The sequence below is a fragment of the Diadema antillarum genome, unplaced genomic scaffold, assembly GCF_040938485.1.
Source record: "Diadema antillarum isolate AM-2024a unplaced genomic scaffold, OU_Dant_1.0 scf00000115, whole genome shotgun sequence".
Taxonomy (NCBI): domain Eukaryota; kingdom Metazoa; phylum Echinodermata; class Echinoidea; order Diadematoida; family Diadematidae; genus Diadema; species Diadema antillarum.
In genome coordinates this window covers 974,229-1,118,407 of record NW_027271004.1, presented here as the reverse complement: position 1 = coordinate 1,118,407, position 144,179 = coordinate 974,229, and the positions used below count along the sequence as shown (strand labels likewise).

At 39.0% G+C, this 144,179-nt stretch overlaps 5 protein-coding genes across 5 annotated transcripts; 3 read left to right on the top strand and 2 right to left on the bottom strand.

Annotated features, from left to right (window-relative positions):
* Positions 1 to 2,449: 2,449 nt before the first annotated feature.
* LOC139719855 (transmembrane emp24 domain-containing protein 5-like) lies at positions 2,450 to 15,362 on the top strand. The gene is made up of 5 exons (XM_071631240.1): positions 2,450 to 2,654; positions 3,580 to 3,677; positions 4,222 to 4,291; positions 7,594 to 7,713; positions 13,849 to 15,362. The coding sequence occupies exons 1-5, from the start codon at positions 2,493 to 2,495 to the stop codon at positions 14,065 to 14,067; spliced, it is 669 nt and encodes a 222-aa protein (XP_071487341.1). The 5' UTR covers positions 2,450 to 2,492; the 3' UTR covers positions 14,068 to 15,362.
* A 15,963-nt stretch (positions 15,363 to 31,325) lies between these two features.
* On the bottom strand, positions 31,326 to 46,930 carry LOC139719853 (ubiquitin-conjugating enzyme E2 Q1-like). Its single transcript, XM_071631238.1, has 10 exons — positions 46,617 to 46,930; positions 42,661 to 42,765; positions 42,053 to 42,154; positions 41,396 to 41,514; positions 40,176 to 40,272; positions 38,203 to 38,351; positions 37,038 to 37,128; positions 35,366 to 35,569; positions 33,701 to 33,767; positions 31,326 to 32,364 (listed from the first exon to the last, which is right to left on the bottom strand). The coding sequence occupies exons 1-10, from the start codon at positions 46,776 to 46,778 to the stop codon at positions 32,333 to 32,335; spliced, it is 1,128 nt and encodes a 375-aa protein (XP_071487339.1). The 5' UTR covers positions 46,779 to 46,930; the 3' UTR covers positions 31,326 to 32,332.
* A 2,506-nt stretch (positions 46,931 to 49,436) lies between these two features.
* On the top strand, positions 49,437 to 57,381 carry LOC139719854 (small ribosomal subunit protein eS6-like). Its single transcript, XM_071631239.1, has 5 exons — positions 49,437 to 49,486; positions 52,845 to 52,976; positions 53,989 to 54,199; positions 54,643 to 54,792; positions 56,923 to 57,381. The coding sequence occupies exons 1-5, from the start codon at positions 49,481 to 49,483 to the stop codon at positions 57,156 to 57,158; spliced, it is 735 nt and encodes a 244-aa protein (XP_071487340.1). The 5' UTR covers positions 49,437 to 49,480; the 3' UTR covers positions 57,159 to 57,381.
* A 26,318-nt stretch (positions 57,382 to 83,699) lies between these two features.
* On the bottom strand, positions 83,700 to 105,970 carry LOC139719804 (regulator of nonsense transcripts 1-like). The gene is made up of 21 exons (XM_071631190.1): positions 105,586 to 105,970; positions 102,729 to 102,862; positions 102,290 to 102,379; positions 101,603 to 101,812; positions 100,114 to 100,326; positions 99,163 to 99,332; positions 98,639 to 98,734; positions 97,563 to 97,671; positions 94,641 to 94,848; positions 93,900 to 93,970; positions 92,734 to 92,881; positions 91,784 to 91,915; positions 90,278 to 90,421; positions 89,253 to 89,466; positions 88,367 to 88,484; positions 87,631 to 87,930; positions 87,043 to 87,217; positions 86,698 to 86,788; positions 85,760 to 86,151; positions 85,048 to 85,197; positions 83,700 to 84,206 (listed from the first exon to the last, which is right to left on the bottom strand). Exons 1-21 carry the CDS (start codon positions 105,781 to 105,783, stop codon positions 84,099 to 84,101), a joined length of 3,471 nt encoding a protein of 1,156 aa, XP_071487291.1. The 5' UTR covers positions 105,784 to 105,970; the 3' UTR covers positions 83,700 to 84,098.
* Positions 105,971 to 112,390: 6,420 nt separating this feature from the next.
* Positions 112,391 to 138,451, top strand: LOC139719803 (uncharacterized). The gene is made up of 2 exons (XM_071631189.1): positions 112,391 to 113,052; positions 138,208 to 138,451. Exons 1-2 carry the CDS (start codon positions 112,609 to 112,611, stop codon positions 138,334 to 138,336), a joined length of 573 nt encoding a protein of 190 aa, XP_071487290.1. The 5' UTR covers positions 112,391 to 112,608; the 3' UTR covers positions 138,337 to 138,451.
* Positions 138,452 to 144,179: the final 5,728 nt, after the last annotated feature.

Genomic DNA, 144,179 nt, shown 5'->3' with positions numbered 1-144,179 from the left:
TTGTCTTTACCAGTTTTACAAAAATAAAAAATCATCTCTTTAGTTTTCCTGGTGTTTAAAATCAGTGATGTTTGTTTATTTGTTTGCTTACTTGTTTGTTTGTTTGTTTGCTTGATTTTTTTATATGAAAACCCGGCTGGATAGCCCATGCAGCTACACTATTTAAATGATATATCGGTCACTACAATAAAGATACATTTTTGAAGTTATGGTCAAAAGAAGCAACATTTTTCTTATTCTCTTTAAATTTCTTGACCTTTTAATCGCAAATATCTTCATTTGGCAAATATGGACTTATCGGGTTTTTTTTTTTTGCGAGCAAACTCTTCATGATATAATGTAGGGCAGGTGGCCGCTGCAGACAGTAAGTTGCTCGAAGATAGGTTTTAATATACAATCAAACCTGTCTATGGAGGTCACTCCAAGGGAGACGAAAAACAAAAGTGGCCGTTATAAACAGGGGACTGCTATATAGTTTATTTATTATGCTTTTTTCTCTGGGAGAAAATATTGTTTTTTAGTAATTGTTATGGTCAGGTGGTCGCTATAGACAGGAGGTCGCTATGACAGGTTTGACTGTAAATCAAAAGTGTAATGTGTTTCAAGTACAGTTTTGATAGAGAGTTTATCTTCCATCTCTACTACTAGTACACAATGATAGATTAATGAAGTGAATTAATGGTTTCCACATTATACCCGGCGGCATTTGCACATTTTCCGGCAAGACTGAGCGTTTGCACTTTTCCCGTCGTCTGCACACATTATAGATCACGGAGTTCGCACATTTCCCCGGCCTCACACACCTCCATTATTATGTCTTATCCGAGGGACAGAGTGTTTTCTACCAGAGGGGACGGTATGATGACAGACAACATTGTAAATCTATGACTCAGGAATGAAATGCTGGTCATTATCATGATTATGGCTCGTGAGGGCGTAGTATTCGAACTCCATTATTCGCCCTTAAAGGTCCTGATTACCTTTGGAAGCAGTAATTAAAAAACAATGTTCAAGATATCACATTTGATTCATATGTGTAGGTCTGTTGTATCACAAAACACCCTACCATATAACATTTTCACAATAAAGCCTAAAATATAAGGAGATATCAGTACTTTTCTCATTAAACTATATAACTGTAGATGGTTAATTAGTCCGAAAACATTTTTATTACAACTATTGTTCACATTATTTTTGTCTATTTCAATATACTTAACATCGATTATATGGATTCAAGTTCTTACAGTGGTTGTTTCTATCCCTAACTCACATTTCAGAACTATTCTAAAGCACAAACGCTGGATTTTTGTTTCATCTGCAAATGGTATACTTATACCTTTAATTGCTTTGAAAGTCTACAGCCTGTCTGGACCACAGTGCTTCTAAACAAATATAGAAATCGATGCTCGGGAAAAAAAGAAACACGACCGATTGTTATCGATTTTATGCAGTTATGATAGGTCGTAGTCCCTCTGATATGTTGATTGACAAGTGCATTTCATCAGACAATACACCATATTATAGGGAGTATTCATGTAGGCCTACTTACATTATATCAATTTGATCAACAGCAACTAAATAATGCATAGAATTAACAATTTAAACGGTAAAGGGCGGGATGAATGAAATGAAATTCAATGAAAGAGTAAAAAAAGAAGAAGTGAAAATTGAATTAATCCAAGAAATAAATAAATCAAGAGAGACGTAACAGGCTCTGCAGAGTGACACATTTTCCCCTTTTAAGCCTGTCTAAGTTCTATAAATACATTATGGTGGTGCAAATTACACCCACTGAATATGACCTATACTGAATACATGATCAATTTCACATCATGTAGAACGTACAGATAGTGCGATTTGTGAAATGTATTGCTGTCCGTGAGCAGAAAAGCAAAGCAAAACGAAACAAAACAATAATACCCAGAAAAAACAAAATTTTATGTCCGCAAAATCTTTTGACAGTTGAAGAATAGATCATAAATGATATTATGCCTTATTTTATCAATTCAGAGGCTTTGGAAATTCTGAGCCAGAAACAGCGAATGTAATCATAATCATTGAATAGAAGAACAAATAGGCCTTCATATTTGTTTCTATACCTTCTAACAATCAATCAGTGATATTAGCACGGACAATTTAGCACAATAGAAGTTGTTGTTAAAGAAAATGAGAAACCATCGAAAGTTCAATTCTACTAAAGAACCAGCAATGATTTATATATCACTGTTTCGAACAGCAGTAATGTCAACAACAAAAATAACGTGAAACATTACTAGTAATCAAATCGCCATAATATCAGAACCAAACATCGTTGGCGTTTACAACAAAAATGTATGCAGTCGGCTAGTCGAACTGGGTGAAACGACTGTAAGAAGGCTACAGGAAGAGCGTGTGTGTGTTGTGTAGCTTCTTCATTGGACAACGCGTACACACATACACCGTACACACACATACCGGCGCGGTGGACTTCCTGCCACAGAAACTCTTCCAAAATGGATCATTTACGACTATTTTTCAGTTACTTTATCACCGCCATTTTAATCGAAATTTCATTAGGGATCATGCATGACATGACGGTCGTCGTGCCACCAGGCAAGAGGGAATGTTTTCATCAAGCAATGAAGCAAGATTTCAATTTGGAATTCGAGTTTCAGGTGAATGCTTTTTTATATCAGTCCGATGTATTTGATTCAATGTTGGTGAAAGGGGCGTTGCATGTGGTACAAAAAATGTATTTAAAGTTGAACTCTAACAAACTAACGTTAGACCTAGTAGCCACCTAGTAAGGATCGATCAGATCTTCGTAATCAGTGACAATTGTTTCTGGTAAAAGGGAGAATAAAAGAAGAAGAAGCTACAGTATATCATGAGTTGAAGATTATGCAAATCAACATTTATTGATTTAACAAGATTTGTAAATTGTAGCTGGTATACTGTAAACTTTACTAGCGTAACAATTGAATTACCTTAGGTCTCCTAGTCCTACCTAGTCCTAGGTAGTATAAGGTCTACAATAGTCTTTATTAATAGCTGTAAATGTACATAGATTCTCGAATAAATGTACTGTACCGTGCGGGTAACTGCGACCAGCCCATACGTGTACGCAAAGCGTTCAGGTGTCGGTGTATACACTGTACAGTACATTGTATACAATACCTCTGCACAAGGAGCGCCCTGGCCCGGGGTTACCATGCGGGTATTGAACTTCTTCTTATCAAATGGATGATAATTTCTAGTGTTTGTGTAGGGCATGGCCATGTGTGTCAAGAGATGTTGACGGCTACCTTGTCGTTTATTTTGTGGAGAATGAGACAGTAGTGAAGCCTGTGGCGCCTCTACTGCACAACCAAATCTTTAATATGCATAGTCTGTGATTCTGTCCAAATTGATTTAGATTATTAGTTTAGTTAGATCTTCTTACATGTACATCAAGTATAGATTTATTGCTCAAAGTGGCGCTATTTTCTGTGCCACTTTTAATGAATTTATGCAGTTTTCGACTAGCGGCACATCATTTTTGTGGTTGTAGTTTGTTTCTCTTAAATAGCAACGCAGCTTTCTTCTTGCTCTCTATTTCAGGTGCTCGAAGGAGGAGATTTGGATATCAATTTCATTTTGCGGTCGCCAACAAATAAAGCCCTGGCAACGGAAGCAAGAAAACCAGACGGAATATATTCGTAAGCGTTGACAGAATGATTTCAATCATTTCAGTGCTATTGAGGGGAAAGCAGGTTTCCTTTGAATAGATTCTACATTGTAAATGTAAACAGGTTTCTACCATTTTTTTTTTCAACAGGTGTTTCTTTACACATTTACAGTACGTTAACAGTTTTTGGTTTTTTTTTTTACCTTTGATAGTGGCAGAGTGAAAGCTCCATACCATGTATCTTGTGGTGCATATGAATATTGGAAGATAAACTTTTGCAATGTATAGAATTGTCAAGATTATACTGCAGCATGATAAACTTTTGAATTGAGACACTTTTGTGATGAACAGTTACAGTAGGAACCCTCTTTCAGAATGTATGACCCAGACTGAATGATGACTCTATGGGAAGCCAATCATCTTTCTCTATATTTTATCCTTTTTTTAATTATTTTTTGATGTTGTCTAGTAAACTATTCGTTCAGATGTGAGTTTCTTCACTTTGTCTCTCTCTACCAATAAAATTTGTTAAAATCGCAACTTATACGTGTTGTTTTGTTTCCTGATTTTTCCAGATTTCATCTCCAAGAAACAGGGGACTACCTCTTTTGCTTTGACAACTCTTTCAGCAGAATGTCAGATAAAGTAAGCCATGTCATTTCTTTCTCCAATAAATGCACTCAGTCCAGTCAGTCATTATGCCCTGTAAACTGTTTCACCGGGAGGGTGTTTCACTAAGAAACTTAACCTATTGAGGAATGAGTCCTGAGTATACTCTCACAAGTGTCTATATATTATGCGGAACGAGTTAACTTAAAAATGTAAGTTTATAGTATACTACAGTGTCTTCAGTGTTGTTTTGATTTCCTTACACAAAATGAAAATTTTAAAGACTCTTTTTTTTCTTTTTCATTCATGCAGCTAGATTATACAGCTGTACTTTATCATCTACATATTGTAATAAAAGGAAAAAAATGCTTCTATTTCCTTTGTAAATTTATATCAATAACAGTTTGAAGTAGATGCTGAAAGGCTGATCAAATGACACGGAAGCCAGTATCATACCATGATTTTACAATAATCTAAAATTCTAAGATTGACTTTGCTTTTTTTTTTTTTTTTGTGAAACACTCCCCATACGTGTCAATGCTGTCGGGGCTAGACACTAACTCTTTTCTTTGGTGTCCCAATCTGCCAACTAACATAGATCTTTCAATCTGAAATGTTGCTTTCCCAAAAAGAAATGAAGTGGTGCGCAACACAGGAAACATAACAATCCATTAGTTGCTCCATTGGATCTCCAAAATGGAAACGTATGTGAAAGACTGGTTGCCCAACACGGTTGTTATTTGGTGTAGGCCACTACATTTCTCTTTTTGAATACAAACATTTCATATTGGAGATTTTGATTGGCTGAACAAGCCATCAGAGAAGCGTCACCAGTATGTGTATTTTAGATTTATTTATTGAATTATCTTTCTGTTTTTTTTATTTAATGAACTAATTTATAAATTTGTCTATTTAACATTATAAAATTACCCAGGGAAGATAAATTTTGTGGTTTAGACACGATTACTCTGGGGGTCCTGCAACAAAAATACAAAACTTGTATAATGTAACAATTCAAGATACAAAAAGTAACTTTTAATCAAGGACATCCCTTTGTTCATTAACAATACAAACCATGGCAATACTGTTTGTGTGAAAGGTTGAGAAATGCAGACTAGGAAAAGTGATTTGTATCAGAAGATAGTTCATAATCAAGTACTTTTATGGACATGCATTTGGAATATGGACCAGTAGTGCATGTCAGTAAGCAGTGACTGTTGAAATCACTGTTAGCGACTGCTGAAGTAGCTTCCAGATGTTCAGCAATGATTCTGTTTACTTAATCTTTGTTTGCTGCAGTCTCTTAATCTTTGCTGAGAATAAAGAGTCAATAGTGCTCCGTGGCAGTCGGGATGTTTGCCCAGGGGGGTGGATGATGGGAAAAGGGAACAGCTGGGCCTTTCCCATGCATCATTGGCCGTTCATTTCTGCATGCATAATTTATCCCAAAGCTATGCTTAGATCTGCCAAACCAGCTGGCTACAAGTCTAATCGTACTGTATTTCAGCATGTGGTATTTATGAAAGTGTGAAATAACCTGTGTTGTAGTGTTGTAGTCTCTCTCTCTCTCTCTCTCTCTCTCTCTTTGAAACCAGTTCCCTATCATTGATTTGTAGTTAATTCATTCAGTAGGCTCGCCACAATTGTATACTTGTGCACTATCTTGAAACAAATGCCGCTGTTCAAGGAGTCTCAAGTTGGTACTGACTAAACGCCTGTCTAATTTTGTGTTGAGTAGTACATTTCCAGTCACTTGTATATTTTTGTGGGCCTAGAGCTGATCATGTACATTATGATAGAGTTTGTACACGGTATGTACATAGTTTGTGTCTCTTCCTGTAGTGTACTTGTATGCATCCCTGCTGTCGGTATCTGGAGCTCAGCTCCTGCTTCATCATGATGTAGAAATGTTTCTTCTTTTCCTTTCATTGATGTTTCAGGTAGACAACTGACTAACCGCATTCACATCCTGCTCTTTTGCAATGAATGAATGAAGTCTGATATTTATGCAGATGAGTCGTGACTCTCTCACACACAGGACCTCCGTTTCATGTCCTGTATGAGGGAACAAGAGGGGGCGACATCATTTAACACATAATGTAACATTGCTTTAGTAGCAAAATTTGCTGGGATTGAACCTTAGCCATTTGATCGCAAGGCAGATGATTATAAAATGCTACCGACTGAGCTGTGTTGCTCCCACTCATTTTGAATTAAGAGTGACAAGTCTTTTACATGTAGCAATATAAATTCACTTTTTTTATCTACACAGCTTTTTTTTTTGTTGTTGCATAAATCAATAGATGCACCTGTTGCTGAATGTTTACGTGTGAATGGAGTAGAATTGATTGCCTATGAACAAGAAACTCATCAATAATATACTGTAATTTCTCCACTCTCATGACCCCCTCTCTCTCAAAAGAAAAGGAGAAAAAAACCTTCAGTATGTTACTAAATACATCATATATGCTGTAACTCACTGGGCCAACTGTTGTGTACATGTATATTTTTGTAGTTCCCTTATTTTGTAGACCAAGGAAGCTATTGTTTGCATTTTTTTTTTCTTTGACTGATTTCTCAACTTGATTGCTCACATTATATAGTATGTGTTCGTAGAGAAGGGCTGTGTTTAATACTATACAATACAATACATGTACATCACATTATGGTACAACATGTTGCAATACAAAAGAAAACAATGAAATTGCTACATTTGTACAGCGCTATTACACACACACACACACACACACACACACACACAAAGCACACAAAGCACAAGTTGTTTCACAGCACTTTACATCTCACACCATCATCTAAAGTGTAGCTACTATACTGCCATGTCCACATTTACAGGGTATTCAGAAGTTATCCATGCACTCAACAAAATGTTATACGATGCCTATTGACCGATTCTGTGACGCGCTATGTGTATTTTTGGCATGGGCGCAGCCATAGTGGGTGTATCAGCCGACCCCCCCTCCGCACTCCCCCACCCCTCTCCCTACATTAGCACGCGCGCAGAATGAAAAACTGCTTTAGCCAATAGGCGTCTCGTACTGAGTGCGCGAATGCTTGCTTAGTGCGCGAACCTTTGTTACAAGTGCGTGATAAACATGTTGCCCCGGGGTGGGGGAGAGCAGGGGGGGTCGGCTGATACACCCACTATGGCTGCGCCCTGTGCCGTAAAATGTCTGCTGCCCTCAACGAACCCGAATCGGTCAATAGACGAGACTTAGGTTTGTATTCATCAATGGTTCTCTGAAGTCAGGTTCTGTCATTTCTTCATGTGATTGCCTCCCCCCCCCACCACCACCCCCCCCCCACACACACACACACAGGTCGTCTACTTCGATCTGGCGCTCGACTACGAGGACGACGACGGAGTGGACGTACCCAAGTGGATGGATGGAGTGGTTGCTGCCGACGAAGATATGGAAATACGTCTAGAAGAAATTCAGGTTTGTATCTAGTGGACACTTCGATACATTGTGTGTTCATTTCAATCTCTTTTCCTCTAAAAAGCTACAGTTACACCTGGGCAAAACTTCTTGAAGTTTAGCTTTGATGACTCTTCTTGATGTTTGCCTGTCCGTCCACACACGAAGCAAAACTTCATGAAGTTTCATTTCTTGAAGGCGTGGTCACTAGTCAGAGAGATTTTACACCCATCAGGCCTGTAAAATCTCCTCCATCAAAGTGTACCCTATCCCTACTGTACAGTATCACTGCCTCCCCATACATGGGATGGACTTAAAACTAATTTTGTATTCTCTGTTGAAAAAAAAAAAACAATAACAAAAAACTTAATCCCTCTTTTTTACACTTTCATTATGCACTTAGTTTGGCTGTATCTATTATTATATGCTCATGATCCCACTGTCTCAAAGGGTTTGGCTGTCACTTACAAAAGAATAAAATTTGATAATTAAAGAGCGAGGACAATGAAATACATGAGAAGAATGTGTTGCATGTAATGTACACACAAAAATGCACTTACACACATGCGCATGATATGATAAATGTAGAACTATCGCGATATTGTATTTGTTTGGCCATTTAGTTTATGTACATTGTACTGCCAGATCATTTTGATACTTAGTTTTATGTTGTGTGTATGGCACATAAAACATACTGAGAGAAAATTCATTGCCAAGGAAAGACAGGGTTTGAGGAAAGATGAAAAATAAAGATGGCAGTATATCAGATCTTGGTGAACTGTGCCCCCTACCCCCCCCTCCCCCCCCCCCCACCCCATATCCCAAACACACACACACACCAAATCCTGTGCTGCCAGCCTTTACTAAAGAAAAAAGAAAAAAACAAACAAACAAACTATGCAGGTTCATAAATGTTTCAGTATTTTCCATTATTTTCTGTACAACAAAAAAAAAAACTCTGTAGGTTCATAACTGGAAATACTGTTTTTTTTTTTCTGTAGTACATCTTTTCAGCCCTCAGACTTCTGACACATACACTGTATGCTGCTTACAAGGTTCCCTCTCTCTCCTCCCCCCCTGTCTGTAGCCCAATCTAGATTCATGTTTTCATGACTCACAATCAAAGTGCAAAGATATACCATGACACTTTCCTTCTCTCTATCTTTCACTCTCTAATACTGTATCTTCTTCTATTATTCTCTCTTCCTCGCTCTTCCTTTCCCCCACTGTCTTCTCTACTATTCTAAAGTGTTTGTCTTTATTTTTTTCTTCCTTCTTTCACTGTTCAGCAAAATACTGGGGAAGACATGAGACAAAAAGTCAGCGAAGAGTACTACCGCACCATTTTTGGACACATGCATGATATGAGGGTACTTGCACACAAATCATTAGATTGCAAAATGATGAATCCATGTATGCTCTCATTATCATACTCTACATGTAAAAAAAAAAAAAATAAATAATAAAAATGGCCAAGCCATTGCACATGTGCTACTTGCTTTTTTTTTCTATCAATCACTCTCTTTTTGTGTGTGTTTCCGTGTCCTATATACAGTGGGCTCCCATTATAACGAAGTCCTCAGGACGGGCAGTTTTCTTTTGTTGTATCGACATTTTGTTATAAACCAAATAAGTAAACGATAAAATAACAGAGGGAGAATAATGTTGGGGCCTGAATTTTGATTTTGTTGCAACTGGAATTTCATTATAATTGTGTTCGTTATAATGGGAGTGCACTGTACGACAGTCTCTTGCAATGTTGGCATTATACATGATATAATCACATTGGTTTGTTTACTTGTCTGTTTGGGTGTAATCGTCCTTGGTCCAAATCTGTATCATGCATTAGTTTTTCCCCCAGTTTTCCCTCAAACAGACAAAGAGCAAAAAACAAACAAACAAACAAAACAGAAACATATAAAAAAAGAAATGAAACAACATTCCCCTTTCTTTGAACACACACACACACTCTTCAGACACACACACACACACACATTAGTTTATGGAAATAAGGTCATGCTCTCTCTCTCTCTCTCTCTCTCTCTTTTACACATGTCAGTTTTAGAAATCAATTTGTGTTATGTTTATCTCTGGTTTACTTGTTTAACACTCATAATATCTATCGTGACTCAGGTGTAAAAATAAATGTCTAGCAATCATGTTTGATATTTAAGTTAATAAGAAAAAAAAACATGTGCAGTGGATCCAAATTAATTGTTAAGTGTATGCAAATTGATTGTTAAGTGTATGTGGTAAAATAAGGTAGAAAAAAGATTTAACCTCATACAGTAGGACCACAGTCTTGAACTCTTAACATTCCATCGTTTCAAGTGATTTGGAGCTATTGATTGGTTATCTTGTGAAATTAATTCTTCTCAGGGGCATTCAAATTGGAATGCAGTCAGAAAGGGCCCCCAAAAAACAAACAAACAAACAAACAACAACTAGATTGCAACTAGACAGCTCACTGCTGTGTGGGGGTCAAAATCCATAAAACAGTATCATCAAACATTAGATCTCAATGATGTGCATTGCCAGCTTATGCCACGTACAGCTGTACTTACATTTTGTTACCTTGTCACCCTTCCCATCATCCCCCACCAAAGGATATCATGGTATGACCTTTGACCTTTGTAGTCTGGACTGTTTCATCCTCTTTCGTGCCGTGTGTGTATACGTAGATCACTGAATATTACACAACCTCTGTCCTGGTATGGGGGCTAGGGATCACTGGGGTAGATCAATTTTGTTTGCAGTGCCATTGAGACTTTTCCTCTTTTATTGCGTGATGTGTAGGCAGATTTATGTGTACACGTACATGGGTCCATTATTTCACATGGTAGGGGTCACTCAATGAAAAGGGACTTTTTTAAAACCCTTTTTATTTTTTTCATTTTTCTTAACTGAGGATTACAATGGATGATTTTATTTATCTATTATTTTTCTTTTTTTGTTTTATTTATTTATTTTACTCGGCTGCAGAGGTGTGGAAGGAAATGAAAATGCAAAAGTGACCACTTAATGTGGAGCACAAATCATATGACATTTTCTTTTTGAGCTGTTTTTTGAAGTGCAGTACAATTACGTTTAATTCATGTTTGCTTAGGTAAAATAAGTACTTCGTTGAAACAGACCAAACGGAATCCCAGATCTTAAAAAAAGGTCAAAATATGGTAAAAATGGGATACAAATCAACATTTTGCATGTTTTTGCCAAGTTGTAAATAATAAATCTCTACATCTGAAGAATCTCTCCTCATCCAAACGAGATAAAGAGCAAAAACCAAACATTTTTGTGTCTTCTTGAAGAATAATAGCAATATAGAATCCACCCCCACCTCTGATCAGAAATATATATTTTGCCTGGTGAGATGCATTTAACACACGTAAAAGTATCCCCCACCACCACTCCCTGTAAGTTTTCTGAAATACAAGTATTCCCGGCTGTATAATTGTGAATGATGGTGGGCTTGCTATTCTAAAAACGTGCAGCAGCCTTCTTACCATCATCTCTGTCTTCCCCGAGAGGGCGGGCTACTCCTGAATTTGAAAACTGCACAGCAGCAGCCGTGCCTGTGTATAAAGCTGTCCTTGTGGGAATGGATGTAACAGTGCAGGTCCGTTACTATAGCGAGCTTTTTATTTGCAACATGAACATTCGAGCCGACGCAGCCTTCTGGGTTGAACAATAGACACAGCTGTCTTCCACTTGTGCACAACACCAGTTTTGTCCTGAGTCTTATTTTCATGCAACCTTCGTCATTAATTTCGTATGATTTTTCACTCTATACGTGAAAACCACTTCAAGATGAGTGTGAAACCCCAGTTCTGTGCGCTTTCCAATTTGTTGCTTTGAAGTCAGTTAAAGTCCCCGCAAGACTCTCCTGACTTCTTCCTTTCTATAAGTTTCCAAGATTTCAAGCTTTCAGCTTAAGCTTTGAATAACTAGTCTTCCCCCAAACCCCTCCCCAGAGAGAGAGAGAGAGAGAGAGAGAGAAATGGGGGGGGGGGGGGGAAGAAACAAAACAAAAGTGGAGAAAACCATTGCGTAGGCACAATAGGCTAGTGGTAAGTGATTTGGGAATAATGACAGATGAATATGAGAAAAGAAATATTTATCATATGAACTTTGCACATGATTGTGGATAAAGTATACAATGTTTGACCTCTGTATCTCGCATATAATTCTCAGCTAGATAACCTGGGAGTGCAGTGTTATGAGCCTTGGTATCAGTGGCATTATTTTGGTAATGGATTACCTAACGTGACTGACTGCTATAACCAAAATATGTGTGCCCACTTCACAACTCATACTTCAGTTACGTTCAGACAGCGATCCTTAATGAGGCCAAGTGTCACATGGCCTCATTTGTCAGGAAATTGGCAATTTCGGTGATGAAACAAATGTTGTCATTGATTTGTCAATTTAAAAAGAAAAAGTCATTTAATTACGAAAAAAAAAATCATGTGACACTTGGCGTTCCATACTTAACTACAAGCTTATCCTTGAAGTTGACTTGGCCTGAACTTAAGAATCACTGTCTGAACGTAACTTTTGTTGTCATCGCTGCAGTCATAACATAATTTGTGTCTTTCCAGCCTTCCATTTATACAAATAACTTCATTTAGTTCTTCTTTTTTCTCTTTTTTTGGTCATTAAACCCTGAGGTATCATACAATTATTGTATCGTGATCGCAGAGCAGATCTAGAATAGAGAAGAACGACAGCTTCTGAAGTTTTCATCAATAATATCACAATGGAATAAAAGGAAATAAAAGATCTGTTCAGGTGATGCCATGTTTTCTTGTTTGCTGGCTTACCTCTGCTCAAATACAGGAATGCATAAAAAAGCAAGCGCATTGATGAGGTAATACGATTTTACCATGTGATTTGCGATTTGACGACATGAGCTTATTTTGTAGTTCGTACGTGTCTAGTGTCTAGTTTCTTTTGTTTCTTTTTTTAATGAGAGCTCAGGTTTTGCAACATTTTTATTGAAGAAACTGAGAATTTTACACATCGTATCTGCTGCATCAATCCTGGTAAGAGTAGAGCAATCCCTAAACAATCCAGGAGCACACCATAATTGCAACACAATTCTCAGAAAATGTAACGAAGAACTGCCATCCAGTCTTGCTTTCCTTGGTTCTGTTTTTGTTTTATTCGCTCTTGTTTATATGTTGTTCTTTTCACTTTTGTAAGACTTTGTGATATTGATTTTGTGATATCATGCTTCGCAAGGGATAGACAGAAATAAATAAAGTTCAACTTCAAAGTTCAAATTCACAGTTCCTGTGGGGGTGGGGGGGGGGCTTAAATGTGACCCTGCACCTTCAAAACAAACAAAAAGTCGCCAGACATAGATTTTTAGTTAAGACCATATTCTGAAAGAGCAGACTTTAAGCTTTAAAATGATGTATACCTCAAATCAAATGGACTCTTCTAACCTATCTAAATATTGGAAAGAAAGCACAAACTCAGGAAAAGTGTGAACTGAGAAAAGAGGCTCTGAAGTACAATGTCTATTCAAGCGCTTAATCTTTACCAAACCGTGCTGGCTGTGCGATGAATGGGACAAAAAACAGGAAGTAAACCACCAGAGTAACAACAATGAAGGGATTATCAGATTAAACTGCAATTAAGCGTGCCTCATTAACACATTCTGTCCATAATTAATGCCAACTTTCAAAGCAGTAGCACTATCTTTTCAAAAGTTATTAGAGTTGAAAGTGAAGAGTGTGGACGAGGTTTTTCAGAAATGAAAAAGGGATTCTAAAGACACACCTAATCACACTATTCTACAAAAAATGTTCGAGATAAACTGCTAAAATAACACACTTACCTGCCCGTTTTATGATACCAAATTTTAGCATAATGTAAAAGAAGACCCGCTCTTTCAGAAAATATGAAAAAGTCAAGTTCGGCTCGGTTGACCCACTTCACTTATTTTCAGTCCTCACGCAAAATCAGTGTGTGCGACTTTATGTTCGTTTTGAGGTGCACGGTCACATATAGTACCTGTAACTGATTTCTGTTTGCATCGTCTCAATTCTCATCTTGTCTCATCATGCAGCCCATAAAATAAAAAGTTTAAAAAGTAAAAAGTTTAAAAAGTTCAAAGTTCAAGTTCACGTCTTGTCTTGTCTCTTTCCCCAGACATCTCTGGACATCGTCAGCGACAACCTCCGGAAGTCTCAGCAGCACCAGCGTCAGTGGCGCAACATTGAGTTCCGGGACCGCTATCTGGCCGAGCGCAACTTCGAGCGGGTCAGCTTCTGGTCAGTGGTCAACACGGTGGTCATGCTGCTGACCGCTCTTATCCAGGTTGTCATGATTCGAAGTCTGTTCGGCGGTACGGGCAAAGTGAGGACATGATAGAACACTGCAAGCCACCCGATGGACGCGGCGCCCTGGGAGCCAACGCGCTGCTATACAGCCAAATCGACAGACTGCCCTGAAACAAACAAACCACGAGGCACGTCCAAATTGTGTCTCCGATAAAAAATATAATGAAAACAAGAAACAACAGCAATCATACTTTTCTTCTCTTTTCGCTTTTTTTGTTTGAATCTCATTTTTTGTTTGTTTGATAGTGATCTTTTTTTTTCACTCATCACGTTGATGATTAAAAGAAGCTGACGAAAGAGAGAAAATATGGATACCAGCATTGAGCCGAAAAAAGAAGAAAAGAAATGAAAAAGAAAAAGAAAAAGAAAATGACAATGTCCAAAATTTTCGTAGAATAGAAAGGATTGTGCGGAACTGTGGTGATGCACATAGGAGATTAGCACACACTTGCCTGGAGTTTAAAAGTATGTAGTAGTTCGTTCCATGCAGCAGCGATCACCTTGTCTGATTTTAGCTGAGATTCTGAAAGAACTTCTTGTATTATTCGCCCTCATACGGGAAGCTGCGGGTGACGTCCATTCGTGCACCAGGACTTTTCTTTCAGCGAACAACTTCAAAGGTTTAAACAGCATCTTCGTGTGATGCCGGACATGGTTGAACATGAGGGGACTGTTTTGTGAACAAAACAGAGTTATTACAGGTTAGCGATCAAGGTCCAGCACCATAGATTGACTTATGTGTGAAGTGCAAATATTTGCCGACTACTGTAAAAATGTGAAGAGTTTAATTGCAAAACGAATTAACTCTATTCTCGTCAAGTTAACAAAATTTAGGACGAATGTTGCAGGAAAAAGGAAGTAACTAGCAAAGTAACAACATTTTAGACGTGTTAAACATGACGTCATTCGAGAATGTATCTTGTTATGTACAAGTTTGTTATCACTAGAAGGAATTTACAATATATTGCTCTGTCTGATGATGGACTTTCCCACTTCAAAATGTCTAAAGAGGGCGCTTAGCCCGTTGTGCGATTTTACTCTTCATTATGTATGTAACTGCACTGGATCATGAAAGGGAAGCTGTAACAGTTCGGGCTCGATATCAGGCTACGGAACGTCTCGGCAATGTCTCGGGAAAGTCCCGGCAGCGGTTGTTCCCACGGGCAGTGCACTCTATCCCCACTGCTTTGTCGTTAGGAGGGGGCTTGCAGCCGAGGTTTCCCTTACTGCCTTCTGTACAAGCAACCGATGCTTCTGTAGTAGCTACATTGAAAAAAAAAAAAACCATTTCTACTTCCATTGAAATCACTTGTGTAATCAGTCCATTTGATATCACGGTCAAGGGTGGGTCATAGTCGAGTATAACTGAAATGACAAGCATCGTATTGTATGCATTTTTCCCCCTAATTACAACTTGACATGGCAATTAGACGTCTTACTGATATACTGTTTCACTTTCTCTCCAAAGCATATGAGCGAGGTTTATATTTGCGAGACAACACGCTGTTCAAGACGACGCAGCCTCCCGGGTTGAAAAATAGGAACAACTGTCTTCGCGCAATGCGCAGAACACCAATTTTTTTTTTTTTTTTTTTTTGTATTTGTTTTGCTTTTTTGCCTAATTCGTCTTAGCGTTCGCGTCGCAGATCTACCGCTCGCTATTGTCTGATACCAAAAGTGCCTTAAACCATGCATAGTACTTATGCTCTTCGTATTCTGTATAGTGTCTTTTGTTCATTTCCGTCTGTCAGATACGGGACCGGCAGTTTCCTTTTGGTATATCGAAATTTCGTTATAAGCGAACACATAAACAATAAAAATACATCGAGCGGATTATATTGCGGCTCGGATTTTTACATCGTTTAACCGGAATTTCTTTATAACCGTGTTCGTTATAACGGAAGTGCACTGTAATATAATGATGTGATCTTTGGGAGTTTGACAGTCAGCCCAGCCTCTGTCCTGTTTGTTTGTTTCTTTGTCCGACGATCTGTCGTAGTTTTGTCCTTTCTATTGTGCTTCTTTGACGTCAGACAGAGTGAATTTATCTAGATGTGTTAATGCGTTTGTGTGTGATCCATGATCATGAAATAGAGAACTTGTTGCATTTGAGGCAATATCATTCAAAACAAAAGTGGTTGAATGGTAAACTATGGTATGATGTAACTTGTGCGGCAGCAGATGGAATTAACACAAAGTAGTCGTCTTGTTGCTGGTTGCTGCACCATTTTTATTTGAAGTTGAAAGATGTAGAGAAAGTTTAAGGTCACAGGTCAAAGTTTAATTTGAGATTTCATTGCATTTGACCTGTAAGAATATTCGGAGGAGTGCTGTAAGGGCTCCGAGATGCATGTGGTTGATGATTCGGACTACAAATGTATTGACGAGTGATATGCTTAGAGGTGTGTTTGAAAAGTGACCTGCGTAGACCAACCATTTTGTAGAAGTATGCATAAACTTTGAATATATTAGCACGTCTGTCTGTACAGTGTAACATCCGTAAATATCATGACGTAATTTAACAGGACACCGTGATGCAGGCTGTAACAATTGTATTTTGATCCAAGTTACGCGAATTCTTTCTGTTAATTGATATTGTTCAATTATATAAACTACTTTGAAACTGATTTGAAGAAACTTTAAATCCAATGTAGGTCCCTACGTGTTACCGTACATGCTTCTGCGTGCCATTAACGGGACATTCCGGACGATTTTCATAATTTCACATCGTACGTTCATTTTTGTCTTCGAAGGCACAAAAGTAAAATTGCAGAAATTGACATTTGGTCATTCATTTGCAAATGCCTTTCACTATAGCATTGATAATAAAAGATTAGTTTAAGACAATGAGAGACATGAATGAATGGCAAAAAAAGTTTTTGTTCCCTTGTATCTCTTCATATTCTCAAACAAAAACAAAGTGGGAAACTAAAGGGGAAAATAAGAGCTTTTCGCCAACTCATATTCAAATGACGTGGGGAGTAAGCCGCAGAGGTGATGAAATAAAAAGAATTTCTGTATTTCATTCTTTTAATCTAGGAATTTAAGAATTCATGAAACAAATTCTCAAGAACCAAATATCATTTTCAATTTTCTCAATTTGATATAACATTTCAAATTTTTACCATTTTTGTTAATACTGCCTCTTCTCCAATGTCATTTGAATATGGATTTGACAAAAGATTCTTCATTTTCTCCATTTCTTTTCTTTTTTTGCCTATCTTTATCTTTGGAGGCTACAAAGACATTCTAGAGATCAGTGGGTGATTCTGTAAATCAATTTGTGGATCTGATTGTGTTAAATTTGTCTTTTGCTCTCATTGTTATATGGAAGAGCACATACGCATGAATGAGAACTTGTCCACTTTTGCAATTTTTACAAAACAATAAACAAAACAATAAATCCCAACACATCCATACCGATTTAGATTTCTCAAAGATTATGATTTATGAGCATTAAAAAAATCAAAATCTTACGACGAAGTCATACATAACAGATACGAATACGAGGGATATTGTAAATCTGAATGGTGCAGTGTCATGGTACCATGTCTTGTATGGTACAGGACGCAGGTGCATATGGTACCGGGGTGGTGTTTCACCAAGTCGTTCTTAAAGTTTCGAACAACTTTAAGAACGACTGGAACACGTTCTGATGTGCTATACTTATCAGAATTTCAATAATTCAGCACAAGAACTGATCACCAGTTGTTCCTAAAGTCGTTCTTAGCCTAAGAACAACTTGGTGAAACACCACCCGGTCCTATACCGATACTGAAAGCGTTGGGGAACTGATTGTGTATAGGGACATCTACTTATCGACCTATTGGTTTACAAGCATTATCCCACATAATGAGCAGAGGAAAATGCCCCCCAAAATATCAATGCGTATAGCCCTTTATACGAAGCAGCATAAAATCATCATAATCCAAAAAATGCTCGAAGAACAACTAACATACTGACTTTACCTCCAGGAAACTCTTTTTCAGTAGTATATGTATATCTTTCGTTACATCGTATCACCCTCCCACTGTTTAATTGTTTTTTTTTTCTTCTTGGTCATGTCATTATGGTCATGACACGAAATTTGGTCAGAATTTCATTAGTGAATGAGTATTCCCCTACCCCGAACCCCCCCAAAAAACAAACAAACAAACAAACAAACAAACAAACAAACAAACAAACAAACAAACAAACAAACAAACCCAACAACAACCAAAAACCAAAAAACAAAAATATGCATACCAGATTTGGGAGATTTCGGAATAAGGAAGTTCTAACCTTTTCCCTTTTTTCTGTTCCTTTTTGGTTCAAGCGGATGAATACATCTCTTTCGATCCCCCCCCCCCCCCCCCCCCCGCCGGACTACGTCCCTACTCCTACTTTTTCTTCTCCTGCTGCTGCTATTCGTGACTCGAAGCAGGACCCCAAAACTAATTAAGAGACTATCAGCCTACATCCACTGACCCACACTGAGTTCTTATAAACTGCGACATGCTTATATCGTTGTATTCATGTAGTAGTAACAGACATAGGCTAATAGGTAAAAGAAAGGAAAAAAATATCAATCATTGCTTCCAATGTTATGAGGCCATACACTTCCCCTTAACACCCCAACAGTAACATCCTTTTCAACTGCGGCTCTCGTTATTTTACTACCCGACTCCTGGCCCCAAATATCATTATGACTGGTCCTCACAGCGTGACCAATGTGCTATACACCCTGCCTTTGCACGCCATAATAAGAAAACAGTCTGAAGATCTATATAGTAGGCCCGTCAGGCCCGATGCCACTATTGTCAGTTATTGTCAGATATGATTCAGGCTAAGTTCGAGGTCATCAGATACAAGGTATATTGTAAACCTGTATGGTGCAGTGTCACGGTATATAGTACTGGTACAGGTGTACAAGAGTTTGTATGTAAAACTGATTTACTATGAAAGCGGAAGTTTGGGAACTGACGTATATAGGGACATCTACTAATCGATCTACACTCAGCAAAAAAAAAAAAAGAAAGAAAGAAAGTAAACACTTTTTCCATTACATATTTTTCATACAAGATTTTGGTAAACATCTTTGTGTCATATACCATATTAAAGGTTATTTAATTGGCTATCAACCCAGTAGGTTAGTTTTAAGGGAAATTTTACGCATGACAGAACACATTCATTTTAGTCTTCGAAGGCACAAAAGTAAAAATTGCAGAAATTGACATTTGGTCATTCATTTGCAAATGCCTTTCACTATAGCATTGATAATAAAAGATTAGTTTAAGACAATGAGAGACATGAATGAATGGCAAAAAAGTTTTTGTTCCCTTGTATCTCTTCATATTCTCAAACAAAAACAAAGTGGGAAACTAAAGGGGAAAATAAGAGCTTTTCGCCAACTCATATTCAAATGACGTGGGGAGTAAGCCGCAGAGGTGATGAAATAAAAAGAATTTCTGTATTTCATTCTTTTAATCTAGGAATTTAAGAATTCATGAAACAAATTCTCAAGAACCAAATATCATTTTCAATTTTCTCAATTTGATATAACATTTCAAATTTTTACCATTTTTGTTAATACTGCCTCTTCTCTAATGTCATTTGAATATGGATTTGACAAAAGATTCTTCATTTTCTCCATTTCTTTTCTTTTTTTGCCTATCTTTATCTTTGGAGGCTACAAAGACATTCTATAGAGATCAGTGGGTGATTCTGTAAATCAATTTGTGGATCTGATTGTGTTAAATTTGTCTTTTGTTCTCATTGTTATATGGAAGAGCACATACGCATGAATGAGAACTTGTCCACTTTTGCAATTTTTACAAAACAATAAACAAAACAATAAATCCCAACACATCCATACCGATTTAGATTTCTCAAAGATTATGATTTATGAGCATTAAAAAAATCAAAATCTTACGACGAAGTCATACATAACAGATACGAATACGAGGGATATTGTAAATCTGAATGGTGCAGTGTCATGGTACCATGTCTTGTATGGTACAGGACGCAGGTGCATATGGTACCGGGGTGGTGTTTCACCAAGTCGTTCTTAAAGTTTCGAACAACTTTAAGAACGACTGGAACACGTTCTGATGTGCCATACTTATCAGAATTTCAATAATTCAGCACAAGAACTGATCACCAGTTGTTCCAAAAGTCGTTCTTAGCCTAAGAACAACTTGGTGAAACACCACCCGGTCCTATACCGATACTGAAAGCGTTGGGGAACTGATTGTGTATAGGGACATCTACTTATCGACCTATTGGTTTACAAGCATTATCCCACATAATGAGCAGAGGAAAATACCCCCCAAAATATCAATGCGTATAGCCCTTTATACGAAGCAGCATAAAATCATCATAATCCAAAAAATGCTCGAAGAACAACTAACATACTGACTTTACCTCCAGGAAACTCTTTTTCAGTAGTATATGTATATCTTTCGTTACATCGTATCACCCTCCCACGGTTTAATTGTTTTTTTTTTTTTTCTTGGTCATGTCATTATGGTCATGACACGAAATTTGGTCAGAATTTCATTAGTGAATGAGTATTCCCCTACCCCGAACCCCCCAAAAAACAACAACAAACAAACAAACAAACAAACAAACAAACAAACAAACAAACAAACAAACCCAACAACAACCAAAAACCAAAAAACAAAAATATGCATACCAGATTTGGGAGATTTCGGAATAAGGAAGTTCTAACCTTTTCCCTTTTTTCTGTTCCTTTTTGGTTCAAGCGGATGAATACATCTCTTTCGATCCCCCCCCCCCCCCCCCCCCCCCGGACTACGTCCCTACTCCTACTTTTTCTTCTCCTGCTGCTGCTATTCGTGACTCGAAGCAGGACCCCAAAACTAATTAAGAGACTATCAACCTACATCCACTGACCCACACTGAGTTCTTATAAACTGCGACATGCTTATATCGTTGTATTCATGTAGTAGTAACAGACATAGGCTAATAGGTAAAAGAAAGGAAAAAAATATCAATCATTGCTTCCAATGTTATGAGGCCATACACTTCCCCTTAACACCCCAACAGTAACATCCTTTTCAACTGCGGCTCTCGTTATTTTACTACCCGACTCCTGGCCCCAAATATCATTATGACTGGTCCTCACAGCGTGACCAATGTGCTATACACCCTGCCTTTGCACGCCATAATAAGAAAACAGTCTGAAGATCTATATAGTAGGCCCGTCAGGCCCGATGCCACTATTGTCAGTTATTGTCAGATATGATTCAGGCTAAGTTCGAGGTCATCAGATACAAGGTATATTGTAAACCTGTATGGTGCAGTGTCACGGTATATAGTACTGGTACAGGTGTACAAGAGTTTGTATGTAAAACTGATTTACTATGAAAGCGGAAGTTTGGGAACTGACGTATATAGGGACATCTACTAATCGATCTACACTCAGCAAAAAAAAAAAAGAAAGAAAGAAAGTAAACACTTTTTCCATTACATATTTTTCATACAAGATTTTGGTAAACATCTTTGTGTCATATATCATATTAAAGGTTATTTAATTGGCTATCAACCCAGTAGGTTAGTTTTAAGGGAAATTTTACGCATGACAGAACACATTCATTTTAGTCTTCGAAGGCACAAAAGTAAAAATTACAGAAATTGACATTTGGTCATTCATTTGCAAATGCCTTTCACTATAGCATTGATAATAAAAGATTAGTTTAAGACAATGAGAGACATGAATGAATGGCAAAAAAGTTTTTGTTCCCTTGTATCTCTTCATATTCTCAAACAAAAACAAAGTGGGAAACTAAAGGGGAAAATAAGAGCTTTTCGCCAACTCATATTCAAATGACGTGGGGAGTAAGCCGCAGAGGTGATGAAATAAAAAGAATTTCTGTATTTCATTCTTTTAATCTAGGAATTTAAGAATTCATGAAACAAATTCTCAAGAACCAAATATCATTTTCAATTTTCTCAATTTGATATAACATTTCAAATTTTTACCATTTTTGTTAATACTGCCTCTTCTCTAATGTCATTTGAATATGGATTTGACAAAAGATTCTTCATTTTCTCCATTTCTTTTCTTTTTTTGCCTATCTTTATCTTTGGAGGCTACAAAGACATTCTAGAGATCAGTGGGTGATTCTGTAAATCAATTTGTGGATCTGATTGTGTTAAATTTGTCTTTTGCTCTCTTTGTTATATGGAAGAGCACATACGCATGAATGAGAACTTGTCCACTTTTGCAATTTTTACTTTTGTGCCTTGGAAGAGAAAAACGCATGTGTTCACTCGTGCGTAAAGTTTCCCTTTGTACTATCCTACCAGGGTAATAGCCAATGAAACTACCTCATGGTAGGCCCTATATAAAACATAAATATTTAGCCAAATATTCTATGAGAAATATGAGCTTGAAAAAGTGATTACTTTTTCTTTTTTTGCTGAGTGTATTAATTTACAAACATTTATCCCACGTAATTATAAACAGAGGAAAGTGCAATAAAAACAACAACAACAATGGGTATATAGCCCTTTACGAATCAGCATAAAATTGTCATAACCCCGAAAATGATTGAAGAAACTAATGTGCTGATTTCACCTTCAGGAAACTCCTCTATTTAGTTGTCTATCTTTCGTTACAACGTATCACACACCCCCCTCCACACACACACACACACACACACACACACACACACACGCACACACTTTTTTTTCCATTTTATTTTTTTAGGTCGTGTCATTATGGTTATGACACAAAATTTTTGAAATGATTTTATTTGTGATGGAATACTCTCCTACCCCGAAATAAAACTATGATTACCAGAAAAAAAAATTAGGCCTATACATGATATATGTATATAGCCCTCGCGACGTCTTGGACTTTAAGACTAAGTATTTTAAGACTGAACAGCAACATAAAACTTGTATAACTACACCCTCTTCGCAAAACAAATTCCCTTCATTCATATTACTCGCCTTAAGGGAGGCTAAAGAATCATGAATATGGCCAAGAAAGAATGAAAGAGGTGAGGCACTGAGTATTTTGTTCAAACATCATCGCGTCACTGTCATGAACTGGCTTCAGCTCATCAGTGGTAGTGCTGCTGTCCCGGGTAAGTAGTATAACGCGACGCAGGTTCAAATCTCAGGCTAGTTCCTTCTTTTTCACTAAATGTTGTTTTTCATAACAAATACAGATCGACCACACGATCTTATTCACGGAGAGTAACAGCAAAAAAAGAAAATCTCTGGAAGATTGAATCGTATTCTCAGTCCGAGCAACTCAGTACAGTCTCTTCCGTCTGATCAGCCGATTTTCGTGAGAATCATGCACGCATAAGTAATTTCTATGTAAACCAGCTCTGCTGATCAGGGTGTTCCACCCCATGGAGTGGCAATAAATTCGGGGTCATCCCACTAGACCGACACCCACGAGTCATACAGCCAACGAGTTCGACATTGAAAATAGGTCCATGAGTCATACAGTAATACAGCTCACAAAGTCATATACAGCCCATGAGTTATACAGCTCACGAGTCATGCAGCCCATTAGTTCGACACTAATGGGCCAGTCACAAATCAGTTGCGATGCGTCGGCGATGGGTAAAACCTGGGAAATTTTAACAAAATCTTGAGACAGATCTCACGATTTTGCACCCGTCGGAAGCGCTCTCCGGACGCCTGCGGCTTGTCGCAGATTTTTTAGGCATCGCCACACCCGTCGCGGTCCCTAACTTTGAACTTAAAATTGCAAGATTGCTCGCAAGATTTTTCACCCATTTTTGGCATCCCAGACACAATATCCGATGACCTACGATGCCCTCCGATTAATCGGAGGCGTCCTCCGAATAATCTGAGACTAGATTCTGTGTGGGATTGGAAATTCAGGTTGAGATTCAATGTCTGCGAGTAGTCTCCGGCGCCCTCCGACTGAATCGGAGGCGCCCTGCGACGATTTGTACGCTTTCTGTGATCGTCTCCGACGATTCGTACGGTGGAATCGTAGTAAATCGCCGTGTACAGTATATAAGGGCGCCTCCGACCGGATCGCTAAAAGTTTGAGACGCTCTTGCTGCAGGAGGCTGTGACAGAAGATTTTGAAGATTTTGAAGATGCCAAGGGGAGCACCAAAAGACGATCGCAGGCTGATCCCACGATTTTTCGACAACACCAGGTCAAAATCCTTGAAAAAATCTCAGACAATGTGACTGCTCCACTTTTATTAGGATTATTGCTAGGATTGTTCAAGGATTCTTTATTTTCTACGACGACCCCAGGCCAAAACTAATCCCCGACAGATCGCCGACATTGTGACTGGGCCATTAGCTAACAAGGCCCTCGAGACCGACACATTAACCGTGTTGTATCTGTCGAATTCGTGGGCTGTTTTTACCTAGTGTCGAACTCATGGGCTGTATGACTTGTGAGATGTATGACTCGTGGGTGTCGGTCTCGTGACGTGCACTCATGAATTCAATACAATTCGCAAAGTGTCCTCGTGCTTCATGACAATAAAATAAAATCAATCAGTTTCGTAAAGATTTGATATGAAATGATAAAGTTACGGAGGTAGGCCTATTACGTTTTACATGTTTTTGCAGCTGCACAGGTCATACAGTGTCGCAATCACATAAATGTACGTCATCATGAATTATTCATTCATTGGTCAGGTGACCGTCACGGTATTATTACGTCACAACGACGTGATAACTATGTGAAAACTACGCCGAAATTCCTGCAACCCATCACTTTCTGATTTTATGTCCGATTTTGATGACAGTCAAATTTAACTGCTCTGTTCGTCTTAATCTATATCATTGGAGCGCACTTGGACATCAAGAGGGTTAAACTTTTACTCATACACAAAACAGTGCAATACGCTTTGATTTTTAAGAATTCAACAAAGCGGATACATTAAAGAGGAAATCCACCCAAAACTAAACTTTAAAAGAAAGAGAAAAATATTACCTACAGAACGATATAAAAATGGCCAAAATCCGATATGAAATAAGGAAGATATGACACTGAAATTTCACTTTTTTTCGGAAAACATTTCTTGACTAGTCCTTATGAACAAGTTGACGATGTGATGCTCTCACGATTTCTAATTCATTTCTAATTCAGAAATGACAAGTCTCATATTCCAGCTGTATAAATAGAACACTCTCCTTAAAACCATCCAAAAAAAAACAACATAAACAAATGTTAACTCTGATATATCTTGGTATGAGAACATGCTTTTACTTGTATTAGCTAAGAATGAAACGATTTCTCAACATACATGAAAAATTGAGAGCGTATGACATCATTGAATATTCTTAATACTGGTCAAGAAATATTTTCCAAAGAAAATGTGAAATTTCAAAATGTCATATCATCCTTAATTTTTTTATCCGATTTTTGTCATTTGTGTATCGTTCTGTGTTGAATGTTTTTCTCTTTCTATTGAAGTTTAATTTTATTTGTGGGGGTGGATTTCCTCTTTAATGCTTAATACACTGTATTTCAATGTTTTTGGTAACACACCGCAAGACCATCTATGCTAAACAGTAAGGTCGCGGCGCGAATAATAAGGAATCTCCTCTTGTTATCAACGTTTTTAGATGCAATGTTTATAATGACGCGTCTCCGTCCACTTTGAATCATTTTTTTTTTCTGCTGTCAACCCGAGGGTAAAAATATGTGTATTTCCATAACAGATATACGAGTCATTCGCGAACTCTAATGGGGATTGGATCTTCATGTGTGACACGACATATCTTTGCTATATGTACATTGCTAAAATAGGGATTGTCGTATTATTTGCGATTTTAATCATAATCTAATTGCAAAAGAATTTATTCGTGAATTCAGTACTCATTTTCTTATGCGCTGTTTTTTTTCTGACTTTAATCATAATCTAATTGCAAATGAATTCATTATTCGTGAAGACAGTACTCATTTTTTTTTAATGCGCTGTTTTTTGGGGTTTTTTTGCACCATTCCTTTCGAATATCCGTTTTCTCTTAATACCAAAACCATTATTCTTTGAGAGGGTTATTACCATCTTCAACAAAAGCATATCGCCCAAGCAATGCTTTGATAAATGGCGTACGCTCGTTACGGCAAGTAATGGATATGGACGCTGTTTTCGATGTGTCTTCTTCACCATACAACATTTTGGGGCTAATTCGCCCCCCCCCCCCCCAAAAAAAAAAAAAAAAGCCGCATGGCGCCGCGTCGCGACCCGACTGTTTAGCAAAAGCCTCTCATTGTTCTTTTATCAAGAATGTATGAATTACTATCATCACTACGATACACACAACCAATGACAGAACAAAATGGCAATGTTGTTTCGATTTTTATTCCCTTCTTATGGATTTTTTTTTTTCATACATGATCATGGATAATCTCATTCATGACATAAACATTTTCATATAATAACCCGGAAAAAAAAAAATAAGTTGGCACGGGTTCAACGTCAAACACTGACATAATGATAAGGTCAAGGGTGGTCTCTGGTGAAATTCCTCCCACCCCCCCCCCCCACCCCTTCTTCTTCCTTTTCTGCTCTGAGAAATATGTAAATAAATAACTTGAATCACTTTCTCCTACTGTACATGTTACATGAATTCTGCATAACACTTGCTCGTACATTGTACTGATGGAAAGCGTATGCACTTTCTTGTATTGAATATAAGACATGGGGGAAAAAAAACTGTCCAGCAACTACAGCAACGCTTCAAAATCCAAGTGTAACTGGCATGTTTTTGATAACTGCAAAGAGCATTACTGATCCGATGTACGTTGTATTAGAATGCGAATAAATCACGTGCCATGATAGCAATACATGTATTTGAGATGTTATGGCATATCATTCCCTCCATCCATTCCATTAATATTCCATCAACACAGCGGTATGTTTGCCATGGTGTATTACATATACACAGAACAGATTAGGATCAAAAAGGAGAGAGAAAACAAACAACAACACAAACATATACACTGTCGACAAAAGAAAAGTATTAATCACTGTAACTTTCTTGATGATACAACATTTGCATTAGTTAGGTGCCAATCTCCTCACCACTGTGAACAGTTAATCCATTTCAGGGGGACTTCCTGTGAGTGAAAATGCAGCACAATATGTGAAGCTATTCCACTAATTGAGCGGATTATGTTTGTTTGTTTGTTTGTTGTTGTTTTCCAAACGAAGCAGAGAGATATCTAATTCTTTCAGGGTACTAGTACCTCATGCTAGAACATGGCCACTGACAGCTCCGAGTTATGTGGCATCAGATACTAATCAAACATGGCTTAATTCATGCGATAGAGCAGTAAAGTATTCCCCTTCCCATATCATGTATCCTTGATACAAGACAAAACAAAAACATTCACAAAAACAAGCATTACCGGTACGTCCACAAGGTCTCAAGTTAAAAACACAAAATAAAATGAAATACATGCACGCCATCAGTGTTCTTGATTTTTACGTGCAGCCTACCATCTGAAAAGTACATGATGGTTTGTAAGCATTTCATCAGATCCAAATACTTGTAGAGTATTTCAAACTCTCCATATACCATTATAGTTAATAAAAAGTTCATGTCATTCCATATACTTTCCCGCATTTTGTCCTCATACAATGTGGTTGTTACGTTGTACTGTTGCTGTACTTTGTAAAAGCCGTAGTTTGCTTTATATCGACAATGATACAAGAATAAGCAAACAGGGGGAAAAAATGGAGTTTATCAGAAAAAAGTACAAAGTTACTAACCTTAGCTGTGTTGTTTATAAGCATCATCATCGTTACTTTCACGAATGTTCTAACTTCATGTACATCACAGCTGTTGAGCAACCCTTTGAACGAGCAGCAGTCTTGTATGGTATACTTCTATTTATGATTTCTTTAATGTAGCTACCAAGGAAGTAATGAACGACTGTTACCAAGCAACTACTGGAGCGACAGCTCTAACTCCCCTCTGACGGACCGAGTGACAAGGATAAGATGTCTTGTCCAGGGGCACAACCGCCGCATTCAGAGGATTTGTCATACAATGTGTATCTGTATTTGTTTAATTGTTGTGTATATGACCGTGATTCATTACAATGGCAAGTAACAGATGAAAACGGCGCTTCCAGTTCATCGTATGTAGTAATATGGTATGAAGCTCTCTGGAATGTTCTTGTCACGCCAACAAGGTGGCCGTGGTATCAATGGTTAAGAGCATGAACACAGTTTACCTATATCCTACACAACCTAAAGGGGGTTTCACATCGGGCTTTGCGTAGAGTTGCGTAGCGTTGGTGCAGTGACTAGCAACACTACGCAACTATACGCTGTGAGTATGTAACTCTACGTAACAGTGCTCTGAGGGATGGAAAATAGGTATGTGAGATGTATGCAAAAAGATAAAAAAATAAACATGTTTAATTCAGCATAGAAGAAAAAGCCCAGCCTGTTTAGGGTTAATGGCAAATTCACCGGACAGTGCTGTGCAGTCCTGTAAGTGCAACTTCTTTAGCCCAATTTCCTTTGTTCACATATATGCGTAACATCCCCCTAGTTGTAACTGTGGTGCTTACTTGCTTCAAATGTGAAAAAACAATGACGTTTTCAAACTGACCACCCCATTCTGGATTTATTTTTCTTTTTGTCTCCAGACATTCAAACAAAGGCAAGATATCAGTAAGAAGATGCAAGGATTTGAATCTAATAAGCAGGATGCAAATAAAAAAAAAAAACTAACAAAGACTGGAAAATCACAGATACAGTGTATACTAACTTACTACATGTTATTTTCCAGCCAGTAAAATTTTTCTGCAGTTACAATCTATTCAGTGCAAAGTAGTTTTGTTACCTATCAGAGATGGAAATAATTATGTTTTTCTCTTCCTTTTTTTTTGGGGGGGGGGGGGGGCAAATTGGGACATTCAGATGAAAGCAAGACATCGTAGGACTTGTATACATGTAATACTTTGACAGGAAATTGTTTGAGGCCTATAATTTAACAATAGAATTTTTTCACATAAACTAGCAGCAATAGCGTAATCACTAATGGTCCCGAATTTTCATATAAAGGGATGATAGTTCATTAAGTAGTACTCCATTATCACTAGTCATGACAACTTGGGGGCAAATCCTCAAGCAAACTTAACCTGCAAAATTTCTGCTGAAAATTCAAAAGGACCATGATACTACATGTAAAACAAAGTGATGTGTATCTGAATGCATCCAAAACACCCTTTCCCTCCCCCCTCCCCCCCCCCCCCCCCCCCCCCCACCCACCACCAAGGCATAACTGTATTTACACTTCTCTGCACCAAGTTGGGACACTTTCACAATCTTGCCACAAGAGGGCTCTCTAGTGTGAAATGGCAGATCAGAGTGGTCTGGTCTAGAGTGGGGGGGGGGGGGGGGGTGCCTCCTAAAACTTGATGAAGTGACAAAATGACCATCAAACCCATCAAGACTACCCTCCTTCATGTCTAAATTGCCATCTACATCGTATGGCAAATGACAACTCAATATGGATTTTCAAGTGCACTACTGCATTCTCAATGACTCAAATTTGTTTCATTCCATATCAAAATTTACTAATGCATGACAGAGCAGTAAGTGAAGAGAGCACATAGCAAGGAGGTAATTACTAGCAGGTAATGGTCACATATTGTCCCACATACGTGTATATTCAGCATTGCTTTGGATCAATCTTTGCAGCCGATTTGGACGCCACATTCATATTTTCATTTTTTGTTTTTTGTTTTGTTTTGTATTGAATACGTTTCATGTGCACTGCAGAGGCCATGGAACGTGTTACAGATCACTGAAAAAAAGGAACATACTGCTGTTTTGCACTTCAGATACCACTGGTTTCACCCTTCTAAAATGATCTTTTACACAACACGTAACAATAATGATAAGAAATGATGACTGGCAATGCCTTGCATCTTTTTTTTTTTTACCTTCAAAACTTCTACTTTTTTTCACCTCCAGTATGGATCTTCATTAAGCTTGTCTTATTTATCAGACTGAAAATTGCATATGCTACCCCCCTCCCCCCACATTCGACACACAATTCCACATACAGTTTATACCAGTGTGGTTGTTTGTTTGTTTTTTATGTCTGTTACAGAGATTGAATCTAGCTATAAATGCACTTTATGCCGTGAAGCAGATGGATTCCGTCGAGCTGGGTGACGTACTCGCGTGTCAGGAAAAGATTTTGTGACGGTGAAACATCGCAGAATGCATGGTCTACCATGAGCATACATGTGCATACATGCTCATGGCTATAACAATTTCAAACATTACAAAGCGAAACACAGTAATAATGTCTAAACACATGAAACAGAACACCAACCGATGACAGGTGACACCAATTACACACAATGAGATGGTATCCTACTGGTTTTGAGGTGCTGAAGCTGTAAGAAAAGATAAAACCCGAACGGCCCCCACTGGAATCAGTTGTCTGGCGTTCCCTATGGTAACCCTCATAGATACATATGCCGCAGAACACATTTGGTTCATGTACAATGTGAAAACATGAAAGTTAACAGAGCAAAAAAATAGAATAGAATAGTGGTGTATGTGGACATGTGAGTTAACAGTGCTACAGAAATGCCAGTCAGTATTCTGAACATAATGCAATATCCACAGCTATGCTCAACATTTATGGTCCCCTACCACCCCCCCCCCCAAAAAAAAAAAAAAATTAAAGGCAAGGTCCAATAAAATTATACTGTGGTGATTACATCAAGAGTATCATTAGCATCATATTCTTTCTTATACAAGTACATCTGGATATATGTATAGCCAGACCGCAGCAGCTCATAAAACGAAATTCAACCACCGTCAGTAAAAAGTCAGGTCTTAATTACAGCACTGAACTTTCAGAGACCTGACAGAACTGTTCTCCAAGCGTTCAACCACACAAATCATGCAGTTTTGGCTTTCTTGCAGTTCAGATTTTGATATTTCTACCTTCTAATTGTCCAATCAGAATGCTAGCCTTGCGAGTGCTACACTTGAGTTCGGTGAGAATGGCACGGGAAGATACTAGCTGTGTGTTAAAAGGCTTAGATTTAATGGCAAATGTGCCTGCTCCAAAAAACAAACAAACAGGCAAACCAAGTATAAGCACATAGCAAACTCGTGAGATTTATGCCCTTAATATCGCTCCTACGGCGCACATCACCACGCTCATGAAAACACAGGATTATGTCGACACTAATTACTGCTGAGGGAATACAGCAAGAACTGACAGACAGACAAAACGCACAAACAAACATACAACCTAACCGAACAACAGAGGGCAAAGGCTTTGATTTCTATACGCTGTCATTGCTGTTGCTTTACGGAACTAAACCTCAGTTAACAATTGCTCAGCGGATCAGTCTCTCGAATCTGCCTCGATAGCCTACGTACTTTGGCAGCGACTAAGTACAGGAACATGATGAGCTGCCGTACACAACAGCACAAAGGCAGGCTGCCATTGGCTTTTTCCATATGTGGTAGCAACCTCTGCCAATGCACATCCGCACATCCAAACTGAAGTGGGAAGACGGCACTCTTTCTCCTGTGCGTGTGTTTTTTTCTTTCTTGTCAAATTCATTAACGGGAGACAAAGCAAGCACTTTTGTCTTCTTCTCTACTCACTAATCATCCCACCATTGCAAATATCCCAGGGCACTACGATGATATATAGTATGTTGTCATATGACCGTATGAGAGATTCTTTCTGGATATGTATCTGTCTGTCACGTATGTTCCAAATCTCCACCCGCTTGCTCCATGCACGCAACCCACACGAAGAGCTGCAGCTTGACGTCACAAAGTATATCAATCATGGTTGCAGCTTCCGTCCTTGCTACATGCCGTCTCGATGGCAAAACACGCTTGTCCGTCCAAGAACCAAGCTGTCAAGGTCACATCTCCACTCTTGGTGCACCGTTCGGGGCCGTTTCTAACGAGACTGACCAGCTGCGGCTTTCGAGGATGAGAGCACTTCCACGCAAACCCCTCACCGGTACAATTCTCGACGCTAAGTAAAAGGATTCCCAGTGATTATGCTTTCATGACGATTACCATACGCGAGATGAGAAAAGGAAAAAAAAAGTACACGGAACAAAATAAAGAAACGATGAAACATGAGCAAAACAAGGCTGATGTGATTGGTTTCTCCTTACTCTTCCTATTACTCAGTTAGCTCATAAAACAGTCCGCCAGCGAGGCGGCCGAAACGTGTCGGTGAGAGTCTTGAGCATGACAAAGTTCACTCTGTACACAAAGAAAAACAGAAGAGGCTCCTTGAAGAGAGTCCCCTGCTCTAGCCGTCCTCCTTCGGCGGGGTAAACCAACCTGGAACGACAGAAAATAGCAGCGATGGTAAATTCAAGTGATATGCCACAAAACCTTTGAAGTACAATGTGCATTCATGTGAAATTCCACTCGACATTTATGGTGACTTAGAAAAAAAAGAAAACGAGATTTCACACAGAGAGCTGTTGGAGGTTTATTTCAAAATCAGATGCTGAACAAGAGAGATAAACACTTTGGCCCGAATTCACGAAGGTGGTACAAATGAAACCATGGTTTAAACCATGGACAAAAACCATGGAGCACCAAGTGTTGCACGGAATACTTCGTCGTGAAATTGGTCATTTCGTTGACAAAATGACCGTTTCGTTGACGAAATTATCATTTCGTGGATGAAATGCTCAATTAGTTACAAAATGTTGTCATTTTGTTACAAAATAATCATTTCATCGACGAAATGACCGATTTCGTAACGAAATATTTCATGCGACACTTGGCGCTCCATGGTTTTTGTCCATGGTTTAAACCATGGTTTCATTTGTACCACCTTCATTAATTCGGGCCTTTGACTTGTTCTAATTAAACAGCGAAAGCAGACTCAACCACATGCAAATTAGAGTGGAGCGATGATGCCCTTGCCTCACTTATCTCCAATTGACCGCCAAACAATTAATCACTAAATTCTCTTTCTCAAATCATATTATACAGAATGGATTAGTCAACCTTGCTCAAGTCGACCTCGCATAAGTCAAATAATCGCCTAGGTCAAAGGTCATTTCCAGTCCTCTTCCCTTTATATTCTATCGATTTTAATCCCTCATGAGTTGAATTTTCTCGAATTCAAAGCTATTTCTTCAGTCCAAATAGATTCAACTTAGATGAGGTTGACTGTATGTCATTCCAACCAGATTTTTGTAGAGTAATAATGACTGAGCAATAATCTTTTTTTTTTTTTTTTTTCAATGGGAATTGAGGCTTACTACAGGCAAAATCATATCAATAACAAATGATTTCAATACTTCTGGGATACCACTTGAAGCAGCACTGTGAGGCAATGGTATCATTTCCTTGTCTATTTTTTGTAGGGGATGTGACCCATGTCACTGTTTTTTTGAAAACATCCTAAATCAAAAATTGAATTACTTTGTCCTTCATGTCCAACTTTAAAGAAACTTACTTAAATCTTTCAGTCAGTGTGGTTTTTACGACATCCTTAAAGTTGATTTAAACACAGAGTGGACATTCCCTTTAAGCTAACACCAAATATGATTGTCCACAATGGGTTGTATGTCTAGAGCCAATTGTAAAAAAAAAAAATGGCAGAAATGAATATCTAGTTAATTGAGAGAGAGAATTCGGCAGGAGACACTCGTCTTACCGTTCTTTTCGTGGATTTGTACAAGGGACCTGAAAGACTGCTGCGCCCTCACAAGGCTGTATTGACTCTGTTGGAAATAAGTTGTAAAAAAGACACGTTCAACCCAAAGAATAGTCAGCAGTCAACATGCGAATGATGACACAGGTACTCATCGGGAGTAAGGGGAGTAACTCCCCCCCCCCCCCACATACAAAAAAAAAAAAAAATCTGTGCAGTTTTTTGAAATGCTGTAATATGATTTCTTTCACATGGCTACAATGGAAGGAATGAATGCTCGCAAGCAAGCGAACACAAGACCGATGGTTGTCAGTCTCCTCCAAAGGACCAAATAATGAGGATAACATATCTTGCCTAGGGAGCAAAACCCCAGCAGCCTGGGGACCTGAACCACAAACCTCTGGATTGATAGTCTGTTGTCTTATCCACTGAGCTGCAATCCCTCCTCATATCTTTCACTCGTGGCCATGCTAACCCAATACATTTGCAGATGGGTCACTGCAAAATACTGTGATTTGGCTAAAAAGAACTAATTCACATTTGTTACAAAATCCCAATAGTTTAATCTCTTGAAATACATACATGTACATCCTGTGCAAATATCACATTCAAAATGTGTTAAAATTTGAATTGTTTTTATTATGAAGAGGGTTATCTCCCACATTTGCATTCCTAACTCTAGAGCAGATTTCCTTAAAACTGTTTTCATACGACTGCTAAATTTCTTTGATCATTTTCTGTAACTGGCTTTTCCAAATGATCATGTGAAACAATGAATCCTTCTGGCTACTGTGTATTCTCGATATCATTGGCAATGCATTGGTTACAAACAGACTATAGGTGGCAGTGTTCGGGAATAACATTTCAGACAATGCCAAATATCAAATACTGGTATAGAATTCTCAATCAATATGTCAGTCACATCACTCTCTTGAAACTTGCACCTCAGATGTGCTTGTTGTTAAATCAAACAGAATCCAACGGCAATGAAATATCCAAAAACGGGCAAAACAATACCCTTCACTGGAAAAGTGTATGAATGCCAGTTGCTCTGTTCAGCATAGTGCATCTTTTGGTGTGGCAGATAATCCCAAACTTTTCTCCTCTACCTGGAATAGCTCCAGCGGGTGAGCTGGTTACAACTTCCTTTCCAAGGAAGAGATTTGTTTCCTTTGGGCAATGATTTATCTATCAACTTGCAAAACAAGCGAAAACAGAGCCAAAAATAGGGCACCCTTTTGTTCTGGCTTTGAACAAAAAAAAAAAACATGCTTTAATGAAATCAAAGAGTATGATCATTATTATCAGAATCATTATGACTACCATCATAACACACCCATTATTACCAAATGCAGCATATACGCTTCCTCTTCTTTTGATGACAGCAGTGCTTGCACAGATGGCATAATTTCAGCTACTGGAAAAACTAGAAATTTTCATGAGAAGAAAACTTTCACGAATTTCGCGAGCACCCATGATTCACAAAAGTAAAATACATGTAAAAGTGCTTGGCTATACAATGCACTGAATGCCAGTGGCAATTTGTGCGAATTTCATGCTGTGAAAAAGCAGTCGGCTCAAATTTGCGAAAGTTTCATGCCGCTAGTGTTTCTTGCTTTACAGTAACTGGCCATCCGTCGGTGACAGGGTCCGGCAACGTCCACTCACCTTGCCCGCGCCAAACTGTATCCTGGCCTTGCCCTTGACCAGTGTGGCTGCGATCTGCAGTATGACGGCCTCGATGGTGTAGGCACTGCTCCAGCCCTGCTTGGTGAGCAGCTCCATGCAGATTGCACCGCCCCCTAGGACGTAGCCCCCTGTCAGGATGGGCCACACCACCCGCACGAAGGGAGGGTCGTACGGGTAGTGCTCCTGCAAAGAGTTACAGGTGATGTCAAACAGTAAGGGCAATCAGCCGAGAAAACAAGCATACAGAGAGTCAAAGTGGGAGCAAGGGGGGGGGGGGAGGGATGAGGCATTTCTCAGAAACATAAACACCAAAGAATCACCACTTTATCGACAAATGGAAGATATGAAAAGCTTAAATGCAAAGACCAATATCACCATTCTTATCAATTTTAGATATGAGATTAAATCTACTGAAAAACAAAAAGATTAGAATACTTGTGATGATTTTGATATCTTCAAAAAAATCTTTTGTTATGTAACCAGTTCAGTACCATAGAGAAGATTTTAGTTTTTGATGACCTTTAGCTCAAAAAATTGAAAGTGGCATATATCATTTTTGCATGCAAACTCTTCATATTCATCCATATCATTGCCTTTACTACCTGGTAATGAACTCTTCACCATGTTACTGTGTTTATTTGGATGGTTTCACAGACAGTGAAGGGATATAACCAATCACAGAGACAATCCTTTGGTGCTGTCTTGAAGTCTTACTTTTCATAAGCAGCATCAGTCTAAAATGTGCATGACAAGTTTCACAAGTCTTCTCGGTATTTCACATCTTTGTTCCCTTGTATGTAAGCAAACGGATCCGTAGCCAGTTCAGAAAATTTTTTTAGAACGGCAAATAAAAATACCAGATATGCAAGTGAATAGGTTTGTGTGTATGCTAATTTGCATCTATTATGTGCCCCAAGAGATATACTCATACTCCCTTTGACAGAAAGATCCCTGAGATTCAGTGACATTACGATATTGATATGGGTGCTCGTTCTGAATTTTGCTCTACAAAACATAAAACACACACAAAAGAACAGAAAGAGAGACAAATAAACAGACGGATAAAAACAATGAACCAAAATGCCTCCAGCATAATTGTTTAAGAGGCATAAAGTGCACAGGTACCTCACACCATTCGTGCAAATTAGAATCTGGCTGAGTACTGTGATGCTAGCAACCTAGCAATAGTCAATGCTGCTTGCTTCAGCTGGATCTTTCTGGAGTTGAGTCATGCTTGAGTGATAAGCACCTACTGCCATTCTTTGGGTGACTGAAACCAGTTGACAGGATCTGGCTTGGCCAACAATTCCACCCAAAGAATGAATAAATAAATAAATAAACAGCATTTTGAACAAATAGAAATAAAAAAATACCCCACAAAAAAAATAAATAATAATAATTGTCAGAACAAATATAAAAGAATAAACCAATTCATTGGTAATAAAATTAATTATAATAAGATATAGCACTTATAACACTGATCTAGTTATTAGTGCCCAGCCTTGATGTGCAACTTAAAGCAATGGAAACCACTGTGGGCTGGCTGGCTGGCTGGCACAGGTTCATGCAAGTCATGCACCATAGCTGACCCCTGGCCGACGGTTTAAATCAATTCAGAACGTCTGGTCCCGTGTTAAACTCATCAACCTACCTTAAAGGTCATATTGAGGAGTATATGATCCTTGCCTTCCTTCTCTTTCAGTTGAATTAGATCTGCATGGAGTGGGCTGTCAGAGTCAACTCTGTTGAAAAAAAAAAAGAAGAAAAATAATTGAGTTACATGAACACCTCACTTATCTTCAATGATATCATGCATAGGACAGGATACGGGAATTTCTTTGGATGCAAAACACAGGTCAAAAAATGTCATTGCTCGTCATATTAACAAAACATATTAACAAAACAATCTAATCTAGCAGGAATGTTAAAGTGAAAGTTACAAAAAAAAATGGCAACACAAAAGGAAACAAATCAAGAGTCATATTTTTCTTGAGTGAGTAAATAAAAGTGCTGTGTCCACATCCAGCGCGAACCTCACTTTACACTCACAGTCTATATAAAGTCTAAATTCTGCCTTATTATCACAATATGGTTAAATGAAAGATTGCAGGAATAGTGAAATGAAATGGATGAATACATCAAACTTTAAATGTAGTGAAGAGAATGAAAAGTTATCAGTGGGTTATTGTACATCCTCTGATATGCATAACCTATGACTTCTGACCCTAGTATGACATTTTGGACAGGATGATATTATGATACCCCACATGTAATTTTATGACTTTTAAGTTTAGTTCACTTAGAGCAACTCTTCACCCGTTAAGGATGAGTCCCGAGTACACTCAGGCAAGCGTCTATGGGAAATGCGTGTAGTAGCAAAATCAAACCGTCCTCAACAGGTTAATTCACAAAGAGAGTCTTGCAGGTAAACTGGATATGTACTGTATAAGTGGTTATTTTCGCGAGGGTTTAATTTTCGCGAATTTCGCAAATCACAGTTGGATTGCGAATTTAACAACATGCGAAAATGTCGTCATACACTAGAGTAACAATACATGCAAGATAGCGTTGGCGTCAAATCGCGAAATCAACACCTCGCAAAAATGTCTTTCACCTTCTAATTCGCGAAAATATCTGTACGCGAAAATAACAGCATATACAGTATGTGATGGACGACAGAGAGAGGACAGGCAATGGACACTGGGATCCCTTATTCCCATCTCCATCTTTTGTGGGCCAAACAGTCGAAATTGATACGGCATTCAAATCTTGGCCTGCTCACACCAGCGGCTAACAGCCATTCTGTATATACTCACGTAAAAATCTTGACATTCCAGTCGTATAGACTGTCATTCACAAGCTCCACAGCATACATCTTTTTCTTCTTGAAGCTGTCCGATCGGTAGATGTCTCTTAGCTCCTTCATTAGTCTGTCAGTTGCCCCTACCGACCCCGAGACGGAACCCTGTGGAAAGCCATCACAAGAAACATGATTGATAGTGAATGACATACTGTACATTCTACAAAACTGGACGGTATACTTAAAAACAGAATGATGATGTGAACACAATACCTTCCTTTAAAATCTATATTTTCTGTCATATTTCAACCTATTAACACATAAGAGAAAAAATGTTTCATGGCTATGTGAAAGTCAGAAGATCATCAATACACTATGCCATGTATTAAATGTAAATGAAATGCCACTATTTCCGATACAGAAACACATTCGTCTACAATGCACCAGGTACACTTTGTTGTCCTACTCACATCAATGAAGAAAGAGGAGGAGCCTACCTCCACCACAAAAAATGTGAGAGAATGCATTTTTGGTCTTCTACTTTTTCTTCCCCTGTAAAACAATGCATCTGAAAACTACACTGCATGAGGCAATATAGTCACCTGCTAACCACGGACACATAAGATTCCATTGTAGATGATTCGATGACATTTCTTAACATTTGTCTGACATTATGCAAGTATGACATCTATCCTAAAAGTAAGGCGCATTATAACTTTCAAATGGAACCAGACCCTGGCTTGCTTGCTAGTGCACAGGTCTATCTCAACACTGTTGTGGATCACACAGTATGTACCGAGCAGGTGTGTATGGATTCGATAAGGACACCAGTATTAGTATACATCATTGATCACTCTATGTCATCTTTACTTCAAGTAAGCCCTCATTCAAATGCCTCTTCCTTTTTGCGCAAAGACCTCCTGTACTGCTGCAACTTTTCATCTGAGTACCGTGCTGTCGTGCACATTTGTAGGGCTTCACAACAATTAGTGCACAGATACGACTGACAGAGAATCTCTTGCCAAGGTAAGACAGATGCAAATGCTACAGGCCTTCAGCAAGTGCATGAAGACCTGCACCACAGATATGTGGACTGCAGTGTGTCTTCTTGCTGAACATGAAAGGAACAATTAACCCTTCATGTGCTCTGAGTGCTGACAGGGACAGAAAAAAAAACCCATAACATTGTACACACTGTCCAAAGTCCCTGGCACAGATTGTTAAGCGATGGTCCCTCTTGCTTTCTGGTCTGAGAAGCAGCATCCACTGCAACATAATGGCTGTGGCTAGGGGCACATCACAATGTCTTCTACTGTACGGTCACATCATTCATGTGAAAGAATGTAGCCATGTTGCAGCAAGATTGACTTTGCCACTTGCTTCTGCACCATTACCATTTCTCATATGTTATGACATCTTTAAAAAGAAAGAGAGATAATCATAACTGAAAATCAAATAGTAGCTGAACCACGTCATCAGATCAGCACCCTGCTCTTTGCGATGAATGAATGAAGTGGGTTCTTGTATGTGCCGGAGTTGTGAATATCTCACGCACGGGACCTCCATTTCGTGTCCTATCAGAGGGACAGTGTGTTTTTGCCTCCTACCAGGGAGGACAGGATGATTACACACAACATTGCTCAGCTGTACTCGGGAATTGAACCCGGGTCCTCTGGATCTGGAGGCAGACGCACTACCGACTACGCCAAATCACTGCCCTTGTAGGATGGAAGCCGGACATAGGAAGGCCTTGACAAACAAAACAAGGTCAGATTACATGTCCTGACATAAGTTAATCAAGCCCATTCAGGCTAGATGAGGTAAACAGGGCCATTGCATGATGGTTACACAAAATCTTCCACTCACCTGTTCATGACTAAAAAAGGACATGGGCAAATTGAAGGTGACACTGTGTCCTGGAGTAGTGTAGGTGAGTAAGTAAATGATACAAGGCTCTTAAATCCTGAAAACGATGAAGAATGAACTCACCTTGAGATAGTCTTTCCTTTGATTTGACTTGAGTCTTGCTAAGACAGCGTAATTCTCAGCATCAATCTCCTTCTCGTCATTGTCTTTTTCCATTTTGCTAGTGGTGGGGGGGGGGGGGGGGCAGAGTGAAAAATGAGAAGACCGACTATTAGAGGAACTCACAAACTCCAACTAAAGTGTGCAGACACACAAGGTGACAATTTGTCTAAACTGTGCATGAAAAGAGCAAACTTGTTCACAGATGATAAAGACACACAAGATATGAAGCTCTCATTTTCTTACCTTTGTTTACACCAAGGACTGACTATTCTGCCTCTACTATAACGATTGTTGATGTTAAATATTATTGTTGATATCGGCGCATTAATTTCACTGATGTCATTTGTAGTATATGTTCTTAACATTGTGATTTTCAATTTTTGATGTATGCCTGCAATTATCTAAATGAATAATTGACCTGGTTTATATGTTATACATTTTCTTGCATAAAGAAATGATTCAATCAACAACAACAACAAAAAAAAATGAGGGTTACATAAGAATTAAAACCTGTACGTTCACCTCGTGGAAACTTCCACTGTGGGAAATGACTAAGTAAAGGACAATTTCAAACTAGAATGTTGGAGGTTTCCAGGTTTTTGGAGGCATTGTCCATTTATGCCTCAAAAATACTGCTTGCAATGATTTTATTCTATTATTAGTTTCCAAGCAATTTGGAGAGGAAAAGTATTATTTGGAATACTTTATAACAATGACTTTAATAGTCTCATTTCATAGCGTTTCACAGATTCCACTGAAGACATGCTAACACAAACAAAATGTAAGTATACGTATTTGACAATATTACAATGGAAAATGATGGAATGCATATAATTGCAAACATGGATCATTACACATCTATAATCTTAACTTCTAATGTTTTCTCACATTATATTAACCTAGTTTGACTTTTAATAGTTATTGACTTTTGATAAGATTCATCTTTAAGTACATCTCAATTATCATAATTTATTGTTACCGTCATTCAATTAGGTGAATCGGGTAGTACAGACTTAATCTCATTTGAAAGTCAGATAATACAAATCGCCATGCTGCATGGACCTGATGACATATTTCTGTGGGTCAGTTTCTGATTTATATGTGAGGTTATTACTATGGAAGATATAAAAAAGAGAGAGAGAGAGAAAGAGATAGAAGAGAGATGTATGATATATCCTCACCTGGGCTCTTCCTCCATCTCATAATGATCTAGGCAGTCATCTACCTCGTGGTTCTCGTCATCGTCCTCATCCTCCACTGCGTCGTCCTCGTCTGCACTGAGCATTTCTTCATCATGGCTCTGTCAGAGTTGAAGCAGTTAGCAGGAGATATGAAGGTGTATAAAGTGATGTACAAATATAACTGGGCAGTGTAAATGAAACACGCAATCTCGCATGTGTCTGCCTCTACATTTGATCACTACATGTATATAGCAATGAATAACAAGATCTTGGGCCTACAGACAGACAATTACAAGACATTAACTGGCACCTATTAGGTTAAGAAGTATTAAAAACTGAGCGGTAATGTTGATCACTACCACACGGGGGGCATTTCATGAGCATTTTGGTCGGATATTTTTCTGACAAACTGTTACAAGCAACTGAAATCCTTGCATCTGGTTAGCTTAGAGCAAATTGGTCCGACAACTTTGTCAGACAAAATGCTTCATGAAATGCCCCCTGCAGGTGTACAAGAGAGAGAACACGAAAGTGCTGTCAAAATTTGTGAATGGCTACAATGCTCCCACAGAGAGATTCCGCAGAAATCATTACTCACAATTGTACATGTATGATGCGTATGCAAGGAACATGCAGCAAAGTTGCATTTCTACCTACCTCTGGCGGTAAATGCTGTTCCAGCTTGGGCAGAGTTGACGGTAGATTTACATCATGGAGTTTGCAGAGTTCACACACTAAGTGCTTCACATGTCTCAAAAGCTATAAAATAAGACGCAGGGAAAAAAAAAATACCATAGTAAGTGACATCATACATTGTATATCCAGCACGGAAAGGGAAGTTGATAGAATCAGTTTAATTTTCGTCTAAAGTTTCACATTACAGTCACATTTGATAATGGACATTTCAAATACTTTTTCTTCCCCCCCCCCAAATCAAATCAATAATCATGCCAGTTCAGTTATGCTCCTTACAGAAGCATTTACAGAATCATGAAACATATACGTATGTATGCTGTATGGTTGACCAACAATATAAACGAGGAAATTGCCAAGTTCAATAGTTTCAAGATGATGACCAAACGCCCCTGAAGACTCTGCACATTATCCTTACATACTGTGCATTCCAATTGAAACAAACAATGATACACATGTATGCACCCAACTACTCTAGTACATGCCACATAAACATTATAAATCCCAATGACTTCAGCTGCTCTGAATGAAACACCTACTGGAGGTTAAAGTGACATCATAAGTGAATTTACCAATGAGTCTGATCCCGTTACATCCGCAAGCTGCTCAATGACTGTGGAGATGACTGCATCGTCAGCTTCGGAGAACCAGACGGGTGGAGACGAAGGGTAGGAATCCTGGTATGGGGAAATGAAGAAAGTGGATTCTCAGTTTTCAAGCATAAATGAAACTTTAATCTTTATTTCTCATTTATAAATAAATGAATCCATACATAACTTTTAACATTTTGGTTAAATTGTGTTTTTATCCAGCAACATCATTCATTTAGACTGAGATTGAACAAACACCTGAGCAATACTACACATGTACATCTGTGCCTGAAATATGGCACATTTCGAAAAATCCCTGTTTAAGCATACACTATGAAGGCCCTCTTACATGACATGCTGGCATTAAAGCTTCCCATATCCCTTCACAGTAATTTCAATTTATCTACTTTGGAGCTTGACAGTTTTAATCACTGTGACAAGATTTACTAACAAACAGGTATTGGTTTGCAATCTTTTTCTTTTTTACATCATCAACACAAACCTGTTAAGTCTAAATGTGGAAGTACTGATCTGATTTGTAAGAGAGAGGGTCATTTGCCCATCTGAGTCAAATTTGAACATTAATTTTAGTTGAAAAATTAAAAGTCTCTGAAAATTTAGTTCACTTTCATCAATATATGTAGGTATTGGATCATCAAAAACAAAACTGAAACAAAGTTCATGCTGTATTCACCAACAGTTTATTTCAGCACACAAATTTTTGAGCGATTTGCTCTTTCTCAAGTGTTGATACTGAGAAAACAATTACAAATTTGATGAACTTTGTTTCAGTTTTGTTTTTTTACGATATTATTATGCCAACATGTGGACAACTTACTCAATATACAACTTAACCCACTAACAATAAAGAACTGTGTAATTCAATGGTTTCAGATCACTCCAATAAAATGAAAATAGCAAAGCTTTTCAAATACTAGAACATCATGGCAGCAATACTACATACAGCAAATACTGCAGTCAAGAAACCTGCATTTACTTAGTAATTCTGAACTAATAAAAGTACTACAGAACTAATGCCACAGGACTTGAGATTAACCACAGGATTTCAAGTTAGAATCACTATTTGAGGTATTGGCAGATTTCTAAAATAAGGCAAATATTTGATGGCACTATACACATGTACACTATTTTAGTGTTGCTCTATTTGATAATACAGTTGATGCCATGCTAACCAAAGATGGGCATCAATGTCTCTTTAGATTTCATTACACATTTCTTTAAATAGCACATAAAAAAATAATCCATTTATAAACATTTAAAGGGATGGTATAGTAATGGTGGAGATGAGGATTAGGCTTTTAACTTTTTGTGAGATACCGTACCAAGAAACCATTTATGAAATAGCATGGAACATGCCATACTAAGAGGACTTCAAAGTTTACTTGATGGAAATCAGTTTTGATATGGCTGAAACATCCAAAAACAAAGTAAAACAAAGCAACCGTAATAAAAGGTGGGTCCACCTTTTTGAGGATTGCTCTTTTTGGATATCTCAGCCATTTCAAAACAGATTTTCATCAAATAAATGCCGAGTTCCTCTTGAAATTACATGCTCTTTCATATCTTAAAGGAGGTTACCTATCATCTCACTGAAAAAATGACAGAAACCTGAAGTTTAGGTCTCAACCAAAACTATATGACCCCTTCAAGATCATGAGTTATGATCTGATTCTAGTGCATGCAACCTATATCTGAATTTCATGCCCATACCTTGATATGAAATTGTTGTGTCAGAAAAAATATTCAAGACATTCTCAGAAAAGGACATAAAAATCACAAAGACTGTATTTATTCGTTCTAGCCTTCAAATGATACAATGTACATGTTACAATGAATAAGATTCTTGCAACATGATAGGATGAGGGGCTGACACCTGAAAAATAATTTTGTATTCACCAAAATCATTTTAAATTAAGACTCTTTAAAATCAAAAAACAACCATAAAATAGTCTATACCATATGATACTCTTAGCAGATACATTGTATGATATTAATACCTTTTTGACGACCAAGACAAACAGCAAAAATTCTCATGCATGGGGTAGATATGGTGTCACTTACACAAGCAGTGATGCAGGAGTAGACCAATGCAGTGCATCCTATGAGTTTATTAAATTTGCCTTGGACCCATAACAACTTGATTTTCTACCATGCATCCAAATTATGTATTGTTTGATGCACAACATTATGATATCACGTATAATAACTAGGTAATGCCACATGCAATGTGCAAAATATTTGAAACAAATGCCAACAGTGTTCCCAGCTAGTTTTTAGATCTAAATCTACATGTAGATAGACACATCCAGCCCAGACTTTTGTTCAAATGTACATATGCCGGATCTAGAACTCTCACTGCTGGGCCAGTAACTTTTCAGGAATTGTCAAATTTACTGTTCCAACATGACAGGTAAAAAAAAAAATAATAACAAATGAAAAAAAAATATTAATAAACATTGTCGAGGCCAATAAAAAGAAAAAGAAAAAGAAAAAAGAAATGGACCAGTAAATCTTATGCCATGGGGCCAAACCAGTAAAAAGTAGTTTTAGTTTCATCTTGACACATGAAGTATTAGGTACTTGGTAGAATACTGTAAAACATGATATATTCGCGGCATGAATTTTTTCGCGAATTGGAGCCGACGGCATTTTTAGCGGCATGAAATTTTCGCGAACTGGACCTGGTATTCAATACATATACAAAATGTAGTGTAGAAAAGAACTTTCGCGTGCATTTTAATTTCGCGAATCTTCGCGCTCGCGAAATTCGCGAAATTAAAATGCATGCGAACATTTCTCGTTTTACAGTAATCCTCCAAAAATATTCTTTGAAGGGGTTTACAATGGAGACCTACTGTGTCGAGAATGAACACTGGGCTTATCAAACTTCATCAATTCTAAATTCTACAACAAAGTTCTAAACCCTTGTTCTACTGATGACTGTACATGTAGTTACAATAAAGCACAGAGGTTGGTCATGGATTCAGCTTTTGATTGTCCATGGAAAGAAGGACATAGCATCTCCATCAGTCCTGGCACGATCTTGTATCTGAAACCATTTATTTAATGCCCACAATGAGCAGTCCACAACGAGGTTGGTCTACACTCTAGTTAGGGGATGGTGTTGGGCTGTAAAACAAATTAATCATTTGACATTTGTTAATAGGGGCCTACTCTTTGTAGCTGATGTCTATTTAGCTTTGCCCTTCTTCTTCTTCTCCTTCCGTTCAGTACAGTCTACTATTCTACCTTAATTGGAGTTTGGTTAACCCCGGCCCGGGGCGCTCCTTGTACACAGTGACGCTTCGCATTCGGGCTGGTCGCAGTTAGAGTTTGGTGTACCATCATTGGGACCCATCCTAGCGATCCCTTGACAGTATGCAACTTGTACCTGGTAAAATCTAAATTTTCAGTATCCATCACTGGCCTCTACCTTGTCCATAGTCAATCATGAATCATCATTGCGTAGGGCCTATCTATAATGTTTTCAAGACTTTTCCTGTCTAGCAGTTAATGCTAGATCCCGCTCACTCAGGCCCCTCCGTTATGGACAGTATTAGTCAGTAGACAGTAGAGTTCTATATAGCACTGTAGCAGTACAGTAGGGACTAGGAAGTGGGATCAGTGTCTGGGTTAAAGTTATATTGTAAATTTACTAAACGAAAGAAAGTGGCTAGCTAGATTTCTCAGTGCATGTATCTTGCAATTTGCATGGAACTGGTCTGGTCAAGCAACTCTCCCTGATTTTCAACATGTGCTCTACTTGCTTGGAGGAGGCTTTGTTCACAATGGATCGCCTTTATTTTTCCTAAGAAGACAAAAGCTAATGAGCACAATAGACCACATTGTCACTGGAACACTCACACACACAAACGAATAAGACTATAAGAGCCTACACAGCACTACGTTTAACTCACTGTAAAGTTACAATGAATGATGAAGACTTCGTTGTTGGAACCGATAAACTTGCACGTCAGCTCGTCCATGTTCGCAGTACAAAGTTGAAACCTTTCATTTTCTTTGGGGAACACTGCCTCTAATAGTTTAATTTCACGTTTTAGAGATGCTCCGCACGACATTTTGAAAAATACTCTTGCTGCTGCGCTAAATCACAGTCACAGTCATTTGTTCCACCAGCTTTTCTTTCCACTCTTCGTTGCCAGTGATGCCTACGAACACTGCGAAGCTGGGATATCGGGGATGTGCGAATATCACAGAAATGTCGGCGATTCTAAACAAAAGTTCGTGCATAACACCGTATGTACTGTATTGCTCATCCTACACACACAGAACTGTGTACTGATAGCGTGAAGATGGCGGAAGGGACTTCATCATCCTAACGCAAGAGGTCGCTAAACCACAAATTTCCACAAGTTTCCTGCCTGTTGGGCTATTACACATCTCCGCACTGACTCTGCATTCTAAAAAACATGAAATTTCATTGTTGAAATTACTACACATTATAACAGAATATGAAATTAAATACATCGTATTAATATTGTCAATAGATTTTATAAAACAATCCAGGATATCGACACGGGCACTTGAACAAAAATCCTTCAGAAAAAGCAAAGAGCGCATCTTCCCATGCAGTAACAATGGGATCGAGTAGAAAGTTTAGACAATTTTGTAAAAGAAGTGAACATTTTGTGAAATTCTTTTTGTATCTACTTTATTGTTGACCACACCAAATATTAGATCTTCTTCTTCTTTTTCTTCTTCGGGTTAATTTCCTTCAATTATTTGCGATTCTTGCAGACGGTGAATTGCCATCTAGAGCGGGCAGCATACGGTAGGCCTACTATTGATGTGTTTTGAAGATGCAGATGGTCCGATTTTCTTAAATATTTTGTCACCGAAGATTTTTGCAATCACCAAATTCTTTGATCACTTATGTTTTATGATTAAAAAAAATTAACGCAAGGAAAATTGAATGAAACCGCAAAGATACTAGAAAGATAATATTTATAATACTATTACTTAAAAAATACCCCCATAATGTCAAAATTCCAAAACTCATTGCTCTCTCTCTCTCTCTGTTGTTGTTGTCGTTGTTGTTGTTGTTGTAGCTTAAATGATTCTATAGTCCAGGTAATGTGAATCGACATGAGAAACAGTTTAGAAATCATATTACAAATATATATATATATAATATATATATATATACATATATATATATATATATATATATATATATACATACAACGAAGAATCAAGAAATAAGCTAGTAATGCATTATTTTGCCAATAAAGAATGAGTTTATGGGTGAAATAATGCATTACTAGTTTATTTCTTGATTCTTCGTTATATTGGAGCCAATACGTGAATTTGCAACATATATATATATATATATATATATATATATATATCATTGATTCACAACGTTTGTCAATGTTTGACAAAGCCCTAGGATGGGCAAAAATTCGTGAAAACTACGTCTCTCACGGAGTTTTCATATTGAACTATTGTTGTGAATCAATACTTTTGGCTTGGACCCCGAGCAGAAACCTATTGCTGTTATATTCATTTATATATATATATATATATATATATATATATATATATATATTATATACATAAAATATACATAAATTGATTATATATTGATATATATATATATATATATATATATATACATAAAATATACATATATTGATTATATATATATATATATATATATATATATATATATATATATATATATTATATGGGTGGCAAGAACATCTTTTTTTGTTTTTTTTTTGGGGGGGGGGAACATGCAGGCAAAAGAGCGCGGGAACCACAATTCAATGATCAGCGATTGCACACACTCTGAGTGGAATATTTTGACAATTTTAAACAAAAAGTCAAGAAAAATGAATAGGCCTTTGCAAACATAAATTACAATGGCTAGGTCATATAGGCTATTCTAATAGGTTAGGCCTATAGGCCTACGTTTGTTTTGTTATTTTTTCAATTTGTCCAAAAAAAAAAGAAAAAAAAAAAGAAGAAGAACACCTTCAACACCCAAAACTAGATTCTTTGATTGTTGAGTGATTTCTCTCATCTACTGATCAAATTCTTTGAAAATCTATTACAGTATATCCTGGTCACGACGTATCCGGGTTAGTTCGGGGGTTTACTTGCCCCTGACCGCCTCCCCAGGCCTCCCCCCCCCCCCCCCACCCCTCCCCCGCGAGTTCGCCAATGGCATAATATCTTTTATACAGCCAACCTTTTAAATCATACAGTTTTAGCCATTTATAGCCTACTTTCCGTTGTGTATCTTCTTTATACGTATGAATAAATGAAAATAGATATTCATTTTGTCCATCTCATTTTTTCAATAACTGGATACCAACTCTGTTATCTAACTCACAAACACACACACACACATTTATGCAAAACAGACGAAGAAAATCGTGTCGTGAAACCTGACATAAAACAGGAAAGTTCTAGAATCGCTTTTGTATACTTGAGTACCTTCTCAAGTTCTTGGGGTTTTTTTTTTCCAAATAGCGATTGAGATAACACGTCCTTCGTTTAAAAATTTTATTATAACTCCATTTATAATTATAAAGCCGCATAGAACAAGGAGCTCGAACGTAACGATTTAATATACGTACAAAGTGCATGTAATCAAGGAAAATGTTCTTTGTTGTTGTTTACATTGTACCAGTAGTGATTGCACGTCCTTTTGAATGAAACTCCTGGATTGGAGGTTACGTACGTCTTTCCCCGTTTCACCTTTGAACTCCCTTTTCTGAATATGTCTACATGGTCGTAGGCGACGAGAGTCAGGATGAAGGTATTTTGTCCACTTTTTCTCCTCTTCAAACCCCCTAAAGTAAAGAAATGATAAGTACACCATAGTTCTGGAAGTTATTACTACATATCGAATTCACAAATTTTCTAAGATTGATGATTGATATGAACAGATGAGGTGGATTTGTAATACTTGCCACCCGTGCCTCTTCACAAGTTTCAACAACCACCGATATACAACCTAACACTACAGTATTCCTTCACGCAGCGCACGCACATTTACCAAACGTTATCTCCAGCATTCACCTTTTCGTTCATGAAATAATTATTTCGTGGACGAAATGTTCATTTAATTTAGTTACAAAATGTTGTCATTTCGTTACGCTACAGGAGATACAAAATAATCATTTCATCGACGAAATGACTGATTTCGTAACGAAATATTCCTTGCTACACTTGGCTCTCCACGGTTTTTGTCCATTAAAAATGTCCATGGTTTCATCTGTATGGAGGTGTATCATATTACCGAACGATTTTTATTTTTAATATTTCTCCAGACGCGCAACATTATGCTTCAATTTAGCGAAAGATCTCCTAGCAAACTAACGTTAGAAGATAGTTAAAATTCTGATAAATTTAGCTGTAACAGTATTATTTGAAAACTAAGCCACGCACTTGACAAAATCAGTATTTCAAATAACCCTTCCACAAAAACCGTGTCTTTTTACCGACGCAAATCGTATATGTAATACCGAACATGCCCCCTCTGTATGGGGAAATTTAGGCATTGCATTTTCGGTCAATGTTATTAACGCAGAATAACAAACATCAACATTTCAGCGATTATTACTAAAATTTGTACTGTATAGAGTAACTGCGTCAGTAAGCGGCCGTGCAGCCGTTCGCGGCAGGTACAACATACACGGTAATATACCGCTAAACACTGCATTGCACTGTTACATGCACACTACACATAGAGTAACTGCGTCAGTAAGCGGCCGTGCAGCCGTTCGCGGCAGGTACAACATACACGGTAATATACCGCTAAACACTGCATTGCACTGTTACATGCACACTACACATATACTAACACACTAGCAATCAACAAAAACCAACCGATGAAATATACACGATCTCTGACGAAAGTGAAATTTTCTCACCTAAATGACAACATATCGCATCCAAAATGAAATTTTCGGTACTTCTTAACATAACAGTTAAGAAACAATGGTCCAAGAAACTTGATTTTTTGTCGTTTTGTCGATGTTCATGGATTTTGAAAACATATCCTCACGTAAAATAGAACTTTCGCGAGCCGATGTGGGCCGCCATTTTTTTGGAAAGTGGATGTTACCATCGAAAAAAAATGAGAAAAACACGAGAAAGACATCAAGAACACCGCCAGAATTGCGATCTTGTTTGCGGCCAATGCATGTGCGCCCGCTATTTTCACGTGCTTTCGCAATGGGAATTGGCGCTTACGCAATGTTCGCGAGACATGTGAAGGCGTTCAACTAGAGATCGCGGAGCACGCGCGTATTGCATAGGGATTGTACAGCATGCCGCAAGCAGAAATACTATGTCGCATATCGCCCTTATCGGCGAAAATTGTGCCGGGTTTTGCCCTGGTAAATCATGAAAACTGCGTTGGTCAATGGTAAATTTCTTTTATGAAAACAATTGCATTAATGAATAATCTTGTCTATGATATATGAAATGGTTGAAAATAATTTGCCTGATTTGTTTACAAGTTGGAAAAACCCTTAACAATGCTTAAACTGCCGCAAACGGGATATTTTACTCTACTTAACTTTTTTTTGCTGCAGTTTAGCAATTTTCTGCACCGGCCTCCCTTGTGAGCAACAGCGCGTGCGTAGTAAAATGGATGCGCGCGTATACGAGTTGTTTAACGGGCTTCCATTGAAAATGTACGCTTTCAGTAATAGGATACTGTTTGGTAATAGGATACCTGCCTATACCATACCACCTTCGTGAATTCGGGCCATTATATCAGTCCGGGAAACCCGCTCATGAGGACTGCTCCCGCGTACGAGGACTGCCCCCCGCCTCATGAGGACCGCCCCCACGCCTTTTCATCATGGATAGTGGACATGTGTGTGTAACTAAAAATCACCGTGCAAAGTTGCGACAATTTATAAGTCAGATGTGAGATGAATAGAAGGGAATAGGGGGCCTCATGAGGCGTGGGGGCAGTCCTCATGAGGCGGGGCAGTCCTTGTACGCGGGAGCGGTCCTCATGAGCGGGTTTCCCGGACTGGGCCTAACTGTTAGACTTAGAGGTCTAGATCTATATTGTTTTTGGAGGCCAAAGTGTCCTGAATAGAAGATTATGGAGTCACAAAATCATAACAGCGAGCTTCACCTCCCTGCTAACTAGACGTGTCTAATCCCTACGCGCACTGGTGGTTCTATGCACATACAACGCTGCTGAAAAATGCGCTTCGTTGCCTTCGCTAGACTCTAACAATGGTTAGAGTTAAATATCCCATTTGCGGCAGTTTAAGCATTGGTAAGGGTTTTTCCAACTTGTAAACAAATCAGGCAAATCATTTTCAACCGTTTCATATATCATAGACAAGATTATTCATTAACGCAATTGTGTACCCGCAGTTTTCATGATTTTCCAGGGCAATACCCGGCACAATTTTCGCCGATAAGGGCAATATGCGACGTAGTATTTCTGCTTGCTGCACGATGTACAATCCCTAAGCAATACGCGCATGTGTAGCTGAAAAGAAAAAGAACAATAGCTACCAGCTCGTCGACGCGCTGTGTCCATACGCTAACACACAGAGATAAGCAAAAAGGTATTTTTAAGTGCAGTGGCCAGTGCTTGCACTTCTATTAAAGTTCTATACTACAATACTTTGGTGATAATTGAGTGTGGGCAAATTGGTTTCCATGCTAGAGCATCCTTTCTACTAGATAGAAAGATTGTCTGTCTGGAGGAGTCTTTTATCTGTTTTTTTTTTTTTTTTTACTTTTACGGCTCTCTGTAGTAGATCGTAGACAGACAGAAGTGAGTCCTATAGAGCTCTTAAGACTAGGCTATACGATGCTGTAGGGGGATGATCCCACTGTGGTGTAAGCATGGATAACCCCATGTCTAATTTCTTAGGGCAGGTTCAAGGCATTGTTATCATAACCTGCTTTCAGAAGATTCTTTTAATCCTTTGGGCTTTTGTTTATGGTGCATTGCGTGAAAAGATCCATTTTAGTACATATATCTCATGGCTTGACTTTACAGGATGGTAGGAAATATCTTTCTTTGAACCCTGTTTTTCTTCTACTTTGGGCTTTGCTGAGTTAACTGTTTCTCATTATTAGATGAAAATAACCTGTGATCTCATTGCTGTGTTGCAATTTCCACATACTTCCAGCTGAACGTAAGTTATCCGGCCGTGGGCACCCAAAAGCTCATCGAGGTGGACGATGAGCACAAGCTGAGAGCCTTCTATGACAAGCGTATGGCTACAGAGATGAGTGCTGAATCCCTCGGCGATGAGTGGAAGGTAAGATTTGATGCAGGCATCCATCCAACTGTTTTATTTTAAAGCTCTTTGCCACTTCAGGCAAACACATTTTTACAGTTTTTTTTGCAGAAAACCAGCCTGCTGGAAAAGTTTATTGGTTATTAATATTGGTTGGAGTGATATGTCAAACAGGATCCAGGTACCAAGGTACTTTTTTTTTGTGGGGGGGGGGGGGGGAGTTTAATGTGCATTATGGTTCAAGTCTGTCTGTTTTCCACAAATGTATTTATTTTAATTTTGTTTTCAATTCTATTTATTTATTTTTTTTGGGGGGGGGGGGGGGGTAGGGAGGCAAATGGTGAGGTTATCATGATTTCACAACAACATAGCTTTATTTGTAATTTTGCTTGTCACCTGGCATGCTCTGTTGTTAGTGTTTTGATGGGATGTTTATTTCTGGATGGTTAACCACTATTTAGTGATTTGGTAGATTATTTGCAGTAATGTAATCAATTGCATGCTCTGGTCGTCGTATACTCTGTCAGCCAAACATACATGCATGTGCATCAAAGATATCGTTTTTCAGGAAAAATGCCTAAATTCAGACCCTGGTAGTATCAAAGTCCAGGCCCTTTGTGTACAAAGTACTTTCATGTATAGAGGCACTTCAGACCCTCTCTTTCATTCCTATTGGCATACCCAGTACATGTATTTGCCAACCAATGTTATGTTGTGAATATGGATTTGCTATGATCATTGCACCATGTCACAGTGGAAGACATGAATTTGATATGATGTTGGCATAGTGGAAGCTGGATGTGTAGTTGTAATTGTGCTGTGTTTTGCATATTAAACAGAAATTGCTATTAAATCATGGTGAGAATCTTCTTTTTTAAAAATCTTTTAATAGTTTTTCACCACCCTATTCTGGTGTGATAAACTGTATGTACGCTGTTGATCAAGTCATTGAAATTAGTGATTAAAAAGTACCTTAAGCACATTCTTTTTATCAGAAAGTCAATTTTTGCCATTTCTTTTGCCATTACTGTAGGGCTACATCGTTCGCATCAGTGGTGGGAACGACAAGCAGGGGTTCCCCATGAAGCAGGGCATTCTGACCAATGGACGTGTGCGACTCCTCCTCAGCAAGGGCCACTCCTGCTACCGTCCCAGGAGAAAGGGAGAGCGCAAGCGCAAATCTGTCAGGGGATGCATCGTCGATGCCAACCTGTCTGTGCTGAACTTGGTCATCGTCAAGAAAGGTGTGTACCTTTTCTTCTGCGATCAGTGGGAGGGAATAAGATTGTGTTGGAATGAAATTTTGTTTTAACTGTTAGCATTTTAATGAGAGCCCCCTGTATAACAGCATTTGTGTTTAACAAAGTGATTTCACTGGGCCAGAGTTTATAATGGTGAGAGGGAACTTTATGATGTTGGACAATGCACTCCCGTTATAACGAACACAGTTATAATGAAATTCTGGTTACGACGAAGTAAAAATTTAGGCTCCAACATTATCGGCTGTATGTTGTTTATTGTTTATTTGTTCAGTTATATAACAATATTTCGATATACACTGTATAACAAAAGAAAACTGCTGGTTCTGAGCACTTCATCATTACGAGAGTCCACTGTATCCTTCTCTTCTCTTTTGTTTGGATATCACTCGCAATGTTCTTTGTCCCTTGATGATTCCCTGTGCCAGGTGAGGGTGAAATTCCAGGTCTGACTGACAAGACAATTCCCCAGAGGCTGGGGCCCAAGCGTGCTGGCAAGATCCGCAAGCTTTTCAACCTTTCAAAGGAGGATGATGTGAGGCAGTACTTGGTTCGCCGCCCCCTACCACTGAAGGAAGGTAAGTCTTGTGCAGTGCTAGCATCTTCGAGAAGTGTGTCACTTTATTGCTCATGCTTGATGTATCAAACTCCAATCAGCTTTCCTGTTGATTGAGTGCAGTCATTATATATCAGAAGTCTCAGGGTGGTTTCCTGAAATCCTTCCTAGGAAGAAATTTCTTCCTAAGTCAGGATTTTGTCTCAAGTGGTATTCTGAAAATCTTCATAAGTTTCTTTTTAAGTTTCTTCCTAAGTGTCCTCCTAACTTCTCTTTTCCGAAACTTAGGAATATACATGTATGCAGATGACGATGAGATATGCAAATTTCTGACTTGGGAAGAAGTTGGTTTTCTAGAATGCACTAAGGAAAGAATTTAAGGAAGATATTTAGGAAAGCCCCACCCCTGTCCCAAGTACGTTGAAGATATAGCAAGCTGCAAAACATCATGATACAGAAGTGGAAATTTTTGCGCAGTTTGTGCTACTAGAAACTAGTGCAAGAATGAAAGTACCCGAATATTTTTTGCTTGCCATATGTTCCAGTAGTTGATGTCTTGATTCCGCCGAATTAAAAACACACAAAAATCTTCTTACGCGGCCAAGCGCAAAAAATTAGTTGTGCAAAAATATCCGTTTTTACAGTAGGTACTTGCGTGCAACTTGTACTTTGATGCGTGAAATGGACATGAGAAAAGGGACCTGCCGCGCACACATACACGTATATTAAATCCTACGTCTAATAGTAACTGCTTGTCATTGGTTGGTTCCTTATGATACTGCATTTCGTATTGGCATAAGAAAGGACGTGGGCGGGGATAAAGATGGCCTAATTTGCATTAAGAAGTTCAAAGGAAAAAATGTCAAAATACCAATTCTGTCTTTCCTAGGCACTTCCTAACTTTCTGACTTAAAAAGAAACTTCACCACCCTTAGTTCTCATGAATTATCAAAACCTGAATGAAATCTAGATTACAAGAGAGAAGTCATTGTCACATGCGATATTTTGAGACATACACGTATCTGGCTGTAGCCATGCTGCATTCCTTTGTGTGGAGATATCAATTTATCAATTTTCTGTTTTCTAAAGTCTCCTAGATTCCTCCTTTATAATGTAAAATGTCCAAGGTAAAATTGAATGAAGAGAAATCAAGGTTATATTTTGTGAGGAAATACAGTGCACTCCCGTTATAACGAAATGCTCGGGACCGGCAGTTTTCTTTCGTTATAACGAAATTTCGTTATAACCGCGAACAAATACAATATATAACGAAAACAAGGAACCACGTATATATATCATATTATGTTTGCTGAATACTCATCATACACTGGAAAGCTATGTGAAATGTGATGGGATATCTGTATTACAATAATAAACGCAAGTTCCCCTCAGAAACTGTGCGTTACGCAAGGAGCGAACACACAGTGGTGTGAAGTGTTCACCCATGCAGAGACGCTGTAAATGCTTGTTCCGCTACGTATTTTCGAAAGCAATTCGCATTTTGTTATAACGGAGCACATTTCTTTTGTTTTTCTTTGTCTGTGGCGCTCGGAAAAGACTTCGTTATAACGGAAATTTCGCTATAACCGTGTTCGTTATAAGCGAATTTTGTACCATGGACTTTAATGGTGATAATTTTGGGACCAGATGATTTACTTCGTTATAACGAAATTTCGTTATAACCGTGTTCGTTGTAACGGGAGTGCACTGTATATGAATGAAGCTTTTTTATCTCCTATGGAAATGTCAACACCCTCTTTCTGATAATTTTTTTTCTTTGAGATCTTTTATGAAAATGTGAAACTTATTAAAGGTAAATCTGAAATCATGATCCAGTTGCTTTTTCAGAAATATATGGCTGAAGCTTCACCATCACCCTTCTGTTGACATTTTTTCCTGTCTCAGATTTCTTCATAATGTGAAATGTCAAAGGTGAAACTGAATTAAGAGCAGTTATTGTCAAGTTGCTTTTAAAAAAAATACATGGATAAAGCTTTTTCCTGTTTCAGTGGAAGTCTTCTTGCTTTCAGATAGTGATTCCAAAATATTCTGTAGATTTTTTGTTTAGTATATGTGATATTCAAGGAGTTGATTTGAATCATGAGAACAAGTAGGCCAAGTGTGTCATGTATTCTGTCCATTCTTTCCACAGGAAAGAAGCAGAAATACAAGGCCCCCAAGATCCAGCGTCTCATCACCCCACAGCGGCTGCAGCGCAAGCGACACAATGTGGCCATCAAGCGCCGCCGTGCCACCCGCAACAAGGAGGAAGCCGCCGAATATGCCAAGCTCCTGGCCCAGAGGCAGAAGGAGAAGAGGGACGCCGTCCTCAAGCGCAAGAGGTCTGCCTCCCTGCGCGAGAGTGCCCGCCAATCACAGAGCAAATAGATGCAACACCACTTCCGGCAGATCTATGTAACAACCAATGTCTGCACATACAACTACCCAACAGCCTCAATCCATCAATTCAACCAAATCGACTACACCGTTGCAGCAGCCATCCTGACTGAACTACTTTGTAGAGTTTATGGTCTAAAGCCAAAAGTCTAGAAAGTGTACAAAGCAGGGAAAATAAAGAACTCTTGTCAGCCTAATAATGGCAACAAAAAGATTTCTTCATGCTTTTTTTTTCTTTGATTTTTTGAAGTGCCAACATCTGTGCACAAATTATGTGTGTGTGTAAGTATGTGTGTATACATGGATTTGTCTGATTGCTCTTGGACCTGAATATTCTACAAGTCACAAATAAGATTCAAAAGCAGGCAACTTTCTCAGAGTAATGAGAAATGAAAATTTTACCATTTTAGTCATATTTTACTGATAATTCCTCAACTTTATTCTCCCTGTTTCACCTTTCATTAGTGAAGAATTCAACTTCAAGGTTGACTAAATCAGCACAAAGACTAGTTGACTTTTGAAAAAGTTTGATCATAAGTAGCAAATTAATATGCATCATGTATGTAAAGGCCTTCTTAAACATTTTGTCATTGATTAGTTAAAAAAGGCAACATGAGTAATGAATGACGTGACCTGTGATGTGCGAAAAGTAAGTGCAGGGAGAGCGATTGATTGTTGCTCTTGTCTGATTGACTTGTGGTGGTTTTATTTTGTTCATTTTGTCTTCAATTACTTAAACTTGTTCTTGAGATAACTCTTGAAGACTAAGGGTGCTGTCAAGCACACTCCCTTAAAGTGTACCATGCTGTAACCACGCCAGAGGAGCACTACAAGCTCCTAAAACAGATATGTTTTGTTTGATAGTGGTTCACGTTTGAACGCTCAAACACAGCTAAGTGAAATCATGACAGTGGGTTCATTTGAACTTTTGGCAAATTTTATTCAGAAAACAAACAAAAACACATGCCAAAATATTGTTGGCTCAATTCAAGTCAAAACAGTTCTCATATGTGTCTAAATCTGCCATCCACTCATATGATACTTGGAAAAAGACTGTCAAGTGACAAAAGAAAAAAAAAATGCACCAGAATAGAGAATGTTCTCTCATTTTGTCAATCAAGTATACATAACAGTACTACATGTATTACCAGTAACACTTATCAGTGAAAGTGCAGAGGATAACTCTTTGAAACATGAATACTGTACCTATGCTGGTAATTAGGCACAAGCACTCTAGGGAGAAATACATTTTTCACAATTGTCTTTTTTTTTTCTGTAATAGCTTATGTTGCAGGAACTGGCTGTCATCTTTGAATACCGACTATGACAGTGATGAAGAATGGCCGCCCGCAAGGTAGCCATCACCACTATCACTGAGCAGCATGCCTACGGTGTAAAGACAAACTACTGCAAACACATATCCTGTACAAGTAATAACAGTCTCAGATTTCCAGTATGTGTAGGAACACATTAATAGTACACCCAAACTTTTGGTCTTAAACTGTACAAATGCCCTGAACCTACATATGACCAAAGAGACAAATACATTGGACATTTTATAACATTTGAATGCATGAAACAAGTATTGGTACCTTGGTATACACATCCATTCCATTTACTTTACATACTGTACTAAACCTTGCCACCATGATAGTGAATTTTTTTTTTTTTTTTGGATATATTTTTTTAATCAAAGCAAAGATGCATCCCTGGTGTTGAAATTGAAGAGTATGGAAATAAGAAAGAGATATTAAAGTACAAGTGTACTTCTACATGTGGTTGAACAAGTGAGTGCATTTTTTTTAAAACAACAGTAAATAAACAAAAGGTACACTGACATAAGTCACTTACACTGTATCTTGTACCTGGCTCAAAGTATCATGACCTGCAACAGTGACAGACATTAGAAATTCCTGGAACACAATGTACCATACAAGAAAAACAAACAAACTGGTGATTTAATTGCATAATCATGCTGAACCTAGATAAATCTACAAAAGAGGACTCCCTCTGTAAACAGAAGTACAAGCAAAACATAAAACACCCAAACGGTCCCATCCTTTACATCTGTAACTTTACTAGACGAGCACGATACAGACGTAATATTGGCAATTTTGGCCAAAACGAACAAGTGGTGGTATGACAGTTAATCCATACAAGATAAATTGTCATATCATGCCCAAACCGCTCCTCAACCACCCTTTAAGAACAAAACAACAAACAACCCCCAATATCAAAGTTTGACCATTCCATCTCTCTTGGACAACAATCCTGAAGTCACATTGGAATATACTTTTGATCAGGTTCACGGCCCATGACGGAAGTGGAAACCGTATGTGATGACCAAAGTATTCCTAGTACCATCGAGCCCGCTGTTCGTATGTCATGTGTCTTGATTTTCTGCAGGAAAAAAGGTAAACGTGACAGAAGATTGAAGACATGTACATGTATGAATATTCATTTTGTGTGTGGTGTGTATGTGTATTGTTGGGTTGTTGCTTTGTTTTTTGGCGGGGGGGGGGGGGGGGGGGGGGGGGGGTGGGGGGGTGTACATATAAATACATACATGGTAACACAGCAACAAAATTATAATTATGACCCGCATGCACAGACTACCGGTATACATTAGTCACAATTGGGCCTTGTTGCACAAAAAGATGAGAAATCAAACACAGGTCGGCATCAGACAATGAACTTTAACATTAAAGGGACTGTACAGTACTGGTTGAGGTAGGGATTCATGTTTCGAACATTCCTAAGTGAGAAAATGAAAAGCCTCTTGTGAAATATGAAAGAGCTTGTAATTTTAAGAAGGATTCAACGTTTATTTGATGAAAATTGGTTTTCAAATGGCTGAGATATCCCAAAAAGTGCTAATAATAAAAGGCGACATGCCCCAACTTTATTAGGATCTCTTTGTTTCACCTTGTTTTTGGATATCTCAGCCATTTCAAAACCGATTTTCATCGGAAAAACTTTTGATACCCCTTAGAACTGCATGCTCTTTGACATATCATAGAGTGGTTTCTGAATATCTCGCAAAATGTTAAAAGCTAGATCTACACCTCGACCAGAACTGTACACACCCTTTAAGCTTTATGTTCAATTTTCTAATGTACATATTCAATCTTTTATGAAATGGGGCCCAGGTTCTCTTACAACATAGAACAGATCTATACAGTGGCACTGAGATGAACCGTGAGTCATTGTGTAATTGCTTGTTGGTAGCCACCATGGCGATAGGGAAATGTTACCACTAGTCTTTACCCAAAACAAAGACAAAGAGAACAAGAGTTTGCTTGCAATACTCTTGAAATGGGAACATTTTAATTTTGACAAAAAAATGTGATGTACAGTCCTTATAATGACAAAGGGAAAATTATCTATGTACTAGTAGCTTACTCATATTCTGCTGCATGTTGCCAAGCTTCCTCCCTGTACTGTTGGGTGAAGGAGTATTGTTTGTAGGATGTCTCCCTGACCCATCGCTGCGAACACACTGCCTGAAATCCTGGATGCCCTGTGATGCGGCCCTTTTCTTCCAGATATCCGTCCCTTGTTGGCATGAATTTCTGCGATGGCTTACGGTAGTTCCAGCTGGATTCTTTGACTCTGGGCATTGGTGTATAGCCACCAGTGCACAAATACCTGCAGCATGACATAACAAAATACACGTACATGTATAACCAATATCGATATTTATTTCAGGACTGGGGGCACCGAAGTAAACTATGGGGTATAGTACCACAGGTGTAGTACCACAGGTGTAGTTTTGAGTTGAAATTGTGTGCTACATTTATTATAGGCTCTAGATCTAGAGGTCATATCGATGTAAAACCTGTACACAGCCTATCTGATTTGGTGAATAAAATATGTACAATGCCATTTATCTGTCCTTATCCAATTAATAACATTTGACAAACACTGCCTATGGTCATATCTAAGATCTCTGAACTACTATCAGCCACGTTCATAGTAAGGCCTTGTATTAGCATTATGATTTAGTAACAAATGTCAACATTTCAACCTTTTTTTTTTCCTTTAACGGTACAAATGAAATCAGAGTAAAATGAGTCATAAAATATGTTGAACTCTTATCCTCTCAGGCAGAAAGGCCCAGTTTTTACCATTAACTAGTGATCCATGAGGATCATTCAGGCAAGTTCCGTTTAATACACCAAACTATGATATTAATAGCTAGCACACCTGAATAAAAGTCTGCCACTTGTGACTTACCGGTCATTATTTCTGGCCCTGCCTTCAGCTGATGCGGCAACTCCTGGTCCCGGCGCTCCTGAGAGCGGTTCGAACATATTTGGCTCCCACTCAACGATTCCATCATCGTCTCCATACCTGTCCTTGTAGTTGTAATGCGTGTACTTGTAATCCCCCAAATCAGATTTTCCCGGTCCCGGTGCTCTGTCCTTGTAACGAGTGTACCTGCTGTAATCCTCAAAATCAGATTCTCCCGGTCCTGCAACCCCGGCGCGGGGCGCGGTACGGGTTGTGGTCGTTACCGGTCCCGGTGCTCCTGCAAGCGGCTCGAACATATTCGGCTTCCAATCAACGATTTCATCGTCATCGTCATCGTCATCGCCATCGTCGTAACGAGAGTACCTGCTGTAATCCTCAAAATCAGATTGTCCCGATGCTCCGTCAAGCGGCTCGAACATATTCGGCTCCCACTCAACGATTTCATCGTCATACCCACGGTCTTCCTTGGGCGAACCGCACCTCTCCTCGTAATAATCCTCAAAATCAAGTTTGTCATCCATCTTACTCAGTAGTCAGAGGCCCACTAGCCTTGAATTATATTACAGTATAGTACTACAAGTGTAGTACCTAGTACCAGGTACAGTGCCTTTGCACAGCTCAGAACTGATGTGTGTGATGACAGCCTACCCGTAACCAGCCTTCCAATTGACTGAACTGACCCTGCACCGGTCTGATACCGCAAGTGTATTCACTACGTGCCGACACCTGCTGCACAGTTATAGTTACATAGTAATTATTGCGGAAAATTTTGGCCATGTGGGCGTGTCCTTGCGAAAAAAAAACATCAACAACAACAACAACAAAACAAAAACAAAACGAAACGAAACAAAACAACACCAAAAAAGAAACGAACAAGCAAACAGACAAAAAAAAAAAAACCAAAACAAAACAAAAAACAAAACAAGAAATATTGCCATGGCGACTGGTATGCCTCCCCCATTATGCATACCAACATACACGTGTATTATTGCCAGTGAGAAAAAAAAAGATGATAATAAAAAATAAATAATAACAATAAGTAATTAAGAAAATGTTTGTCACAAATTTGTTGAATGTTTAATTTCCTAAGGCGAACTAGGTTTAATTTGGATGGATGGCTAGATTTTGTATAGATGAGCAAATTTATTGGAAATTTGAGCATTTCCATCCACTTGGCCATTGACCCCGATGATCGGCAACAACTTCAGTAATCACTGACTGGTAACATCCATTTTCATTACAATACTTTCAGATATTTTCAAAATGGGGAAATTGTGACATTTGAACATTTTCTCTTGACCTCACACTTGACCCCATGGCCAAACTCTTTCCCTGGGAATCATTGTGCAGTATATGCATGTATGACCCATCATACATGCATATACTGCACAATGATTCCCAGGGGTCTAGGGCAATTACCCCCTGGGCAATTACCCCGCACCCTTCCCCTGGCCCTAATCCTAATCCTAATCCTGAACCTAATCCTATCCCTAACTCAAACTCCTAACCCTAACCCTAACCCTAACCCTAATCGTTACTCTTAAGCTTACCACTAACCAGTATTTAGCCGGGGGGTAATTGCCCTCTCGGGGTTATTGCCCGGATACGCTGTAGGATAGATGATGGTGATGATGCTAGGCCTAATCATGATAATGATGATAATAGGGCCTACTGCTGCTACTACTACTGCCACTTCTTCTAGTCACTTCTTCTTTCTTTTACTACTTCTTTCTTCTTCTATATGTGTCGGAGCATGGACCTAAATCTCTACACATATCATGGACTATGAACGGAGGTCTATCTTTGATCCAATATTCACCACCGCTACTAATAATATGTGCATCTTAATGAGTACATTCAGACGTTTGGACAATAACGATTGTGTAATCGTGCATCGATCGTCACTGACAAAATAACCGCCTCCCCCATTTCGGTCTTATTTGGCTGAGGTGCCTTTTCAGACTCAACTGCCTTTGAATTTAAACACCGATGATGGGGAGCAACAAACCTCGATCAAACAAGGACAAATTCTGCGTCACAAAATTGATAAACACATTATGTACTGAAGCGGACACTTGCGGCCACGCATGTAGTTCACGTCCCTGCATGAATGGTACACTCTTGAAATATTGGGTAAATTTAGTTGGGTAGGCTATACCTTGGTTGGTAGAAAAAAAAATCATCATTCTGGGCAGTTATCGCCCAATTGAGCTTTTAGGTGATTAGACCAACATATGGGCAATTATTTTTACTTAAATATTGGGCGAATATTTACCAACAGAATTGGTAATGGAGAGTTGGGCACTCTTTGCCCCGCTGTTGTGTAGGTGACGCATTCCCTTTGCGTGTTGGGTAATTTTTGTTGGGCAACTGATACTTGGGTTGAAATTCGCCTAATATAATTTACCAACATTATTTTGCACATTAAGCCTGGGTAGGCCTATTTCTTACCAGTACTTAGGTAATTTTATAACGTTCCTTAAGTTGGTAAATTTTCATGGACAGTAAAAAGTCTGTGCGTGTACGCGTGTATGTGTGTATGTATGTGACGGTGTGTGTGTGTGTGTGTGTGTGTGTGTGTGTGTGTGTGTGTGTGTGATATAGGCCTACGTATGGAAGGATGACCGAACCTTACGATTTTGTAGGGGGTAGGCCTACCAAGAATTACTAGGGCGTTCTCCGTTTTAGGAATGGGAGGGGGGGGGGGGGGGGGGCAACACACACACACGGTATGTATATGTATATATATTCTGATTATTTAAGCAAGAGCTACATTGTGGAATTCAATTTTTTGACATAATTTTCTTACGTTTCCCTTTCCGTCAACACCGGAGGGGTTAAAAAATTAACATTGTGGGAGTATTTGTCTGCGGGAGCAAACTAATATGCTCCTACAATATTGCTAGTTTGTGTTTTGTGTGTGTTTGTGTGTGTGTATATATATATATATATATATATATATATATATATATATACGTGCGTGTGTGTGTCAGTTTGGGTGCAAATAGTTAGATGACACAATTTGAAACTCACATACCTGACTGGACTTGGTTACCACATCATTCCAGATTAAAACCCAGTAACTAAAACATTGAAATTTTGATACCAGTTGATACCAACTGGCTTCTATTGGTTCCTGCTATTTTTGTTTGCTCATGAATATTCATAAGCTATTTAAATTCTCTTCGTGAAGATAAAATATTGTTAAATTTAATGTTTTTGAATGATTTCAATAAACTCTGAGATGTCTGAAATGTATTAGAAATTTATTGAATATTATTGCCGTGATATTCACAATTTCAACTTGTACCTTTGATGAGGTATTTTCATATTCTTATAATAAAAGTGTAATTTACATGGTAACCACTAAATGGCCCTATGTGAATGAAAAATCCCTGGTACTAACTAGGTCTAGGATGTATAGGCTAGCCTATAGACGTACTTGTATAGGTATAGGCTTTACGATCGCGACCTGCTAGCTGTAGGATTATGATAGGTTAGATATAAACAATGTCTTGACATAATGTTCTGGTAAACACCCATACATCAAATAATTCAACACAAAATTTGTGATTAACCAAAATTCAACTTACTAAACAGTTGGACAAAAGAATGGAAGTTGGGCAATATCTAATTGGGTAAAATTGGGTGGGCAAATGATTACCCAACTCAAAATATAACCAACGGTTGGGAAATTGCAAAGTTGGGTAAGGTCTGATTGGTCAACAGCTGATGGGCAATTTAATTTGCCCAAGCACATAGCAAACTCATTACCCAACATTAATTGGGCAGATTTTAACCAATAGTTGTGTGGACAGATGTTGCCCAGTGTTGGTTAAAAGTTGGGCATTTTTTTTTTGCCCAACTATTTTAAGAGTGTAAGACAAGCATGTCGTCTACTGTTACTGTCCATGTATACTCCAAAACAATGTGCGACAAATGGGGAAAAGATAGATTACAAAGCACAGTGAACCTGCCTAATAATTTGTTTTTTCTTGTAAAGTACATGTACTTGTATTTCGTAAATGAAAGTGCTATAGGATGATTTCGCAATATATACTACAACTGCACATGCGTTATTCTTAATTGATTTAAGAGTTACACAGTATTATCTTCTGCGCATGTAGTTTTTAGATTTCTCAAAGCGCCGTCTTGATTTTATCCGGGCTGGCTGTCAGTGGACAAGACTGAATCAAAGCAGGAAAGCATGTTGAAAATGTTTTTGTGACGCTTTTGATAGAAACAGGTGCACGGATTGATTATTGAGCGATGAATGCTCATGTGTATAGTAGGTCCATGGTCGGAGGCATAAAAACAACCAAGAGTTGCCTTTTCCCCAGTTACTGCTACACGTAATTAATTTCAAGGGATTACAAATTCTACCCTGGCTCAATGTTGTATAGTACACATAAGGATTTACGAACAAGGCAAACTCCCCCCCCCCCCCCCCGCAAAGTAACACAAGTGCGTGTAGATGAAGAACATCGTTTACGAAAATTTGTAAACAACAACAAAATTTAACAAAGGAAACATCAGACCTACAAGCCCAACGCCTATATTACGAGGCGAGTCTCATTCCCGGCAGCAGCCCACCCCCTTCTCCCGCCCGCGCCCAGCTATCTTTTTTCCCCCTTCTCTCTCTCTCTCTCACGCATCCCAGAAAAACAAAACAAACAAAAACAAAACAAGCGGCAGGTCGATCAATAATGTACATTGGATATGAATCCTGCCAATAATCTGCTCCCAAGTTTTTTGAAACGTCCGTGAATATATTATTTAAAAAAAATAATCTTTCCAGATTTGTGATAAACAGAATAGGTCACAGCTGTTTATTTTCCCTAATTCATAATCATCCATCAAAAGTGCCAACTCAGTTTGAGTGCTCAAAGGGCATGCACGTATGGTATTTCTGATAGTCAATGTTCAAGGGATTGTATAGGCCAAATAATAGTTTGGGTTGAGATGGGGACATCAGGTTTTAACTTTAAGCAAGATAATCAGAACCACTTGATGTAAAATATGAAATAGAATGCATTTGACAGGAATAATTTTTGCCTGTACCCCCTCCCCCGATGGGCATTGTGTCCCAGGGACCCCCCCCCCCCCCACGTGGGGAATAGGTGCCCAAATTGTATAAATATTATCATCATCCCTGCGATAACACATGTATACTTGCCAAATTTGGTGAAAATTTGACCATGCGTTTTAAAGAAGAAAATGTACAATAGAAGAACTAATTTGGACCCCACATGCAGGGCATAAAGGAGGCACTTCTGGATTCGCCATGAACAAAATGTACAATCATCAATATATACTTAACCTATATATTATAGCCATCACTTCTGGTTCTAGAAAATATTTTTCTTTTTAAACATTCCTTAATGGGGGGGGGGGGGGGGACAGATTGAGATCTTATCCCCCTAGGGTAGCCATTATATACTGTACCTGCAAAATTTGGTGAAAATCCACTATGTGCACGTTTTCAAGAAGATGAAAATATCATAACATATACATTCATATTCTAGATTTATCTTATCAATATTTTATGGCGTCTCTCGAGCAAACAATGCATAAATGATACATATATTTTTCGTTGTATTTAAACGTTCATATTGTGCACAATATACCCTTAACGCTAATAATTTGGGTACCAGACTATTTACCTTGGTTGTACATAATTATATGTGATAACGTATAATCAATTTTCGTTTGAACGGATCAAGCATCCATACAACAGAATGTCTGTAGGATTCTATAACACGTGTGATTTCACTGCATGGACCCAACAAGAGTTAGTCATATACGACGAGAGTCAGCTATAGCTACTGTATATTGTGTTGTATCTTTCTCTTCTCTTGTGTGGATACTGAGTATCACTCGCAATGGTCTTTGTCCCTTGGTAATTTCCTGGAATTTCGGGTCTGGATATGACTGACAAGACAATTCCCCAGAGGCTGCATGGGGCCCAAGCGTGCTGGTAAGATCCGCAAGCTTTACATCAACCTGTCGAAGGAAGGTGATGCGAGGCAGTACCTGGTTCACCACTCCCTTCCACTAAAGGAAGGCTAGTCGAGTGAATGCATCTTCAAGAACTATAGGCCTATTGGTCACTCTATCTCTGTTTGATATTTTTTTTAACCTCAAATCAACTTTTATGCTTATTTAGTGCAGTCATTATAATGCAATTAGTTCTCATGAATGATCGAAACCTGAAGGAAATCTCGATTTGAGAGAAAGGTCATGGCCATGCATTTTGAGAAATATCTAGATGTATAGCCTTCCTTTCTGTGAAAATACATTGTATGATAATTATTTGAGTCTCTAAGATTTCTAGTTTAAAAAGGTAAAATTGATTAAAGACAAATCAAGGTTATATTTTGTTAGGAAATGCAATATGAATGAAGTTTTTCTATATACCCTTCTGAGGAAATGTCAGTACATGTACAGTATTCTCTTTCTGATATTTTTCCCTTCAGATCTTTCATGAAAATGTAAAACTTATAAGTGGTAAAACTGTCAAAGTTGAGGTCAAGTTGCTTTAAATATGGATTTGGCCTACAACTGTTTCCTGTTTCAATTTCAGTGGGCATTTTGACTTCAGAATATAGTGATTTTAAATTACATATGTAGTCTGTATGATTAGTATCTGACATCTTTTGTTATGATATCAAAGATCCTACACTTTCTGAAAAAAAAAAAACCCAACAGAACTACATTAACTATGTACAAGGCACATCGTAATTTTAGTATTAAAAAAAAGAAAAAAAATGGTGAGGACCGGATTTTTCCTCTTGCTTGTCAGCTGAATAGGCGCCACAATTGGTTGACAAGATGTGACATGATTTCATGGCAATTTACCATAATTTTAGGCCGCTTCAATCCCATTTCTTTCGCTGGTCACACTGCACCTCAGTCCATCGTTTCAGCCATAAATCAAGTACATTTGTACATTGTACACTGTTGCAACAGCTAGCCATCCTGTCTAAACTGCTTTGTATAGTTCATGGTCAAAGCAAAAGTATAGTAAGTATACAAAGCACGGAATATAAAGAATTTTTGTCAGACTAATAATGGCAACAAAATACATGTATTTCTTCGGTTTTTTTTTTCTTTGATTTTATGAAGTGCCAACATCTGTGCACGAATTATGTGTGTGTGCAGGGAGGTGGGAACCACCTCCCTGGTGTGTAAGTATGTGTGCATGCATGGATTTGTCTGTTTGCTCTTAGTCTTGAGGATTCTACGAGTCACAAATAAAATTCAAAGGTAGGCAACATTTTTGCGAGTAATGATACATGTATGAATAAGCGGAGAAATGTTATCTCTTGTCTTTAATGAAACAAGTGAAACTTACCCATTTTATTCATCAGATTCTACTCATATTCATCAGCTTTATTTTCTATGTACATATCACCTTTGATACCATGTAGAATTAATGGGTGACATACTAACACAAAAAAGACTAGCCATCTTTCAAAAATGTGGATCATTATTATCTAGTCAATTAATGAGCATTACATATTTGTAAAGACCGTCTGACACACGTCATCAGCTAAAAATTGTGAGTAATGATGTAATGAATGTGACCCGTGCAAAGCCAGTGATCATGCACCAATGATATATGGTTGACCTGTCTTGGCTGTGATGGATTTATTTTGTTGTAATATGGTTGATTTTTGTCTTTTATAACTTAAACTTGTTCTCTCTTAACAATTTGTGTAAACAAAGTGAAATCATGACAATCTTAGGCAATATAACAGCGATGGGTTCATTTACTTGGTACAGCAAATTTTATTTTGAAAACCTTCAAACAAAGTCAAAGATCGTAGGCTAAATTCAATCAGAACAGTCCTGTTGTGTGCCTAAAATCTGCTATCCACTCATGGTATTTGCAATAGATTGTCGAACCACAAAAATGTCCAAGAACAATAGAGAAATGTTCTTTCATTTTGCCAATCAAGTACACTATACATTACCAGTACCAGTACCGATTACCAGTGAAAGTACAGAGGATAACTCTTTGATACATGAATACCAATGCTAATTAGACACAAGCACTATAAGGAGAAATACATGTACATTTCTTACAGTTGTCTTCTTTTTTTTTTCTCTATAATACATGTAGCTTATGCTGCCGAACTCCTGGCTGACATCTAGATCTGGGATACTATGTATGACAGTGATGAATTGTCGTCATCACTAAGCAGCGGGCATGTGTAAAGACAAACATAACTGCAGACACATAAAATACAGGTGTATGTACAAGTAATTAGTCTCAAATTCTCAGTACATCTACATTGTACATCTACGCAAACTATGGGATTGTACACATGCCATGCAACTACACATTGTACAACCACAACAACAAATATTATAACACATGTACTTAAATACAATGTACTTGAAACACATCATATAAACATCTACAATGTATTTCATCTACTACAAGTTGTATACCACCATGGTAGTGATATTTTTTTTTCTTTTTTGTAAATGGCAAGAGATAAATACAGCATACATTGTACTTGTAAGCTGAACAAATGAAATGAATGTGAGTTTATTTATTTTTTCTTACAAAAAAATGAAGTCCTGAAGTAAACAAAATATACAATGTGCATTAACATCAGTCATAGATCTTGTATATAGCTGGCAAGGGTATAAGTAAGGGTAAGTAATAATTTTGTTTTGTAAATGACAAGCGATAAAAACTTGTAGCTGATCAAACGAAATAACTGCAAGCTTATTTCTTTACAACAAAATGAAGTCCTGAAGTACACGCTGTGAACAAAATATACAAGGTGCATTGACATCAGGTACAGTCGTGTATAAATTTTGCATTTTATTAATGAGGGTACATGTACCATAACCTGCAACAGTGACACAAGACAAAACTGGTGATTTGATAATTATTCTGAACCCAAATAAATCTACAAAGTAGACTCTATCTGTAAACAGAAGTACAATTGTATAAACAAAACATTAAAAATGACAGCCCAAAGGCCCTACCCTTTACATAACTCTAAAGAAATACAGAAGTAATACATGTTCTAGTAATGCCAAAGTTACAAGTCATCCACACAAGATAAATAATGTCACAGTATGCCCAAAGTGGCAAACCAACCCCTCATCAACCTTCCAAAAACAACTACAGAGAGAGAGATGCAATTAAGATCATGTTGAAGTTTGACCATTCCATCACAACAATCCTGATGTCACACTGGGCATCCTTAAGTCTCTTGCTGCCATTTTACTGGAATGTACTTCTGATGAGGTTCACTGCACACGAAGGAAGTGGAACCCGTACTTGACGACCCAAGTATTCCCAGCACCACCAAGCCAGCTGTCGGTATGCCATGTGCCTTGATTTTCTGAAAAAAAAAAAACCAGTTCAAGTGACAGAAGATTGGAAGATGTATTACTGCATTCTCATTTCTTTTACATTTTCTCTTTTTTTTTTTTTTTTTTTGGGGGGGGGGTACATAAATACAGAATTGAAACAAAAATTATCATCTGTTGCATGCACAATGGAACTACAGTGGACTTCCCTTATAATGAAGTCCTCAGGACCTACAATTTCTTTCATTATATCGAAATTTCATTACATAACCAAAAAAAAGAGAAAAGAATAAAAGTACATAGAGCGTGTAATGTTGCAGCCTGAATTTTTACTTCATTGTTACTGGAATTTTGTTATAACCGTGTTCATTATAATGGGAGTGCACTGTATCATATATCTTCACTTTTAAAATCACTGGGGGGGGGGGGGAGGAGCAATCAGATTAAATTGAACTCTGTTGTAATTCATATTGACTTATCACCATGAACAGACTATAGTTACAATAAGTAGGACCTACTTGTACATCATAGAACAGATACGTTACTATGGCACTGAGTTGAATGACAAGATCATTTACATACCCTTTAACCATAAGGCTAAAATACCAAGTTATAAAATAGGCTTGCAATACTGCTACAGTTCAGCTTGCCATGGAAACATTTCAATTTCTACCAAAAAAAAAAAAAAATGTAATGTATGGTCCAAATTTACAAATGATAAAGGGGGAAATGTGTATCTTACTCATTTTCTGAAGCATCTTGTAGAATTTCCTCCCCATACTGTTGGATGTATTGGTTGTAGGCTGTCTCCAGGACCCATCGATTCAAACAAACTGTCTGAAATCCTGGATGAGCTGTGATGCAGCCAAGTTCTGCTGAATATTCATCCATTCTTGTTACGATTTGCTGCAATTCCTTACAGCATTTAGATTCTTCAACTGTAGGCATTGGTGTACAGCCACCAGTGCACAAACACCTGGAGATCAGATAAGAAGTAACCATTATTGGTCATAGCATACTATTACTTTGGAATTTGTAGAAGGATAAAATTATGCAAGTATAGTGAGAGAGTTTATATTACACAAAATTATGCCGACACATCATTTTGGGTCAAGGGGTATACTTAGTAGTACACAGCTGTAGAGAGTAGGCCTAGATCTACAATAATTTCCAGCCTTGCTTATACAAAGTTGTAATAACTTGCAAGGTTGGTGCCACATTTTACTGCCTTCAATGCAACTTTCTGCTGCCACTTCTGAGTTTCTTCGGCTGACAAGCCAAAAAAAAAAAAAAAAAAAAGGTGTTCAGCACAAGTTGCTGCCACTTCCACGTTTCTCCAGCTGACAAGAAAGCAAAAAAACAAAACAAAAAACAAAACAAACCCCAAAACTAAAACAAAAACAAAAAATCCAAAAAACTAACAACTCATAAAAACATAACAAAAAGCACTCACCTGCACTTTTAAGCCCTCTAGTTGAAAAACAAAGCTTAACCACATTGTTTTTCTTTTTCTGTAGCCACTTATGGGGTAAAAAAGTGAGGGGGGGGGCATTCACAGCCCAAGTATTCCTAAATTATATTAAAAAAAAGTAGGGGGGGGGGGGAACCTTATGAGCATGAAATTTCATCCTCTGAGTAGGTAACCTACGCAATTGAGGAGCGATGAAAATAAGTGTCCAGTAATACAATCTACTCTCCTAAATGTGTGCTGCATCAACAGAGCACACCGTGTAAACCCCAACACAATAGGCCTATCTCTGATTTAAACATACATGTAGATGCCAAGTCCAAAAAGTTTTTATGAGTGAGATTTTCATGACTCAGCGTTTCGGCGCACGCGCATGTGCGTGAGCAAGGGAGCGAAGTGACTGAGCAAGGGGAGGGTGTTAGAGGGGGCGTCCACCCTCCCACGGTAGGGAGCTTTGTCAATTTTTAGCTCTGAATGGTGCAAGCTGGTGCATACTTAAGTATTTTTTACTTATTTTGAAAGACAAAAGGGAAATATGCCTTCAATTGCAACTCTCATGTTAATCCTTTAAGCTATGCTCCCGATACGTGAGAAAAATGGGTGCCATGCGTGAGATCGCGAGACGGACCCTAAATGCTTGAGTCTCACGCAGAATGCATGAGACTTGGTAGAGCTCTCTGTTTAAATACATGTACTAGTACACATAACTATCCCTATAGCAACAGACGTCTAGAAACTATGTCATTTAGACCCAGTCCTAAAACCTGATTGATAAACACTTCTGATCTAACGTTAGTTCAGTTACTGAGTTAGACCTCTATAGACATATGATAGTCTATATTTACATAAAGTAATAAGGAATGCCCCCATTTCAATTCAGTGTCAAACTTGGTTTTTCTCAAATCATAGTTTTAGAGAGAGAATATTACATCTAGGATCTGCATTAACTAGTAGATAGATGGTCTAACGTTAGGCCTTCTACCTGGTTATAGAGCCCTACTTCAAATTTAAATGAACAAGAGACCCGTGGGTCGAGCGCTCACCTGAGTATCACAAGTTCACTTTTCACGCAGTCACTAAACTAAATTATTCACAGCTCTACCAAAATTTGAACAGGCATTCTCAAGTAGAAGATAAAAATGTACAATAAGGGCCCAAATTTTTTACAATTCCTTAATTTGGGAGGATTGGGGCCCCCTGGGGCCCTCAGGGTGGGGCATGGTGCCCATTTTGATAAATTGAGATCCTGACCCCCTAGGGATGCTACCTGCCAAGTTTGACAAAAACCAATCATGAGGTTTTCAGGAAGAAGATGAAAATGTACAATTCAGGCCCCCATTTGGACCTTTCCAACCACCCCCCCCCCCCTCCCTGCTCCCAAGAGGGGCACCCCTGGATCTGCTATGAACAAACTTGAAACTACAGTCATTAATGTACTCACTCATAGTATTATCTCAGCTCTATAACTTCTGATTCTAGAGAAGATTTTTAAAGATTCCTTCATTTGGGGGGTTTGGGCCCCCTGGGGGCCCCCTGGGTGGGGCATGGTGCCCATTTTAACAAATTGACATCCTAACCCCCTAGGGATGCTACCTGCCAAGTTTGGTGAAAATGGGTCATGGGGTTCTCAAGAAGAAGATAAAAATGTACAATTTAGGCCCCATTAGGACCCCTCACCACCCCCCTCCCCTACCCCCTCCCCTGGGTCCCAAGGGGGGCACCCCTGATTCTGCCATGAACACACTTGAAACTGCAGTCATCAATGTACTAACTCATAGTATTAACTTAGCTCTATCACTTCTGGTTCTAGAGAAGAAGATTTTTACAGATTCCTTAATTTTTGGGGGTTTGGGCCCCCCCCCCCCCTGGGGGCCCCCTGGATGGGGCATGGTGCCCATTTTAACAAATTGAGTTCCTAACCCCCTATAGGGATGCTACCTGCCAAGTTCAGTGAAAATGGGTCATGGGGTTCTCAAGAAGATGATGAAAATGTACAATTTAGGCCACATTAGAACCCCTCCCCTGGGTCCCAAGGGGGGGGGGGGCACCCCTGATTCTGCCATTAACTTGAAACTACAATCATCAATGTACTTACTCATAGTATTAACTTTGGGCCCCCTGGGTGGGGCATGGTGCCCATTTTAAGAAATTGAGTTCCTAACCCCCTAGGGATGCTACCTGCCAAGTTTGATGAAAATCGGTCTTGGGGTTTTCAAGAAGAAGATGAAAATGTAAAAAGTTTACGCACGACGCACGACGCACGACGGGCGATCGCAATAGCTCACTTGAGCCTTTGGCTCACGACAGGTGAGCCAAAAATTGAGTACCAGGTAAGCCCTACAAATTAATGAGTTAAACAAGATGTGTTTTTTATGCTCTCAGGAATAGATTCTAATATAAACCTGTTTACCATACTACTATTAAACTCTAGTAGAAAAAGTCTGGTACTTGCCAGTCATTATTTCCCAATCTTGCTCCTGAATCAACGCCGTCTTCAGCTGATTCGGGATTTTCTCCTGCAGCTTTGTCAGCTTCCGGTCCCGGCTCTTCTGCGAGCGGCTCGAACATGTATGGCTTTTCACCCAATGTATATCCAGCGATTTCACAGTCATCTCCATCGTCTTCTTCAGACGTATCGCTGATGTCCTCGGAATAATCCCCAAAATCAGATTCGGCAAGGTCGCTGTCATCCATTTTACGCTACTCAGACTCAGAGGTCCTACTGTGTATTAGTACAGAGAGCAGAACCAAACTCGTAACTAACTGACGACTGGATAACGCATGCAGTGATTATTAGTACGTACGTACTTGCACTGGACTCGTACACGCACACTTATCATCGGCGCGGTCCACTCTCGATCTCTCTAACGTTACACGCGCAGTTTTCGCACAGCCCGCCCGGCGCACACGACACGTGCTGTGTAAAAAACAAACAAACAAACAAAAACCGCCGCGGCCGCCGAGAAAACGAAAGAGAAACGAGAGAAAAACTCTAGATTGCTCTATTCGCGGAGTCTAGACTCTTTATACACACTTACTGGTTGATAAAGAAATGTCTATTAATGTTTCTAAAACTAAAATTGTTATTTTCTCAAAGGGTAAAATTAGAAAGATTCTCATCTTTCATATAGGAAGTTCGAACCTGGAAGTATTATGAATATATTTGGGTATATACTACAAGAAAAAATTATATGATCAGGCTAGCACAGCAATGTATTCTCTAATTTCAAAATGTAGAAGACTTAAGTTACCCACTGGTATCCAACTTAAGTTATTTGACAGCCTGGTCCTCCCCATTGAGACTTCCGGTTTTGAAATATGGGGCTACTCTCAGTGTGCTTTGGATGAAAAATTACACATAAAATTTTGCAGAATAATCCTTAATTGTAAACAATCAACTCCAACTTGTATGATCCTTAGTGAACTTGGACGATATCCAATCATGAATTATGTCAAATGTAGGATGGCTAGTTTCTGGTCCAAACTAATTCAGAAAGATAACTCTTCTATTGCTTATACGTTATGTACTGTCTTACTTTTAATATGCAAAAAGCTCAAAACCTCCAATCACAATGGTTAACTGCTGTTCAAAATATGTTGAACAATTGTGGGTTTAGTGATGTTTGGTTAGCTCAAACATGTAGCCACTTATGGTTAAAAAAAGTAAAATAGAGATTGATTAATCAATTAAAATTCAAACTTGGTCTAGTACTGTTAATGACAGTGATTCCTGTATCAATTATCACATTTTTAAATGTAAATTCATGCTTGAACTGTATCTTTTGACCCTCCCTCGCAAATATGCTAGTATTTTGACTAAATTTCGTTTAGCTAACTCTAAACTCCCAGTAGTAGTAGGGAAGTACAGCAATTCATGATATCAATTATGATGATAGGATATGTCCACTGTGTAACTCGAACAAAATCAGTGTTGAATTCCATGTGTTATTTGAATGTAGTTCATTTGATACTCTGAGACAAGCTTTGTTGCCTAGATACTATTATAGAAATCCAAATATCCATAAAATGGAAAAACTATTTAACTGTAAAAATAAGGTGAAATTGCTAAATCTTTGTAAAATGATTGAGGCTATTGCAGCAAAGTTCAGATCCTCAACGCCGCCCTAGACACCCCCCCCCCTTGACCACCAGAATATAGTGCCCTCCCCATAACTACATTATTTTGCATACACTGACTCATTCCACTACTTTTTGTAATAGCAGATACCTCTCCACTCATCTCCCCCACCACCAACCCCTCCCCTGCCAGCTTGGTAGTGGTCCTCTTGTTACTAGTATTAAGATAACTATTCTTTTCTATTGTATTTGTTAAAATTACTGTATAATCAAAAAATGGTTTAATGATGATTAAGTTACATGAAAATGCTTAATCTATTGTTCAAGTGTATGTAAACTTTATCTTTAAGCCAATAGGAAATCAAATAGTCTTAATTACAGTGTAATTTTTTGTAAAATAATGTTGGTATTCAGTTATTTGAGTTTGAAAGTTTGAGCTCGAGTTGTAGCTATTACTTTGAATCATTTTAAAAATATTAATTGTAGTAATTGACCACAAGTAGTGAACTACAACTAGTTGCTAGTATCTCAACAGAGAATGAGAAGCAAACACGTGTCACATTTATCATACATTGGATACTAGTATCATATAGCTACAATTTTAGTATTTTCTCCTCAAACATTATTTTTATACAATTTACTGATCCGTTGCATAATTCACATGTCTGTTTATCACAAGTACTGTACCGTACCAATTTCATTATTTACAAATGTTGTCATTCTGTAAATATGTATATATGTTATATCTATTGATTAATTGTTACTCATGTTTTGTATCTCATACAATGTTAAGCCTTTATATGCCCAGTTGGGGCCAAAAGGTGTGTTTTACAATAAAGTTCAAAGTTCAAAGTTCAAAGTCAAGAGTTGCCTTGTTTCCCAGTCACAAATAGTTCGAAGGATAACAAGTCTGCACTCATGTATAGTGTATTATAAATCAGAAAAAGACTGTACGCGTTCACAGACAAGGCGAACTTTTCTCCGTAGTAGAGTAGGGCCTATACTACTAAAAGTAGTAGACGTAGAAGGTATGTACATCGTTCACGAAAATCTAAAAAAATAATAACAATAAAAACAAATTAAAATGCATACATACTGAGTACGGTAGTCAACACACATAAATATATCTGGGCCTAAATCATTTCATGGCCTATGAAGGCAATTCATTGATGATGCATACTTGTCCCAATTACAGTTACGTATTTTGTTAATTTTCGATACATTTTCAATCCCTACTTCAAGTCAAGTAATTAGCAATCTTTCCTCACATGGCCTTGTCGTCATAATGCATAATTTTAAGTGGCATTAAATCTAGCAGCCATTAGTTTTCTGAATCAAAATGTCTTGGAAACGTGTTTTTTGTTTTTTGTTTGTTTGTTTGTTTTGATTTGTTTGTTTGTTTGTTTTTGTTTTGTTTTGTTTTGTTTTGCTGTTTGTTTGTGTGTGTGTTTTTTTTTTTTTGGGGGGGGGGGGGTTATAGCCAAAATAGAATTTAAACAAATTCACACTTGCCAGAATTGTGATTAACAGGCAAAAATACAAGGTCACAGCTGTTTATTTTCCCTAATCGCTTAATAGTCATCCATCTAAAAATGGTCCTACCAGCTGAATTGGTTGATAATTCATCTCATGCAATAAACCCCTTTTTCTTAATCCCTAAAAGTCATTGAAAAGTTCTTTCACAAAACTACAAAAAGAAGATATACAGGATAAATCCTTTGAACTAATTGATGTCAACTAAGAGAGAGAGAGAGAAAAAAGAAAAAGAGAATATAAAGATTTGTGTACAAGCCATGGGAGAAGTGCATAGCGATGATATCACCTCTGTGAATGCATGTTTGATTGTTCCTCATGGGAATAGGCCTATACTGTCTTATGAAACTTTTATGAATACGTATTTTAGGTTCGATTCTGTTGAAACTGCTGCCATTCTGTATACGTCTGATTTTACTCTAGGCCTACATGACATAATAATGATGATAACAATGACAATATAATAATAATAATAATAATAATAATAATAATAATAATAATAATAATAATAATAATAATAATAATTATATAATAATAATAATGATAATAATAATAATAATAATAATAATAATAATTATATAATAATAATAATGATAATAATAATAATAATAATAATGGTGGGCCTATCAATAACAACAATGGTATTTATAATGCCACTTACCACTCAGTCTGAGTGCTCAAAGGGCATGAATGTATTTCTGGTAGTCACTTTAAAATGATATGGAATAGCACTCATAAACTCATCTGAGCATGGTAGACTGCACACATAGGGCCTACTGCCATTTTGTTCATTCAGGGAGGTTTTCCTCTTTTTGCTGTGAAAGCCTGAAATGGCACTTCACCATTTTTGCCTCGTGCAAGTTGACAGATAACGTGTATTTTTGCTTTGATACAAGCCAGCAGGACAAGAATAGTGTGTTCACTCTGATGTCAACTTACACCGGCAAAGCAACATGTTGCATGTATAGGTATACTGTGTCTCTCTGTTTTTGTGAATATGTGTTTCTTGTGAGTGCATCCACTCACCGCGGATACAATATATGTAGGGACCAGTGCATTAACACACCAACAAATCCGGGACACTTATAAAAAACAGTGGGGACCAAATTTCCGGTCCCCACTGGGAGTGATTAATACATGTCCCTCTTCAGGATAATCATTTTTTGCAGTGGTCCTTGAATTTATGCCTGGATACATATTCTGTGTGTGTGTGTGTGTGTGTCTGTGTGTGTGTGTGTGTGTGTGTGTGTGTGTGTGTGAATAACATATACTATATTTGAATCACATTTTTATCTATCTTATTTATCTTATCAATTCTGAGCCCCACTTCATAAAAAGTTGCTATGATAGTACTCTTGCTAGAATGGCGAGTGTCAGGGTAGCGACAAGAACCCAGCTTCCTGATTGGCTGTTTCCACAAGAAGTTGCTATTGTAGCAAGAATTTTATGAAATGGGACCCTGGTGTCTCTCGAGCAGACAATGCATCCAATATGATATCAATGCTGTCTTGATTGAGGTCTTGTTAGATGGAATTTCCTTAGAGTTATCCTTATTTTATTTCATTGTCACTTTGATACCGTCTTCAGCAGTATCTGCATCAAGTTAGCAGTAAAGATTTCAAAGATGAGTTCAAAACATAAACAGCCAACTTCAAATCATCCTTATACTTAACATGTCGTTAACAGGAAGAGGAAACTCAAGAGACTCTAACTCCTTTTAAGCAAGTTGACTTTTTGGTGACTCGTCAATTTTGTGTGAGTCAACATCTGTGTAAAGCGATGCGTTTTCTGAAGTATCTGAATACAATGTGCTTGTTTTACTGCATTTGTATCAAAGGCAGTAGAGAAATGCTAGCATTCCGAGATTTAGAACTAGGGTCAATGACCTCACTAGCTATTGCGCTGTTTTCACTGTAATACAACCATATTTATGCTTTTTGTACAGTATTACATAACACATCCCACATCTGCTCCATGCAACAAGACCCACACACAATCTCCCTCATGCATACTCTACTTTACATATGATACAAGTCAAATCAAGGCGACTAGGTGATTAAAGACAGATGTTTAATATTTGTCATGCTAACCAATACAGTTTGAATGAGAGCTAAAGAAAAAATAGTAATATAGTGAGGGGGAAAAAATATTGACCAACACCAATTGACTACCCAACATTCACTTGGTCCAAAATGATCACAGCTGTTACTTTTCCTTAATTTTATCACAAGATGCTATCACTACATCCGATGCTTGTCCAAATCTTTATGTTGGACGGTAGTTTAAGTTTTTCTTTTTTTATCAGCAGTTCACTCATTACACAGCATTCTTGTAGCCCAGATCAACTGCTCTATGAATAAAGACAATTAACAAATTTTCACATACATCTGTAGTTGGACACACAACATTTATATCCAGTGAGATTGTGTTGTGACATGGACTGACAACCAGTGTTAAAACACTAAATTTTCACTGGGGCTTTTTAGCCATTCTCATCAATGCAGAAATGACATGCCAGTTTTCCCCTACAGAAAGATGTAACTCACACTATACAAGATATCTGGGAAAATACAACGAAACATATAACATCAACTCCAAAGAAGTGCATACTGAATGTGTGGCTTTTTGCAATGGAACTGATAAAGATACAAGAACATACCCTAAATTTGATACACAGTTGCATACCATCTCCAAGTGTGAACACTGTGAGAGTGATATACTGGATATTTCACTGTTTCCTCATACAGTAATGTCAGGCATGTTCAGTTCTGAAGAGAAGCTACACAAATTGAGATGTGACACAGATGCTACAAAAACAAACTGCAGTGACACTACAATTAGAGATAGGTTAATATTGAAGTCCTGGAGCATGGAGTCTAAACCTGGCAACTCTCAGTTCACAGTCTGAAGAAATCACCCATATGAATAATCATTCTGCCTGACTGGGGTCCCTTGCATCTCACATAGCCGTTCTGTCATGGATGTTAATTTACTGCGATTTACTGTGATTCGTAACCAAAGTAATAAGTGCACTAGGTCTGTAAGTGAACAACTGCAGTTGGGGATATTTTCTACGGCTGCAAATGGTCAAACAGCCCCTGCTTTATGTCTTCAGTAGTGTTTCATTGTGGCAAATCACACATTCAAAAGAAGGAGCACAATGCACTTGCAGGCAATTTGTCTAAACAGTACCATGTTTGGTGTAAAGCTGTGTGTCATATGTTGTGGTTCTTCTGACCTGTTTAATTAAAGCGTCGTGTAGGATCTGACATAACGGTGCAACAGGTAGTTGCTGAGCTGAATCTCAGAGCAAGAACATATCAAATGTATGATATGTCCAAGAAGCCGAATTCCATGAACATGGAAATGGTACTACATATATTTTGATTTGCATGACCATACACCAGAATATATATACATGTATATACCACATGTATTAAAAAAAAAAGTCTTGTACCATTCCTAGTGATACCTTGTCCTCATTTTGAAACAGTTTCATATCATTAAGCTGCCCTTTTTATAAAGAAACAACAACAACAACAAAGTATTATGCCATAGACAAGTAACTTTGATTAAAACAAAATATGTCCACATGAATCATCACACATAGTAGACATGACGCTCAGTATGACACCGCACACATTCAGCCTGCCTCTTTGCTTTGGCCAAACAGGTGATGGTAAGTGCCTTGAAAAAAAAAACACCAAAAAACAAACTTATCAATAATTTGAAGCAAGCAGCTCTGTTGTCAGTTCTTGTAATTCACTCTCCATGGTTCTTTTACCAAGAACTAAATCAACTGACTTGAAAAGTATCATCAGTTCATCAAATATATACCTTCACCACAGACTTGTTCTTCATGCAAACTTGCCAATATGGCAGAAACTGACTTGAGTGGATTTAGCATGGATAGTAGAACTCAAAGTGCACTACTTATTCTCCACTACATTTGTCAAGTGTGCCATTCCTGGTTCCCAAACTTTGTTAACTGCATAAAAATAGACCAGACCAATACACACGACACAGTCAAGTTGACATTTCTGGGTTACCTTTACTGGACTGAAACAGAACTTGACAATGCCGCACAGTCACACAACACAGCGCTACACACGTGCGGGAAAGTCTGTGCAAAATCATTTGTATGGTTCTGAAAATTTTGCCATTGCCAAGTCCACCGGGCACATGCTAAATTTTGTCTCAACATCAGCATTGAAATAAGTTCATGGCACACACAGAGCTCTGCCATCTGTGCCTTTTATTTTTTCTTTTGTCCTCACTGCTATCAGAAAATAATTAAAATCTCCAATCAAAATATCCCTCTAAAAACCACATCAGCAGTCAAGTGTTTTGTCCACTCTGATGTACACAAAAGCAAAGAACAGCTCTTTCAGACTACCAGAAAGCAAATTCCGTCAGACTTGTCCCCCATCCATGTCTAAAAAACATGTATCCTACTAAATACCAGCATGAGTTCTTCTTGAACCATGAAGCAAGCTCATTGAGCATGATCCTTGTTCCTACCTATACTGGAAGAACAAAAATTAAAAAATCCAAAAAAATGAATAAAACAACTTGACCCTCTAATACACATATTGTAGTCTCACATCACTGAAGACTGGTTCTCAAGGAACCCAGTTTGAATGCAAAGAACATCTTCCACTCAAGCAAAACAAGCACTTTTCATCCCTTGTTTAAGATTCTTCCTAGGTTCTCCTTACTTATGTACAGCAGGCTCTGCTCACGATGCATCTTTAATTGGCCAAAACCAACAGCTTACAAGAGCGATGGACACCCACAAGAGCTCACAGACAGAGACAATGACTCGGCAGAATTGTAAGGTGTAGCAGCCTGAGTTTAACATTCTTCTTCCTGCAAGAAGAAGTGCAACTTGCGCTTCCATTACTTTCTTTCTTTCGCCAGAACAGAAACCTGTGGTCTTCTCGACCAGCACTGAGCGTTCTGTTACATGATCACACGTCGCCTCCCTGAAACATGACGTTCCAGTGCAGTACAACTTCAAGTTGGGGCAGGTGGAATTACTTTTGATTCCCGCATCACTGCTTTCTGACTCCAACCTGAATGAAACAACGATTGAGGAGGTACTAGTTTCTCATGAACCAAAAGGTAACATCCTCTGGGTCACACTCAGTTTATTTTTTTCTATTTTGGTGTCAGATGTCTTAATCTCGATTTTGGAGGGCTTGAGTGTTTAAAGTCATACACGCCAACTTGGAGGTTGTCCAGTACAGAAGGGGCATTAACAAGGTGCAATGACTGAGGTACCCCAGCAATGAACCTGTGGTTGGTGTGGAAGGAAGATTTGAATATCATGGAGGGTTACACGTCTACTGCACTTTGACATGCTCTGGAACTGAGGTCCCTGAAACAGAAACCTCCCCCAAGACAACAACAGTTTGGGGTATCCTTGCAGAGGGACCATTCAGTATTGTTTGTCAATTCTTATCAACCAGATTTGTTTGATGGATAACCAGTAGAAGTACAGTCTAGCTGTTCCTGGTTGGTTGGTTGATTGAGATAATTAAAGGGACTTTAAGCAACCTTGTGTTGAATGCAAGTATATCTGTACGCACCAGACATAATTTTTATACAAATAACTCATGTTGCTTTCTGCCATTAACGGTTTTCAACCTCTATCCATTTAGCAAGACAAGGCAAGCATACAAAACAGGGACCACGTGTCAATCATGGAACATCTCTGCAAGACTGCTTTACACTTTCTTGAATTGCAATGCCCTTCTTGGCTAATGCTGAGGCCTACCACTGGCATGCATACCGATTCTATTTGTTACATAATGTGATTTGTACTAGCACAGTCTTGTTGATGCTGCTTTCTGTCCTTCCTTCCCTCTTCACTCCATTCCTTCTCTCCTTCCTTCCTTCCCTCCTTCCTCCTCATGAGCTGCTGCTTTCAGCTGCCGCATCTTTTTTGTTTTTGTTTTCATCTTGATAACTTTTGTTGCTCTCACTGCCGCCATTTTCTGTTAATCATCAGCGCTGCTGCGATGTGCCGAGAGTTGGGTGCGTCCCTACTCCCAACGACGTCTGGGTGCTTCCGTGCCTCCTTCGTCTGTCTCTGCTTCTCTCTTCTCTCTCTCCTCTCTTGTTTTTCTCTCTGTCGCCTCCCGATCTTCCGGTGGTAAGATGAGCGTTGATTCTGGTTTCTAACTCAGCTTGGTTGGTGATACGCGCCTCTGTCCGCCACGGGGTGGAGGGAGTGCCCACTCCCCCATCCAGCCTGGGAACTAATAGCCGAAGCCCTGCGTGTAGTTGCGGTCTCCCTGGTAGGTGGAGTCCTGGGAGAGGGCCGCGTCAAGCTGCGACTTGAACTCCGACTCGCCCATGTAGCTATCCTGTTTGTGGAACATGCCAAACACACAACACCATACAAATGTCAGTCAATGCTTGGGATTGAGAGGCAGAGATGGATTCTCTGTCCATGAATGCTGGTGTACATGTCTTGCATTCTTTAACCCTAACGTTCCGTGCGATGTATCGCCATCGCAAAAAGGTATTGCGGCATGTTTCATGACTTTTTTCTTTTGAGTCTCCCAAATCTTTTTGACACCAAATTTGCGACGCCCGGGCATGCGGTTCTGAAGTTATGCATAAATATGTGCATGCATGTCAGACAAAAAATTGCTCAAAAATGTGAATTTATGTACAATTTCAATGCAAACTGTGCTTACAGTCAAATTTCATAAAAACATGATTGTTTTACTGATTAAAATCAATCAATAACATACTTTCATGTTCGGAACAATGTCACGGACAAATTTCATAGAAAAAACAATGAAAAACAAAAGGTAAAAAAAAAGAAGTACATAAAAATTTAAAAAACAGTAAAATACAAAGAAATTTTTCTGATGGCACAATTTTTTTTCTCTTACATTTGCTAAGGACACTAGAAAGAATATTTACACAAAAAATGTGCCAAAAAATGTGATTTATAGCAAATAGTCTGATTTCATGCATCATTATACATAAATTTAGCATAAATGACAATTTTTTTGAAAAAAAAATCAACATTACAGTATTTTACATTACTTCACAGGCAGTGTGTATGCCGATTTCCGTCGCAATTGACGGCCGAGATCTGGAGGGGGGCCTGGGAGGCTCTGACTGTTTGGACATGGAGAAAAATTTCAGTATTCAGCAGAGCGTCCTACAGAATCGGGGACGAAGCAACCTTACCTGGGACAGCTCTGGCTGGGATAGCCCCGGCTGGGAGAGGCCCATCTGGGAGAAGCCGGGCTGGGACAGCCCAGGCTGGCTCATCGGCTGGCTCATGGACAGGTTGCCTTGGGTCAGAGCACTCTGGGAGAAGGACTGCGAGACATCCGGCTGAATAGAGGCCAGAACGAACCAAAAAATAAAGACAAAAGACATAAAGACAAAAAGAGTGAGAATGTGACATGATGCTTGGTGAATCACTTTGATGAAGGGACGGAGTGAACGTTCTCAAAGTAGGATGCCATTAGAAACCACTCATTTCACTCCTATCCCCACTTCCCCATTTAAAGGCACTGTTTCACAATGTCTCCAACTTGAAAAATCTGAGCTGCTACATGCTACCAGAGTCTCCCATACTGTGAGTATGAAGCTATGAAATATTCACAGTTGGAAATGAATGCTACATGAGTAAAAAGAAGAGTGAAAATCAATCAGTGACCAGATCTACCATTCTTTTAAATGGCTTATCAGAATGGCAATATTTATTCATAGAGCTCTAGATAGTGGCAGCATAATCAGCAAAACTTAAATATGCTGGAGTGTCTTTACATACATATGAAAATCTTCACACAGATAAGTACCACTTGTGGCAGCAAATAATCACCACATCCTTAGGTGATACAGCTATGGCTACAACTCCTACAACTACTGCTACAATGATGCACCAGCTGACCTGACTATTCTGAGTGCTGTTGAGAGAGAGGTTGTACTGCGACACATTCTGGCTACCACTCCCACCGGCCTTGCCCAGGCCATTGGCTGCCGCATTCTGCTGTTGCTGGCGGGGATGTTGGGACCCCTGATAGCCTCGCCCTTTCTTGCGTCCCGCTCCAGGGCCCTGGCCGGGTCCGCCCCTCAGGTTGCTGTTGTTCGGTCCGTTGCCTGGACCCCGGGCATTCGGCGGGGGCTGGTTGAAGAATCCAGCGCCCCCTGGGGGCATGGGCGGGGGCATGAACACGTTGACGGGGATGGGGAAGTTGGCAGCCGCGATGCGGGATTGGTTGGGCTGGATGTAACCCATCTGGTCATGCACTCGTCCTTGATTGGTCGGGAAGTGGGATGGACCTGAAACACGGTGGAGTCAAAGACGGAAGATCTTCCAAAAATTTGCCTTTGACGAATGCAATTTACTTTTGTGCAAACTGCACCTGCAATGAAGTGCCACTTTCCACAGCGCCATCTAACTACTATCCTCATAGCTTAATTTCACCTTCACCTTCTGTTTTCACCATTCTGGCATATACCAAATCTTAAACATTTTACAAAACAGAATACACATTTCTCTAAAAAATAAAAACATTACATTGATGAGCGGCACCTGCCTTGCCAAAACCACTAAACTTTTGATTCCCAAAATACATGCATAATCATATTTCACTGTAGAAGTAATGTGTGTCAACAGAGCCTGCTAGAGCTTTCCTTATCACCGAGTGAACAAACAACGACCTTCTTTTTGCCAGAGCATTAACTGCATACAATATTTTTCTCTTTTTTGTCTCATGAATAAATGTACAACCATTTCTTCACACAAAGCATAAAGCAACGCTGGCAATCAACAAGAAGTGATAAAATCAGAACTCTCTTACATTCTCAACGAGATTGATTGCATACCTCCATTAGACATCCTGGAGCGATCAAAGACTCCACCCGGAGCCAAAGCTTCCCTGGCATCAAACATGGCCATGCTCATGTAGCGGCCACCCTGTGGGTGTGACGAAAGACACTGCATTATCAGAGATGGTACTGGTGAAAATGTGAGATCATAATTAAATCTCTCTACAATTATTAAAGTTTACAAATTTCTATGAAATAAAAGTATATCTTGGCATTCCATGACTGACCTATGTGGACAAAGCTAAAAGCAGGTGAGAGCGCTTGATTGTCACACTAGTTTGTTCTATGATAGTTCCACGAGTGCAAAGTGATGGGGCAGAGCCTCCTTGAGATGGGACTCACCGGATTGGATGGGTTGATGAGCTTGCGGGGCTTGCTGAACTGGATGAGGCTCTCCTTGAGGTTGTTGAGTGGCCCTTCTACCAGCACCTTCTGCTCCTTGTAGTAAGTCAGCAGGTGATTCCACAGTGGGTGGCGGGACAGTACCTTGGGGTTGCCCACAATGATCACGCCATACCTAGTGGTAAAATCCCGGCCAGAGAATACATTTGAGGCATGCAAACGTGTCTGACAGATATGAAGTGTTTCTTCAGATGAATTATCAGCTGCTTTAGCTCTTTGCTTTAGTTCTTCCATGATGAAATGATGTATTTGTTTCATGTTTACCTTACACTGAATACTCAATCGGTTCTCTACGTTCACAGCTTCTCCACAAATTAGGTGTTAAGTTTTTTCAGTTGTAGAAATGATCCAGAAAATACTACCAAGAAAAGATACTTTAAACAATGCAAAATGCATCTTGATTCTTCGCAATCACAAGAGATGTCACTCTTCACAAAAGCAGCAATGTGCCAGGTTACTGTTTTTATACTACAAGAGGGGACTTAGGACAAAAAGTATATAAAGTCTGAATAGCTGTGTGATCACTACCTTCCTCTGGTAAGGGCAACGTTCAGACGACGGGGATCGTTGAGGAAACCGATGCCCTGGTGGTCGTTGGCCCTGACGCACGACAGGATGATGTAGTCCTTCTCGCGGCCCTGGAAGGCGTCCACGCTGGCGATCTCCACCTCCTGGTAGAGCTTGACGTTGAGGGGCCCGCTGTACTGCATGTACTGCACGATGAAGGCCCGCTGGCCCTCGTACGGCGTGATGATACCAATCTGCTCTGGCTTGACACCAGCCCGTAGGAACCGGGTCGTCAGCTTCTCCACATTGGCTGCCTCGGTTCTACGCATCAAAGATAAACAACATATTCTCAACTTTTGCACAAAGTGGTCATAAAAATACATTTCGGTATTTCGAATTGATTTTGTACGCATTCAAAATGTGTCTTTCGGTATTCATTCATACCTTATCTAACTTTATATCTTCATGTGACAGAAACAGGTCTCCTTTTATAATGACACTGTAAATATCAATTCAAATCTTAGAAGGAACAAAGTTCTGTAAGAAGCCTCATACAGCTTTGTTATATGCACATAAGTGTTTAAATGCTCCATTTTTCTCCCTTAACATTTAACAATATCCCTCAAAAAGAGAAGAAAAAAAGAAAAACAAAGAAAAGGAAGGTAACTAACATAAGTCAATGAATAAAGTTAAGGTAATAAAGTCCATTCTTTGTAATTCTTAGAACACAACTCCAAGGAAGAGAAGAAGAAATTACCTATTGAGATAAGAAGTTCCCGAGCTGGCAATTTCCTCTTGTCCAGTGGTGGCATAGAAGAACATTGGCTTGTCCATCTGAGGCCAGGGGAAGTCCACTGCACGATTGATCCTCTCAGCTGAATGGGATAAGATAATCCATTTCAAAGGGTTTCAGCAGTCATAGACCCACTGCTTCAGGAATATCAACATAAGATCCCACAGATACATTCCCCCCCCCAAAAAAAAAAAAAAAAAAAATCAAAAAAAAAAATCAATTTTTAAGAGACCTACGGGTTTAGCACTCATGTGAGTATTGCACTTCGCCTTTTAAATGGCACTCCACGTGATGCAAACTATTAAAAAAAAAAGAGAGATTCAGGGATTTCCTCAGGCCCCTAGTGGAACACCCTCCAAATTTGGGTTATTTGGAATCTGCCTGGGGGTCCCCCTGAGGGAACCACCACCATTTGTAAAAACTATGATTATCTGCCCCCCACTAATGATTCCTGCTACATGTGGTCAACACCCACCCACCACTTTTCAATTAAAGATGAAAGTAACTGCTCTTATACTATATAAAGGCTGCTCATAAAGACAGGTGAGAGCTATTAGTATTATCAGTATTAACAGGTTGATCATGAAATGTATCTAATAATCAACGTAATACAGAAAGCAGCAGTCTGCACAGCACCAGAGGTATTACTGATAAACTTTTCTGCGCTCACTTGTGCAGCACAACACAGATGATATCAAATCAATAACAAGATGAAACGAAACCCCCTCAAAACACAAGTCTGATCACACAAGCACTAAATGGGACAGCATCTCACAATCCCAAACTACAGTGACACAAATGTAACAAAATGACACTTCACTGTCAGAGCAGACAAAACCACCATACGTACCAGCAGTGACCCCGTTCTGCAGGGATCCCTCGTAGAAGATGTTGGAGGGGAACGCGCTGAGGGAGGGGTGCATGCGGTACTGCACCTGCAGACGGATGGGCCGGATGCCCAGCACCACCAGCCGCTCAAAGAGGGACTGGCACAGGCCTGCATTGGCCGCCTTCTTGCACATGACCACTGGGCCCAGCTGGCAGTGGTCACCTACCAGCACAAGCTGCACAGAATTATGGGGAAAAAAGCAACATGTGTGAGGAGCAGTCCATCAGCATGACCACTACATCACAAAAGGGCACCTTTTGTCAAAATTGGTCTATCAGTTATTGGTCAGAACCCCATTTAGATCAGAAGTCTAGATTCTTGAAACTACTCATGGCCTCTATTAAGATGCATGTTAAAACATGATACTCTGCAATATACTCAGAAATATTCACCCCTGTTTTTGCTTTTCTAGACAGGTACCAGCATGTTGAGACTTCATAAGCACCATGACAGGTGTTGATAGCGAGAAACTACTATATGAAATACATATAATAACCTTAAACCCACACCTCCCAACTTTCTATCTGAAAAATAGGGATGATTTTGGCACAAAAGTAGGAAAGAAAGAGCAGTTCCGATAGGAATGTGTAGTAAAATTATCAAGGAAAATGAGAAACTCCTCTTGAAACAAGAGCTGGGAATGGTCAATTTTAAGAGTCTTTCCTCCGAATTCAGAATGGTTGGGAGGTCTGTTAAACCATCCATATATTCTGAGCAGAGCAGAATGTTGAGGAGACAGGTATGAAAGTAAAGAGGAAGAAGGGGGGGGGGAAGGAGGTGAAAGGGGGGGGGGGGGGTGGCTGAAGGGGGGGGGGTGAAGAGAAAGAGGGTTGGGGAACACAGACACACCATAGTGAACCACTCAAACAATACTAGTACACATTGATTGTGTGATATGAAGACACAGGAAAAATAGGAGAAGGGAAGGGAAAAGAGAAGAGTACAGACAGGGAAGGGAAAGAGGGATGGAGGGGGGAGGAACCAACCTGTCTGCATCCAAGGACAGCCGGGATGAGACACTCGGGCTCCGTCGACTGGGTGCTCTCATCGATGAGGACGGCGCGGAACCTGAACCTGGCAAAGCGGGGGTCTCCTGCTCCCACACAGGTACAGCAGATTACGTCCGCATTCTACCAGTGGCAAAAAAAAGCAAAGTAGCAATAGTTTGAATTATCTTATACATATTTTCTAATTTTCTATCAAAACAAACTATGTAATATTTCGATCATGCAAGAAAATAAAAAGAAGAATGTGTTTGATGACGTGGCAAATCTCAGGACACAGTTGAGCCATATTTGGTAGAAACATGTTCTGGATCTGTGAGGTTACATAAATGAAGTTTACTGCTTGATCAATGCACAGACAGCAACATTAGAGCGAGTCTTATAGTCCATGGGCCAAGACCCGAAAAATGGGTTGTTGGTACCATCTGAGGTGGCACAACCTTTTTGGTGTCAGTTTGTTTGTCGGGCATAGATATGCTTATCAAGCTATGATAGCATTTCCAAATGAGTAGCTTAGTCATAATAAATGAATTTTAAACCAATTTGGTCTCGTTTTTATATCCCTATTCTTCTGGATCGAAACTAAACCGCTATACAAAGAAGAGCACTGCCTTCTGTATGTCCACAGGTGTTCTGTTGTAAACGCGGTGCGCTTAGTCTTTATTCAAGGCAGCGAAGGGAATATCCAAAGGGTTATGATGTCCACAGCTGTCACGCGGTGCGCTTAGTCTTTATCTAGACCAATGTACCGTTATCATATTTAAAGTTCCTCATAAAAGGGATTATCTATACTGTTTTTATACTACCCTAACAGCAAATACATCAGTTTTAAACAAAAATCACTCTGTTCATTTACAATATCATTCATTATAATGTATCGTAGTGTACCGGTACATTGTTTTTGCATTATCTTATATTGTTGGAGGGAAATAAAGCGACATTGGCGTGGTATCAGCGTTTTCACCGTAGCGTTTTTGCTGGAAAATGATAAATAATTGAAAGATATGGTAAAATTCACGAGGAATTGCTTTTGTTGTTGTTGTTGTTTTTAGATAAAAGGATATACACTGTATCATACGCTTTGGATATTCCCTTCGCCGTCTAGAATAAAGACTAAGCGCTGTGGACATCATTACCTTTGGATATTCTCTTCGCTGCCTTGAATAAAGACTAAGCGCACCGCGTTTACAACAGAACACCTGTTAACATACCATAGAGCTGCATTTTACAGCTCTATGGAACATACAGAAGACAGTGCTCTTCTTTGTATAGCGGTTAGTTTCGATTCAGAAGTATAGGGATATAACAACGAGACCACATTGGTTAAAAATTCATTTACTATGACTAAGCTACTCATTTGGAAATGCTATCATGGCTTGATAAGCATATCTATGCCCGACAAACAAAATGACACCAAAAAGGTTTTGCCACCTCAGATGGTACCAATATCTGGCCTGGCCCATGGACTATTAGGGCTAGGACACCCACCTGCAGAAGCTCTCGCTCGCAGTTGCGCTTGAGGGTGCGGTAGCGCTTTTCGTCGTTGCTGGAGAGCTCTCCCATCTCGTCCTTCAGGGCCTGCAGCTTCTGCATCTCCTCGGCGCCCTCCATGTTCCGCACCTAGATAGCAGGGTCAGGGGTCAAAACACAGAATCACAGCTTGGTCAGAAATTTCAGCTACTTTAAAGCCAGAAATTTTTGCGAGGAACCAACATTTGTGAAAGTGGTATGTACAGGATTTTTTTTTTTCCTACACAAAGCATCTACTGCCAGCTACTGTGAAACCCAAAATTTTCATGAGGAGCCAAGATTTGTGAAACTAATAGGCACAGGAATTATCTTTTCTCTATGGACACAATGAATTGAATGGCAGTGGTTATTTGCAAAAGATTTATACTACAAATGTTTCTGGTTTTACAGTAATCAAACGGTACAAAATTTGTTCATTTAAAGCAGGAGGAGGAAGAAATAAAGGACAAATCCTAGCAACCAAACACCCTCTATAAGGTTTGAAGACTTTCTGCTAAACTGTAATGTGTCTGTGGATATTTGATTTCCATCTCTCTGAAAACACATTCAAACACATTTGTGTCTGTAGACAACCAGCAGTCGTGGATAAGCCTGTTTCAAATTTTGAAATGCTCTTCCCTCAATATTCAGCATTGAAATGTGATCATGGTCACCCTACTGTTACATTTTCTTTAAAACATTTCCAGTGTATGATACTTGAGGCAAAACTTACTCTTCTGGAGTACATGTCTACGTCTAAACTACACACCACCTCGCAGGCCTGGAAGAAGTAGCAGCTTTCGGTCTGCCACATTACTTTTCACAAAGATGCCATTTCTTTGCAAAGATACAGGCTGAAAACTGACAAATCAGTGTTGATACATACAAATCAGTGTTGATACATGGAGGAATTTTGTCTGATTTCACACCTGTTTGTGGAGCGACAGGAATGAGACTGGGGAGTCGATGGCTTCTCTGCTCTTGGCACACAGCCGCACGACCTTTAACCCCGTCTTGTGGATCTTCTCCGTCAGTTGGTCCACGGCGATGTTGCTCGGGGCACACACCAGCACTTGACTGAGACGGGAAACATCACAAGAATTTTTATATCAACTGCATATTACAGTAAATTTGGAAAAATAATAAAGAGAAGACATTTTCTTCAATCTCCCCTACTTCACAATCACCAGACTGTTTTATAAAACCTAACTTATGATTTAGTCTTTTTGTCCATAAAAATGGAATATTCCTATATAGAAAGGAATAATTGGCAGGTATGAATATATCTAGCATCAAACTCATACATGTCTTGGAGCATTTTTGGTGCAGTAGAAAGTGTTATGTTCTCTCACCAAAGTGTAACATCAGGGACTCCAATGCAAATCTAACCAAAGCTTCCTTAGGCTAAAACCATTGGAGACATGGTACTACTTCCTCATGTGGATATCTGTTTTGATACTTCATACAAGAAAAGTAGGTGACTATTGGACGTACATGGCATTTATAATCATCTGTACTTTGTTTCTCTTATTTTTTTCTTCAGTTATCAAGGCTCTGAAAATGCACTTCATCAATCTTAATTGAATATGAAAATACATGAAGATAAGGAGCAGTATCCACAAACACAAACAATGAAACATAAATGCTTATGAAAAACCTCTTTCAAGCTGTTAACATAGCCTGGTCATATTTTCTAGCACCTTACAGAAGATTCATGCATCTTTCCCTTTCCTTTATGCTCAAAGAAAAATACATGCATTGTCCTCCGTTTTCTTCATTACGCCTTCTGCAAAACACTGTATTTTGAGGAATAGATTAAAGTAAACATGCGTCAAAGTTTTGCAAAATACATTTTATATCCCCTTATAGTCCCTTGTGAGATATACACATACATCTGGCTTTGGTCCTGATTTCTACTGCTGAAAGCTATGTCATTGTCAATTCTCCTCTCAGGTTATCTGATATCTTTTATGCTGAAACTATCATCAGCAAGTCAAAAGTCTTCTTGCAGCACACTTATCTGCTGTATGGCAACATATAAGGTGAAGATGTTACACAGAACAGGTCAAAGGTCAATAGTTCAACAGGAACTCACCCTGTTCCCTGCTTGGCCAGGTGATAAACAATGGAGGCCGAGGTAACTGTCTTTCCTGTACCAGGAGGGCCCTGTTTAGGATTGAAAGATATAAAGGTTGTAGTGTTTGCAAGAAATCTATTTCCTGGATATTGTGCCCACTTATCACTACTAAATGCTGGGTCTTTTCAGCCAAAGTCAATGCTAAAACTGATAAAATGCAAATGCAATGCAGTATTTGGGTCCAATAATCTCATTATAACTTCACAAGTTACAGAAATATGACTGAAAAATTAGGCTGGCTCAGAAACGGCATATTCATTAAGAAGTGTTTGGTGACACATTTTGACTTTGCCATAGGGGCTCAAGGAATCATATATTTACTCTGATTCTTAGCATATTCATCTCAATGAAAAATCACAAAGAAAACAACTGCTACTCTTGCATCTATTAGCCAGACGCATTGGCAGAACACTTAAGGCAGTCGGAAAGGGTACAAAAGACAAGTTGCAATTGCGACAAGTACTTGTATACAAATTAGCCTCATTAGCATAAAAAGTGATAGAATTGTTTTTAACAAGCTGATTTTGCTATAACACCCATTTCTCAATGACATCTGCCTGAGTATACTTGGGACTAGTCTTCAATGAGTTAAGAATACTGGAGACGGCAAACAAAACAGTCCAAGAGCTACACATGCAAACCTACTGTCAATGATATTCCGCATCTCAAAGAGGGTTTTAAGAATGACCTGTCACTGACCTGGATGAGACTGAGGGGGCGTGTCAACACCGTGCGGACAGCCGACACCTGGGAGTGGTTCAGCTCGGGGAGTCCCGGGGCGGAGAAGCGCTTGGGGAGGTTGCACTTGAGCACCACATTCTCCAGGCTGTGACCAAGCAGCCGATGGTAAAGGTAGCTGGACACGGCCGTGTCATCCACCGCAAGGGTCTTCAGCGCACTCTGCATCCTGTGAGATGCAACCATTCAAAATGTTTTACAGAGCACTTCCATTATTACGAACACAGTTATAACAAAACTGTCATTACAACAAAGTAAAATTTCAGGTCCCAAAATTATCATCTACATATCCTTTTATAGCTTACTGTTCGCCTATACAAAAATTTGACATTACCAAAGAATGTTGCCGGTCCCCAGGACTTTGTATAACAGGAGTCGCCTGAATTTGTTTGTTGTTTTTTCCCTAACCCATAGGGCAAACAGTTTCCCCAGCCCTCAATGGGAAAATTCTTTAAAATGCCTTCAACAATGTATACCATGACGCTGCCAATATACAGGGCTGCACACTAACCCATTTTTCTGCCGGTCCAACCTGTCTCTGTCGGACCGGTAAATGCCCCGTTTTACCATTTTTTGCCGGTCCGAACAGAAAATTTACCGGTCAACAACAACAACCTCAAAAAACATTAAATGACTTGTAAACTTATTTTCTTGTTTTTTATGGACGTACCCGCCCCCCCCACCCATGTACATTTTACAGATTAATATTTTTTTTTTAAACTTGCATTATTTATTGCACAAAAAAATAAAAAAAAGATAGGAAAAAATAGAATGTTTGTTTGTGAATTACAGTGTAAAATGATAATGAACAAAATCAGATTGTATCAAATGCGTTTGTGACTTTTTCTAAACATCGGAACACGAACCTGCTGCGTAACCTGCTCTTGGTGGTCAGTTGGATTGCGACGATTCAATGAATTATTTTAGCTGTGATATTTTCTGATGCACGCGCTACAAGGGGTTCTTTATTTTTCTCCCGATAATCTATTCGCATTTGTGCATGCGTTCTTGAAAGGTACACAACATGCAGGGCCGAATTCGCGATCCTTTTTGTGCCCATTTCCACCTCAAATATTAGCGGGATTGTGACGATTTCATAAATTACTTCGGCTGTAATATTTTCTGATGCTATGGGCCAAAAGAGGTTGAAAATGTGTCCTTTATTTTTTCCCGACAAACTCTTCGAATTTCGTAAGCGCGTTCTTAAAAAGATGCACCACATGGCCGAATTCATGATACTTTTTTCGCCTATTTCTACCTCAAATATCAGCGGGATTGTGACGATTTCATAAATTACTTTGGCTGTAATCTTTTATGATGCACGCGCCAAAAGGGGTTGAAAATGTGTCCTTTATTTTTTCCCAATAAACTCTTCGAATTTCGTAAGTGCGTTCTTACAGATGTTCCACACAGCCGAATTCACGATCCTTTTTGCGCCTATTTCTACCTCAAATATCAGCGAGATTGTGGCGATTTCATGAATTACTTCGGATGTAATCTTTTGTAATACACGCACCAGAAGGGTAAAAATGTCTTTTTTATTTTTCTCCCGATAATCTCGTCACATTTGTGTATGCGTTTTTGATAACCAAGACGGCATGCAGGACTGAATTCAGGATCCTTTTTTTTGCGCCTATTATTTCCTCAAATTTCAACGGGATTGCGTTGATTTCATGAATCGTTATTCGGCTGTAATCGTTTGTGATGCAATCACCAAAATGTGTCCTTTATTTTTTTTCTTTTTCTCCTCTATAATCTCTTCGCATTTCGTACATTATCTTTTGGAAGATACGACGCGGCCGGTCGAATTCATGATCCTTTTTGGGACGATTTCTACCTGAAATATGTAAGCGGGACTGCCATGATTTCATGACTTTTTTCTCCCTAGCATTATCTCTTCACATTTTGTGCATGCGTTCTTAAAAAGTACACGGAAGGGCCAATTTCGTGATCCTTTTTGCGCCTATCTTCGTTATGAGAACATTCTGAGTGAATGAAAATATCAATTTGTGAAATGACTGTGCAAAGTGAAAATAAACGCAACCAGATCCATTTACTGTATTGCTGAATATCGAATGTGTTTTTACTTTTTCTAAAAATCGACACAAGTAAATTAGTTCTAACATAACTGCCACGCTGCTGCGAAGCTGGGATCGGATCGATCTTGCGTTAAAAAAATCATGAGTAAAATGACCCAGAAATGCGTGCGCTTCTTTCAATGCTTCTTGTCTGGCATGACCGCCGATCGCAAGCAAATGAGAAGCAGTTACACTGTACATGCTTTGCATCGTTTGCTTTGCATGTATTGCATTGCATGGCAGTGCGTGAGCAGCGCCAAATGCACAAGCGAGCGCGAATGTAACTGGTCGACTGCTAGTGCTCAAAACTATGTTTACTGTACAAATTGCACCGGTAGACATAAACGAAAACTTGCATAAAACTTGTTGAATAGTGCGATATCTTGCATTCTGTTTCTCCCTGATCGGGGCTGCTCTTTTCCTTTCTACTGACCCCACCAATGCTTTTTTTTTTTACTGGTCATGTCGGTCCGGTAACTTGTAGATTTCCTGAAAAGTTACCGGTCCGACAGTGACTTTTACCGGTCTTTGACCGTCGGACCGGCGCCAAACAAATTGAATGCTAAATATTATCAAGATCAGTGCTCATTTTTGCACCAGGGCAAGTCTGGTCTTGTCTTTGTAAACTGCAAACATTTGATTGATCCTTTACATTCTTATCTTATTCTTTTCTCTCTTTCTTGTTGGGGGGGGGGGGGGGGGGGGGGTAGGGGGTTTGAGTGAATTAGATTTACCTGCAAATTCATCAAGACAAAACTAAGTTGGGGAAAACAAATAACAATCTATGGTGGATCCTCAATTTTACCTGTCAAAAGATGTAGACTTCCAGACAAAATCCACAGCAAAGTTGGATGTATACTTGACGGGGACATTCATCGCACTCTTCAGCTCCACACAGATCTCATCGCTGTAGTCTGGAGTTCATTTGGTGTTAAGGTATGCAACTGTTTCATCTTCTATGTTGACATACACTGGACAAATTTTTTTCCTCTTCCAGCACAATGTAGTCACTGCGTACAATGAATGAGGTAAACGCACCTCAAAGTCAGCGACATGGGCTATTCAGTTGCGCAAACATACTTGGGAAGGAGTTGGTGACATGATTTCTAAAACTAAAGTTCGGTCAATTGTTGTTGTTTTTTCTGTCCACTAGTATATTCGTTAAATTTGTCCTTTGTAAAGACAACAAAATCGAATGGTGACTCCAAGTACCACTGACACATGACATGCCATGAAATGAGGAAATTTCTGTAAAAGAGAGTGTGCATGTATTTCCCTCTCTCCTGATTTGCAACCTTGGATAAGGCACTATGAATCGGCGATGCGAGTCTTTACTTACTGCTGATACAATCAAATATTTCATATTGGTAAGAGATGCAATGTGTTTCCTAGAATGCAAATACTGGGACCAAGCAAAACACCAACTTAACGATGACAGCACTTTTTAAGCACCTATGGTAGCAAAAGAAATTCCACATGCACACTGAATGTTGCCATGGTAACTACTGTAACTGTATGTGACTATCACAAACTTTCATGCTTTAGGGCCTCAGTACTCTTGATAGTGGGCTGGATTGGTTAAAAAAAAGTACTCCAGCTTAATTCATGGATTTTTGTTTTTAAGTTTATCATCTCAGAAAGTCTCAGTAAATCCCGTACCCAGAAAAACTGACATGCAACCATATAGGATTTTAGCAGGAATACTGTTGATGATAACTGACAGAGTGTGTGCTTTTGCTTCAATAGTATAGTTTCATATTTGGTATCACTATAACGAAAACAACAAATAAAATCATAAATCCATCAAATTTACACAAGGTCTATCAGTGTTGCCTTCCAACAAGACAAGCCAGTGAGATACATGCACCGACAAAAGGATACTGTCTGGTGTTTTGACCACATGAGCCAGCCCAGACCAGGGCTCGCGGGGATCGGTGTAGCGCAGTCGCAGCTCATCTCCATGCATCAGCTTCAGATCTGTTACAACAACAGATTTCACAAACATTTCATTCATCGCAGATTATCATGATGGGGAGAAGGAATCTCTTACTACACAACAGCAATATGAATGATAATTGAGGATTCAAAATAAGTCCCTAGCTAAATGAGTCCATCACATTAAAAAATCAACCACATAATGTTCAATGTCTTGCCCCAAGACGAGAGCCTAATGATTTCTAGCATCTGTAGTTGTAAAAGGACAAAATAATGTTGGTAGAAATGAAAGCTTTAAATCAATTGATCCATACCACAATTTATGACACAACCACATACAACAGTGCATGCACTGTAATACAGTAGCATGTTAAAAAATCAAAATCATTACATGTGGGTACACTGCAGATTGCTCGGTTTATACAGCACACCGACAATGCGCTTACTATGGCATCTGTTAAAATACAAACCTTCTTTCTTGGGAAAGTTGAAAGTGGCCCTGGTCTTGCGGTTGAGGCCGATGTCCCAGCGGACCGTCACGCCTTCCTGGGTCTGGGTCTCCTTCAGCTTGCGGTCATAGTCTGCCTCCATCTTGACCAGGGGGCCAAAGATGTTCTGATACATGTACGCATCCTCATACCTGAACACCAGCGGGTGACAAAGACGTATATATTCACTACATGATGCACATGGACCTGCTGGTCATATATACACAGATAGTGAATAGTTTCGGGTGACATGTATCTAGATCTCTCCAGAAAAGATAGTGTTGTTCATTTGCATAAATAAAGACCATTCACTCTTTAATAGTACACTTCTGACATTGACAGGCGTCTGGTCCAAGCAATGGTACGAGTATAACAACAGTCATTGGCAAATGGGGAACTCTTAGATTGATGAAGAGTCTATGGACTAATCCACATGGTTGGTGACATCATAATATACTAACCAAAAATTTCCTAGTGGCATCTGAAAGCTTGCGCAATGGTACTGCTAGCGAATGTCATGTGATGAGCAGTCAGCCAATTGAACAGCAAATATCTTTCAAGATATTTGTATAAGTCCACAAGAATTCAAATTCATAAAAACTGTCTGAAGGCAATGCACCTTCACAGCATCTCACACTTCTTTTGTTGCTAAGTGGTTTCTGTACATAAGCTTTTGATCACACAAGATAAAAACAATACTTTGATGTCACAAACACGATGATGATTCATGGTATCAACTTGCTACTTTTCAAGTAAACCCAAATTTGATTTGGCAAAAATTTTAAGCTAACAGCACTGAGACTGCATCCACTGGACTAGATTCTCACAGCAAGAAAAGAGCAGGGTAATGAGCTGGCTCCACTCCTTGGGCCAACATGCACAAATGCCAAGGCCTCCACATCAACATCCTACACCCGGACCATCTCAGCCCACCTGAGCATGACGGATGCGGGCTCCTCGTCCACGCCCGGTTTTTCCAGGTCCTCCAGGGTGGCCTCAGGGTTCTCCTTCCACAGCTCCTCCAGCCGGTTGATCTGGGAGGCGGAGATCTGGCGCGCCCGCAGCTGCTCCTGCTCCGTGGGGATCTTCACCAGCCACTTGAGGAAGCAGCGGTCCTGGATCAGCGGCTGCCACTGGCTGGGATCCCTGGGGGGTAAGAAGAAGTGTCCAATAAAAACATTACCTGTTGCTCCTCTAGATATTGTAGGGAGAAAGGCTTGTAATTGAGGTATGCATGGTCATAAGAAAATTGCATCCAAATCAGTCCATAACTATGTGAGTTATTTTGCAAACAAATAGATAGACAGACAAAGAAACTCTAACAAAATCATAACCTCCTTGGCAGAAGAAATGAATTTAAACAAAACTAACAAATCAGTCAAGATTTTGAGTTAAGTAGCACTAAAATTCAGAAGGTTTGTGACCAATTACATGTCAACTTATCATCTTACATGGTATTCAGAAGCACCATTCAGAGAACATACAACAGTAAAAACAAATCACTGTGTATATATGACTTCAATGTCACATCAATTCTTCCCTCTTGGCCAATACAAGACTTGTGACTAATTTCATGTTATGGTTTCAACAGATGTCTTGCCCTTGTGTTTCTGCTCCACAGAGATATTGAAGCCATATAAAGCATTAAACCCTTACGAGACTTGAGATGTTGGTCCCTGCCCTCAATTTCCTGAAGAATAATATGTTGGTCTTTTGGATGTGACAAGACATGAGAAAATGTGTGCTACATCACATGCAGGGATTCTGAGCTCATTTGCTTTGATTTCTTCTGTCCGACGTAGTGCAACTCTCTCTTTAAATTGCTTTGAGCAAAGAAGCAGGGTTGCTGTCCAACAGAGTTACAGTATATGCCACTGGCAACTTAGCAGCATGGTCATCATCTTTTGGGGGGCCAAATCTGCATACTGTTACTCACTGTGCAATTTCATGTATATGAAGGACTGAATCATTCACAGCACACCAGTATAGAATTCTTTTACGTCAAATGCCTTCTTGATGTGACAATGTCATCTCTTGCATATTATCTTTCATTCGCTTCATGCCCCAAAATGACTCCCCAACATAATTTTTCTCAATATAGTTTTCTTTGCCCTGTAATCAAAAAATTATGATGATGTACACGAACACTACTATGTCCTTGGTTATGAGAGAACTTAGGAACTTCTTTCCTGAACACACTGAAGCCACATTCAATGACTCCCTTAGCATGCCGATGGCCAAAACTTTATTCAAATGATTGAATAGGTGCACTACAATCCCAAAGTGTTTTTGGTTTCACTACATGTATATACTTCACAATAACCTTTGTTAGGGATGGAATTATCATTCATGTCAGCATAGAAAATATACACCAGCAGATTGCCTTGTGTGTTGGTGATTTTTAACCCTTTTCAATGCTAACCAGTTCATGTCCTTGAGATTACTCTGGGTGGCACAGGGCTGGCGGCATAGCAGCACCACCACGGAGTCCGCCTTGGCTGGGATGAAGCCCAGCAAGAAAACATTGCGGCAGCCGCAGTTGTAGCACTCCAGGACCGTCTCCCCCAGGGGGCTGTCCTTGTGCAGCGTCACCTCCTTGCACTTGGCCCGAACCAGGTGGTTGATGATGTGGCTGATTGGTGGGAGGGAGGTAGACATGAAGTTAAGAACAGATTGGAAGAAAGGACAAAAAATGATGAGAAAAGATTACTTCTTTGCGCACAAATAGTATCTGTATGAAACCACCTCACCACATGAATACATGCTTCAAGATCACTGATTACCAGTTTCATCTGAAACCATGCTTTCTTATTGTTGTCATGCCACATTAAGAACATATTTATGATATAAATAATCTGTGTGTAAGAATATTTATGGTACTACATACTGGTATAGTAGTAAGCATCCTCCAACAATATAGTCCTGGAAAATGAGCATAAAACAAAATATAATGCTGCAGGATTAAGATAATAATAATACACTTGAACATGGCTTTGTGTGCAACATGGAGGGAAGCACAGCAATTACTTTGGCAATTATATATTATAGCAATACATCATGTGAGGATGTAATCACCAGTCACTCTTTCATTTCAACAGTTTCAACTTACCTCCCAGACGTATTTCCTCTACCATTGCAGAACCACTTCTTTGTGCCATTACACAGCACAACAGCAGCTGGGTCATGGATACCACAGTACCTGAGGGAAAGAGATCACATATTAATGTCTCGCCAAATACAAAAGGGTCTACTGGTTCTTCCCCTTTCATATGATACATTACAAGTGAACTCCATACAACTATTACAAGTCACGACACATAAACTTGATATAAGTGCTCTAAACAGGAGAAACATACAATGATCAGGTCAGCCCTGGTGATACCTACAGTTGTAATACTACAAGTACAGTCAACACAAATGCACTTACATATAGACACAGTTACTGCCGAGTACAGACAACTGCCATATCTGTGACACATTAAGTCAATGCTGAGATACCACTGTACTCGGCAGATGCAACAATTCACCACACTTGTTCTCGTCCTTACTTGCACGCGTGATTTGGCAAATCCTTTGATAGGACGGTGGCGTCTTCTTCATCTTCCTCGAACGTAAGCTCCTTGACTTGCTGCCCCACTGCTGCCACGCTGTCATCGAGTCCATTGGGTTGGCTTGCATCCACCTGTTATTTTTGAAGCAAAATGATTTAAATACAGGTGTAAATCATGCTACATGTGTCATTTCTGCATAGATGTCTTTGCATAAAAAAGCAGAAATTACGCGGTGCGTAACATATGTCCCCGCCGGAAGTAGCATTTTGTAACAAAATGTGCAATATAGGTAAAAAATCAAGGTCAAAGGTCAAAGAAGTCAAAGGTCAAAATTCTGTGTAGAAGTTTTGAAGCCCTCACCTAGTGCCATCACATAAAGCAAATGGAATCGAAATTGGGTTAGAAATGGCGAAGGAGTAGCATTTTGTAGCCAATGTACAATATAGGTCAAAAATCAAGGTCAAAGGTCAAAGAAGACAAAGGTCAAAATTCTGTGCAGAAGTTTTGAAGCCCTCACCTAGTGCTATCACATAAAGCAAACGGAATCGAAATCGGGTCAGAAATGGCGAAGGAGTAGCATTCTGTAGCAAAATGCACAATATAGGTCGAAAATCAAGGTCAAAGGTCAAAGAGGTCAAAGGTCAAAATTCTGTGTAGAAGTTTTGAAGCCCTCAACTAGTGCCATCATATAAAGCAAACGGAATCGAAATCGGGTTAAAAATGGCGAAGGAGTAGCATTTCGTAGCAAAATGTACAATATGGGTCAAAAATCAAGGTCAAAGGTCAAAGAAGTCAAAGGTTAAAATTCTGTGTAGAAGTTTTGAAGCCCTCACATAGTGCCATCACATAAAGCAAACGGAATCGAAATCGGGTTAGAAATGGCGAAGGAGTAGCATTTTGTAGCAAAATGTACAATAAAGGTCAAAAATCAAGGTCAAAGGTCAAAGAAGTCAAAGGTCAAAATTCTGTGTAGAAGTTTTGAAGCCCTCACCTAGTGCTATCACATAAAGCAAACGGAATCGAAATCGGGTCAGAAATGGCGAAGGAGTAGCATTCTGTAGCAAAATGCACAATATAGGTCGAAAATCAAGGTCAAAGGTCAAAGAGGTCAAAGGTCAAAATTCTGTGTAGAAGTTTTGAAGCCCTCAACTAGTGCCATCATATAAAGCAAACGGAATCGAAATCGGGTTAAAAATGGCGAAGGAGTAGCATTTCGTAGCAAAATGTACAATATGGGTCAAAAATCAAGGTCAAAGGTCAAAGAAGTCAAAGGTTAAAATTCTGTGTTGAAGTTTTGAAGCCCTCACATAGTGCCATCACATAAAGCAAACGGAATCGAAATCGGGTTAGAAATGGCGAAGGAGTAGCATTTTGTAGCAAAATGTACAATAAAGGTCAAAAATCAAGGTCAAAGGTCAAAGAAGTCAAAGGTCAAAATTCTGTGTAGAAGTTTTGAAGCCCTCACCTAGTGCCATCACATAAAGCAAACGGAATCGAAATCGGGTTAGAAATGGCGAAGGAGTAGCATTTTGTAGCAAAATGTACAATATAGGTCAAAGGTCAAGGTCAAAGGTCACGACTGAAATTCTGTGTAGAAGTTTCAAAGCTCCCATGTAGTGCTATCATATAAAGCAAACAGAATCAAAATTGGCTCATAAATGACAGAGAAGTAGCAAATTGAAGATTTTGATCACACACGGACGCACACACGGACACACGGACGGACGGACGGACGGACGGACGGACACACGGACGGACGGACGGACACACGGACACACACACGTACGGAGCCCGTTTCATAGTCCCCTGCTCGAACTCGTTCGGCGGGGACAAAAACCTAATATCCATGGACCATAAACATAGGAATCGGTCACAGAGAACATAACCTTAAGACATTACCAGTTCCAGTAATTCAACTTCACGAGGACATGTTCAAAAATGAAAGAGTTTGAGCCATACACATACAGCCGATCAAGGCATTCATAGAAGAAGAAATGCTGCTACCATAGAACTAATGATCATGGCAATTCTGTCTTCAATATTCAAGCATTAGCATGACACAACTTCTGTAACATAACAAATGGATCATTTCAAGAAATAGAAACTTGAAATTGTATTGCTAAATTTGTGATAATTCTGATACCTTGTGAGTTGTGAATTTTTAGTCATAATTTAACATACTTTTATCTCCAGACTGAAAGAAGATTAATATTTTGCCTATGCGTTCACTGCCAGATATTGCTTCCTCTTCTTCAACAACAACAAAATGGTTGGATAGCATCCTGGATCCTGACTGGGTAGTATGGTGCTCGTATCAAGACAGCATCTGTGCTGCTGCTAATATTCTACGTTCAGGTCTCCAGTTGGTCAGCATTCACTTCAGTGTATTTCATATGTATTAAATTGGCCCTACCTGCCTGCAAGTATCACGAAAATGTAGTTTCTGTATCATAAAATATTATTAAAAGTCCATAAAACATTATGACTCTGGATGAGAGATGGAGATCCATTCCAAGAATCCATGTTGGGTTGCCCTATCTTCTTTTTTTTTAGCTTTATAAATGCCTTGCTTAGAACTTTACCAACCAAGTAGGTCTACATACAGTTGTATGAGTACAATTATGACTGAACAAGTTGCAACATCATGCATCAATCTACCAAGTTCACGGGTTGACTGTAAAATTTGGTCATGGTCAATCAATGACAATGTGTGATTCTCTTGTGAGGTTCAGTGAATTTGGAAGCATGCTATCACAAATCGACGCCCCTACAATACATTCACATGTAATTTCTTCCCTTATTATCCCGTTGACTAAGGGCGTTGTCATCAATCTATCCACTTCTTCATACATACCTGACTCTGAGATTGTGATGCTAAGTCGAGTTGAGAGGCTTGGCTCTGAGAAGCTTGTGTTTGGGAGGGCAAAGTGAAATCTGCCACATTGTATTCAAACTCGGTGCCTTGCGTGTCGGCGCCCAGTAAGTCATGCTCTTCCGTATCGAGAAACGTGAGTAGGCTCTGGGAGCTAGGTCCGTATGCATCCACACTCATTTTCGATTGTTCCAGCTGGTCTCCGCTGTCGATTTGGCCGGCTACACCTTCTCTGAACTCAGCTTCATATGTCACTTGCTTGATTAAGTTTAAAACTGAATAACAATATCCGAATTTTACCAAAATAAATCCGTAACCTAATTTCAGTAATTTATTTCGCAATAGGCAATGTGCCCGGGATGGAGTCGTACACAGGTACCCGTATATAGTGTACGTACGCCAGCGCTATCGCGCTATATGCTGCGTGGAAAGCAGGTAGGTGAGGAATTCCTTTAACCTACGTGTCCCGTTTACATGCGTGTAAACCAACTGCGCGCGCTGTTTGTTTCTATAAGATGCTGTGCGCTCGTACATGTAGTCTCCACACAGTCGTTTTGGTTACATAGGTACAGCGGTATTGTGTATTGATGAAATATCATAATTCAAGTGCTAAAAATACTTAAAATAGCACTAAACTAACGACATGGAACATGTAGGAAATGCCGCAATACCGCAATCAAAGAGTGTTCAATTTCTGTCTCTCGATGATGAGAATAACCTAAAAATCTTAATACAAGGATGTGTACACATTTTCACGTAAATTATAGGTCTATGGGATCCATCTAATATTTTATCTCGTTTGGCGTAAAAAAAAAAAGAGGGGGGGGGGATGAGAAACATAAGTGACTATAAGATAACTGTTACTAGTATGAATTCAAATCTCTTGCTCCGCTCTCCCCATTTTCTTCTCTCTCCCCTCTGTGACCTGACATTACTTTTTCATTTGGAAAAGCATCACTCACTTCTGGGGGGGGGGGGGGGCATTTCATGAAGCATTTTGTCAGATATTTCTTCTGAAAAACTGTGATAAGCTACTGAAATCCTTGTATCTGATTGGCTGAGAGAGAATTTGTCCGACAAATTTGTCGAACAAAGCGCTTCATGAAATGCCCCCTGAACTTAATGTTGTTTGGTTAACGTTTTGGTTTTATGTCTGCATTTATTTTTCCCTTTTAATCATGTAGTAATAAACAGATCCATAATATGCAAAGAAAGTAGAAAATACCCAGTTATATACAGGAATTGTCAACTAGTGACCAGTGACTGCGGTAATATAACGTAACATAATAGTAGACGAAAAGCACGAAAAACTTGTCTTCTACATCTTCATTACAAACAATAGACGTTTCGTGAAAGTATAAATATTGCAGGTATATGTGTTATTGGGGGTAGGCCTGACGCAATATGTACAGTTTCGTAGTTTTAATTAATATTTCACAGACTGAGGGTACGAAGCAGTGCGCGGTGTCAGGGTTGCTTTATGATGTCACCATTGTTTAGTTAGAATATTGTTACTAGTAGGGCACGCCTACAAGGGTGAAAGTACGACGCAGTGCGCGATGTCAGAATTGCTTTGTGATGTCATAATTGTTTTCTTAGAAATTGTTACATTTCACAGACTGACGGGGACGGTACGAAGCAGCGCGCGGTGTCAGGTTTGCTCTGTGATGTCACAATTGTTTTATTAGGGTATTGTTACATTCACGGAGTGAAAGTACGAAGCAGTGCGCGATGTCAGAAGTGCTTTGTGATGTCACAATTGTTTTCTTCGAAATTGATACATTTCACAGGTAAACTGTACGAAGTAGCGCGCGATGTCGGAATTGCTTTGTGACATCATTTCACAAAATATACTATTTGGAAATTGCCGTCATGAAAGTGACGTCAATTTTCAAATAGTACTCCATGGAGTGTCAAATATGCCAACAATATGACATAGCTGAAAAAAACGTATAATCACCTGAAGCTCATTCAACCATTCGATATAGAGGATAAAGTTTTGATTCAAAATATGATAGCACATAGTAGTATAACGTAGTAGTAGAAATAGTAGTAACAGTCATGATTGCAATAGCAGTAGCAGTAGTAGTAGTAGTAGGCCTTCTATTAATTTCATTTTAAAACAATGAAAACGGATGAATTGTTCGATGCTGATCTGCCATGATGTGGGTCTATATACGGATACAACACAATAATTGGATAAAAAAGAAAAACAAAACATTTACAATCGAGCTATTAGAATGCGGATAAAAACAGTCGTATTTTATTTAGAGTCTGAGCGTGTCTCATTGATTGTGAGCAAGACGCTTTGTAGCAGTATTCTCTACAGTTGAATAGGGGCCTATTATTTTGCGTGCAAGTGTGGTATGTTCCAATACAAATTTCTACTGTTGCCATATTATGACCCCCCTTCATTTGTATAACAATTGTATTTGTTCTTCAAAAACATTAATTTCCTATAATAGTGAAGCAATAAGATAATAGCAAAAGTATAAAAAATGATAATCACAAAGCATGATTATCATGATAAGGGGCATTAATTCATCATTCATGTACAGTGATTTATTGTCTTTTCAGATCGAAAATAATTTAAAGGCGTGCTCAAAGACAAGATAAGTAATAATCAGTATATGAATGTGCGTTGGTGTGCGTGCATGTTTGTGTTTGTGTGTGCGTTTTTTATTGTGTTTATTTGTTATGTTTTTCTATGTATGTGTGTGTGAATGTGTGCATGTACGTATGTATGTATGTATGTATGTATGTGTGCGTGTGTGTGTGTGTGTGTGTGCGTGTTTCGGTCACGAGATGTTTGTGTTCAATTTTCCTGAACCGCGGGATGCCGACGGCCAAAATGACGCGTCGCGACGCGTCGTCTCGGCATCCCTTGGTTCAGCAACGAATTGTTGGTGTATGAACCTTAAAGAGCTCCCTCTCTAGACAATAATATACCAACGCCATGCTCACGTCAAGATTCGGGTTGTACCAAAGAAATAATATTATTACCATAATTACGTAGGTCTAATGTTCTACTCCTTCACGTAACATGAAATTCTCTTTGTCTGTGGATGCGTCAGTGCATGAATTGAGGAGTTAGCCCTTTACGAATCGACTTTTGCCTTTTGAAAGATTAGTTCTTACTTGGAAATCACATTTTCTCTGAGTTCATATCTGTAATAAGCCAGTTGTTAAACATCTACACATAAATTCAAAATTATGACCAAACCATTCACCCAGTTACATGAAGTTACCCCTATTCTGACGACCTGTGCATTGCCTCTGGGAAGTTTTCTATTGAAGAAGTAGAGGAGTCTATCAGCAGTGCCCCAGAGAACCTCATCCCCTACTTTACCTACCTTACCTCTGCCTAGTGTCGAACTCATAGGCGGTATGACTCGTGGGTTTTGTATGACTCATGGACCTTTATTCAATGTCAAAACTCATGGGCCGTATGACTCGAGGGTGTCGGTCTCGATCCCGGCTTGACGAATATGACACTAGCTGCGTAGTGACTAGAAAGAAGAAGAAGAAGCCAGTTTTGGACTGGTGCGTGCCAAAACGGTCTAACGGGTCGTTAGTTTTATGGTTCTCAAATAGTTCTTTCTTTGTTGTTGCTGATTCGTGGAATCCACTAAATTGGCAACACTTCAGCTGAAATGATCGCTTTAATACCCCGAATACATAAACTACAAAATGACAGAAACAGTCAGTGTAAGGCTATATATAGAAATAGCGACACTCATATAGGATATATGAATATATTATTGTTGACAGAAAAGAAGGAAGCAGTAATATGGGTCATAAAAAAAAACCTTCAGCATTTTAATTACGTGCAGAGACAATGCTGACGTATGTAAAGAGAGAAAGATAGTTAAGAAAGGGGGATACTTAGACTCTGGAATAGTAATGTATTTTACATTGTACGCCTATATAGATGGTTCAGAAATAATACTGATAGGACGCAACAAATCCTTTTGGATAATCGTGTGAGTTCAAACTTACAATAGAATGCATTATTATCGTTTCTACTTCCGAAAATGTATCAAAATGACATATCAAACTGCTTGGCAACTTGTCAAATTTTGGTTTGCCTTTCTTTCTGATTCAGTTTATTTTGGCCGCTCGTATGACCAGCATAACTATCAAGGAATGGGATGTCTTCATATATTTTAAAAAGATGTGTCTGTACTTGCACACTACAGGCTCCTACATAATGAGAATATACAATGTGCAATAATTCTCCTGGTGTACAGAGAGGTGTTGGAGAGGCCAAAGGGTCATAGTGATTTTAATTGCTTTTTTTACCAACCTGGCAACTTTATAGGAAATCGCACCAGGGAAAGCCTGACATCTTATATCATAGTTTTTTGCTTGTTTTGTCTGTTTATCTGTTACAAATGCCGAACAAGTAATAGTAATGATAGTGGTAGTAATAATAATAATAATGATAATAATGATGATAATAATAATAATAATAATAATAATAATAATAATAATGATAACAATGATAACAACAATAATGATAGTAGTAGTAGTAGTAAAAATAAGAACGATCATCATCATCATCATCATCATTATCATCATCATCATCAAGAAAAAAAATCTGTAAAATCAGAAACCTCTTTAATGATCTTCGATGCAACCTGTTGTTGTTTTTTTTTCCCCGACATTTAATATCCTGCAGGGACATCGCAGCTGCGGAGAAGTCATCTTGGTCGAGGGACTGTGGCGTCACTTTGTTTTTTGTTAGCTGTATCATTGATTCGCTCACTTAAAGGTACTGTTTACCTTTGGGAGCAGTGATTTTAAAAATGTTCGAGATATCACATTTGACGCATATAATATGTGTAGGTCAGTTATATCACAACACATCCTACCAAATAAAAACTTCGCAATAACGCCTGAAACATAAGAAGATATCATTGCTTTTCCTCAAGAAACCATAACTGTAGACGGATTAGTCTCGAAACATTTTGTTATATTTATTGTTCACATTTTGTACATTTTACAATACTTAACATAGATTATACTGACTCTAATTTTTACATTGGCTTTTTCTATTCCTGGCTCACATTTACGAAGTATTTTGAAGCACTAAAGCTGGGTTCTTGGTTCATCTTCAAAATAATGGTAAATAATGCCTTAGAGACAACATTATACACCTTTAAGATATGTCATTTTTTTTTGTGAGATCAGCTTCCATTTAAGGAGTAAGTGCTATCATGGAGGAAAAGGCACGATCGCCCTTCAAACTTAATAATTTTACAAATCATATTTCATAATGTCGAACTCCACCCCCTGAACGATGTGAAATGGAATAGTCGGCATTCCAGTGACGACGTGAGACTGATATCCCCCTCAACATATCTTGACCACTTTGTCGTTCATCCAATCCCGATTTGCGACGGTCTAAAACGCAGCTAGCGACAACCATTATAATGAACCTCTACATCTGAGCTGAAAACTCAACATGACCGGTATATTTTGAACGTGGAGACTATTGTGGACCGCCGTACTTTTTGAAGTCTACTTCCAACGCGTTTTTGTTTTTTGTTTTTTTTTTTAATGTCGACTGTGCTGCCCATCAGAACAGTGACACTACAGTTATGGCACATTAAAGTTCTTTATGTATTACTACCACTACTCCTACTACTACTACTATTAATAATAATAATAGTAATAATGATAATAGTGATAATACTAATAGTAATAATGATAATGATAATAACAATATTAATCCTTATCTTTATCATCAGCACGGGAACTCCTTGAAAATCAGATACGTGCATGTAATCTGCATAATGCAAATTAAGCGTTTTATATGGTCTATGGAATACTGTCGTGTGAGTTATAAGGTATATTGTGTACTGCATATGGTATGCATGATGTTCTATTATGATAAATCTGTATGATTATCCGTATGTTGTGTTGCATGATTCAGTCGCACTCGAAATTAGTATGGTATCTAATAATGGTTTGAATCGCTCGAAAAAACACGTACAGGTCCGTGTTGCCAAGTTTGTAGCTGTCTTTTTATAAATTCCTCTCTCCACTTAATACTTACGCCCCATATCGTCTGAGATTGTGATACCTCCATTTCCCTAAAATAAAAAAGAAACACACACACACACACACACAAACACACACACGCACTGTACAACTGTACATGCCTACATGTCGAATTTGGTTTACATTACTATTACTACATGATATCCTGTCTTCATCATTTTATTGTAACTTTTTGTTGCGTTAGATTAAAGAAAAACAAATACTATGTCAAAATGTCACAAGTTTGATGTGTTCATAGCCTTATCCGTGATGACGGTCACAGGAACATAGTAATTCATATTTTCATTGCATAGTATTCATTTGAACATCGGTCTGTAGGCCTACCCGACCCCTCACGCACGGGAAGGACTGTACCCCCGGCGAATGGGTGTGGTTTCGGGGTGCACCCTCTGGTATTGCGGATAGTCTAACGTTTCAAGACGCAGATATATACAAATCTGCCAATCTTTGGAAATCAATTTATCTACAAATAGCTACAACTCTAGATCGCAGTAAATGCTTTTATGAATTAGTTAACTGTTGACTTTGGTAAAATGTAATCTTGTGATTAAGGAGTTTTCAGGGAAAAGTTTGCTTGCAACCTCTGCATACCGTGTGAAGTAAAGACTAAACTATAATGACAGTTGTCTGCTTGCGGAGTGCGACCTTTGATACCACTTGCCAAACTGTACGAGAATAAATAAGTGTGCGGAAATCATCAGGCACGGAGATCACACTCGGCGAGTCAGAGATAAAGCGGGGCGGGCGACCAAAGTAGATGGCTATTACTTCATGTATAATTAATTGTGCAGAGATATTGCCTGCATAATAATCATCGGCAGCGAATGCGAAGGCTAAGCAAGCATCAGCTTTCGCACTGCTTGTGGCTCGGGTCAGGTCGTATGTTGATGAACATTGCACTCACGACGGTGATCGCAACGGCCGATCTGCAGCGTCGAAATGTTCTATCTCAGCGGCAGTCGTTCCTTGTCGTCCGAAGGGGAAACACCATCCGAAAACGGTAGCTCCTCACACGCACCTCCGAGACCTAGCGGCGCAATGTCTCAGTACGGAAATACAGCTCCTGCCTTGGAGGACCTGGAAAATACCCTGGAACAATCCGGTTTGTTGCTCACCAAGAAAAATGTCGCCAGAGATGAGAATTTTATCATCGAAGTGCAAGAAGTGTGCAACGTGGGTTATCTACCCCTGCACTCGTTGCTAGCGTTACCCGTTTGCTGGGCGGCGGCCAGGATTTTACCGGCACCCAATCGCCCGCGAAATATGGAATTATTCAGTGAGGATGATAGCTTGGATATCGCTCTCGTTCTCGCTTTTCCCAAGGCTGCTCAGAATATGCGAACTCCCGCAATCATCGACGTCCATCGATGCAGCAGAATGACGGTAAGTAAACAATAATGTGTATTTACACTTATGTTGTCTGTATTTGCCGGTTCTGCCATGTTTGTGTTGATTAGCATAATGGATGCTGCTGAGCTGTGCATGCAGCGCGAGCCAGTTTGCGATGATGATGGTAATACAACTTGAGGATTAAATTGCAGCCATCAAATCTCCACACGGTCGTCACGCCTGTAGACCCAGCTACAGAGTAACAGCATACTTACCCAGGGCAGCTATCAACCTAACTGTAAACTGTTACCCACGACACTTTGGTGTGTAAACTGTGGAGCAGGGTGTTGTTGAATGAATCTGTAAACAATACTTAATCGCTTGAGAGATTTGCCCTGCAACAGTCGGCTTCCTTATTTCCATAATAAAACAATTTGTGGTCAGCTGTGATGTAACACTATCCTATACTACACAACCGAAGTGGACAAGCTAATTCAATTCACGTTCAAGGCCCATAAAGCAATACAATATCAAGGAGTTGAATGTAGATGTTCACTTCAAAGCCATCCAATAATACTTCCGTGAGAGTCTGCTGTGAAATATTCTCCTTCTAATGTGTTTCCTCATGCCTCAAGCTCACACATTCTCTCCAAAGACGAATAGTGATATAACTTTCAACAAGCTTCATGAGAGCTTGAATGCAAAAAATTGATACATCCAGTTTCATCAGCTTGACATTGATATTGAAGCTGCTGAGTGCTGACAAACAAAGAAAATAGTTACAAACATATATTCAATTTAATGTCTTTAGAAATATTTCTTGTGATGTAACAAATGCATTATCATCAACAAGAGTTATTTTTCCTTAGATTTTGATGATAACCTTTTAAAAAAAAATGACATTTATCTGGGTTTTTTTTTTTGCATCCAAACTCTTCAGTTGCAAGTGATGCTTTACATGTAAGCTCAGTTAGTAACTTTGCACATAGTAACTTATATTTTGTTTTGATACATTTACCTGTTGACAGATGCAAATTTTCCTACCCATGAAATTTAAAAAAAAAAAACCTGCAAAATTATAAGAAAAGTGGTATTTAATATGACACATGTATTAACCTAGTTAATCAATATACATGTATTTGAAATAATTCTGTTTGTGGAAATAAAACCATAAATCTACATACATCTGCATCAAAAAATAGTTGAGCCTAGGATTCTTAATCTAGATTGACTCCACTGGTCCTGACTTGCTTCAATCACAATGTTCATTTAGCATTTCATATCTCAAAAGTTCTTGTGATTATCATTATTATTTTTTTGATGAGTTTTCTTCTTTTTTTTTTGGTTGCTTTTAGGAGTGTTTTTATCCTGGTACTGCACTTCAAACTTAATGAATGAATATATACAGTCATTGAGCTAAATGACCTATTTTTGAAACTACTTCCCACTGATAATGCACAAGCAAATGATGTGTTTTGTTTGTTATAAGTGTGGGAGAAGACATTGCTTACAAGATCACAAAGAAAGCAAGCTTGGAGCGATATTTTTCAGAAGTTAGTAATCAATAGCTGAGTTTTGTTCTAATCAGCAAGGATGTGAGAGTTCAGAGTTTGATCTGACTGTAGACTTTTCTACTTACCCAGAACCCACTTTTCAGACTTTCTTGCAGTTCAAATACATCGAAAAGACTTTTTTTTTCATAAGTGTCAGATTTTACAGACTTTTTCAGCAAGTACTCTCACACCCTTGAATCAGGCATACTGTAATATACTATTTTACTTAAAATACTTATATTATAGTGCTAGTTCTATCTTTTATTATGGTTTCAGTCAAGCAATCATGTAGGCCTACATTTATTTCATATTTCCTCTTTGATCAAGCTCTTGGGTGCAGTTGAATTAGTTTTCAGTTAATTTTTGAAATCCTGATTACTAGTATACTCTTGGACTTCTTAGAAAAATGAAACATGACAATAACGCTCTATAAGGTAGTTTGGAAGTACTTATCAAAGTTCAAGTATGAGATAACAAATTTGTATTTCATGCCAGTCTAAAGTTCATTTTAAATCAACATTTCGGTGACTGAGATGTTGCTGAAATTCTGATAGACCCATTCCCTGATTGCACTACACTGTCTGCAAGCAATTAAAACTAATATTAAGCAATGTCTGATAAGTGATAAACCACTCATTGGAAGATTGCCCATGAAAGGGTGCCATAGCAACAGTGGGTGTATTGTGCACTCAATATCATGTGCTGCATTTCAATCATGCTAAGTGGTTGACAGTCACTACATGCTTTATTGTGCTTTGAGACTTAACACATGTATGTATAATTTAACAGAGTGAGGAAGTGTGTATTAACTGTAATGTCTTTTTGTTGTTTATCAAATGTGCATTAAAGAGTTTTTACAGGGTTGTACATGTTTGTGACACTGTTCAGTAACTGCAAGATTCAACTATTGTAACCATTCATACCACTATAGGAAATAGAGTGAAATCTCCTTGGAATTGTTCTTTTCAGATAAGACTTGATATTGCCCTATACAAAGTGATAAAATATAAGAACAAAAATGTCAAGGATCTTTCTCTGTTTCTGTTGTATTTTTTTTTTTGTCACAAAACCACAGTGCAGCTTGAGATACTGAGATTTGTCGTGTAATGATATCCCAATATAAATTGATACCAAAGATAAAACTTTATAGAATTAGCAGAGGAGTATTTTTTTAATGCTGGTCTCCATCTCTTGCATAATTTAAAAACTAAACTTTAATATTCTTGTGATGTTATGCATTAAGCATCATATAAATTGTCAATGTCTGGGCCCCATTTATAGGATTTTGTGTCATTACCATAGAAGGTAATTTATAGTAGAGGGTTTTTTTTCAGTCTGAGATTATTATTATTATTATTATTTTTGTTTTTTTGTTAAGGACAAAGTAATGACACATTTTCATCATACCTGCAGGAGTATTGGAAGGTTTTTTTTTTATTGGGGGGGTTGTTGTTGTTGAAAATTTAACAGCTTAATTCTTTACTTTGTTGCAATTGTAAAAGTCTTGTTTAGGGTTATCAGGTACTTTGTAATTTATGGAATCAAACATTCAAACAGTACTGATAAGGTCTTCTTGAAATAGACCAGTATTTCCTGCATTATAAGGGAGCATTAAGAGGGAAGATAGGCCTACCAACTGTTACTGAAAATAGTTGAATTCCTTGTCTGTGCAGGGCCTTTGAAGTTATTGTACCCTCAAATGCTGTTCATCTGGAAGGGTTTTGCCTGCATCTCTTGAATAGCTGACATATTTCTGTATTGTTGGCTGGTCAATTAAGCTCACTTGTGCAACCTCTGAAGAAGCTACGTGCAAGCCAGCTAGCAAACCTTCCCATTGTTCCCTATTCGAGCCAGTTGTGTTGGAAGTGGGTATTGAGTAGAATCAGACGGCACTTTGTTCAGTGATGGAGACCCTACTGAGAGAATTGGCTAAGTCTGGTCCATACCAAGCCTAATCCTTGCATTCTCGTACAGTCCTTTTTACATGCACTCTGAAATATTTGCACTGAGGAGGAAAGGAATCTGCCCCATTTGACATGTTGGTTTCACTGAAAAGAACTTTATTTTCTTTAAACAGGTGCTCCAATGAGCTCTTAGTTCATGCATGTTCAAATGTTTTTAGTTAATTTATCATGATGTGCAGTACAATTGGGAGTTGCCATATTTTTGAGGACTTAGTAACATGGAAATTTCTGTGGTAGGATAACCCTAGAACTTGAGGGATTATAAAGTTCATTGCTGTGTTAAAAAGATATGTTAGGGTCTATTGTAAAACACATAGTAATCATGTGCAATGCAATGTATGTGTACCATCTTGGTATGACAGGGCATGGACACAGATAAGCATGAGTTTAAAAAAATTTTATTACACCCACCTCTATTCCTGTGTATGCACGATATGATTTAGGCAGCAGAACATATTAAGTGTCATACGTATGAAGCTGTCATTTCATGGTTAGTTCTATTCAACATCACAAGTGTGTAACATTTTATGCATTATACACATGAAGGCCTACACATGGAATTGTAGAAATCAGGCATGAATTGGATGCAAAGCAGTGTAAATCTTTCTTTTCAGGATTATGTCAACTCTGCTTTTCAATCAAGGTCAAGAGGCAGGGGCAGTTTTGGGGAAAGAGGTTTCCTACCCCCTCACACTAAGAAATAAGGAAACTACGTGTAGAAAGAGCTACTGGCAATATAAATGTCTGATTCCTTGTCAGAAGAGATGTAAATCATACAATGCAAAGGTTTACTCCCTATAGCACCATGCGATATTCCTGCACGTAAGGCTCATGCAGGTATAAACGTGGAGAAAAGGTCACTTTCAAGGTCACCATGAGACTTACCTTTTTTCCATGCAATGTTTTTCACTGAATATTTTGTCGACATCCCACTCCACTTGCAGATCGTTGTGTTTATATTCCTTGGCATGATGAGTTATATCAGGGAGGTGGGAAGACTCACCTCCCTGGTCATATTGTAACTTGGCATATAAATGTGAGGGAAATTCATGACCTGTATACTGTAACTTTATTTTATATCAGCATTCCACTGTCAGCTCCTTTAGTCCATTGGGCTTTATGGCTATATTTGATATCAGTAGGATTTTAGGTTGATGGTGTTTAGAGGGTTAAATTCTGATATGTAGCCAGCTAACATTACTGCTATATTGAACTACTGTTTAGTGACATGATAGGTATCTAATCTATGATTTTATTATGATTGTGTGTATGTGTGTGTGTGTGTGCAGTGGCGGATCCAGAGGGGGGCGCACCGGGTGCACACCCCCTCTTTATTTTTTGTATCAAGAAATAAAAAGAAAAAATGGGAAGGGGCGCGTGCGCCCCCACCCCCCCCCCCCCCCCCCCCCCGCCCTTTAAAGGACAAGTTCACCTTCATAAACATAAGGATTGAGAGAATGTAGCAATATTAGTAGAACACATCATTGAAAGTTTGAGGAAAATCGGACAATCCGTTCAAAAGTTATGAATTTTTGAAGTTTTTGTGCAGTAACCGCTGGATGAGAAGACTACTGCAGTGTGTGAAAAACTTAGATGTCACATGCGTACAACAATATAAGGAAAATATAAAGAGAATTTCACAAAATTTCATCTTATGAAAAAAGTACACATTCCCTCGACTCGTTACCGACAAATGTTATGGGTAATATTATTCCCCCTGCCTTTAGAAAGAGGCAAGTCAAGTGCTCTTTTATTACGCGAAAAAAGTGAAAATATGTTGAATTTTCTTTATATTTTCTTTATACTGTTGTACGCATATGACTCACAAGCTGTAGTAGTCTCCTCATCCATCGGTTCCAAAACAAAAATTTTAAAAATTCATAACTTTTGCATGGATTGTCCAATTTTCCTCAAACTTTCACTGATGTGTTCTACTAATATTGTTGCATTCTCTCAATCCTTATGTTTATGAAGGTGAACTTGTCCTTTAATTTTTGTTAAGGCACCTCCCCTTTATGGATTTCCTGGATCTGCCCCTGGTGTGTGTGTGTGTGTGTGTACATAATGTACATAATGTACATGACTGTAGGCCTACATGATAATTAAAACCTTCATGAGATTGAGATCAAGAACTTTCTGTGGTTATGAATTGAATCTCAAACATTCCCAGCTCCTCGGTGGTTAGCTCTAGCTCGGAGAGAAATCGGTCAAGATCTTGTGTGCTTTCCATGCTTACAAAGCAGATCTGTCTGTTGAGTAATGGCTGTAATGGGATATTCAAGTGTTGACAAAGTGAACTGTAGAGGTAGCAGGGAAAAATAGGGATGCATCTATGCAAGGCAGATGCACCAAAAAGACAGAGAACATGGAGGAGGAAAGAATGTGGGCCCCTACAATGAAAAAAAAAAGTATATTCATCCTTTCTTTTATCAAGTCACTGCTGATTTGTATTCATACTACCTGAAAAAGAAATTGTTGCCGATTATCCCAAGTAGTTGTTGATATGAAAGAACAATGGGCCAGGGGGGCATTTCATGAAGCATTTTGTGCGACAAAGTTGTCAGACAAATTTGCTCTCAGCCAATCAGATGCAAAGATTTCAGTAGCTTGTACCAGCTTGTCAGAAAAATATCTGACCAAAACGCTTCATGAAATGCCCCCCAGGAGGTAGATTCTCCCCCGTAAGTTGAAATGAAGCAGTTTATTTCATGATTGAAGTATGGTTTGAGCGTGAACTTCCTCCATCATGTCTTCATGTGTCGCTTGTCTGCACCGTTTTTAATAGCATGTCAGTTTAGCTATTCTTTGCGAGCTAGTAGTATGGCACATCACAAGTTGTGGGAGGTAATGGAGGTCACATCAGGTCACAGACAGGAATACGACGCAGCTGGAGCCAACGGCCATTAGCAAAGCCGTCTGTGACTGAAATGGATGCAAACCTGGGGAAACATATTGTACGAATGTGAAGCATAAAACTGCTATTATCTGCAGAGTTAATTCCAAGGAGCATGCGTGCAAGGAAGTTCCGTGCCATTGTCAGCTTTGCTGTGGATTGTGATGCAAAATAAAGTCTAAACAGTCAGCATCCACTTTGTTGTTTTTGATGATGAAATTGTACTGTATGGCCACTATCCTGTTTTCTCTAGCTATATGAGCTCTTTCGCACCTGCCCTTTAGATTCAAGTAACGATTATCACAGCTCCCCATTTTTGGAGCCTGCACAAGGCAACTGCACTTTTATATGATGAGTTCGAATTGATTTGTTATACTTCTCTGGAATGCCGCATGATTGTAAACACTCCAGTATTGACGTTCTTGAGTTGTAGTCAATCCAGTGCTGTCTGTTCGGTACCTCAGTATCTAGGCTATTGTATAAACAGAGTGATACGTTTGTGCATGCTTCTGTGCTTTTGACAACCGACACTCACCGGCAGCATTTTGCTCTGAGGTCAGTTTTTAAAAAGGCCTACATAAATTGAAATCAAAGTTACGCTAGCTGGCATTAAATCCTGATCATAGTTTCCATTGTATTGGTGTTCCAAGAGGTTAGTGGCTATATGTGGGGAATGGAGTTCCCTTTTTTCTGTTTTTCTTTTTTAACTGAGAACAGTCTAGAAGTTCTTCCTTGCTTGACATGGATTATGACTCACAAGAGATTCTTAAAGGACAAGTTCACCTTCATAAACATAAGGATTGGGAAAATGCAACAATATTAGTAGAACACATCAGTGAAAGTTTGAGGAAAATTGGACAATCGATGCAAAAGTTATGAATTTTTTAAATTTTTGTGTTGGAACCGCTGGGTGAGGAGACTACTACAGCTTGTGAGTCATATGCGTACAACAGTATAAAGTAAATGTAAAAGAAATTTCAACATATTTTCACTTTTTTCACACAATAAAAGAGCACTTGACTTGCCTCTTTCTAAAGGCAGGGGGAATAATATTACCCATAACATTTGTCGGTAACGAGTCAGGAGAATGTGTCCTTTTTTCAAAAGATGGAATTTTGTGAAATTCTCTTTATATTTTCCTTATATTGTTGTACGCATGTGACATCTAAGTTATTCATACACTGCAGTAGTCTTCTCATCCAGCGGGTACTGCACAAAAACTTCAAAAATTCATAACTTTTGAACAGATTGTCTGATTTTCCTCAAACTTTCAATGATGTGTTCTACTAATATTGCTACATTCTATCAATCCTTATGATAATGAAGGTGAACTTGTCCTTTAACTAGACATGCCACTATCCAGCCCAAATTACCTTAGATTGCAACTCCATACCTCTAATAAATGGAGTAACACCAGATGGGCAGAGAATGGTAGAAGTTTCTGACATTTCATAAGAAAACCATGGATTGCATGGAGAGGTGATTTTGTGATGGAGATAAATTGCCATGACCAAATTATAATGGTTTATACTGTGGATTCATTCAATACTGGCTGAAGTGTTGTTGTCGTTATTCATAGTTATTCAGTAAAATGCAATTTGTGTATTAAACAAAATTTGAGAAGTAGGAGTGCAAAAGTAAGCTTTTCTTAGATGGTTTGATCCACATTTCTTTGTGATTTACAATACACAGTGTAGACCTGGGCATTATGAAATGTATTTCTCCTATTTGCCCTTTTTGGGCAAGAGCTCCATAACAGGTGTCAATTCATAATTACTTACCAGTTGGGTAAGTGAATATATAGCTCCCTGTGCATTAATAAACTGAGCGTGTTTGACTGACAGGTGCATGACCCATATAATATCAGAATTACCATATGTCCACTCTATTTATTATGTTTTTTCCTGACTTGCAAATTTGCAACGCTGTGGAATTTGCTGGCTATGACATGCATTGACTCCCAGTGATTTCTCTAGAGGCCTGACTAGCCAACATCGTGAGGAGCCCAAAAAGCGAAAAGTGAGCGCATGATATGCAGCATTTCAAACAGCAGAGTTCAAGACGGTCGTGCCATTTCTCTCAGCTCCTTCTATATGGTGGCTTGACAGGATCAATAGATTCTAGGCAAGATGGACTGCATCTAAACACAGATCTGAGCGTTGCTAGCTGTGGCGTACTCTTGGGAGTTACAGTGGCTTTCATGAGTAGGAGCCATGTTACGGAGAATGCGTGTGTCGTGTAGCAGGTGCATTTCACTGTAGAATTGGGAATGATATGCTTGCTTTGCATGCTCATAGCATAGTGCACAACCATATGCTCGAGTCCCAGCAAGAAGGGCACTGTTGCCATATAGACAGACAGAGTGTGGCAAGAAAGACATTTATGCAGTAACTGAGGAATGCATCTTGTTTCAAGATTAGGCTAGTGGATTCATACAAAATGTTTTTGTTCAGTAGGATCTATTTGACTTTCAGTGCTTTCACAAGAATAAAATGGCTGTCACCCCCAGAGAGAGACTTATTATGGTGACCAATCCTTCTCTTCCACTGCCCCCACCCTTTGGAATAAACTCCCTCTTTATATCCAGAATGCCTCATCTATTGAATCATTTAAAATTCTTCTTAAAACTCACCTTTTTAATCAGTTGTAACTTTTTTTTGAGGTGCACACAGTCAGTAATTGTATCACTGTATCACATGTATTTCTTTTTTTTTTGTCATTACTGTTATTTTGATATGGCATTGTTTTTATGCTATTGTGTTTCAAGTTTTCATGTATTAATAGCACCAGTGCGCTTAGAAACACCCATATAAAGAGCAATATAAATGCAATTGTTATTATTATTATTATTATTATTATTATTATTACTACTACTACTACTACTACTACTACTACTACTACTACTACTACTACTATTGTTATTATTTAACACCAAGATTAGGAATCTGAAGATGAAAACACCCACCTATCTCCTAAGTTTCCATGCCTATGATATTTTTTCTCAATGGAAGTAATTCAGATGTTCTAGTATACCCAAGAGATTATCAGACCCCGTTTACAGTGCGGGGCTGGGCCGAGCCGTGGCCGAGCCCAGCCTCAATTGCGAGGCCGAGCCCCGCAATTTTGTCCGTTTACACTGCCGGGCTCGGCCGCGCTTTTAATTCAAACCTTTCAATATTTTGTCGTAGTGGTGCTCTGCTTGTAAACAAACACAATTTGGTATAGTCTGGTTTTCAGACCCTGTGCCAACTGGATTCCATGGCGACGAAGTCGCTGTTCAGGCAAAGGCCTTTGGCGAAGGAAAAATCCTTTGCAGGACAAAACCACCTTAAACTATACTAGTTTTCGACATTGAGGGGGTTAATATCCTGAATAACGGGCAGAGAGTTTGGAAGCCAGACTACAATTGGCCGCGCATTTGGCCCAGTTTGCGTTTACACTGAGAAAAGGCTGGGCTTGGCCACGGCCGAGCCGCGGCCGAGACCACCTCCAGAGTGTGGCCAAATGCGCGGCCAATTTGGGCCCCACATTTGGCCTTTTGCGCATTTACACTGAAATGAAGGCGGGCTCGGCCGCGGCCTCGCCTCGCACTGTAAACGGGGTCTTAGTCAGCATATCATGTAACTATTTGATGTGTCTCTATATCACACCCACAAAACAAGAGGAATTTAAAAACTGACATCATGAATCGAGTTCCAAAAGAATAAACTTGGGCATGCTGATAAAGCATCCTTAAGAATACTTCCTCAGGGAGTACATTTACCAAAAGTAAATAGACCTTCAGGACTTTGGACTTGACAGAATGAGATGCCTTTTCTAAAAACAGATTATGGCATACTTTGGATGGATAGCTGGATGTTAGTGCACTATTAGAAGGTAGCTCTTTTTCAAATGCCAATTGTAGGCAATGAGTGCTTAGTCAGTATGGCAATGAAGCAGAAGGCATTTGATGCACCACATGGTACCCCAGGGTAACGCATTGCATGGCACCATCTCGTATTCAGAAGATGTATATTTATACACTGCCATCACGGAGATCAGAATTTTAGCAGTCAGCGATATATAATGATCCCAATGCCAGTTTAGCCCTATGTGATATGAAGTTTTAGACCATATTTACAATAATGATAGAGATGGTGCTTTTTTATAACTTTTTTGAAACATGCTACATTGTACTGTAATTTTAGACAGTAAACTAAATTAGAATGAGATCATTTAAATCCCCAAAGTTGTCCCATTAGAGCGTCTGGACTGGTAATGCATAGTGCTGTGCAGCTGTCTGTACAACGTGGCACTGAGATCACTCATGTAGTGTGTGTGATGATGTAATGATGCTGCTTCAATGATGAGCTTACTATTGCAAAAAAAAAAAAAATTCTTCCATTAGAGCACCAGATAATACTTCCACTCATCTTTTGGTAACATTTTGGTTTGATCTATGTCAACAATGCATTTGGAAGAAACACATATATATTCTTTTAAAAACATTTACACAAGAGATATTTTTGCCACTTGCCCGAATTGGCAGGGGGCTCTTTCTTACAACAGCATTGTGAGATCTGCTTCGTAAGTTCTTTTATAAATGACTGATGTAGACGAATGATGATGCTTTCAAACCTCACACAATCGGAATGCAAATCTTGCCATAATGAGAGTGCTGTACAATGCCCACATTCAAGCACTGTCTATATAATGTATCTGCACAGTCCCAAGCCTGCTCAGAGTATGTGATATATAATAGAACATGAGAAGAGGAATACGTGTCTCTTTTATGCTGCAGTTTGCCCCTCGCGTAAAAAAACATAGCACATAATCCTGACTTGTCACACGTGCACACACACACCCTCCTCCTCTCCAGTACTCCCCCGTCCCTTACCCATCCCTTATCCATGTTGTTACTGTCCTTGCCCCCCCCCCCCCTTCAAAAAATAAAATGTTCGAGAAACCGAAAAAAAAAATCAACTACAACCCGGCGGTAATGATGTTGCCGTCGCCACTGCAGCTTCTGCGTTAACCCACCTCAGTGTGCCATGACTAATCGATACGATTGTGAGATCTCAGTTACAGACGCGCACATTCCAGCTGGATAGCCTGCTGTCAAGGCTGATCCACTTGAACTGTGAATCTTCATGAAGGAATGTGTCATATTATTTTATTCTCTGATGCACAGAGTTCAGAGCACAACAGGGCCTCAGTGTTGGCATGCTGGTACTTTCCTTTGTGGGAGGAAAATATCAGGCACAATCCCAACTTTTCATTTTTGAGCACGAGCTCTTACTCCGAGTATATCCAGTGCACAGTCTGAATTTCATATTGGTAAACATTTGTGGCGTGCTGACATTTTGTCCAGTGTATGTGCAGGTGTCTCTTTACGTACTGGGATAACATTTTGGTAAACTATGTGCAAACTTTGCAGGCAAAAGAAAGCAGCACAGAGGTTGTGTGATGATCTGTTGATTGATTGGCAACGTTGGCTCCCTTTCAGCTGAAGGCTTGTGACATTTTGAAATAATGGATTCTATTGTAATTGCTAATGGCATTATTTTAAAAAACGTTGTTATGCTGATTCTCAACAATTACTATTTACTAATGATTCTTGAAACATTAGAAAGACAGCTAGTGATATAAAATTTTGCCCGCATTGTTAAAAAAGAAAATATTGGGCTCTATAAAACCAGACATTTTTGTAAATTGGAGCCGACGGCCTTTTTCGCAGCATGAAAATTTTGCAAATTGCCACTGGCATTCAATGTCAGTAGTGTAGACAAGAACTTTCGTGTGCATTCAATTTTTTTTGTGTGAATCTTAGCTTCTCGCAGAATGTGCAAAAGTTTTATGCATGCGAAAATTTCTTGTTTTAAAGTAAGTACTAAATGGACATTGTATGTTTAACTAGCATATGTCACAAAAATTGATGTGCATGCCTGTAATTCCACATACATTTGACAAAAGTACCCCACAGAATTTCCCAGTTTGTAGCAGTAAGAAATCTTGTAATATATTCATTTTAAATCATTACCAGTATTTTCCTTTGCATGAATGCTTGCAGCTTCTTATAATCACAATGAGAACATGTTATGATGATCTTTATATTGAGGTATCAGTCTATCCTTGCATGATCACGAAGGGAATAATGCTGAGATATATTTTGCATGATCAAGTTTTCATTCAATGCCACAAGCTTTGCAAGTGTACATAGCCAACTATTTTGCTGTTGTATGAAACACTAAATACACTAATTGTATTCTACAATATTCATTGCAATTGACCATGTGGTAACATACACTCAGCGTGAAAGCAGTTACAGCTGTGTCCAATGGTATAATTATGACATTTAAATAAAAACTGTTTGACCTGTCTGTTTTGAAGTATAATTCAGTGATACTGCCATGCAGTCAGTGTCTCAGAACAACACGATGATAAGGTTGGGAGTGTGAAAGCCCGGCCCAGTTTTGACAGGAATGCTAAAATTATGATCCAGTCTTGGAGGAGGCTAGGCTATGGGTGGGGTTTCTGATGGAAAAGGGGAAGGATGATGCTCGTCTCAGAGGTAGGATTTAGAGCATGCATAATTCAATTCCGTGGCCCTGTCTTTACAGGTGGTAAATCCCAGTACTGTACTCAGAAAGGAAATTGATATATTTATGTATGTACATGATACAAAGCACATAGATGTAGAAGGCAAACTGTGTGAAGATTGTGAGATTGTATTCAAAATCTTATTTTTGCTTTTACTATGTGTTCACACTGGAGGAAAAAAAAAATTTTGGCGTAATAATGGTAAGAGGATAGGAGGAGGGGTTGAAGGGGAATGTTCACATCTGCTCAAAAGTTGAGAATTCTGGATCCACATCACTGGGAAGTGCAAGCCGAAGGATAAATGCTCCAGTGTGAATATCACAGAAGACAGAAGTCGGACAGTTTATTTACGTTCAGTCAGAGAAAATTCACAGAAATTGGCCCATGAATAAGCACTCAAATGCCTGTGTTCTTGAATTTCTCTTGTAGTATAGAGGCACAGGAAAGATTTTTAAAAAAAGGTACCCAAAAGATAACTTATTTTCTTTCTGCATTTTGTGTAAAAAGACCTGAATGCAGATTTATGTTGTGAATGTAATAAACATAATTATAAAGCAACCTTGAAGAAGAAGAAAATAACTGAGTAGAATGCAGACTGTACTTATAAAATGATCGATAATAGAATCTCTCTCTTTCTCTTTCTCTCTCTATATAATATGTGTGTGCGTTTTTATTTATGTAACTTGTGTGATATTTATGTGCAAATTTTGTACTGTCGGTGAAGTATCACCAAATATACCACCATATGTAGTAAAGGGCCATAATGATTAAATTGACTTTTTTATTTTTAAAAAAGGGAGAAAATAGATGGTATATTGCATGAAGTATGTGGGCCAGGCATTCTTGTCCTCCTAATGTGAGCATCACAGTGTGACGAAAGAAAAAAAAAAGAATAATGTGAAAAATTCACACGGTGAGAATGTGGTGATCAAAAGTGGATCAGTTTTGCCCAAGCAGAAAATTATGATGACACCCTGACTATCTGGGGAGAAAGGGGCACCCCATAATGAAATTTGAGAAGCGACAACAGCTGAGCCATCCAGCCAGTAGGCTGCGTTCACATTCTTTTTGTCTTCTAGCAAGTATGACTATGAGAGTATAATATAGAGCCTTCAGGTACAAGTGGTAGTTTTACTCCATTCCTCTTTCAATCACCAATCTTCAATGTACCAAATGCTTGTGTTATACAGAACAAAAGGGGAATCTATGACAAATATATTAGATACTAATATAATGTCAAGCTAATTTGTGAAGCCATTGAAAAAATGAATTAGGACATTCATGACTTTCATCATCTCAATTGATGTTAGTTCAGTGTATGTTGTTGAGTAGATGAATTATATCATCCAAATGAAATATTTTTTGTGTCTCATTCAAGACATCATCATCATTGTTGTCACCCTGGTAGGCATGGAACAGCTGTTCAAATTAGCTTTATTGTTACATATTTTTCTTCATTTTTTTTTAATTGGTGTTTTATATTAAAAATGGCTAGCAAACACTCCTTTTGCAACCTGCACAAGGAAATCCTCTTCTATATCACAGATTTTGGGGGTAGGCGGTGTTTGTCTTCGAGGTGGTGTTGAGATGAGATGACAGGGCCGCAGCTTGAGCGCGCCTTTTCTCTGACGGCATCCATCAGAGTGGTGTAATATTGTTTGACTTTTCATGCTTGAATGGCCCGGCAAGCTCAGCTGCGCTCCCCAAGATGTCTCGTCGCTTTTTTTTTTCCTTCCCCAGCGTGTCTCTCTCCTCTGACTGCTTTGCATTGATGAAAAGAAGAAGAAGAAAACAAGAAGAAACAGAATGACGGCAATCCTGACACAAGAATAATTGTGCCTCCCTCCTGCAACGAAGATGGAAAGCACTGATAATCATACTCCCCATTTCGGATGATGGATGGTGTAGTGTCATTTTTACAGTCTCTTTTTGAGGATGAAGGTCACAATTTAGTATCAGCATTCCCTAGTCAAGTCTATGATGAATTCAGCGAAGCTATACACATATGCAGGATAGTAGCTCTAATCATGGGGTGATACAATATGAATTGTGTGAAGTGTTTTTCTCTCTTCTACCACCCTGGTCTGATAGATGTAGGCCTACTGATTAGAGCCCTTTAAAACTATGTCCAATCGCTCTTCATCTTCCTTCTGATTTTCTATGGTCATGCCATTTGATGTTGTCTCATGAGAAATTTCAAAATATTGTACCAGCTTTCTACCCAAATAAATCATTTTCCTCCAGTATCCTATGATAATGTGTTTTAACATCTGTTCCTGAGCAACATCTACATTTATGTTTGGTAAAAAACAAAACAATATATATGGCCAAGAGATTTTGTCAAAAAATGTGTCACAGTCAAGCAAAGAAAAAGAAGAAGAAAAGGTGAATATTCACTTGATAATAAATAACTAATCATGACTGTTAATTTCATAGTTTCAAATCAGTCTATGACTAAGAAGGAAAATCAATTCAACGTCATTTTCTAGATGATTTAGAAAATATGAAACTACTTTAATAAGAGGAAAAACATAATTATGCTATCATAGTGATGTGTTCATGGAAGATCTTTTGATTCATCAGTTACTTTTGCTTTTGCTGAACTCCTAAAGCTTTTCACATATGTAGTTCCATGTCACTGATGTAATTTTGATCAAATAATGCCGTCCACAAATATCAATGAAAGTATTGATTCAAACAAACCATTATGAGATTTCAATACCTTACAGATTGCCAGTTTAGAGTACAAAACAACAAGAGAAAATAATACTGTGGACCAACTACCATTAATTGATCATGATAAAAACTGAATATTGATCATCCCATGTCCTGTAAATAGTGGCCCTGAGAAGTCATTATGAAGTGCGCAGCGACACAAACTACTTTTTTATTAGAATTGCGAAGACAACAAAACAACTGATGTGAAAACGTTTGAATTGCACTTTGATGCGATTGCTCCATTCCAGCAAGATGCCTGTGAACTCATCAAGGCACAGGAACCAAGTTGAATGAGAGCAAATTGTGCCAAATTGCATTGGCTCCGCTCTAAGGTCACATTTGTAGACCACCGTACACGAATGTTGCATTCTTTGATAAGGTGGTTGGCTGTGCATGGTTTGAGCAGGGAGGTGGGAGTGAAACTATATTTGAAACGATTTTGCTGAGCAACATTATACAATTGAATTTCACATGAAATGGCTGCCCTTTCGGTAGAAACAAGGATGATGTGTAAAACAATTGCAAAAATAAAATCTACTCCAAGTTGAATGAGTTGTGGTATAAAATCAAACAAATGGATGAGTGAAAGTTTGATTTAGATCGGACATCTTTGGGTTTTAATGGCTGGCCAATGAAATGGACATCTAGGACCTATTTGAATAACTTCACTTAGCATTTTGACCAGGAATTCATGGGCTGAAGTGGGACAGCAAATAAAACAGGATTCTAGGCCTGGGAGGACTCTGCCCTCCATCAAAACACTAAGCACATTCACACGCAAGAATGATTGGTTTATGGATTGCGATGCAGAAATTGATTTCACTCACCAGCAATTCAAACATTGATGAACCACTGTAATTTTTAAACTGTGCATACCTAATATCTTCCTTGCCCTTACTGGGCTTATTTTTGCAAGCTGAACCAAGTATTATAAAACAAACTAGAAAACAAACATAAGTTTTGCTACGGTATTAAAGAGATATCAAGGTGACACATTTCCGCGTTAGGATGTGAATGGCTTTAGCGATTTTGTGTGTGTGTGTGTGTATGTCCACAAACAAAACTCATCATTTCTTTAATCTTGTTGCAAGAATAGAGTTTTCAAAACCTTCATTTTCAGGTGTTTGTGAACAGGGCCTACTGTGATTGAATAGCAGAATGTATCTTCTTTGAGTTTTTTTTCCCTTTCTTCTTCTTCTTTTTTGAAAAACCAATGGTTTGGAATCTTGGATAGTGACAGACATGCATGTTCCTTCGGGGAATCCCCCACCGAAGCTCAAATTTCTTGCTCCTATGATTTAGAGCTAACCTATTTTTCTTTTTTTTTTTAACCCTAACTGAAGAGCTGTCTTTAGAATGATGCAAAGTTTTATAAATGCATTTTGAACTTCCCATATAGTAAGAATAACAGCATACTGTGAGAGAGATGTGGAAGAAATAAAAATACGTATTTCTGGATCATAAATCACCTGTCAAAGTTTGCTCCAGGGAGGTAAGGACTAGATTGTAGGCAACAAAAAACACATTTAAAGACACTTTTCCAGGTATGTTTAAGTGGTGCTTGTGGTGGTTTCCATATAAATGCTAATGCAAAAAGAGAAATCAGTGCTGTTTAGATCAGTCCATCATCACTGTGATATGCCAATTGCCAATACAGTTGACCCTCGATACCAACAAACTCTTTGGAGCCTGTGAAAAACACTTTGTTATATTTGTTATTATAGGTTTGTAAGAAAACATTGAACTACACTATTAAAGTAAAAATTACTTTGTCACATCTGTGTGTTTTGTATAGTGACAGTCCACTGTACCTTCTGGCCTTAGCCAATTCTTTCTTTCTTTCTTTCTTTGTGGGGGGGGGGGGGGGAGGGGAGGGGAATAGTACTATGTAAATGCAGAGGAGATAAAATGATATTGACGGTAGTCTCTAGAGTATGAAATTAAGACTCCAGTATGTGATGTGACTTAAAGAGAGCAATTTCCTCAACCATATTTTGCTACAGAATATATCCCCCAGGTTTGACAAGATGTTTCAGATTCTCAGTTTGTTTGTTTTTTCAGAACCAGTGGGTAGTGGCTCCACAGATGCAGATTCTATTGAGAGTATCCCAAGGCATGATGTTATAGACATGTTTGCATTGTCAGTCATTGGTACTTCACCCTTTAAATTTCTCATTTACTTCCCAAAGCGCCAGGAAGGCAAATCTATACATCAAATCATGGCATAAAGATTGCACCCCGTCAGCTGGAGCCGACGACATGGCTTTCCAAAATATGTTTCTCCCTTCCATCGTTGCAGCGGCGCTCTTTGCCAGAATTGATCAAGCGCATCTGTTTGCCGCCAGTGTCGCATGCTAATGGACAAAACGAGCTCCCAATGTGCAAATTTTGTCACATTATGCTTTGCCAGATTCGTGGGACAATGCAAGTGAAAATTGAGATGCATTGCTTAATTTGTGCCCGATTATACAAGTAGTATACCTCTGAATGCTGATGAATCCACAAAGAACGAAGTTACCACAATTCATCCTCTCTTTCTGTTTCTCCTCTCATTTCTCATTCTCTGTATTTTTTTCTCTCTCTCTCAGTGTTAGTCATCAGGACGCTTTGATTACCCCTATGTCCTTTTTGCACTTTCATTAGAAGCTCCTGTTCTATCATATTGACTTCACACCGGTGGATAGCCTTGAGATAGCCAACAGATAGTTATTAGAAAAGTCAGGGCAGGATAATTAAAGGACAAGTTCACCTTCACAAACATAAGGATTGAGAGAATGCAACAGTATTAGTAGAACACATCAGTGAAAGTTTGAGGAAAATTGGACAATCGATGCAAAAGTTATGAATTTTTAAAATTTTTGTGTTGGAACCGCTGGATGAGGAGACTACTACAGCTTGTGAGTCATATGCGTACAACAGTATAAAGAAAATGTAAAAGAAAATTCAACATATTTTCACTTTTCTCGCATAATAAAAGAGCACTTGACTTGCCTCTTTCTAAAAGGAGGGGGAATGATATTACCCATAACAATTGTCGGTAACGAGTCAGGGGAATGTGTACTTTTTTTCAAAAGATGGAATTTTGTGAAATTCTCTTTATATTTTCCTTATATTGTTGTACGCATGTGACATCTAAGTTATTCATACACTGCAGTAGTCTTCTCATCCAGCGGTTACTGCACAAAAACTTCAAAAATTCATAACTTTTGAACGGATTGTCTGATTTTCCTCAAACTTTCAATGATGTGTTCTACTAATATTGCTACATTCTCTCAATCCTTATGTTTATGAAGGTGAACTTGTCCTTTAAACAGAGGGGCAGTGTGTGCCAAAGTGAGAGAGAGAAAAACAGACAGACAAAGCCGCTTTATGGGTGTGATGACTTTTCCGGTTGCCATAGGGATTTTCACTTCAGTTACTGCATGGCCAATGGAGAATGGGTAGAGAGCTTTTTATACACCTAAGCAAAAGCTGAATACCTGTTGTTGTTTTTTTTAACCCTGTCAATGTATCAGAAGAATCAAAATATCAGACAAATATCAGAAATTTACAGTCAAGAAATTATTTGTGCATAAGAAAAGCTGCCCCACGCCCTTAAAAAATCTGTTTGTTCTACAGATGCAATAAACGATGTGATAGATATTGCTGGACATATCATTAATTGTTTATCGGTCTTTACGTTAAAGGACAAGTTCACCTTCATAAACATAAGGATTGAGAGAATGCAACAATAATAGTAGAACACATCAGTGAAAGTTTGACGAAAATTGGACAATCGATGCAAAAGTTATGAATTTTTAAAATTTTTGTGTTGGAACCGCTGGATGAGGAGACTACTACAGCTTGTGAGTCATATGCGTACAACAGTATAAAGAAAATGTAAAAGAAAATTCAACATATTTTCACTTTTCTCGCATAATAAAGGAGCTCTTGACTTGCCTCTTTCTAAAGGCAGGGGGAATAATATTACCCATAACATTTGTCGGTAATGAGTCAGGGGAATGTGTATTTTTTTCAAAAGATGGAATTTTGTGAAATTCTCTTTATATTTTCCTTATATTGTTGTACGCATGTGACATCTAAGTTATTCATACACTGCAGTAGTCTTCTCATCCAGCGGTTACTGCACAAAAACGTCAAAAATTCATAACTTTTGAACGGATTGTCTGATTTTCCTCAAACTTTCACTGATGTGTTCTACTAATATTGCTACATTCTCTCAATCCTTATGTTTATGAAGGTGAACTTGTCCTTTAAGTTTCATCTCAATTCATGTTGATTTGCATAGATTATGCTTACAGCATGGAGCTACTTAACCTGTTGAGGGCAGACTGATTTTGCTACAACGCGCATTTCCCACAGACACCTGCCCGAGTATACTCGGGACTCGTCCTCAATGGGGTAACAGTTGATTAGTAGCTCCATGCTCATAGAATGAAAAGTTTCCATGGTCTTGTTCTTGTTGTTTGTCCAGATTTTGTCTGGCAAGAAATGTATGAAATCATAATGTTCAACATTGCAAGGAGGCAAACGCCGTGCTTTTGAACTTTAGTTTACCTGTACATGTAGTTGTCTATCCTGAATGACAATGTACGTAAGCTGACAGTGACTATAAAATGAGTAAAAAAAGTAAATAAAAGGTGTGCACTTATAGATTGGATTAATATGTTGTGCATAGCTGCTACGGAAGTAATGAATACTTGTAATTGAACAACCATGGGCCTTTTGACTTAGACCCTTCTGAACTCTGCAATACATCTTGCAAAACTATGTCTGCCGATTCTTTAACTCCTTTACATGTATCGGTGTGTTTTGTGTGAGTGAATATGTGCTACTGTCGTACATTGTTGGGTCAGGTTAACAGCATTGGTTGATTTGACATGGATTGACCCATATATTTCCCTCCCACACAAATATATTACTGGTTCTCACTCCTTCTCTTCAAATTTCTTTGAGAAATAGAGAGCTGGGGACAAAAAAAAACAAAAACAAAATCTGAGAGTTTTGTAGATTAAAAACAAAAACAAAAACAAGGAAATAGATTACACCTGTCAGTTTCATTCATTGACGCCATCCTTTAAGATCAGCGAGGTTTTGACAAATTTATGAATCTTTGTATTAACAGCTACAAGCATTCCCCGGTCAGAGGTTAGCTCAATCTGATTGCCTTGTGTGCAAGAGCAGCTATCTGTTAAAAAGTTTGTCCTCAACTCGTATTAGATCTTTGCATCCTGGGTAGTGTTATGAAAAGTACAGGGGGGAATGTTGCACAACCAAATGAGCCAGAACTGAACAGGGCGTTCAGATGCAGAAAATTTATACTAGAACGGTACAGCTATATGATGAATTTATACGTCTGAACGCTGACTAACGAAACAACGTGTAACAAAACGACGGTCAGAGCATCGTTTCGATCTAGAACTAGATAACGAATCAGCATTCCATCATGTCCATTGTGCGTCTGAACGTATGGCGACCATAGAACGGTATAACTGGGCGGGGCTTGATGGAAGCGAGCACGAAAGGTGAGGTGACCTTGTACCTGTCACTCATCACCACAACAACATGCACAGTGAGAAACTGCACATCTATACAACGTTTTTCCGGAACGTGTAACAAAACGACGGTCAGAGCATCGTTTCGATCTAGAACTAGATAACGAATCAGCATTCCATCATGTCCATTGTGCGTCTGAACGTATGGCGACCATAGAACGGTATAACTGGGCGGGGCTTGATGGAAGCGAGCACGAAAGGTGAGGTGACCTTGTACCTGTCACTCATCACCACAACAACATGCACAGTGAGAAACTGCACATCTATACAACGTTTTTCCGGAATGGTCGAAATTAGTGTCTGAACGGTGTGTTGGCTATACGATGATTCTTCATACGTCGTTTCTTTATCGAGTTTTGGTATAAACGGGCTTGCGTCTGAACAGGGGGTTAGTTCCACCGTCCTCCTCTGCAATCGAAGAGACAAATAGGGTCTGTCATTGTTCATTACGCCAAGGATGAGTGGAAGCATTTATGAGGATGACTGAAACAGTAGTACATGTACATGAGGGAGAGTCAGGTATAGTGCTCAGTGATCCAGGGCTCCACGTATGGCTCGATATCACTGAGGCGTGACACATCATGCCCTCCCCTTCTTCTGCTCTTGCGATTTGGAGTATCATACTAAACGTTTTTAATGGTAAGCAGGGTTATATAGTGTTCTACAGCAGAGATGATGTGATATAAATAAATGACATCAACTACCCATATGCTGACTAAGCTTTAGTATACACCCACATGAAAGAATTAGGCTTTTTTCCCATCTGGTTTTGTTTTATATGGTTTCTTTATTTTCTTGTCCAAGGTTGGTGATGCAGAAGTGATTCCCCAAATGGATATATATTTTGATGAATATATCCAACAAGGAAAGGGTGTTGCAGTGGGATGTAATTAAGATGGTGTAGAAATGCATGATGCAATCAACTGAAAGTTATCATTACAGTGGCCTTCATGATCAGGCTTATTTTATTGAACATTTTAGAATGCTGAGTTCAGCTCATCTAGGCAACCTGCAAGTGTATGGTTCCCCCCCCCCCCACACACACACACACACAATGATGCACTAATACATTACAAACAGTAGGGGGCCCCCTTTCCGCTTACCTAGTGCTATGATCTAACATAATATTGTGCATTATACACTGGAACCCTGTGTGTATCCATTGTGAGACGCAGATATCCGATCCATCCCATTGTTCTGCAATGTTCATAAACCATATTCATCACAAAATGTGCCTTTTGTGTGTGTGCTGTCATGAAGCATGTACCCGCCTTTGTGTCAGATTCAGCCTGGAGCATTTTACATTAGCACTGCATGACCGCACTTACTTTGCTGGGATGATTAAAGTGTGTGCTCGATCTAATCTGAAAAGAGTACATTTGTTATGCACATTGGGACGCTCATGCTGAATCTTCATCTAGGCTAATGCAAGTGGCTGTCTGTCTTGTCCACAGGAAAAGTCCATCTGAATTCCTTTTCCAACGAAATGAGCTCAACCCGAGAAATAACTGGTCGTACGTGAGGTGTGAAGCATATAATGAGGGCCTGAATGGCCCCGGTGCAGTGTTTGGTTCTTTTGGACCGTTCTCCAGCAACCCTGGGAGTGTGGCACCCATTGTTCTCTGGGAGTCAAAAGTGCAAATCTGCACTGGATGGATGTTTTGGTTTGCTGCAAGTAGTTTGTTGGACTCACAAACTCCTCGAAACAACCCCCATCTTCCTTTTCACCCCCCCCCCCCCATTTTCTCCCACCTTCTCTATGCGACTTGTGCAAGACGGTGAGCGCACTGTGAACACAATTTAAGCCTCGACTGATGCTAGACCGGTGTGGAACACCGCTTTGCATCAGTAGAGGATTAAATACAATGACCAGTGTGAATGTGGTACTACTCATCCAGAGGATAGCATCTTTCACTGTTCACAGAAAAGGCCTGAGAATGTATCACCCCACAAAATCTTTAAACCCCCTGTACACTTCTTTCAGTATAACCCCCCTACCCTCCCCCCCCCCCCCCCACCTCATGACAATTGTTCTTCAAAAGTTTCATGGTGTGAAGGAAGAAAAGTATCCCATATCTACAGCTGACATTTTTGTCAGTTTTGTTGAAGGTGGAGGGGGAGGAGGGCAAGAAAGAATACAGACTCCAATGATCATGTCTGTCTGTTATGATCATGTAGAACTGCCGATAAGTTTCCCTGATTCTGCAGGAGTCTGTCTGAAAAAAGGAGATTGATTTCTTCCTGCCCCATCCAAAGCAAGTGAAACCCTCCCTAATTCAGAGGTCATTATTGCCTACTAAAGATGCGCGTTACACACAAGCATCTCCGAGATAGTTGCTCTTGCTAGGAGTACCTTGATTTTGTTGTGTGAGTGCTAAAATGGTAGCCCTGTTTGCATTATATTCCTTTAGGGCATTTTGTCAGAACAAGCTATCTCGAGGGCCACCAGTAGCCTCCTGCCCCCCCCCCCCCCAAAAAAAAAGATGAAAACATGAATCCATACCATGGAGTGAGCAACTATTACGTTAAGCTGTACTTGATGGATTTTTCATGAATTCAACTCGTTCTGCCATAGGGTATAGGATCAATGTCTGAGAAAGTAGATGATAAAGTCTCATTGGTAATGTTAGAGAAACTGATCCAAATGAAGTAAAAAGGGCAGTAGAAATGAAAAGATAGCAAATGGTTTGCGAAAAGGAAAATGTACGCCTCATCTTTCTCCAGCAAGTGCTATTGGCTGAGCTTCCCACCATTACAGCCATCATGATTACAATTGTACCCAGATTGTACCACAAGCAGAGCTGCACAAGTTCATTTAGCAGAGTGCACCATTTGAGCACATGATTTTCGGGGCCGCGTAGGCGTCTGCCTCGCGCAGTATTTTCATGTGAATTGTGAGGGTGATGGTGACCCGCTCAAACAGATGACACGATGGATGGGTTTGGATGTTACAGTGAGCACATGTACATGATAGTTACTGTTTTGCTTACATGACCCATAAATCACCTCTCCAAAAAAAAAGGGGGGGGGGAAGAAAAAATAAACAGGATATGCATGACATGACATTTTTATGTGTGTCCTCCATTGCCTTTTCAAGCATCCACACAGTTCTTGTTTACTGTGTGCATGCATGCATTGCAATACAAATCAAAATGACAGTGTCGGAAGTCACGATGAATACATTTTACCATTGATGCTAAGTGTCTGTCTTGACTTTTGTGACTTTGTGTGATTGTTTTTGTCCCTATTGTTACAAAGATGTCTATTTAATTTTGCCTTTTTTAATCAGCGTGGGATCATACCATTTTGTATAGATACAAATAATGTTAGATTATATAATTGAAGCAATATGTAAAGTGTTATATGTGAGTTTGCCATTCATAGCATTTTTATTGGAGGAGGGTAAGGCTAGAATGATTCTTACTCATTTCTTGTTGCCTTCTGTTCCCCATATGCATGAATCTTGTGTGACCTACCTCTGTCTAACCAATTTCCTGACAGTAAACTGCAGGTTACAAGGCTTGCTGTCTCATACAACTTTTTTACTATTACTGTAAGCCAAAAATTGATATATTTGTATTACTGGGGCAGTCATTGTGCAGAATGTTAGGAGGTGCTGTTGGAAAAAAAAAGAAAGAAGAAAATTCATGTTTGGCTAAGTCCTGATATATGTATCGAAGTGAAATACCAGTCAATCAGTGTTCGTCCTCACTGGAGTAACCCCATCCAATTCCATCAACTCCCCTGGCATACAAACAAGCCACCTGCGCATTATTGGACATGGCATTCACATCCGCACCATTTGATTCCCCCCCCCCCCTCGTACCATGTGGTGATTGTTGGATTTGGAATCCTACACTCTGACTAACTCCTCCCTTTCATTTCCGCCCGTCTTCCTTCCCCTTTTTTTTCACACCCCCCTTCTGGTCTCTTGTCTCCTTTTGCAGTTGCCACCCAAGAGTCCCAAGGGCCAGGCAGAAGATGCCCTCCTCGTCTTCTCTTGGTCATGTGATCAAGACCTCAGCATCACCATGGAGAAGAGCGGTCCGGACAAATACAAGCCCACCACACTGTAGGCAGAGGAGGAGGAGGAGGGAGGATGGAGAGGAGGAGGAGGCAGAGGAACCGGAAGAGCTGGAGGAGAAAGAAGAGAAGTAGAAGGGAGGAGGAGGAGGAGGGGGAAGAAGAGGAGGAGGAGGAGGATGGATGGATGAGAAAAGGAAGCAGTTTCTTCATTGTATGTAAATGTGTTGATAGATAGATAGGAGAGAATGGTACAATGAAAACTGGGAATGTTTATCTCTTTCTGGACAGGTGGTAGCAGACATAGAGGGATGAGAGGGGAGGGGCTCTTTAGGAGGAGAAACATATCAATCTTGTCCCTAACCAGATTCCCTTATTTTGAAGGTCTGAACATGCCCACAGTAAATTTGCTTCAGATTTCTTGTGGCACAAAAACATTTAGCAGTAATTTTTACTAGATAAACATGATAGTCCAATCAGAGCAATTTTGTTGTACTTTGTACAAGGAGGATGCCAATAGAAGTATATCAGTCAAGATTGTCTATTATATCTTAACAAGTTGTGCATAGCTTAATATTTTCCATGCGTTACAGAGGCATATTTCATCTTGAATATATGCCATAAAGCATCTGTGATCTGACCTCAGTAAATCAGTGCTACCCTCCCCTCAAATCCACTCTCTAAATCAATCTCCAATCTGTCTTGTTTGTTCCTCGAAGTACGCTATTAAATGTCATTGTCATTCACCTTCTGGATGTATGTGACGAGAATGTGAAAACAAATTTCCATTGCTTGTCTCTAGAGTGGATAACTGGAATGCCTGTATATTTTCTGTACATACAGTAAAAGCTGATCAAGTGATCTGCGTACACATTCGTTGAGTCCAACATACATTATCTCAGACATTTTGAATATGGCATATTTAGATGGTTTGTGTGATGAAATCATCGAGTAGAGTAGTGTAGAGACTGTTGAGCAAAGCATATATAAAGAACTTATTTCAACTGACTAACAAAAGTGGCGGTAAATGTAAGTGATGTTTTACAAAAGAGGAGTTCTTGAAATTTCACTGAGTTACATGTATATTATTTTCATTGTCAAAAATGAAAGATCCAGTACTGAAATTGATAAGTTCCATACCGGGGTGAATGCTTTCTTAGATAATTATATCATTATGATTATGTACTCCACTGGTCAAGGAAAACGGAAATTGTAAGTGTTTTTCAAATTGTATGTGGGACTGGGCCTCTACGCTGAGGAAATGTCACCTTCCTTGGGAAAATCAAATTTGGAATTGTAATGCATTTTTCAATAACTGATAGTGGATGATTTAGAAAAAAAAAACGAAAACAGAATGAACATCCAGAACTTCTCTTTTTGTATAGAGAATTTCATTTACAGACAGTTTGATGGCAGTTACAACTTTAATCAGGTCTTTGCCGGACTGTCCTGTCCTCGCCGCAAAGTGATTGCACATTTTTCCATCGAGCAAATCATTCCAGTGAAGTCATATGACTTTGCAACACAGTCATGCTATAAAGTGGGAGGTGATGTGCCAATTTTCATAGCCCTAACTAGCAGCATTGCATGGTACCAAGCCTCTTTTGTGTATGTGTGTGTACGTGTATTCATGTATTTCAGATAAAAGTACATCTACATTTTATTTGTCCTCTTCCATCATCCCAACGCTATTTTTTTGTCCTTTTTTTGTTAACAACAGAATGCATAAAAAAAATTGTCTGTTTGTGTTTTAAACCCTTGGTTGTTGTATGATGGAGGTTGAAAAATTTTCTGTTCAAAACAGTACTTATACATTGATTGCTTTCATACTTTTATGATATACGGTAAAACAAAAGGGAACATACCATACTTTTTTTTAACTTTTTATCAGCTAAAATTTGATTTGCTGGCTGTACATACATTTGAGATTTTGATGAAATTAAGCATGCATGCATAATGTGTACTGTATTGTTGATACTCTGTACAGATGGGTGTTGCTTTACAATTAATACATGCTCCTGTGGATTAAAAAAAAATAGTATAATACATATAATAACTTCATTGAATTATCATTTAGATGTTGCTCTATTGTGAATTATGAACCTTGCTTCTAAAGGCAAAAACTCTAATTAGTATTATTTTTTATTATTGCTATTATGAAAAAAGCTAGAAAGTATGATTTGGTCGTAGAAATTCTGGTGTGATGAAAATAAGATGTGCTGCTTGAACTGACTTGCGGCTTGCTACTTTCTCAAATAAGAAGTTTGCACCCTAAGCTCTTCAAATTGGCAACTGTGCCATGTGCTCTTTCCAATGTTGGAGGTGTGAAATGACATATTCTATGCAGAATTTCTGATTCATAATGTCATATGAGTATATAGTGGGGGGGGGGGGGGGTATTTCACCCCACTTTTTAGGACCAACCAGCAATGACACTCCTACCTTGGATCGTATTCTACTCAACAAGAGAGCGATCTCTTGAAGAACTCCAGTCAGGTTCATAGATTAATCGTCACTTTATTCATGAAAACATTTCTATGTGCATATTAACAAAAGAGAGGGATGGGTAGTATATCGGGTGACGGATTGGCATCATTGACTTGTCAGCGAATTTTAGCACATGCACATAATGAGTGATATGCCACAAAGCGCTTTCAGCCATTCTTGCGCAAAATATGTATGAAATATGAAAATATGGCTTTGAAGACCAATGTCTATACAGGATGTATTAGAGTTGTTGTGGTAGGAAGGCTTGTCATGAAGGGGTGGGGGAGGGGGGGGGGGAGGAGGGGGTTGAGGGTGAAAGTCCTTTTTTCTTTGCAAGCCGCACATAACTAGGCTGGTTTATGAGGGGGTTGGGGGCACGATGGCTGTGAGGCTCCCGTACAACGATGACAACATGATGCAGTGACACACAGCCACAAACACACACACAGGTGTGGGAGAGGCATATTTCAGATTTATCTAGGGCAGCCCATATTGGAGCCGACAGTCATGCCTCTCATCTCAAATAATCTCTCATCGGCATAACCCAGACTTCTTTCTTTTTTTCTCTTTCATTCTCCACATTACGTGGATGTCACCTGAGCACACAAGAGGTAAAAAAAAGAGGGCATAATCTTATGCAGAGAATTTTTCTTTGCCTTCTCATCTTCTCTCATTTCCCTTTTGCAGCAGACAAAAAAAGAATACCATTATATTTCTATGCTGTTGTTGTTTTGCAGGGAGATGGAGAATGGGGTAGACAGGGTGTGAGGGGGAAGTCGGAATGAATGGATTTTGCTTGCAGGGATGCACTTTGCCCACGCTACCCCACCATCAAGCTTGCTGATGAAAATGTGCCGAGACATTGATGATAAGTCCTGATAATGGATTGTAGAAGATAAAAAAGAGGGGATGAGGAGGTTGGGAGAGTCCCGAGGGGGGATGTAGTGCTGTCTTTCAGCAGGTAATCCAGTGTGCAGCACTCCCATAATATATGCTTTAAAGATGTGCACCCGTTGCCACGGCAACTGCATCTAGGGATGCAGATTAGGAGAGGATGAATGGTAAAAAACGAGAGAGATAGAGAGCATGCTGAGTACCAGAAATCATGGCAATTGAATGTCTGAATGGATAAGTCAAGTGAAGACTAATGAGAAATGCATTGGTTGCTTTGGGTTTTTTTCTGGATCGTAATTCAAGCGGCTCCACTCCACAAGGAAAATCTTGGCGATACTTCAAACCCTCACGAATGGATCTTGAGTGCTGAGCGCTGAGCCAGACTGCACTCAACCAATTTTATACTGCAACGCCTCTGACTAGCATCAAAAGCCAAATTCAGCGAGAGAGAGAAAACGAGGGAGGGAGAAAGAGAAGAGAGATTGGGATATAGCTAGCTCTGTGCTCCGCGTTTGAACTGGCAAAGGTGAGCAAGGTTCGTTTACAGTGGGCTATTATTGTTCGCAGGGAGAAAGCGTGTAGTGCTGAATGCTCCCATATGCAGCTGGCCATAACGAGCGAAACATTTCACTCTCTCTTTTGCTGTCTGCCATTGCCCCTCTGTCTCCGTTTCTCTGTTCTCCCTCTCTCCCCTTGAGGAGACTTTATTATTCATTATCAGTCCAGTAATAAATTCCATATTAACTTTCAAAGTCATGATGTGAAAATATATTTAGATCTAGAAAAGGAAATATCAAAAGAACGAAAAGAACGTGTATTTTTTTAACCACAAGAGAGACACTACCAGTATGCTACCTACATGTTAGACACAGGAGCTTTTGTTTCAGTCAGTAGAGACTAGAGACTGAGTAATTCACTTTGTGTACCTCTACTTCCAGACTCATGTTAGCTGAACAAGATGATCTGCTGTTTTATCATGTCTTCTCACGTTCACTGTGGATGTCATGTTCTGAATATGGTTATGGAAGGAGACAATGTCATCGTAGTTATATTTTCTTGCGAGTTAAAGAGCAGGAAAAGCCCCTGATCCATTATCATAATGTTGGCAGCATTATGTGAGGGTACAGCGATTCCAACGTAGTCGCCTTAAGCGTGGACTGTTGGCGAGGAAATTTCATCCCAGCTGTGTGATGGAGTCAGGTATCCCCTCTCTTTCTCTCTTTCAACAAAACCACTAAATCTCAAATTTGCCCACAGCCACCTTGGCCCAAAGAAGAGCGAAAAAGTAGGGGACAAAAAAAAAAAAGAATTGGAGGCTCGTTTGGAGGGAGGGAGTGGGGAGGGGGAAGATGGGGGGTAAGGAGGAAAGGAAAGATTCACAACATCGGGAGGGGAAAAAAGGACTTGGATGAAGAGAAGGTGCAGAAGAAGTGCAAGGGATTGAGCCAGAGGGCCTCGATCGTCATAAAGCCACGGGCCGGCTTCACGCACAGGATGGAGTGGTGGAGCGAAATTGAATTTGAGATGTTAGTAGCTCATCAGACGGACTGGCCAGTATGAGCTGGAAGAGCGGGTCATATATCTATATATTCTAAAGTCAGAAGAGGAGGGAATGGATGGGAGAGGGAACAGATCAGGGTGTCCTGAAATTGCAGCAGACGACGACTATTATTGAAGTCTGCCGCAAACTGTCAGAAGTGTTGTATATCACACACAGTAAGTAGCTTGTTTGCTCTGCAGCTACTTTGTTATAAAACCTTTCTTTCCTGTAATTCTTTTGCCTAAAAACAAAAAGTTGTTTTTTTTTTCAGCCAAATGGTAATGTGGCAGAGTGGGGGTGGGGAGATCACAATGATAGAAAAGCTTATTGTCTATTTGACCTTTTTGATAATTTGGGTTTGTTTTGTTTGGTTGGGGTGTTTTATAAGCTGAAAGAATGAAACTGTGAGGGGGAGTATAAATAGATTGATTTTTGCTGTAATGTACGAAACTTAGCAATGGGAAATGTCTCTAAGGGTAGGATTTCAAAACATGAGAGTGCAGTCTGTCACAGTTGGAAATCACGTAAAGCAGGCGTCAGAAATTAGCAATCTCGATGCAGATTTATGGCAGAATTACTCCATCTTGCAGAGCAACTTACTCCGAGATGGACAAGAATGGTTTGACATTCACAGCACACATGATCACTGATGAAGATGAATACAGCAAGCGCTCTCGGAGTGCAACTGCAAATGGAAATGGCTTACCCAGAATCCTGACATTAGAGAGCTTATGTTTTCCATTTAACGACTCATCCAGGCACGTGCTCACCTTCTTCTAAAAGGTGCACCAAGAGCATGATTCAGGTAGTGAGCATGAAAACTGCACAGTTTTAATCCTCCTAGCGCAACTGCCCTGTCCCTTGGTTGGAGTGATATCTGACAGACGTCTTGAAGTTCAGCAACCACTGAACTGAACCAATTTGTTCATACATGGAGCAGGTAGAGGTTTATTGTAAATGTTCAAGAAGAGAATG

Bases quoted from the DNA above. Each gene is read 5' to 3' on its own strand.
- LOC139719855 (XM_071631240.1), top strand. From the start codon at position 2,493: ATGGATCATTTACGACTATTTTTCAGTTACTTTATCACCGCCATTTTA. The intron at 3,678-4,221 runs GTAAGCGTTGAC...TGATTTTTCCAG, and splicing joins AAACCAGACGGAATATATTC to ATTTCATCTCCAAGAAACAG. The intron at 7,714-13,848 runs GTTTGTATCTAG...CTCTTTCCCCAG, and splicing joins TACGTCTAGAAGAAATTCAG to ACATCTCTGGACATCGTCAG.
- LOC139719853 (XM_071631238.1), bottom strand. From the start codon at position 46,778: ATGTCGTGCGGAGCATCTCTAAAACGTGAAATTAAACTATTAGAGGCA. The intron at 42,766-46,616 runs GTGAGTTAAACG...TCCCCATACCAG, and splicing joins TCATTCATTGTAACTTTACA to GATTCCTACCCTTCGTCTCC. The intron at 37,129-38,202 runs GTGAGTATATAC...TTTTTTCAACAG, and splicing joins TGGAATGTCAAGATTTTTAC to AGTTGACTCTGACAGCCCAC.
- LOC139719854 (XM_071631239.1), top strand. The intron at 52,977-53,988 runs GTAAGATTTGAT...CCATTACTGTAG, and splicing joins CCCTCGGCGATGAGTGGAAG to GGCTACATCGTTCGCATCAG. The intron at 54,793-56,922 runs GTAAGTCTTGTG...TTCTTTCCACAG, and splicing joins CCCCCTACCACTGAAGGAAG to GAAAGAAGCAGAAATACAAG.
- LOC139719804 (XM_071631190.1), bottom strand. From the start codon at position 105,783: ATGAGTGTGGATGCATACGGACCTAGCTCCCAGAGCCTACTCACGTTT. The intron at 98,735-99,162 runs GTTTGTATTTTA...TTGTTGTAACAG, and splicing joins CAACTTTCCCAAGAAAGAAG to ATCTGAAGCTGATGCATGGA. The intron at 87,931-88,366 runs GTAATTTCTTCT...TTTGATGCGTAG, and splicing joins GGAACTTCTTATCTCAATAG to AACCGAGGCAGCCAATGTGG.
- LOC139719803 (XM_071631189.1), top strand. From the start codon at position 112,609: ATGTTCTATCTCAGCGGCAGTCGTTCCTTGTCGTCCGAAGGGGAAACA. The intron at 113,053-138,207 runs GTAAGTAAACAA...CTCCTTTTGCAG, and splicing joins ATCGATGCAGCAGAATGACG to TTGCCACCCAAGAGTCCCAA.